Genomic DNA, 144,179 nt, shown 5'->3' on the forward strand with positions numbered 1-144,179 from the left:
TTGAGAGAGTATATCCTGAAAGTACTCATCACAAGGAGACAGTTTTTTCCTTTCTTGTTATTGTGTCTCTATGAGATGATGAATGTTAACTAAACCTGTCACGGTAATCATTTTATAATATATGTACATTAAACATTTATGCTGTACACCTCAAATGTATACAGTGATGTATGCCAAGTATTTATTAGTAAAACCGGAAAAAAAGAAGATAAACATTACATTATTATATGCAGGTCAATTCTTCAAGAAGGTATAACAAGGCCAAATATGTGTGCCTCCAATAACAGAGCTTCAAAACACAGAAAGCAAAAGTTGATAGAAAGGAAAAATAGACAAATGCAAAATTATAGTGGGAGATTCTAACATTTTTCTCTTTGTACTTGATAGAACAAGGCAATAGAAAATCAGCAATGATACAGATTCAGCAACACTATCAACCAATTTGCCCTAATTGATACAGAACACTCTACCTAAAAATAGCAGAATACACAGTCTTTTCAAGTGCATATCAGACACTGACCAAGATAGACAACATTCTGGCCTGCAAAACAAATCTCAATAAATTTAAAAGGATTGAATTCATACAAGGTATATTTTTCTGAACACAATAGAATCAACCTAAAAATCAACAGAGAAAAAAATTGATGATAGTCAATGTTGTCTAGAGTGTAGAAAAACAGCATTCTCATACATTGCTAACAAGAGTAGAAATTAGCATAACCCTACTGAACATTATTTGGCTCCATGTACCGAGAACCTACAGTGTGCATCCTTTTAATCCAACTGTTCTATTTTTAGGAATTATGCTAAGGAAATAAACAAGATGTGGATAAAGACTTAAATACCATAAGGTTCAACACAGTATTATTGTTAACAGCAAATAAATGTGTGTAGGGGAGGGGGGAGATATTGTAAATATCCAAGAATAGTAGATTAAATAAATTTTAATTTTGATGTAGTCATATAGTAGACTATTATGTAGTAATTTAAAATATTTTTATAGAAAAATACTGGCATGGGAAAATGTCCACCATAAAATATTAATGAGAAAAAAAAGTAAGTAGAGGGGCATCTGGGTGGCACAGTCAGTTAAGCGTCTGCCTTGGCTCAGGTCGTGATCTCAGGGTCCTGGGACCAAGGCCCAGGGCTCGCTGTTCAGCAGGGAGTCTACTTTTCCCTCTCTCTCTGCCCCACCTCCCACTCGTGCACATGCATATGCACTCTCTCTTCTCAAACAAATAAAAATCTTTAAAAAATTTTTCTCAAATAAAAAAAGAAAAGAAAAAGGTAAGTAGATTATGAAATATGTACAGAATATTCCAATAGTGTGCGTGTGTGTGTTTCTGTATGTAAAAGACTAAAGGACATATATCATAATGTTAACCTCAGTTATCTCTGATCATAGAATAATTGACAATTATAATTTTCTTCTTTGTGCTTCTTTATAAAATCCAAATTCTCTGGAACTAATATGTATTGCTTTCAGAATCAGGAAAACAAGTTTTTTTTTAAGAAACATTTTCTGTTATATCCAGTTTGAAATACAACTTGTTTAAACTGAAGTCTACTGCTACATTCTGCAGAGGTGCAGAGCTTTTGTTTCTTTTTTGTTTGAATGAAACAAGTAACTGTCCCAAAATCTGCTAATAATAACATCTGGGGGTAGAAGTCGGTAGGAAGTTAGAGAGGGAAGAAGAGAAAAGAGCTTCTAAGAATCAGAAGAGGTGCCAACAGTGCAAAGTTGCGGGGGGGGGGGGAGGTGTTTGAATGCCAGTTTAAGTCACACAGCAGAGATACACACACACACACACACACACACACGGGGGTTGGGGGAGACAGGAGACAGAGAGATGGAGACAAAGAGACAGAGAAAGAAACAGAAAGAACAAAGAGAACACTTTGGTGAGCAGGTCTGAGTAAGCCCTTCCTCATGTGTTCATACCTCCCTCCAGCAGAATCACCTTGTGGCATCGTGGGACTAGCCTGACTCTGCCTCAGACATTCATCACACTTAACACTACAGCAGAGTCTCTCCTTTAGGTTAAAGAGACTCACTTTCTAGAGTGAGGATTCTCTTTGTCCCTTTTAAAAATGGGAAGCACACTTGGACCAGTGAGTTGATGAGCCCTCTATACTTTAATGCAAATTAATTACATCAACATATTTAGGTGTGCTGTAGAAAAACACTAAGCTATGAGAAAAAAGTGGGGGTATCTGGATTCCTGGGCCTGAGAGAATCTATAGGAAGCTTACAATTCCCCTAGAATTAGTTTTTTTATGAGACAGTTGGCTTAGAGGTATGAGGATTAGCTGACTTACGAGAGAAAGGGCAAATGAGAGAGATGCAGGAACATGGGCAGGTGACAGAGGGCTGTGATGGCTTGAAAATATTTCCACAAAACCTTTGAGACTCCTCCCTTCAAAAGGTGGGGCTTAATTGCCCACATCTTGGGTGTGGGCCGAACGTAGTTACTTGCTTCAAAGAATAGAATCAGGCAGAAGTGCAGTGTAGGACTTCAGAGAGCAGGTGTCCTTCCTCCCCCCTCCACTCTGTCCCTTGCTGTCCCTCTTCCTTGTACTGCCCCTGCTCACTCACTCTCTGTTCACCTGCTCTGACCACAGCCAGCTGCTGTGGCATAAGGACACTGAAAAGAACACTGAAGCATTTCCTCAGAGAGGCCCGCGTGGTAAGTCAACAGCCATGTGAGTAAGACTTTTTGGAAGCAGCTCTCCCATCCAGTCGAGCCTTCAGATGACTGCCGCCCTGGCCAACAAACAGACCTTGTGGGAGAACGTGACCCAGAACCACCCCATAGACCAGATTCTCAACGCTTGGAAACTATGTGAGATCATATTTGTTGTTTCAAACTGCTACATTCTGGGGTAAATTTTTGCACAGCCAGATAACTAAATACAAGGGAAAGAAGGGAGAAAACATGAAGACTGTGTAAGGACAGTACTATATGCTTTTAGCTTAATTTCAGATTCCCTTCCTCCCCCAAACCCCCTCCCCTGCCCCCGCAACATCTTTGCCTGTGCTTAGGGCAGAGGCTGAAGGGAAAAGGAAATACAGTGATCTGATATGGGGAGGCTTGGGGAATGTGTCTCATAACACAACCGCTAGCCCCACCTGTTGGAAATATGAACCAGGGTCCTCACATTTAAAGCTGGGGGCGGGGTCATTTATTTATTCAACAAATGTGTCCTGAGCTCATGGTACCCGGCACTGTGCTATCTACTGGAGACACGGGAAGGAGGAATGAATATAGACACAGGGCCTGCCTTCGTGGCATTTACAGACTAGCATGTGAAAATTCCAGTCTCCTCCTGTGTCTAGTCCCAAATGTACAATAACCCAAAGATGAGATAATGTTACAGATTTCAGGATGGAAGTCTCAACTGCTAGGGCTGCTTGGTTCAAATAGGGCCCCAGAGCAGTAGAAAGGCAAGCATGCTTTATTTTCTAGGTCAGAAGTCAATCATGTCTTTTTAGAGACAGAGACACTGCAAGGACTTAGTAGGAGAAAACTCACAGAAAAACCCAGCATCCAGCCTGCTGGTTACCTCTCTTCCCACCACAGCACCCAAAGCACACAGAGCCCCACCCATTCATCTCCTGGATCTGAGACACTCTCCCCAGCCCTGCTCAGGTCTACGCACCTACCATTGTGTATTTCAGTTCAAGGTGTTAGGAAGGAGTAAAGATTAAGCTGAACCTGAACAGTGTCAGGGAATCCAGCCAGCACAGCACAAGGACTGCCCATCCCAGCACAGTAAACCAAGGCTGTTCCTTCTGCCTGTCAGTCCCAGATGGAGCGTCAAGACAAGGCTTCAGTCTTGGCTAACGAATCCTGATCTGCCCCCCAAAACAACCACTTTGGTTCTCACCTTCTCTTACTGGATCTGACCTCCCCGGTTCCAAGTTCTGGCTCCATCACCCTGTTTCCTTCACTCCCTCCCTCCAACTTCTTCCCAGTTTCTTCTTCCAAATCCACCCCTCCCTACCCACACCCCCCGTTCTTTTGGACCTTGGCTTCCTAGCACTGCATGTGTTAACTCTGTTCATGACTGGGTTAGCAGTATCTCTAGTTATGTTGGTTGGTAATTCCCCACCAGGGAGCCACATGCCCCGAGGAAGAAGGGCCACCAGGATTCCAGAGAAAATCTCAAGATTTCCTGAGATCCCAGGAAGTGAGCTGACTGGAATGGAAGGTAGACTTACCTGTGAACACTGAACTCATCACCCATGCCAGGACCTTTCACATCCGTGTCTGGTTTGAGACCAGTTAGCATGGTTGTAAAGTTTACGGACTGCAAACAACTACCTCACTGATGTTTTGTATGATAACGCAGAGGAGGGGAACCCTTATTGTTGCGCCAAGAGGAGAGTTTCTCTTTATTTCTTAGTAGTGACAGCCACTGAGAGATGTACAGGGAGGGAATTCTCTGGTACATCTGTTACTTCCCCCAAAATCTTCAGCATTCTGGAGACAGCTCATCCCACTCATGCACAAGAAGAGGATGTTATCTATCAGCCCTAGAAGTAACTGCAGTTGACATGCAGGGCCTTCTGCAGTTACCCCTTATGCTACCACAGAGCTTCCTAAAGACGAGCTCATTTGCCCCAACAGCCGTGTCACCCTCACAAATACTGCAGTCTATAACCCTCTACTCTTGTTCTTCAAACTTCAAAATACCACATTAGGACCAGCTTGTATAGCCAACACATTTAGGTAATCACAATGATTTGTGGGGCGCCTGGGTGGCTCGGTCATTAAGCGCCTGCCTTCGGTTCAGGGCACGATCCCAGAGTCCCGGGATCGAGCCCCACATCGGGCTCCCTGCTCCGCGGGAAGCCCGCTTCTCCCTCTTGTGTTCCCTCTCTCACTGTGTCTCTATCGAATAAATAATATCCTTTCCCCCAAAAAATGGTATGTGAAGCCCACTGATTCCTGACAGTTCAGATTTTATGAAAGGGAGTCAACAGATACTGTGCTAGGGTAAGTTAGGGTAAGAGGATACGAGCCAAACTCCTAAGTAAATTAGAAATTGGTGAGAATGTAGGGCTCCCTAACCTCCATTGGTGAAGTAGGCAGAAACCAAGCCCCAGGATTTTGGGATAATGCTGTCCTCCTGTCCAAGCCATGGGGCTTCCTTACAAGCAAAAGACTTCTCCACAGTGAAAATCCTGCCTAATCAACCTTAATGAGACAAGTCAAGAAGCAAGACCCAGAAACTGGGAGCAGAAACTAAGTGCTTTTCCACACTAAAGAGCATTGTGAAAGTTTTAGTATACCCATTCCAAAAACAGAAAAAAATGTAGTGATTATTAATGTGGTAATGTTGGTCAGGGTTTGGAGCTGATGGCCAAAAATTCTCAAGACGTCTTTGGTGCAAAAAGGTGGTTTTTGCAGAAACGGCTGCCCCGGGATTGTGAGGAGCAACTGATTATATACTATGACGTTGGGGGAGGTAAAGACCAGGGAAGTTTCCAAAAGGACTTTCGTATGCTAAAGGAGACTCCCGGGATCCTGGAGGCCTAGCTATTGTCACGCTAAGGTTGTTTTTCAGTCTAGTGAGGCATTCACAGTAAGACAGTTGGGAATTCCCTGGAGGCATGTTACACTCTGCCTGCCTCAAGTATTTGTCAATGGGCTGCAAGTTATAAGGACATTTAATTTTATTTACACTTCCTACTGCCTTTCTTCTCCCACATAAATTATCGGTTCTCTGCCCAGCATTACTGGGTGCTGGAGCTGCCAAAAAAGCACCTGGGGTTTCTGCCCTTAAGAAACTGGCTGTCTGATGATAAACAATACAGGACTACAAAAGCCTATAGGAGCACTCGGAAGGGTGACTGCAACCACCTGCTTTGTAGAGCAGATGACTTTGAAGGATAAGTAGGAGTTTGCCAGGAATCAAAAAGGGGGAAAAAACCATGGAGAGGTCAACAGGTGTAGCGTGTTTAGGGGATTTTGGAGTGGAGTGACCAGAATATAATGGAATATAATAGGGTTGGAAACGAAAGGGCCAGATTATGAAAGCTTTTATGTGCCATGCTCAGAAGTTTATGGTTTACCCCTTTTCAACAGTCTGGCATTTAGTCTGATCATAAAATAAAGATCTTAACTGGAGCCTTAGTTCTAAACTTCATCAGATCTCTTAAGGATGAAAAGTGTCTTTCTTGTTTCTTTTCTTTCCTTTTTCTTTTTTTTTAACCTTTAGTGAATACTTTAACCACCAGAATTTCTTGTTCTCTTTTACCCTGACATGAAGTTGCTTAACAATGGAATAATTCAGTTCTTTATTTCTCAATATTTCCCTTTTGAAGATTTTTAGGTTTTTAAAAATCTGAATACTTTTGGCTATTGTTATTCAGGGAAAGCCTGAGGGCACTCCAAGCACAGCAGAGAGGTCAGCTTCCTGAGGACAAAAGAGGCTTGTTAGATCTAATCATGGGCTCCCCCACCAAGAGCACTGGGAGCAAGATAAAAATGCAGAGTCAGAAACTGAGCTGAACTCTTCGTTCACATGAGGAGTGAGCTCTACCACATGGTATCCACAAAGTTTCCACAAACTATCTCCCACAATGCTGAGTATATAACCACTCAATAAATAATGCAATGCTTAATAATCTCCCTCTCCCTCGTTCTACTTGTTCTAGATGGCTTTAAATACCAGCAATACCTAAAGCCTCCAAAGTTTATTTCCTTGACTTGAGCTCTCTGGACTCATACATCTACCTGCCTACTCAACATCTCCACTCTCACTTTACAAATCTTGATCCCTCTGGTGGCAGATTGTATTTTCTGAAGATGGGAACCACAATATCTCCCATTCCATACGCTGTTCTACAATGTGATGCTGACATGTCCCACTGAAGGCCGAGGCCCATATCTCCTCCCCTTGAAACTAGACTGATCTTTGTGACTCTGTCAAGCAATAGAGAATGGTAGAAATGAGGCTATGAGACTTCCTAGGCTAGGGCACAGAACTGTCATGCACTTCCATCTTGTTTTTGGAAGGCTCACCCTTGGAGCCCAGCCACCATGCTGTGAGGAAGCCACCAGCCACATGGAGCAGGTGAGGTGTGGGAGTTCTGGCCAACAGTCCCAGCCGAGGGCCCAGCCAATAGGTAGCATCAACTGCTGCATGGGATTGACAAACCTCAGATAGTTCCAGCCAGCAGCTGGGTCCCCCAACTAATACCATCTGCACCCATTAAGCCTCCACTGAGCTCTGTCCATATTGCAGATTTGTGAGAATTAATGATGGTTGATGTTTCAAGCCCTAGGCTTGGGATGGTTTGTTACTAGGCAGTAGATATAGTTATTAGAACACCCCCAAACCTATTTTTCCTGCCATCTTCCCTTTCTTAGATAGTAGACCACTATCTACCCCATTGCTCAGGCCAAAAACCCAGATTCATTTCTCTCTCACATTTTCTCATCTATCAGTAAACCCAGGTGATTCTGCTTTCAAAATATATCCAGAACCCATCCACTTCCCATTACTTTACTGTCCCCCATCCAAGCCTCCATCATCTCTTGGGGTTGTTGCAACAATTCCCCAATTAGTCCCCCTGCTTCCAGGCCTTGCCCCTCTATGGCCTAGTCTCCACAAAACCCTTAGCAGGCTCAGAGCCTCCTGTGACTAATTCACTCAGAATAAAAGCCAGTCTCCTCTCGGTGGCCTACAAGACCCCATTTGCTGCCCTTGTCCTTTGCTGACTCATTAATCATGGTCCCCCCAGTCGCTCCTGCTGCTGTCCCCAAATGCCCAGCACACTCCCACCTCAGGTCTTTACCCTTGCTTATATCTCCGACTGGGGGGCTCTCCCAGGTTTGCTCCTTCCCTCCCTCTTCAGATCCCTGCTCAAATGTCTCCTTATCAAAGAAACCCACGATCACTCTACAAAAAAATGGCACTGCCGCCTCCCCCGCCCCTCCCCTGCACACTGGACCACCATCTGTTCTTCCATTGTACATATCACTCTGGCCATGCTGCATATTTATTTGTTCATGTTCTGTCTCCTCCCACAAGCAAGTCAGCTTCCTGAGAGCAGGAACGTTGCTTTGTTTCCTGCTGCATTCCCAGGAACTACAACAGAACCTGGATGAATCAGATGAATGAATGAATCAGATGAATGAATGAATGATTTTGAAGCTAGCACCAAAGGACACCATCAACACAGAGGCAAATGAATCAGAAGAGCCCCACTTTTGTTTCTGCTAATTTGTTTCCCTTAGCATAGATTTTTTTTTTTTAAATAGACAACAACACAACACAATTTGACTTCTTTAAAAGAAAATCCACCAACAAGCTAACAACAAGGCAAATACCAAGGGATCTTCCTCACTGCTGGACACACTCAGCTATTGAGTAAAACATTTAGAAAATACCTTGCATCTTCCGCCTCTAGGCTTCCTGACATTCTTTGAAGATGTCAGATCTAAACAATAAACATCCAAGTCAACTATTTCACTGAACTGAACTTTTTAAATACAGCCTTTGTAGAAGTTGCCTTCATATTAAAGTCACCTTGACTTTCTGCTGCTCTAGAAACCACTTCCTATGTTATGTGCAGACAGTGTGTGATTTTATCTGTGTTAAGAAAGAAAAGTCACAACTTGTAATGAGAGCGTATCTTACTGCAGGTCATTATTATTTTGACAACTAGAAGACTTCTTAAATCACATGAGCAATTCATACACCTTATACAAAAATTAGAAAACATAAATAAAAAAGAAAAGAAAAATAATTCAAAATCCTACCACCCAGAGATCAGTTATTACCATTTTGATACACCTCCTTTTACCATATACATATTTATATACATATACCTATTTACACATTTCTTATTAAAATGGAACCATATCAAAACTGCTTGAAGTCTGCTTGACATCTGTTGTTTTCCTGAACATACAAGGAGATTTCACAGACAAGTAGAGCCTTCACAAGTTCTTAAAGGGGCCTTTCACTTATCCCGGACAAAATGTAGTATGTTTCAGGAAAACACCCCAAGACATGGGCTTAGGGCATCTGGATCCTGGTCCCCAGTCAGCAGAGCATTAGATGATAGGACATCTGGTAGAGACACTATAATTGCCAGAACTTCATTCCCCTTTCTGTTCAAAGGGAACAAATGGCTACTACAGGTAGGCACAAATTATCTCTGTGCCTTCTCCCTTTGGGTGCTAAAGTGTTAAGAAAGAAGTGGCAGAGTATTTCGAGGTGTGACATCTCCCTGCCACCCCTGGCTTACTAGAGATATTCTAGAAACTGCTGAAACCTCGGGAACTGCTGAGGTTCCTGCCACATTTATTCAAAAGCTGGGTGATTTATATGCTGGTTGGGTGTTCTTGCAGAAACTGCCATTCATTCACTCACTCACTCATTCATTCTCTCGCTCAGCAAATACACATCAAACAGCCATCCTGTGCCAAGTGCTGGGGAGAGCATGGTTAGAGAGATGCCTGATACCCACCTTCAAGGAACTCAGTATAGTGGTAGTAGATAGGCAAATAAATTAGAAATTACAACACAGCCTGGTGATGGTTGTAGAATACGCGATGGACCACTAGCAAGTCATGGCGGGGCTGCCAGCTTTGACTGGGGAATCCACAGAAAGTTCCATGAAAGAAGCAACACCCTGAGTCTTGAAGAAAGAACAGGATACCAGAGCACAATGATGAGGGAGGAAGGTTGGAGAAGAGAGACAGTGAGAGAAGAGGAAGGAACTTCGAGGAAGAGAAAACCATCTGTGCAGAAACCCACAGCGTGTCTGGAAATTACCAGTCATTCTGAAGCACCAGAGGAAGGAGTGTGGAATGTGTCCAGCGGCAGGTGGGTCACACACGGTGAGACAGTGAGCCTCACAGAGGGACACCAGCTTTAGAGTCATGAAAACTCAGCAGGGCCTTAGACCCACTACATCTCACCTCTGAGATGTTCCTTATCTCCAAAACACCAAGAATAAAACTCACTCCTTGTGGGGTTCTTCTAAGGATTAGAAAGAATATGAAAAATGCCTGCCACACAGAAGACACTCAACATATTGATGTTGTTGTCACTGTTCCTAAAAGTAAGTTGGGGTCAGATTATGACACGCTAATGAGTTTTTTATCCCGCAGGCCATAGGGGCCATGGAAAGATTTTAAACAGGAAGTTACATAATTAGATTTGTGTTTGACAGAGATCTCTGTGAACCAGTGGTACTTGACCTTAGAACCCCTTGAAATTCTGTTTACGATAGACTATGTAATTGTATCTGTATGCTTCACTGAAGGGAAGGTCTCAGAGCTTTAGGGTCTGTGGCCCTGAGAAGGTCAAGAACCACTGCCCACGGAAGAATGTTGGTGAGGTAAGCAGGCAGGGGAGCTAGGAGGAATGAGGGGCTGGCACATCATGAAAATATTCAAGGTGACTGATGGAGAGGACCGCATGGTAAGTAAAGACTGAGGCCGCATGCCAACCACCGTGTGAGTGCACCATCTTGGAAGTGGGTCCCCCAAACACAGCCAATTTCTTGACTGTATCCTCATAAGAAACCCCAAACCAGAAGCACCCAGTTAAATTGCCCCAGATTCTTGGCCCACAGACACCGTGTATAGTAAATGTTCATTGTTTTAAGACAGTGAGTTTTGGGGTAATTTGTAACAGAGCAAGAATTTACTGATCCCTCTAATGTATTCCAACTCCATTCCTGGGCATAACGGCCTTTGGCTCGTTTGAGAATCAAGTTTTTATGATATTCTCCTTTATGACATTTCTACATGTGGGCCCAGGCAAACGAACTTCAGGGCCTAGCTCTTAGCCACCACACTACACCACCGCTTTGCTGCGTGATAATATAACATTTGCACAGTGCTCTACAATTAACAAAATGTGCTTACGTACGTGATCACACTTCATCCTCACAGAAACCTTGGGGTAGGGGAATTCTTACTTTTGCATGTTTCCACAGTGTAGTTAATGAAACTGAGGCTCAGAGACACTGAGTGATTTGTCTGAGGTCACGCAAGTTGTAAGTGGTAGCTGGGACCCTCAGAATCCCAGACCCTTTGTGTATTTGTTTGCTGAGCCCATTATACCGAAGTAGCACCACCTGAATGCCTTCCTACGGTAAACATTTACTCTCTCACAGCCCTAGAGGCTGTAAGTGCAAAAGCAAGGTGTCAGCAACCTGGTTCCATCTGGAGGCTCTGAGAGAGGGTCTGTGCCATGCCCCCATGTCTGAGCTTCTGCTGAGCCTGGCGGTCTTGCCCACTCCTGGGCTTAGAGCTGCAGCACTGAAACCCCTGCCTCCATCCTCACATGACCTTCTCTCCCCGCATGACCCCGCATGACCCTCTGCTCTTCTTATAAGGACACCAGTCATATTGGCTGAAGAGCCCACTCTATCCGCCTGACCTTACTCACTCCTTAATTACATCTGCAAAGACCCTATTTTCAAATAAAGTCACGTTCACAGATACCAACATATCTTCTGGGTGGGTGGTGGGAGGCACAAATTAGCCCACACCACTCTCCTAAGTTACATTCTTGCCTAGTAGACAATCCACAGAGATCCACCGGACTGGGCCTAAACTAGCAATTTTGAGGATTGTCCTCGCTGCGGCCATCTTGCTTTGCCGGATGGAGCCCAGCATCCTGGAGAGTACATCAAAGTACCCACAAGGGGGCACCACTTGACCAGGAAAGTAACAAAAATACCTGTCATCTTGTCCAATCCTTACCGAATTTGTTTCTTCACTTTGTTTCTTAAATTAAGATTTTCAAATTGGATCGCCCAGAGAGATACAAGGAGTTCCTGATTTTCCAACAGTGATTTCTGAGCAGCTTGAAAACTTGTTCCCATTGTGTGGCCATGGAGCCCGAGCTGCCCTGTGCAGGTAGATTCTCGAGGAAGAGACAAGTAGCTCCTCAGAGTCCTTACCACAGGGCAGCCTCTAGAGATTCCAGAGGAGCTCAGTTAGAGGGGCCAGGATCTCCCACTGGACCCAAGATTCAAGGGAAATCATGCATCAAAAAATAAGTTGGAGAGTATGGCCATCTTTCCAGGGCTGGATCAACCTCCTCTCTCTCTGAGGTAATTTTCAACTCTATGCAGAGTTGCCCAAGAAAAGTCTTCCTTGTTGGCCCCATCTCTCCACCCCTTCTTCCATTCAGACACATGATCCAACAGGCTTGCTCCAAAACCCCATTGCATACTGGTTCCCAAAGAGCCCCTCAAGTTCCAAAACCACTTCTCCCACAAACAAAATTTCCATTTGCTTAAGCTTAGTAGTAAGGAAAGACCCCTCTTTACTCAAACACAATGTGAAAACATTTAAGCTGAGCAAAATAGGAGGCTGGAAGGAAAACCCATAGAAACAGCCTCCGTAAAACAATCCCTAATTCCTACCCCAAGTGATTCACCTATTCCTTGGTATTCTGGCACTTAGCCTTCACACAGCCTTAACTGTGGACTCATCTGAGATGGTGTAAATGCTCCATATATTCTCCATGGTCATCTTTACTGTTCACAGGTGGCACCAGCATCCATCCATCCATCCATCCATCCATCCATTCAGTTAATTCCACAAACATTTTGGGGCATCTAAAATGTGCCTGGCACTCGGGCAGGTGCTAGAGAGGGGATGGGGAAAAGAGTGAGAACAATGAAGGTCAAGTCTCCACCCTCAGAGAGTTCACATTATCATGTCAGAGGCAAAGTGCCCAGTGAATACGGAACTATTGCTAAATTATGGGGGCAAGCAGAGGGAAAGAAAGAAAGAAACCAAACAGATTGTGCTTTAAGAAGGAAACCAACCATCTCAACAGAGGACCAAGGGAAATTCCTCCTTAAGAAAGGTAAGAGAAGGGGCGCCTGGGTGGCTCAGTTGATTGGACGTCTGCCTTCAGCTTAGGTCATGATCCCAGGGTCCTGGGATTGAGTCCCACATCCGGCTCCTTGCTATGCGGGGACCCTGCTTCTCCCTCTCTCACTCCCCCGCTTGTGTTGCCTCTCTCACTGTGTCTCTCTCTCTGTCAAATAACTAAATAAAATCTTTAAAAAAAAAAAAGTAAGAGAAGGCAGGAGAGATGGTGAGACCCAGGGAAGAGAACGGGGCATTGCAAAGCCCCCCCTTCCCCACCAGCTTTTGGAGGTAGCTCTTGCTTGCTGAATGTTGGCTGCTTCCCGAAGACAGAAAGCTCTGGCTGACTGGAGGAGTGATGGATGACCCCTGAACGGGAAGGGAATGGCTCACAAAAAATATATATATAGCTGGAAATTTAGCCCATAGTGTATCTCTAGCCCATCCCTATTTCTAAGTGGGTTACGTGTCAGAGAAAGACCTCCGAGCACATATCTTCACTACTCAGATGTAAAGACCCTGCCACTCACCACGTTTACTATTCCACTCAGGCTCTGCTTCTCTCCATTGCATTTTCCACCAGCAGCTGGACTCCGGGTCCTTCAGCAATACAACCCCTCGCAGCCCACACCAGGACTTCTCCGAAGGTGGGGACCTGCTGCAGCAGAAACACCTGTGGTGCTTGTTAAACAATATGGATTCCTGGGCTCTGGTCCAGACTCAGGAATCAGACCCTCTAGAGATGAGATCCAGAAATCTGTGTTTCTCACAGGTCCCCAGGTGTTCACATATGCTCTACAGTTTAAGAATCTGTAGGAGTCATCTGAAACTAATGATGTACTATATGTTGGTTAGTTGAATTGCAAAAAAATAAATAAAAGAATCTGCAGGAGTCTGCTCTTCATTTCTGAGAAGACACGGGTCTATACCAATGTGAGGCATGATTACTCCATGTTTATGATTTGGGGGCTGGGGCATTTGGATGATGAAAAGTGTGAAGGTTTGACTTGTGTTTCCCTCTCAAAATTCATATGTTGAAGTCCTAAACCCCCAGGTTCTCAGAAAATGACCTCATTTAGAACCAAGGTTGTTGCAGATGTAATTAATTAAGAAGTCATTAACCAATTTGACTAGTGTCCTTATTGAAAAGGGGATATTTGAACACAGGCACACACAGAGAGAACGCCATCTGGAAATGAAGGCAGAGGTCAGGGTGATGCTTGTAGGAAGGCCAGGGATGGCCAGCAAACCAGCAAACCAGCTTCCAGCAGAAGCTAGGTGGAGGCCTGGCATGGATGCTCTGTCACAGCCCTCGGAAAGGAACCACCCCTGCCAACCCCTCCGTGGTGGGCTTCTAGCCTGTGGGGCTGGGAGGCCACACACTTCTGTTGTTTAAGCCCTGCAGTCTGCTATTTGTTACAGCAGCCGTGGCAAACGAATCAAGGTGGCATGGTACTAACACTACACCGTGCTTCATTGCAAGCCTGTTGGCCGAGTCTGCGCCACCTCAAGGGGGAGGAGGGGAGGTTCTGAAACCACTTGGACCTAAAGGTCTGTGGGCTGTAGAGTCACAGGGAGCACCAAAAAGCCCAGGAAGCGCCTCGTCTTAGGGCTCATCAGTCTTCCAGTAAGAGGCACAGTCCACCCAGCTGATGGATGGAAATGGTATTGACTACTGTTCGGGCCCAGGGAGAGAGCTGGTGGCTAACACAAACATAGGAGATTAAAATAGGGAGAAGGACAGGCTGTCGGATGTCTGCAGACAGAGGAAATGGTGGCTGTTCTTTACAGTGGGAAAATCCCCACCCAATCTCAGAGGACATACTCTATTTTCTCACGTGACACCGGTAATCCTCTATAAAGGTTCTTAAAAGTCAGCCAGGAGGAGGGCTTTATTGAGGTATAATTTATATACAATAAATTCAAGCCTGGGTGGCTCAGTCGGTTAAGGTCTGACTCCTGGTTTCCACTCAGGGTCCTGGGGTTGGGCCTACATCTGGCTCCACAGTTAGTGGGCAGTCTGCTTGAGGATTCTCTCTCTCTCTCTGCTCCTCCCCCTGCTCATGCTCTCTCTCTCTCTCTCTCAAAAACATAAAAGCCCAGAGGGCATTTCAAAAGGGTATGAATGAAGTTTTGGGGGTGATATAAAGATTCTATATCATGATTGTGTTGTTGTTTGCTACATGACTGTGTAAAAGTTGTCAAAAATAATTTGTATGGAATTGTACATTTAAAATTGTTGAATTTTATTGTATATAAATTATACCTCAATAAAGCTGATTAAAGTAAAAAAATCAGCCCATAACAGAAAATTCTGGCTAAATGTATTTGGTGATCAGGAGGAAAATCCAAAAAACAAAAACCAAACCCACTCATTTTGCAAACAATCTTTTTAACAAGAAACCAGACTGCAAATAGACCATTTGATTTAAAACACAGTTTAGAAAAATAGAAAAATAAAACAAAGGTAATTTATGGTACTTTTACCAGAAAGTGGAAAAAAAAAAAAACAGATGTATTCTAGTATCCTCAGCCGGATGGTTAATCTGATCTCTAAAATATGATTAAAAGAAAAGAGGAACCAGAAAATCCTCTTCACTGAAATGCAGAACAAAAATTAAAAGGACTCATAAAAAAAAAATCTCTGAGTATAAATGTTGTTAAATGCAGAAATAAGCAGAGAAGCATTCCCATTAGACCTGAGAAGATTTGTTGGTAACTTTCAAATTAAAAGATGAAGGTGAGGAATTATCACATCACTAAGAAATGTATCTACAACTCGTTTCCACACTGCATACTGTTCTGTGGAATATTGGCAGCATATTCTTGGATAAACAGAAGTCCGTTTGCCTTTGGAAATAAGTTCAAAGAGTTAAGTTCAGTATTGGAGAATTGGATGTTACCTTCAGGGTTATGTTCTAGCTGAGAGCTAGCTTGAGCTTATGCTTAATTTATAGAGGCGTTCAGGGAATTTTTGCTCCCGGAAACATCTGCCCGCTCCCACTTCCAGACTTACATAGCATCATAGTGCAATAAAGAACCCTGGCTTGGAGCCATCCTCGACTGTGAAAGTAGGGTGAGGAAGGCAACCTTGTCAGGTGAGAATCCAGGGAAGTTACAGAAAGCACCCAGAACACGGCATGACCCCAAGGCACTATTGTCCGTAGGTTCCCTTACATTGAACAATTTGATGCCTTGTGAAGTCATACTTTTGTCTCGGAGGTTTTCATACTGCATTTTTTTCCTGTTACACATTATAGATGAAAAGGAGAGGTGTCTCATTTAGTGTGGTTTTAGAGAAAAATCCCAGCATGGATACACACTTGCCCTGAGAACTGGGGCAAACTATGTAATACACCTGAACCTTTATTTCCTCGTCTACAAAATGGGATAATACCTACCTCATGAGTCTGTGGTAAGACCTAGGTTGTACAATATTACACATAAGCACTTATGCTATACCTAGTATTTATTAAGTACACAATAAATTACACTAGTATTAGATGATACTTTTATTTTATTTTTTTAAACTTTTTTTTAAAGATTTTATTTATTCATTTGAGACACAGAGATACAGAGACAGAGAGAGAGCGAGCATGAGCAGGGAGAGAGGCAGAGGGAGAGGGAGAAGCAGGCTCCCTGCTGAGCCAGGAGCCTGATATGGGGCTTGATCCCAGGACACTGGGATCATGACCTGAGCCGAAGGCAGACGCTTAACCATCTGAGCCACCCAGGCGCCCCTAGATGATACTTTTAAATGGTTTTATTACAGCCTTTCCACAATTACATGGTGGAATTTAGAAGATCAGCTTTTAAATTTCCTATAAATCAACAAGTTTAAAATTAAGTTCATTACACTAAATTAAATCCATATTAAATCAAGACCTGCTGAGTTTTATTTCAGTCATGTGCTCATTCAACAACTATTAAATTATTGAGGATTTGGTACCCCAAATACTATATTAAGCATGAGGATAGAGCAGAGAGTAAGACGGATACAACCCTTTCTCTTATAGACCTTATCATCTGGAGAGGGAGCAGACACTATACTAATAAATCATGTATGTGTTAGGTGGTGGTAAATGCTCTGAGGGGGCACCCAAAGTAGGGAGTGTATGAAATGCTGGGGAGGGAGGGGAGGAGAGGAGAAGGGTGACTATTTTATATCTGAAAGGTATAAGACATAAGCAGAGAACATACAGACTGTGAAGGGCACAAACTACGTAGACATCTAGGACAAGAGCATTCCAGCAGAAGAAAGAGCATGCACAAAGGCCCTGAGGCCAACATCTTGATGTGTTCAAAACACAAGAAGGCCTATGTGATCAGAGCCAAAAGAATGGGGGGCAGGGGATGGAAGGAAACAAGTCAGAGGGGAGGCAGACCATAGAAGATCTCTCAAGCCAGGGTGAGCAAATGAGATGAAGGGTTTGGAGCAGAGTGGCATGATGGAACTTATATTCCACTCACCCCCCCCGCCCACCTATCTGCCCCCAACACTGGCTGCTTTAAAGGGCTATTGTTGGGGCGCCTGGGTGGCTCAGCTGGTTGGGCGACTGCCTTTGGCTCAGGTCATGGTCCCGGAGTCCTGGGATCAAGTCCTGCATCGGGCTCCCTGCTCGGCAGGGAGTCTGCTTCTCCCTCTGACCCTCCCCCCTCTCATGCTCGCTCTCTCTCTCATTCTCTCTCTCAAATAAATAAATAAAATCTTTAAAAAAAATAAAATAAAATAAAGGGCTATTGTTCTTTTGGTGTTTGTTTTTGTGTACTTATATTTAATAGGGTCACTCTGGCCACTGTGTTGAGAAGAGACTGTCAGGAGACAAGAACAGAAGCAGGAAGGCCAGTTAGGGGCATAACGCAGAGAGAGGTGAGGCAGGCTTAGACCAAAAGGGAGCAGCACGGGGTGAAGTGGCTATGTTCTGGATGTTTCAAAGGCAGAGAACTTGAAGATGGACCAAATGTCAGCCTGAGTGGCAGCAAGGAATCAAAGAGGACTCCAAGATTTTGTCCTGCACAAGCTGTCACTCACTGAGATAGATGACTGCAGAAGGCACGGGTTAGTTGAGGAATTTAGATGTTTGCTTTTTATTTTTAGTATTAAGCCTAATAGGTGTTCAAATGAAGGTATGAAATAAACAACTGTACGTAGAAGTGTAGGCAAGAGAGAGCTTTAGGAAGCATTAACTTTAGGTGGTATTTAAAGCCTCGCAACTGGATGAGATCCACTGAGGAGTAAGTGAATGTGGATAAAGAGATCCACAGACTGAGCTCTGGGGTTGGAGAAAGGAGGAGGAGGTACAACTTCCTGAGCTGGGGAGATGGACTGGGGAGGCTGAGAGGTAGCTAGAGTCCTCTGGGCACAGTAAGGAGAGAAGAGAGCTGTGCACACAGCACCAGAGATTCACAAAGGGTCCCCTTCGAGCCCTAACCTGCTGCTCCATGCAGGAATATGTGCAAAAAATCCCCTCTAATTTTTACATCAATCCCCAGCACACACACAAGGTCCAGAAGAATCCCTAATCCTTATCTATTATATATACAATTAAACAAAGAAAACTTCTCAGTGTCTAACATCCAATCAAAAATTACCTTGCATGTAAAATAGGAAAATACCACTCACAACAAGGAGAAAAGCCAATCAATGGAGACTGCCTCAGAAATTCCTCAGATGATAAAATTAGTAGAAAATGACATTAAAACCATTATTACAACGTATTCTCTATGTTCAAGAAGCTAAAGGAGAGAATGAGAGTAAGTACTGAACATGATATATGTATATGCAAATTGAACTTCTAGAAATGAAGTTACAATGTCTGAAAGGAAAATATCATGGATGGGATTAAGAGATTAAATATTGCAGAAAAGATTAGTGAATTTAAAGATATGACAATAGTAATTATCTAAAATAACACACAGGAAGAAAAAAGATTGGCAAAAATTAACAGGGCGTCAGTTAGCTGTGGGGTAAATTCAAGTGGCCTGGTATATGTGTGTTGGAGTCACCAGAGGAGAATAGAGGGAGGGGCAGAAAATATATTTGAAGAAATAATGGCTGAAAAAACAATCCAAATCTGATAAACACTATAAATTCACAGACCAAAGAAGTTTAATGGAACATGAGGACAAGAACCATGAAGAAAACCACACCAAGGCACATCATAGCTGAAATCCATAAACCGGTAATAAAGACAAAATCTTTTAAAAAGGCAGATATTTAAAAAAAACAACAAAACACTGTGTACAAAGGAATGAAGAATGGCCATCAGAACATATAAGCCAGAAAACATTGTGTTAGAAGAAGAAAAAAAACTGCTCACTTAGAAATCTAAACTTAAGAAAAATACCATTTAAAAACAGAAATGAAGCGCCTGGGTGGCTCAGATGGTTAAGCGTCTGCCTTCGGCTCAGGTCATGACCTGGGATTGAGTCCCGCATTGGGCTCCCTGCTCCTTGGGAGCCTGCTTCTCCCTCTGCTTCTCTCTCTCTGTCTGTCTCTGTCTCTGTCTCTCACGAATAAATAAATAAAATATTTAAAAAAAAACAGAAATGAAATAAAGTCTTTTTTAGATATATGAGAGCAGAAAGAATTCATCCCCAGCAGACCTGCCCTTCGAGATCTGCTAAGGGAATTACTTCTAGCAAAAAGGAAATGATACTACATGGAATTTGAATCTACGTAAGGGACGGAGGCATCCTAGACATGGTAAGTATGTGGGTAAATATAAAATACTTGTTTAAATCTATTTAGAAGAGAATTTTCTGGAAAATATGGTATATATATATACATATATATATGGGAATATGGTATATATGTAGGGGAATATTATTCATCCTTGAAAAGGAAGGAATTCTGAGAGGCTACAACACAGATGAACCCTAAGAACATTATGCTAAGGGAAATTAGCCAGTCACAAAAAAGAACAGATACTGTATGAGTCCATTCATATTGAGGTACCTAGAGTTTCAAAATCACAGGCAAAGAAAATAGGATGGTGGTTGCAAGAGCTTGGATGAGGGGGGAGCAGGGATTTGGTGTTTAATGGAGACAGTTGCAGGTTGCAAGATGAAAAGAGTTCTGAAGATGGGTGGTTACACAGCAAAGTGAATGTACTCAATGTCACTGAAATGCACACACAAAGATGGTTGAGATGGTAAATTTCATGTTATGCATATTTTACCACAATTTTATAAAGAGAATTGGCAGTTTAAAACAAAAATAACAAGAGAGTATGTGAGGTGTACCACACATGCAGAAGTAGGACTTCCACAGCATGGTTAATGGGGAGGATGGAGGTAAAGTGTTGTGAGGTTCTGATACTCTACATAAAATGGCATGGCACATACAGGTGGACCATGTGACAAGTTAAAAACCTATACCATAAACCCTAAAACAACCACTAAAATAACCTTACAAGAAGTTATTCCTAACCAGCAACAAAGAAGATAAAATGGAATCATAGAAAATGTCTCTGTCCACTAAAAAGGCCAAAAGTAATGCCATCCCAGTAGCAGCAAGCAGAGGTATACACCTGTACCAAAAATTATCATGTGTATACTTCAAATATGTGCAACTATGTCAATTACACTTCAATGAAGCCGTTTAAAATCAAAGCAGAATAAGCTGTCTGGACAGGTACAAAGTTCTATGGTAGTCATCACATCTTTCCAAATACAACCTCTTCTCTTTTCCTTCTGGGACATAACAATACTGCACTCTCTGTTCTCTTTGAAATCAGGTGTGGGCACGTGACTTGCTTTGGCCCATAAAACATAAACAGAAGTGATTCTACCCACCCTTGATGGGATCATCCTGAGCTGATGCACCATTAGTGTTGGTTTCTTCTCCTGCCCAAGTGATGGTGGGAGTGTGTGTTTCCATGAGATTTGGGTCAGCCTGGGTCTATGAGTGCTCACATGGAGCCAGCATGAGTGGGGCAGGTGGTCTGAGTGAGAGATGAACTTCTTGTGTTAGTCATGAGCATGTTGGGAGATCTTTGTTACTGCAGCTAATTTAGCCCCTCCTGACCAAATATTCCCTAATAACAGATGTGTCCAATTACAGAGGTGGTAGTTTTGGATGACCCTGGAAAGCAAACTGGTCCAGTGGCCTCTGAGGTCTCTTCCAACTGAAGAGTTACATGTCACAGGTGTCACCAGCTTGGGTGTTTAACTGACGTCACCTTTTCAAGCCTCTACCTACCTGGGAAGAACTTGGCTCCTTCATTAAGTAACACCCAGATATTTCTGAGTCCTCGAGGACTCAGACACAGTAGGCTTAATGTTCTTCAACTCTAGCCACCTAGTAAAGTCACCATGCCTCACAGACCGTGACCAGTGCTCTCCACCAAGTCTAGTTCAGCTGAGGATGCCACGTTCTTTCATTCCCAATGCCACTGCTTTCTGGAACATCAAGTTTGTGCTGGATTCTCATTCCGAGGACCAACTGTTCTGGGTCCAACCCTATGCCTAGGAGTCTAAAAGGCCCCTCAGTCATTGTCCATCTGTGTCCCTCTGTGTCCCACCCCATGTGGTCCTCTGCCGGTCCTGGGGAACAGGAACCCTTGTGAGGCTGGCAGCCCCCTGAGGTTCCTAATTTGTCACTAAATGTGAAGCACTGCCGGAGAGCAAGAAGGAAAGTATCAGTAACTTGCAGGACCCACCAACCTAAGGAGGAGTGGGTAGGTTGAGTGGATCTATTTTGGAAGAAATCCTTCTCCCTTCATTTCCTGTAGACAAATCTCCAATGTGCTTAGGCTTATGGAAACCTACTTTTACTCTATCACACACCTCCCCTAAAGAGAAGGGAGTCAATAACTGAAGAAAACACTAATTTTGCAATAAGTTTTCCTTTCACACAATCAACAGCACCTCAGAATCAGAGTGGTCTCTGAGAGTTTTTAGGATAAATTTATTTTCTCTCAAAGATCCAAAGTAACTAGGAGGCAAAGGATCTTTCACATTATTATTCAAAAAATTTAGCTCCTCCAAATCTCAGCTCAAGTATTTCCTTTTCCAGTTGTGATATCTGGCTTTTTATTTGCAAACTAAATGATTTCTTTGGGTAGTTTTTCCAAAACAAAGAGTTTTCCCCGAAGGTCCTCAGAATAGAAAACTGTTCTCAGCTTTGAAATAGCAGCTTAATTTTTATTTCTATCACTCTGTCCAGGTTTCAGAGACCTTGAGGTCCAGTTTCAGTCAATAACCCCAGCAATCACTGTAATGCAGTGACTCCTTTCTTACCCACAGAAGCTTCTGGCAGGAAGAAAACTTAGATCCAAAGAATGAGATCCCTGTCTTTCTTCTGAAATCGTTTGAATCAGATTAGCCTGCTATACTCAGTAGTGTAAATTAAAACTAACACGCAGAAAACCAAATAAGAAAGCAACAAAGTATCTCAGCCATTGAACAAGAAGCATATACAAAATAATTCCAGGAAATTATAGTTCTCACAATATTTCAGCATGGGGCCTTCTCTGTCATTTAGAAGCAAGGATATATTTATTTGCTATTAGGATCAGAAAGAATAAAATGTAAAGCCAAATGGCCGCTGGGGAAGGGGGGAAGGCCTCAGTGAAATCTGATGCCAATTTATGTGGAGGATGGAGCCAAATGGACTAGAAAAAAAAATGTATTTACTAGCATTTCCCCACAGTCCAAGTTACTTAGGAGCTTAGCCAAGGCATATGTTTAGTATTCTACTGTATCTTTTGAATAAAGTTGGGTCTTACGAGATACGATGTGGCCCTGATCTTGCTCAGAGGGAGCAAACTCCCAACCAAAATTCTCTTCCTACTAAATGTTTATCTCTGCATTTCCAGCAGAAGGGGCTTCTGAATTCAGTTTTGTGCCTTAAATCAAAATACCCAGCCAACAACTCCTAACCGTAGTTGAGGATCAGGAGATGCTTCCTGCCCATAAGCTAGATTCCCCTACAGCGGGCTGCAGAGGGGCCAATGTCTACGGTCTTCTGGGGGATTCTCCAGCACCAGCGCACCTTAAGCTTCTGATAGTTTTCTCCAGACACCAGCCCTAGCCCTACGGGAGAGGGCCTGGCAGGTTTGAGTGAAAGCTGTTTCACCGCGGGTAAGCCAGCCTCCTCGCCCACAGGGCTGATGTCTAGCTGGACACCTGGGGCTACTGCCTCCTAGTTACACATTAACCACGTTCCCAGATTGATCGTAAACGTAGTCTTTATGGAAGGAAGTCTTTTCCTGCTTGAGAGCTGCTCAGGACGACGACGAAGTCTTTACTGAGGAGGGCCAATCGGGCAGGACCACCTCTATCCAAGAGCTAGACCCCGCTGTCCCCAACGCTCCGTCACCCCAAACCTACGGAAGGCAGGCCCCTCCCCACCCCTGCAACCCGACCTTAGCCAGCCGCACCCCTCCGTCCGCGCCCCGCCCTCCCCGTGCGCCAGGTCCCTCCCTCGCCTCCCCGCGCCCGGCGCCCCCAGCCCCCGGCCCGGCCTCCCTGCGCCTAGCACCCGCCGCGGGCTGCCTGCGCACGCGCGACCATGGCGGGGGCCGGGCCTCGCGCCCCCCTTCCTCCTCCTCCTCCTCCTCCTCCCCGTCCTCGTCCGGGCCCGGCTGGGGGTGGAGGCCGTGCGCCTGCGCGGAGCCGGCAGTCCGGCAGGGCCGCAGCCGCGGGGTGGCCGGCGGTTGCCGTAGGCACCGCGGCCCCTCCCTCCTCCGGTCCCCTGCCCCACGCCGTTCCCACCGAGACGCGGAGGACGACCCCGACCCTCCCCTCCCGCCGGCCCGGCCCGAACTGCAGCCGGTGACCGGGCGAGAGGCGGTGCCGCTCCCAAGATGTCGCAGACGGCCATGTCCGAAACCTATGGTACGAGGCCGGCCGGGGCCAGGCGCCCGGCGGCGTGCGGGGACCGCGGGGGCCGGGGGGGGGGGCGAGGGGGGCCGGGGGGGGCGCGGGGGCCGCGGGGGGCCGGGGGGGCGCGGGGGCCGGGCTGTGTGTAGTATTTACGTGACCTGCTTTTTCAAGTTTCCTCCGCGCTCCCATCCTTGGGGTTTTCCCTTTCTTAGTCCAATTTCAATAGCTCAGGGTTTGGGAAGCCAGTTTAAGACTTTTCTCTGCGATGTTGTCCCCAGCGAGGGATGTGAAGGACTTAGGGCGACGCCTGCATTTCAGTGTGTTCCCCGAATATTCCAGCTTGACCTTTCCTGGTTTGGAATTCCTTTCTTTGCCCTGGGATTGCAATGAGAAGTAATCGATAGACTAATCCATGCCTTCCTTCGGAGACCTCTCGCCTCATTTATTTCTCTGTTTCTCAGTCTCTCGGGCTTTTAGTCCTTTTGGGGACTAAATGTGCCTTTTTAAAACCATAAACACCCTGGAAGCAGAGCCCTGTCTGTTTAATCTTTGCTTCCCCTAAAACAGCCACCCCTGGAGGGGTCTCCACAAATAAATTTTGAGTAATGGAAAGCCTTCCCAATTCACTTACTGTATTTTTGTTTTGTTTTGTTTTAGCCCTGCGTGGTAAAAATAAATAATATCTTACACGTCTCCTTTGCATCAGGCTTGAGGAGATGTTTACCAGTCTCTAATCAGTTGTTCAGATGTGTGCATTCTCAGATCAAGACTTTGGGAGTTTTACAATCCCAGGGAGAGGTTCAAGTTCAAAAGTATGTACCTGAACTCAGATCACTTGTGCTGGCCTGCTTGCTGTTCGGTCAACAAATAGGCGTGGAATGGCATGATGGAGCCGGCAGGGTACTAGGAGGCGCTGTCCACACTGCAGGCAGCACAACAGGCGTGTTTCTGGTCTCGGAGCATGCAGTCTAGTGGGGGATACAGAGTTAATGCCGTCACGACACTAACGAATGAGTAGCTTAAAACTCCGGGCAGGAGTTCTAAAGGAGTGTGCTCTAGGAAAGGATATTAGAAGGAAACCTGACCAGACTGGGGAGCCGAGGAGGTAGTAACCAGTCAGCGTGGAGGAACAGCGGACGCCCAGGGCCAGACAGCGTCGGAGAGAAATGGAGCTCCGAAATGGGAGCCTAAACAGTGGGACAAGGGTGAGGGGGAGGCAGAGAGGGCCTTTGGAAGGTTTCCACCTTTCTTCTAAGAGGGGTGAGGTCACAGTGCTTTGGCTTCACCTTCAGCCCCTCCTGTGACTTGCGCTTGCCCTGTTCTTGGTGCCACTTGGGGCCTTACATCTATTCCTAGAAGGCTTAGGAAATCCTCCAGGAAGTCGATAGCGTTTTTTTTGTGTTGTCAGGGCTGCACATGGTCCTGTGCATCCATGTGATCTGGTTCTCCCTATAGAGAACCACAGTCAGATTTTGTAAAGAAAATACATTTTCTAGCAATTTTTGGCTGTACTTTATTTTCAAGCTCCTTACCCCACACTTTTTTTTTTCTTTAACCTGGATAAGGAGCATTAGGGAGGGGTGGAAAGTCTAAATAAGAAAACCAAGTGGGGATTATGAATTAGTAAGAAAGGACTGGAAGAGTTTGGGAGATAAAGCTTTTTCATTTGTCTTATATGAAATAACCTTGACAAAATAGCACATATCTCTACTTCACTTTAGACATAGTTAATTGAACTTTTGAGCACCACAGATTAACTGATTCAATAATGATCAAAAGGCTTTAGCCAACAGTATTCTTATGTCATGATACCTCCCAAATATGTTTTTACTTTTTTACTTGCAATTTCATCTTTTCTTCTAATAGAGGTAATTAGAGGAAACTAATGGAATAGAAAATTAGTTTTAGAAACAGCAAATATGGCAGTTGAAATTGCGAACCTAAAATAAGAATCAACCAAAAGTCCTAAGCTGTCACCTTTGTTTATCATTGACCATATTTGCACAGCACTGTTCCCCCCAAAAGTAAAACATTTGCCTCTTAGATAGCTGACAAAGGAATGTGTGCCTAACCTTTAAATTCCTTTGTGCTCGATGGTCATTTTCTCTTCCAGAAAAGGAGGCTCTGTAGCTTGACAGGGGTAGGATGAAAAATAAAGAGCCAGTGCTTACAGAGTACCATTTATGAGCTATATCTACCTGTTTTTTTAGCATATTAAGGCAATATTTCACCTCCCATAGACTGAGTAGTAGTCAACATTTTGCTGCCTTGAAACTGTATAATCACATACTATGTATAATATTGAATACTGTATATAATATTGAATACTGTATATAATATTGAATACTGTATATAATATTGTAATACAAAATTGAAATCGTAGATAGGTTTCAGATTGAAACGCTGGATCTGAATATCTCTGAACGAAACAGTGTTTCCCAAATATTGTCAGATTCACAGCATTCTTAAAGCCTTGGCCAATTAATATGGCTTAGAACCTCCTGAGGAACTCCAGCCATCTAAGACTTCGGAGGTCAGAAATTGGCCCTAAGTAATTCCTGACATCAAGACTTGTGAGACAGAATTAACAAATTGAGTGGGTAGTACCAAGCAATGATGGTCAGAAAGGAGCTAAAAAATATAAGTGGTGCCAAAAGTGCTAGGAAAAATTAAAAAAAGTAAGGACTAAAGCAGTCTACCACCAGGGAAAAATCTAAGATAAATCTCTGCACTTTGGAGTTTATGCTTTCTACAGTGAACACAGTTTGTAAAACAGGAACACAAATGATGAGTCTTGTGCTGATTTTTATTACAAAATAGTCTTAATTTTTTTATTTTGAGTTTTATTTTGAAAGCACAGTATTATAGTATTTACCACATAATTTGGAGAATTATCAAGAGATTTTCTTTTAAAAATATATCACTATTGACTGTTGTGGGTTGAATTGTATCCCGCAAAAGATATGTTCAGGTCCTAACCCCAGGTACCTGTGAATGTGACCTTATTTGGAAATAGGCATAAAATAATCAGGTTAAGGTGAGGTCCTGTTGGATTAGGGTAGGTCCTAATCCAATGACCGGTATTCTTGTAAGATGAGAGAAATTTGGGCATAGACATATGCAGAGAGAATGGGATACAAAGATGCAGGCTGAGATCAGAGTGATAACATCTATAAGCCAAGGATCACCAAGGATGGCTGGCCACCACCAGAAGCTAGGAAGAGGCAAGGAAGGATCCTTTCCTAGAGCGTTCTGGGAAAGCATGGCCCTCCAGACACCTGATTTCAGACTTCCAGCCTCTAGAACTGTTAGACAATAAATTTCTCTAGTTTTAAGCCATCCAGTCTGTGGTATTTTGTTATGGCGGCCCTAAGAAACTAATACCTAGGCTTTGGTAGTTAGAGTATGACTCATGGAGAAATTGGGGCTTAATAGGTGAGGTAGAGTAAGGAGGATATTTTAGGCAAAGGAAATAACATCGCTCAAGTGATGTGTACCAAGAAAGTATAAAATAACTTACTATTAGAGAAATCACCAAGATAGCCATTACCTTAATTTCATAAAAGACAGGGCATGTAAACAAGGTCCACAAAGGAAGCATATAACATCGGGATAAAGGACATTTCTCTAAATTGAATGCATTTATTATGTTTAATGTTTGTATTTTTCTTTTTCTCATTTGCTGAAAATGGGTGAACATTTTAAGAACCAGAGTTTGGGGAACACTACACCAGTGGGTCTCAAACTGATAGGCCCCTGAGTCCTCTGGTGTGTGAACACGCAGGTTCTGACTCAGTAGATGTATGGTGGATGGAGGTTCCACACCTGATCAGCTCCCAGGTCAGGCAGGTGCTGTTGGTCCAGGGCACAGACCTTTGAAAATATTGTTCTTTAGAGAAGCAAAAGTTTGTGATAATTTTTCACAGTCATTCAAACTATAAATCATATCAGTCCTTGCCTGTGAATGTCTTGCTCCTTAAACCTTTATTTCCAGTCATATCATTCACTCAGGCTTAATATCTTATATTCAGCTCTCTACCTAACTATTCCGTTTGGATTGCCTGCAGTATCCTAACACAGTGCGTCCCAAACCCAACTAATTACCCACACCTACTCCCCAACCTTCTATTTGTCCCATGTACCCATTTGCCTAAAAGAAAGTTAAAACCCATTTTTATTTCTTCACCATCCTATCTCCTGGATCCAGTTGGTTTCTGTCTTTTAAACTGACCCCTTAACATAGTTCAAGTTACTGTTTACCCTAGAAGAGGCGAGAGAAGATGAAGTTGGGGCCAGTTTAGTGGATTATAAGGAAGAAGACCCAGCATCCCAAGGTTCTTCACCACAGGGACTTGAGCAGTTGTGCTGGATTTTGCCTCTTCTGGCTGGTAGCCGTGCAGCTGCTGATGAACTGCATCTCTAGCTCACGTGCAGCAACAGAAGCGAACTCCCCGGGCAAGGATGAGCTCGGTGGTTTCTGGCAGGGGTACGTCGGAAGGGGTTTAGGTATAATTTAGTTAGGGACCCAGACTATTGGTAACATATGCCACAGCTTCGTAGGAATATCATAATGACTTAAGTAAATGGTATTTCCAGAGCTTTTTGTGCTCCTTGAAAAATGATTCCGTGTAAGCATAAATGTGAACTTTACTTCTAACAATAATAATGGTAATATCTCTTTGGTTAAGGACCATGTCACCCACATTTTGTGAAAAGTATCTTGCACTTTGGGCCCTTTGTATGGAATTATCCCTAACAGGATTCTTTGGCAAGGGTCAGTACTATACTGGTCACTTTTATCATATATAACCAGGCTAGTGTGTTTATGTTCTTTGCTCTGAATATTTCTTTGGAATGAGAAGAGAGCTGATATTTCTTGAATTTCTTCTTATAAACCATCCTCTAGAGATTGATTAGACTGTTGGAATGGATTTTTTTTCCCATTTCTGAGAACTCCATTAGGACACATGCCAGTGGAAATAGTTTGAGGGAAAACCTTTGAATCCTCTGTGTTCTGTGATGCATGTCTCTGTCCCTGCTTTCTCTGTCAGTATGATCTTGATAATGGACTAAGTTCCGTATGTATGAAGAATAATTTTTTTGCTTCTCCGTAGCTGTGAATATAATAGCTAAAATGACATGCAAGATACTGTTACTTAAAGGAAGGATAAAGTAAGGCAAACGTAAAGAATGGCATACTATAGGGGCGCCTGGGTGGCTCAGATGGTTAAGCGTCTGCCTTCGGCTCAGGTCGTGATCCCAGGGTCCTGGGATCGAGTCCCGCATGAGCCTGCTTCTCCCTCTGCTTCTCTCTCTCTCCCTCTGTCTCTCATGAATGAATAAATAAAATCTTTAAAAAAAAAAAAAAAAAGAATGGCATACTATAACACTGTAACACATGAATCAAATGAGCACTGTATAACTACATATTTTCTTCCTTTGTAATCCCTCTGCAAGCTTTCCAAACCAAAATAAGTTTATGTTGAGAGATTTGACAATAGCAATATATCCCTGATGATGATGGCTGTGATTCCTGGAGAAAGAATGCTTCGTGGCTCGGCCATAGCCAAGGGCATTCCTACCTACTCAGAATGGTAAACCCTTGTATGACAATACTTAGTTATGTCAGTCTTTGGATTCTTTCTATTTCTCTTATGTGCTATGTCTTTGGCCTTTAAGTCTTAAAAGCAGCTAACAATATTTAGATATGGGGTCGGATGCACTATTCATAAAGTGCTAATAAATTATGAATGAGAGGATGTATTTTAGAGGGAGGTTTGTAATTTTTCAGATATGAATTTTTACTCATGTAGAAAAAAATTGGAAACTTTAAAGCGAAGCATCTCTTTCTCCTGTGTTATAATTTAAAATATTATTATATGTTATTATTATACTGTTTCTTTTGTTCATTTGCTTATGCCTGTTATTACAGGAGTCCTCATAAAATAAATACTGCATCTTTGCACTGCCTGTGGGGACTTTGCATATATATTTTTTTTAAGGTTTATTTTTAACTAAATCTCCACACCCAATGTGGGCCTCGAATCCACAACCCTAAGATCAAGAGTCCCATGCTTTACTGACTGAGCCAGCCAGGCGCACCCTGGAGACTTTGCATATCTGTTTTATAATTTGGTCAAATCTCAATGGTGACAAAGAAAATTTTTCTTTCAAGATGAGACCATAAGTTCTTTAAAAGCGAGGGACTGCTGAGGTGACTTTCTGTCCCTGGTGCTGTGAATGGCTCCTAGACACAGCCTCAGGGACTGCTGCTGAAAGCACCTTTAATTTGATTCCATTTGAGAGGTCGTGTTTTTCTTCTCAGGTACAGAATATGAAACAGAAGGCCAGGTTAATAGAAAACCCAACTGTAAGACATAGTTTTCTTTTCTTTTTTTTTTTCTCATTGTTATATGGCTTTTATTATAAAATATTCAAATATTAAAAATTAAAGAGATTAATGAGACCAACACTTAGGTGCTTATCATTTTCTTTTCTTTATGGTAGAAGTCAAACAGTGTTTACATTGTGTGTAATATAAATGCAACTCTAATTAAAACCTCTTCCACAAGGGCGCCTGGGTGGCTCATTTGGTTGAGCACCTGCCTTCAGCTCAGGTCGTGATCTCAGGGTCCTGGGATCGAGCCCCGTGTCGGGCTGCCTGCCCAGTGGGGAGTCTGCTTCTCCGTCTCCCTCTGACCCTCCCTTGGCTCGTTCTCTCTCTCTCTCAAATAAATAAAATCTTAAAAAAAAAAAACCAACCTTCTTCCACAGGCCACCATTGCTTGAACTAAAGAGGTCACACAGGGCGTCTTTTAAGAAATCGATTTCCGGGGCGCCTGGGTGGCTCAGATGGTTAAGCGTCTGCCTTCGGCTTGGGTCATGATCCCAGAGTCCTGGGATCGAGTCCCGCATCGGGCTCCTTGCTCAGCAGGGAGTCTGCTTCTCCCTCTCCCTCTGCCTCTCCGCCTGCTTGTTCTCTCTCTGTCTCTCTTGCAAATGAATGAATAAAATCTTTAAAAAAAAAAAAGAAAGAAAGAAATCGATTTCCCTTCTGAGACTTGGAATCTGGAAGCAGTTCCCAGAGCACGGGAGCAGGGAGCTGTGGAGGTTATTTCCCCCGGCTTTCTGGAGCTGCAGACCTTGAATGCTGCCGCCCAGCTGAATGAACCTAAGGAGAGAACATGTTGATCAGGTGGAAGTTGGTCAACGGTGGAGGTGAACGAGCTTTGAAGGCACGCTTTGGTGTATCCATCAAGCACTTCGGGGGGAGACTCACACCCTGCTCAGTAGCCAGGGGGCTCTTAGGGGCAGACAGAACCCTATTGTGGTGGCAGATGTATCAGCTGATCTGAATCTGTGGTAACTAACCATTCAAATGCCTGGCATTTGGTGGTTACCAGGTAAATAGTGGTTGGATGCACTCCCCTCTAAATCCCTGCTTACTTCTGATTGTAAATTGATTCTAAATAACCAAAAAATAAAAGAATTTTTAAAATTATGCTTAACAAAATTTCTGTTTAATAGATAAGAGGTGATGAGCTCTTTTGGTCATTTTATCAGGTAGAATGCTTCCAACTGCAAGTGGTAGAAAACCCAACTCAAAATGCCATAGATAATATGAAAAAAGGTTTTTTTCAAGTAACTATAGATGAGGAGCTTTCAGGGTTTGCTGATTCAGAAGCTCAGCTGTGTCAGCAAGGACCTAAATGCTTCCCACGTCTCTTCCCTAGCTAGCACTGTTAGCCTCATCCCCCTCAGTCCTAAAATGACTTCTCTACAATCTTGAGTGTGCTTTCTTGTTACATCCATGGACAAAAGGAGTTCTTTCCTGCATTTATGGAGTAGAAGTCCTTCCTCTCCATCTGGTTGGGCCACGCTGGGTCAAGTGCCTGCCCCTGGATGAATTATGTGGCCAGGGTAACACTTCGCACTGTTTAGCTTAAGCCGGTATGTATTTCTAATCCAGTCTCTGGCTCCGAATGACCATAATTGGCATAAAATAACCAAAGCCTGCCTCCAGTTTTGGGGTTACGTTCACCTGTTACTTTGGCTCCTTGGGGGATTAGTTGTTGGGCATCTACTACAACAGCGTCTACCACAGTCTCCAAAAAAAATGTAAGAGACAATTCAGTTTCAGCTGTTTGTGCCAGGTAATGATCTTCCTGAAAAGGAGGGACTTAAACGTTCCTTCACACCCCTCCTCCTCCAGTGAGGGAGTAGTCAGACAAAGCAGCGCCGTAGTAGAGAAAGCATGGGCCTCCATCCACCTTGGCTATACACACACCCATTAGAGTCCCTTGTCTTCTTAGAAAAATTGAAATTTCTCGTCATTTTATAAACATGATATACTTGCCTTTGTTCTTAGTTCTTATTGTCTTTATGAATGTGCTAAAAATACTTGGTGTTCTGAAGACTAACATTCCTCTTCAGAGTCACTGGGACCATGATAATACTTTGGGGGCAAACAGAAGTTCGCTATTTGGTGCCCATTGCTCTTTTTCCACTTTTCATGTATTAGCACCTTGAGTAATTTTGTCATGAATATGTACGTAACATAGGATACTATACCTTTATAAGAATGAAGTCCATATTTTGGATTATCTTTTTATATTCAATTCTGTAGAGACATTTGTAAGTCGAGACATTGGTAAAACTTTATTGGTAAAATTGGTATTAAAGTGTCTTGTTATTATGCAGACAATTTCCTTTAAATGTTTACAACTATAAGAGCATTGTGAGTTAGAGTATTTTCTCTGGTATGTATTATATAATGATAAAGTTATTTTCCCTATTACATTTTCCCAAGAACAGTGTTATTTCTAGCTATTGCATGACTAAACAAGCTTTCTGAATGTGTACTAGTTGAAGATTCTTCTGGTATTAACCTTTTGTTCTGTTTCCATGGTTATACCAGGAAATTTTCCTCATTGAAAAACTCTTGGTGTACCGAGGCTGCATTCTCTTACCTCTAGATAAAGGGTGAAGTTAAAATAGTGTACACAGAGTACTTTGTGCCCCGTGTCTCGGATCCTCATGACAATGTAAGGTAAACACGGGCGCCCACTTATGGGTGAGGAAACTGAGAGGTTCAGTGCTCTGCCTAAAGTCCTGGAGCTGGGAGATAATAGAGCCAGAATTTGGACTCAGATTTGCCTTGCATCACATTCTTAAGGGTAGTCAGGTTTTTACTCTGCTTCTCTGTCTTGTACAAAATTTCCATAAAATCTCGGGTGATGACCCAGAATAAACATTCCCACTGGATGTCATTGCTCTAGTGCATGTTGTAGACAGGCATTGGACATTTACTATGAGTCAAAATCTTTCTCTGAATTCAGCATGAAACTGAATTGGGGGTGGGGAGTAGTGGGCACCAAAGCTTGTACCTCCCAAACTAATGCGGGAGACCTGTAACATTTATAAGGGATGCTTTCACAGATCTATGTGATCTCTGTATATGAATCTATGTAATCTCACAGTCTATGGAACTGCAGTCTATGGAATTGAGAATCTAATCTCTCTATGTAATCTCACAGTCTATGGAATTGCAAATACTCTTACAGTATTTAAGGTTTGCTTCAAAGTCACAATTCAGAAAGACAGTATTTTGTGTATGTGTCTTCAAATAAAAAATTAACTATTCAACTTCTCTCTTTTAATTACACTAGCTGGAGAGTGTTCTCTGAATCATTTCACAAACCACTTATCCTTCTTAATATGATTTTATCCTCACGTATCAGAATCAAATGGAACATTCTACTCTTTTAAAGTATCCAAAACTTGTTTCCTGCTTAAGGGTCATTGTTTTTATTAGGTTTCTTTGTTTCTATGTACTGCGCTGGCCACTGACTTCCTTTTCTGGACAGTTTTCCACTTTGGGAGAATTATTTCTTTTTTTATATGTCATTATATCATGTAGAAAACAACTAGGAATTTGCAGTTTCGACGCTGGGTGGCTGACCAGGCTCACTCACCTGCTAACTAACTTGCGTCCACACACCTGGCCCACAGCAGGTTTGATCCCGATGAGCTCTTCAGCAAAATCGCGGATTCTGTCACAGACCTTGAGCAATCATGGGAGTCTGCTGCAAATGTGAAATCCACGGATGTCACAGTTCCTCTCTGCTGGCATTTAATTCAGGCGCAGGCAGACCAGCAGAGTGCCAGAGTTAGGCTCCGTCGTCTTTCCCACCGTATTTACCTGCCCTCCGCAGGTCACATGTTCTGCTCTTGCCCAAACCTCCTCCCTCCCCTAAGCCAACACTTTACCGAGCTTTTGCAGCTTAACTCCTCTCTGACCAGTGTACCAGAACATTTTTTCTTTGAAGTGCATGCCATCTCTGTTCCACGCTCTACTAGCTCCCTCTCATTGCTGTAACTCGATGACCTTGGGGTTATTCCGTATTCTACAAGGTCACCTGGCGCAGGGTCTCTCTCTCCACTCCAGCTCCTCACTGCTCTGGGATTACTACCGTACCCCTGCAGAGGGCTCGGTCAGCAGCTTGGCGTCCGGTTCCTAATTTCATCTCTAGGCACCTTCTCTTCTGCCCCCACTCGAGGGGCTCCCTTCCCTGGCTGCTCCCATGTCCCGTTCTGCTCACTCCCACCCAGTCTTCACTGGAGCTCCAGCCCGTGGGCACCCCCGCCCCTTCTGTCAGGTGACGAGCTGTTCCCTCTCCAGAGAGGACACGTCGACCCTTCCTTCCACCTCTTCGTCCTTAGCTGTGCATGCTTTGCAAATTCCCAGCCCTGGCTTCCTAGCCTGCCTCGCCTGCTGCTGTGTAGACAGAGCTCTCTTTAGATTAAGTTCACTATGGATTTAGGGTCCGCTTGCAAGGGACACTCAGTAGTACGTAAACGATCCTCTCTCTTTATCCTGGCCATCTTGCCCTTTGTCTCCACCTGCTGTTTTAAACATTCACTAATCTGTTCAAGCCCATTTTCTCATGTCCGGTAGATGACAGGGAAGGAGAACATGCCCTGCTGAGGAAACCACATCTCCTCCCCTTCCCTGCTCCAGCCTGTGAAGTTACTTACCTCCACGCTCATCCTTGACCCTTGTCTTGTAGTCTCAGAGGCAAGGAGGTCTCTCTTCGTGTCTGAGACTAATCCCTGCCTTCCACTTTGGCCCTCAGCCCTGGAGTTTTCAGACTTGCGCCGCCAACCATCCTTTCTTTTGCTCCTGGTAACTGCCTTACACTCTGCAAGCCCCCTGAACACCCCGTCTCTTCTTCCCATCACAGCCCAGCTTCTTGTAAGGGTTGTCAATACTTTTTATCTCCGGCATCCTGCTTCTTAAATCTAAGCCAACTGATTTTGCTGCCACCTTAGGCGAGGCTGAATTCACGTGGGGTGCTGGGGCTCGGACCCAGTGGACACTTTGCAGCCTCTGTCTTATTCAGCCTCTCCCTTAGGAGGACTGCTTCCCCAAATCTCCACCATGTTGGCTCACAGGTATTTTAAGTTTAATCTCTCTGAATCTGCACTCATTATTTTGCCATAAAATGGATTCCTGCTCAGAACCTTCAGTATTATCTCCCTTGCTGGTGTCACATACCATCTGGTTCCCTAAGCCAGAGACTGAAGGATGCTCTTAGATGACCCCACCGTCCCAGCATATGACACATTTCTTCTGCCAGGAAATGAAACATGGACCGAATCCTGTGGTAGGGCCACCCACCTTTGCCTCCTTTCTGACCTCTGGAAATCTTAAAAGCCAAACCATTGTTCATGAGAGGAACTAGGAAGGCAAAGGCCATCTTGTCTACTCACTATGACTTAATTTTCTGGGAGATTCAAGGTCATCATTGGTAGTTGCTGAACGAGTGTGCAGTGCTGTTAAGAGTCACTTTCTGGCTGGTTTCCTGGTCAGTGGTTGCCTGTGCTGTCAGCATTTGATCATCATTGTGCCTGAAGCTCATAGTCCTACATGGTATATGCTTCTAATTGCCCGTGATCTGGGAAGTTAGAGGTTCCTTGAAATGAGTATGAAGACAAGTCAGTAAGTTCCAGATGAGGGAGGCTTCTCCCGAAGACTTACTCCTTTGGCTCTGTGTTAGCTGTTTCAGTTGGCTCGGAGACCATTTGTTCCTGATCTGTGTTTCGTCTGTGTTCCTGAATGGTTGACTGTTTTTTCCCCCTTTGGCTTTCATTTATTATACCTTGTTTAAGAAATCCTTCCCTTCCCTTTAGATGATGAATGGACTTCACTGTCTTTCAAAATTTTGCCTTTTTTTACATTTGCATTAATTTACCTGAAAACAGTATTTGTGGGTGTTTTCAGGTAGGGGTCCAATTTCACATTTATTCCCCACATGGATACCCAGATGTCCAGGTATCACTTCTCAGATTGTCTGTTTTCTTCTCCCAGGCATTTGTGATAACCTGCTCAGTCATAAATATGTAGGCTTATTTCTGGATCTCCACCCCGTGGTCAGTATATCCATCTTTGCCCAAATGGTTGACTTTTAAATAGAAATTCATTTCTATTTAGTTGATATCTTTCCTATTATCTCATTTAAATTTCTCGTGAAAAATTAAAAGCACATTAGTAGCATATATTCATTTCGCATTTTCTGTTTGGGGATATGGTCTTTCCCCCACCTTCAAGCTTAATTCATGCTGAGGAAACCCTCATCAGGTGAATATAATTATCATAGATTGGATGCAAAAAAACCTCTTTGTGATTTCGAGCCTTAAAATTAACACCCATTGTCATAAATCCACATCAAATCTGATTTAAGTAGACATAATTATTTAACTAGTTCACATTTAGGTTATCTTTTTACACAACCTAACTGGGCAGTTCTCCTTCCTTAATTACTCAGTAATATGGCTATTTACCTGCTCCTGTTAAACCCTTTTGTAGCTGTGAAGCACTCTACACTTGACATATAAAACATATACTCTGTATTTCATGTATATGTCATTCAACTTCAAGCAAGGAAAGAGAAAAAGAAAGTAAAACCCTGCAGACTATAAAAACAAAATAAATTAGTAAAATCAATGTAAATGCTACCATACCCACAGAGACGCCAGCAAACCTCAAATACTCCCTCTCTGAAGAGAGAACATCAGGCTGTACTCCTGACCCCTGGGTTGAAGATGAGGGCATGGGACCCCCGTCTTCTGGCGCTCAGCTACAAGGAGGTGTGTGAATTCTAAATCCCCTCATAATCAGGAGGGGTATCAACTGCAACTCCTCATACAGTTGGATTCTTCTCACCTACAAGGAATAATTCATTACCCATTGTGGTGCTCGGTTCTATCTCTGTTAGCCAAACACAGATCTCTCCACACAAAAAATAGCACACTGGACAGTTTGTCTTCTTACCTGCCCTTCTTCCTTCTGCCCCATTTCCTTCTTGAAGCACATCCTTTGGTCATTCTTCCAGTTTAGGATTGTGCATAGTAAATTTACACTCATTGTTTGATATTATCACCTATTCTTTTATTTTTCATAGAGCTCTTTATTTTGAGATAATTATAGATTCACATACAGTTTTAGGAAAAAATACAGAGCTCTCATGTACCCTTTCCCTGTTTTCCCCAATGGTAACATCATGCAAAACTCTCATGAGACACCACTACCGGGATATTGATTTGCCACAGCTGCAGAAATAAAATATTTCTATCACCGCAAAGATCTCTCCTATTGCCCTTTTATAGGTACACATTCTTTCTTCCTGCCCCCACCCCCTCTGTAGGCCCTGGCAACTACTAATCTGTTCTTTATTTCTATAATCTTGTCATTTCAACAGTGTTCTTAAATGGAATCATGCATCACATAATCTTTTGGGATTGACTATTTCTCTGGAGATTCCTCCACGTTACTGCATATACCAGCAGGTTCATTTCCTTTTTCCTGCTCAATAGGATTCCTTGCTATGAGTGTACTAGAGTTTGTTCACCTGTTGGAGAGCATCTGGGTTGTTTCCAGTTTGGGGCTATTATGAATAAAACTACTAAAAATGTTGGTGTACAGGGTTTTGTGTGAACATAAATCTTAATTTTTCTGGGATGAATGCCTAGGAGCACAATTGCTGAGTCATATGGTAGTTGCATGTTTAGTTCTTTAAGAAACTGAACTAATTTCCAAAAGTACATTTCTACCAGCAGTGTGTGGGTGATATGATTTCTGAACATCCTTGCCATCATTTAGTGTTGTCACTGTTTTTTATTTGAGCCATTCTGGTAGTTGTATAGTAATACCTCATTATGGTTTTAATTTGCATTTCCCTGATTATTGGTTAATGATGTTAAACATATTTTCACATGCTCACTTGCCATTTGCCTATCTTTTTTCGGCAAATGTCTCTCCATGTCACGACCGTTTTCCAGTTGGATTGTTTGAGTTTATATTGTGGAGTTTTGAGAGTTTTTTTTTTTTTTTAATGTGTATAATCTAGATGCTAGTCCTTTGTTGGATATATATTTTTCAGTCTTTCCTTCCACTCTGTAGCTTATCTTTTCATTCTTCTAACAAAATTTTCTTTTTTTTTTTTAAGATTTATTTATTTATTTGAGAGAGAGAGCATGCGCAAGTGCACAAGCAGGTGGTACAGAGGGAGAGGGAGTGAGAATTTCAGGCTGTGCCAAGTGCGGAGCCTGATGAGCTTGATCTCCATGACCCCAAGATCAGGACTTGAGCCAAAACGAAGAGTCAGATGCCCAACCAACTGTGCCACTCAGGTGCTGCCAAAATTTTCTACAAAGGAAAAGTTTTCAATTTTGATAAAGTTGAATTTATCAGTTTTTCTTTCTCTGGCTTGTTTTTTGGAGTCAAATCTAAGAACTCTTTGCTTTTCCATAGATCCTAAAGATTTTCCCCTAATTTTCCCAAAAATTTTATAGTATAATGTTTTACCTTTAAGTCTGTGATCTATATTGAGTTAATTTTGCATAAGGTATGAGACTTAAGTCATAGTGTCATTTTTTCCCTTTACGGATGTCCAGTTGCTTCAGCACCATTTGTTGAGAAGGCTAGCTTTCTGTCGTTGAATTGTTTTTGCAGTTTTTTTTTAAAGATTTTATTTATTTATTTGAGAGAGTGAGAGAGAGATCACAAACAGAGGGGAAGGGTAGAGGGAGAAGCAGACTCCCTGCTGAGCAGGGAGACGGATGCAGGGCTCCATCCCAGGACCCTGGGATCATGACCTGAGCCGAAGGCAGACGCTTAACCAACTGAGCCACTCAAGTGCCCCTGTTTTTGCAGTTTTAAAATCTGTTGAATACTTAGTATGGGTCTACCTCGGGGTTCTCTGTTCTGTTCCATTGATCTGTGTATCTCCAAGTGTCGATATCAGACAGATGGGATTACTATAGCTACATCATACGTCTTCAAATCAGGTAAAGCGATTCCTCAGCTATTCTAGTTCTTTTGTCTCTCCATATAAACGTTAAGCTTGTAAATATATACCAAAAAGCGTTGCCAGAATTGTTATAGAAACTTTAAAAACATGTGTCAGTTTGGGGAGAATTGACATCTTTACTGTGTCCAGTCTTCTAATCCAGGAACACAGTGTATCTCTCCCTTTATTTAGATTTCCTTTTTCCCCCATCAGCATTGTGTACTTATTAGCATAGAAGTCCTTTATGTGTTTTGTTAGAGTGACACCTAAGTAAATTTTTTTTGAAGATTTTATTTATTTGAGAGAGAAGGAGAGAGTGAGTGAGAGCACAAGCAGGGGGAAGGGTCAAAGGGAGAAGGAGAAGCAGGCCCCCGGCTGAGCAGGGAGCCCCACACAGGGACTTGATCCCAGGACCGTGACCCAAGCTGAAGGCAGAGGCTTCACCGACTGAACCACCCAGGTGCCCCCTAAGTATATTTTTTGAGTGATTGTGAGTGGCATTGTTTTTAATTTTGATGCCCCCATGTTTGTTGTTAGTGTTAGAAATACAGTTGATTTTTATATTCTGTAATCTTGACCTTGATGAATTCACTTATGGGTTGTAGATTTTTTGGTTTGGTTTTGTTTTTTGAGATTCCTTGAATTTTCGTTGTATACGGTCATATCACCCATCAACATGAACAGTTTTATTTCTTCCTTTTCAATCTGTGTCCCTTTGTTTCCCTTTCGTGTCTTATTGCACTGGCTGGGATTTCCTGTGTGATATTGAAAAATAGTGGTGAGAGCCAACATCCTTACTGTGTTCCTGATCTTAGGGGGACAGTAGTCTTTCATCGTTAAGTATAAGGTTAGCTGTAGAATTTTTTAAATGCTCTTTATCAAGTTGAGGAAGTTCCTCTCTGTTCTTGGTTTTTGTTTGTTTGTTTGTTTTTGAGAGTTTTATCACAAGCAGGTGTTGACTCTTGTGAAATGCTTTTTCTGCACCAATTGATATAATCATCTGACTTTTCTTTTTTAGCCTATTAATAGGCTAAAATCAAAATCATTGATTTTGAAATACTGAACTTGCCTTTCATCCCTGAAATAAAGCCCACTTGGTCATAGTGTATAATTGTATTTATAAATATAAATATTAGTGAATTCTATTTGCTAGTATTTTATTTAGTACTCAGGAGAGATATTCTGTAGTTTGTTTTGTTTCAATACTGTCTTCTGGTTTTTGGTGTCAGTGTAGTAATAAATATAAGTATATGCAAATAAAACTTTAAATACCTTTATGCTATGTAATATGCAATTACATAGTTAACAATATGTATTTAATACATACTTATATTAATATGTGTAGTATATGAAACAACATCTTTAATATGCTAAATATATAACATTAAAATTTTTAAATAAACAAAAACATATAATAAGTTAGGTAATAATAAATATCAGCTTCGTAAAATGATTTAGGAAGCGTTCCCTCTTCTGTTTTCTCAAAGAGGTTATATAGAATTGTGTTCTTTTTACAATATTTGATAGAATTCAATAGTGAAATCATCTCAGCCCGAATATTTCTGTTTTGTGAATTTTAAAATTACAGATTCAATTTCATTAATCACTATGGGGCATTTTGTGTTGGGTGAGTTGTGGTACTTTGTGTTTTCAAAGAATTAGTCTGTCTCATCTTAGTTGTTAATTAATGTGTGTGGAGTTGTTCATGTTATTTCTTTGTTATCTTTTTGATGTCTGTAGGGTCTATAGTGATATGACCTGTTTACTTCCTGAAACTGACTATTTGTGTTTTCTCTCCTTTTCTTTGTCAGTCTTAGTTATATAAATGGATTAAAGGTGGCCCTGTATATTGGCCCCTATATTGTTTTCTTTTTCACAGCAAGCTGGGGACATTAGTTCAAAGTCTCCCAGCACTAAACTAAAATTATTACCCACTCAGTTGCTTAAAATACAGCCCAAATAAGCATATTTTTAGCCATTTAGAGACTTCCTGCTTTGCATACCCTGTGAAATTACACTCACCATCTGCTAACCTTTGGTAAACAAACTCAGGGGCTATAAAAGACCTCAAGCTGCCACCTGCCCACCAGACTGCTGAGTGACATCATGTGGACACATAAATCCCCTCTGCAGAGCCCTTGTCCTCCAGAGGTGGCCCTCCTGGGCCCCTTGTCCAGAAGCTCCTGCTGTGAGGGATGTCCCCTCCAATGCACCCTGTCAGAGTGCCACCCAAAGAAAGTGGATTGTGCCATCTCACAGGCATGTCTTTTTTCGGGTCGGCCCCAAATTCCTTGAACTCATCACACTTTTGCTTGAAGTTTATCCATTGTACTGATCTTTTCAAGCAGCCAGCTTTTTTTTCTTGGATTTTCTCTTTTGTTCTTCTATTTTCAGTTTCATTGATTTCTGCCTCTTGTTATTTCCTTCCTTCTGCTTGCTTTAAGTTTATCGTACTCTTCTTTTTCTAGGTTTTTGAGGTAGGAACGTAGACAATTGATTGAGACTTTCTTTTTCCCTAACATGCATTTAGTGCCCTAAATTTTCCGCTCAGCAATGCTTTAGTTGTATCCCACAAATTTTGATAGGTTGTATTTTCTTTTCCATTCAGCCCGATGTTTGTTTGATTTCCCATAAGACTTCTTTAAATCAGAGATTATTTAGGGGCGCCTCGGTGGCTCAGTCAGTTAAGCATCTGCCTTTGGCTCAGGTCGAGATCCCCGTGTCCTGGGGAATCCTGCTCAGCGCGAAGCCTGCTTCTCCCTCTCCCTCCGCCCTCCCCAACTCCTGCTCTCTCTCTTGCTCTGCTCTCCTGCTCTCTCAAATAAATAAAATCTTTAAAAAAAATAAATCATAGATTATTTAGAAGTATGTTGATTAGTATCCAAGTATTTGGGGATTTTCTTGTCGTCTTCATGTTACTGATTTCTAGTTTGATTACATTGTGGTTGGAGAACACATTCTATGTGATTTCAGTTCTTTTAGATTTGTTGGGGTTTGTTTTATGGCCCTGGATATAGTCTAACTTGATAATATGTCTCATGGGTCCTTGATAAGAATGTGTTCTGCTCTTGTTGGGTGGAGTATTCTGTAAATGTCAACTAGATCGCGTTGGTTTACTATGTTTTTGTTCTTCTGTCTGCTGACTTTTTTGTCTAGTGGTTCTCTCAGTTGTAGAGAGAGGGGTGTTGAGGTCTCCAACCATAATTGTGGGTTTGTCTGTTTCTCCTTTTAGTTCTGTCAGTTTTTGCTTGACATATACTTTATAGCTCTATTATTTGGAGCATACACATTTAGGATTCATATGTCTTTTTTTTTTTTACACAATGTTGTATTAGTTTCAGGTGTGGATTCCTATGGATTACTGGTGGATTTATTCTTTTATCATTATGTAATAACTCTTTTGGTCTCAAGCGGTTTTCCTTGCTGTGAAGTCTGTTTTATCTGATAATAATAATGCTTTTCTTTGACTAAATGTTTGCATGATACAGCTTTTTCCATCCTTTCACTTTCAGGCTGCCTGTATCATTATAATCAAAGTGACTTTCTTGTTGACAGCATATAGTCATGTCATGTTTTTTCATCTGCCAATTTTTGTCTTTTAATTGGTATATTTATACAGTTTCCATTTATTATAATTATTGATATATTAGGACTTATTTTTCAGCTATTATTCTGCTGTTTTTCATCTCTCTTTTTCCAGTGTTCCAGTGTTTATGTGAACATTTTTAAGAATTCTATTCAATTTATTTATAATATTTTTGAGTATATTTCTTTATATAGGTTTTTTAAGTGTTGCTCTATGTATTAGATTATATATACATATCATAGTCTACTGGTGTCAATCATTTTCTCCATTTGAGAGAAATATTAAAACCTTACCTTCTTTTACATCCCTTTACTGTCCCCCATTTAATATAATTATCTTAAATATTTCCTCTACTCCTGTTTATTTTTTTATTTTTTATTGTTATGTTAATCACCATACCTTACATTAGTTCTTGATGTAGTGTTCCATGATTCATTGTTTGTGCATAACACCCAGTGCTCCACGCAGAACGTGCCCTCTTTAATACCCATCACCAGGCTAACCCATCCCCCCACCTCCTCCCCTCTAGAACCCTCAGTTTGCTTTTCTGAGTCCATCCTATCTCATGGTTCGTCTCCCCCTCCGACTTACTCCCCTTCATTCTTCCCCTCCTGCTATCTTCTTCTTTTTCTTTTTTCTTAACATATGTTGCATTATTTGTTTCAGAAGTACAGATCTGTGATTCAACAGTCTTGCACAATTCACAGTGCTCACCATAGCACATACCCTACCCAATGTCTATCACCCAGCCACCCCATCCCTCCCACCCCCCACCACTCCAGCAACCCTCAGTTTGTTTCCTGAGATTGAGAATTCCTCATATCAGTGAGGTCATAGGACAGAGAAAGATCAATGTCTTTCTCTGATTGACTTATTTCACTCACCATAACACCCTCCAGTTCCATCCACGTCGTTGCAAATGGCAAGATCTCATTCCTTTTGATGGCTGCATAATATTCCATTGTGTATATATACCACCTCTTCTTTATCCATTCATCTGTCGATGGACATCTTGGCTCTTTCCATAGTTTGGCTATTGTGGACATTGCTGCTATAAACTTTGGGGTGCCCATACCCCTTCGGATCCCTACATTTGTATCTTTGTGGTAAATACCCAGTAGTGCAATTGCTGGATCGTATGGTAGCTCTATTTTCAACTGTTTGAGGAACCTCCATACTGTTTTCCAGAGGGGTTGCACCAGCTTGCATTCCCACCAACAGTGTAGGAGGGTTCCCCTTTCTCCACATCCCCGCCAACATCTGTCGTTCCCTGACTTGTTAATTTTAGCCATTCTGACAGATGTGAGGTGGTATCTCATTGAGGTTTTGATTTGGATTTCCCTGATGCCGAGCGATGTTGAGCACTTTTTCATGTGCCTGTTGGCCATTTGGATGTCTTCTTTGGAAAAATGTCTGTTCGTGTCTTCTGCCCATTTCTTGATTGGATTATTTGTTCTTTGGGTGTTGAGTTTGATAAGTTCTTTATAGATTTTGGATACTAGCCCTTTATCTGATATGTCATTTGCAAATATTTTCTCCCATTCTGTCGGTTGTCTTCTGGTTTTGTGGACTGTTTCTTTTGCTGTGCAAAAGCTTTTAATCTTGATGAAATCCCAATAGTTCATTTTTGCCCTGGCTTCCCGTGCCTTTGGTGATGTTTCTAGGAAGAAGTTGCTGCGGCTGAGGTCGAAGAGGTTGCTGCCTGTGTTCTCCTTTAGGATTTTGAGGGACCCCTGTCTCACGTTTAGGTTTTTCAACCATTTGGAGTCTATTTTTGTGTGTGGTGTAAGGAAATGGTCCAGTTTCATTCTTCTGCATGTGGCTGTCCAATTTTCCCAACACCATTTGTTGAAGAGACTGTCTTTTTGCCATTGGACATTCTTTCCTGCTTTGTCAAAGATGAGTTGACCATAGAGTTGAGGGTCCATTTCTGGGCTCTCCATTCTGTTCCATTGATCTATGTGTCTGTTTTTGTGCCAGTACCATACTGTCTTGATGATGACAGCTTTGTAATAGAGCTGGCAGTCCGGAATTGTGATGCCGCCAGCTTTGCTTTTCTTTTTCAATATTCCTCTGGCTATTCGGGGTCTCTTCTGGTTCCATACAAATATTAGGATTATTTGTTCCATTTCTTTGGAAAAAGGGGATGGTATTTTGATGGGGATTGCACTGAATGTGTAGATTGCTCTAGGTAGCATTGACATCTTCACAATGTTTGTTCTTTCAATCCATGAGCATGGAACGTTTTTCCATTTCTTTTTGTCTTCTTCAATTTCTTTCATGAGTATTTTATACTTTTCTGAGTACAGGTCCTTTGCCTCTTTGGTTAAAGTTATTCCTAGGTATCTTATGGTTTTGGGTGCAATTGTAAATGGGGTCGACTCCTTGATTTGTCTCTCTTCTGTCTTGTTGGTGTATAGGAATGCCACTGATTTCTGTGCATTGATTTTATAGCCTGCCACTTTACTGAATTCCTGTATGAGTTCTAGCAGTTTTGGGGTGGAGTCTTTTGGGTTTTCCACATACAGTATCATATCATCTGCAAAGAGTGAGAGTTTGACTTCCTCTTTGCTGATTTGGATGCCTTTGATTTCTTTTTGTTGTCTGATTGCTGTGGCTAGGACTTCTAATACTATGTTGAATAGCAGTGGTGATAATGGACATCCCTGCCGCATTCCTGACCTTAGGGGAAAAGCTCTCAGCTTTTCCCCATTGAGAATGATATTCGCTGTAGGTTTTTCATAGATGGCTTTTATGATGTTGAGCTATGTACCCTCTATCCCTATACTCTGAAGAGTTTTGATCAAGAAAGGTTGCTGTACTTTGTCAAATGCTTTTTCTGCATCTATTGAGAGGCTCATATGATTCTTGTTCTTTCTTTTGTTAATGTATTGTATCACATTGATTGATTTGCGGATGTTGAACCAGCCTTGCAGCCCAGGGATAAATCCCACTTGGTCATGGTGAATAATCCTTTTAATGTACTGTTGGATCCTGTTGGCTAGTATTTTGGTGAGAATTTTTGCATCCATGTTCATCAAGGATATTGGTCTGTAATTCTCCTTTTTGATGGGGTCTTTGTCTGGTTTGGGGATCAAGGTAATGTTGGCCTCATAAAATAAGTTTGGGAGTTTTCCTTCCATTTCTATTTTTTGGAACAGTTTCAAGAGAACAGGTATTAATTCTTCTTTAAATGTCTGATAGAATTCCCCTGGGAAGCCATCTGGCCCTGGGCTTTTGTTTGTTGGGAGATTTTTGATGACTGCTTCAATTTCCTTAGTGGTTATAGGTCTGTTCAGGTTTTCTATTTCTTCCTGGTTCAATTTTGGTAGTTGATACATCTCTAGGAATGCACCCATTTCTTCCAGGTTATCTAATTTGCTGGCATAGAGTTGCTCATAATATGTTCTTATAATTGTTTGTATTTCTTGGTGTTGGTTGTGATCTCTCCTCTTTCATTCATGATTTTGTTGATTTCGGTCATTTCTCTTCTTTTTGATAAGTCTGGCCGGGGGTTTATCAATCTTGTTAATTCTTTCAAAGAACCAGCTCCTAGTTTCGTTGATCTGTTCTACTGTTCTTTTGGTTTCTATTTCATTGATTTCTGCTCTGATCTTTATTATTTCTCTTCTCCTGCTGGGTTTAGGCTTTATTTGCTGTTCTTTCTCCAGCTCCTTCAGGTGTAGGGTTAGGTTGTGTATTTGAGACCTTTCTTGTTTCTTGAGAAAGGCTTGTATTGCTATATACTTTCCTCTCAGGACTGCCTTTGCTGTATCCCAAAGATTTTGGACAGTTGTGTTTTCATTTTCATTGGTTTCCATGAATTTTTTAAATTCTTCTTTAATTTCCTGGTTGACCCATTTAGTAGGATGCTCTTTAGCCTCCATGTATTTGAGTTCTTTCCGACTTTCCTCTTGTGATTGAGCTCTAGTTTCAAAGCATTGTGGTCTGAAAATATGCAGGGAATGATCCCAATCTTTTGGTACCGGTTGAAACCTGATTTGTAACTTAGGATGTGATCAGTTCTGGAGAATGTTCCATGGGCACTAGAGAAGAATGTGTATTCCGTTGCTTTGGGTTGGAATGTTCTGAATATGTCTGTGAAGTCCATTTGGTCCAGTGTGTCATTTAAAGTCTTTATTTCCTTGTTGATCTTTTGCTTAGATGATCTGTCCATTTCAGTCAGGTGGGTGTTAAAGTCCCCCATTATTATTGTATTGTTGTCAATGTGTTTCTTCACTTTTGTTATTAATTGCCTTATATCATTGGCTGCTCCCATGTTAGGGGCATAGATCTTTACAATTGTTAGATCTTCTTGTTGGATAGACACTTTAAGTAGGATATAGTGTCCTTCCTCATCTCTTATTACAGTCTTTGGTTTAAAATCTAATTTGTCTGATATAAGGATTGCCACCCCAGCTTTCTTTTGGTGTCCATTAGCATGGTAAATGGTTTTCCACCTTCTCACTTTCAATGTGGGGGTGTCTTTGGGTCTAAAATGAGTCTCTTGCAGACAGCATATGGATGGGTCTTGTTTTTTAGTCCAATCTGATAGCCTGTGTCTTTTGTTTGGGGCATTTAGCCCATTTACATTCAGGGTAACTATTGAAAGGTATGAATTTAGTGCCATTGTATTGCCTGTAAGGTGACTGTTACTGTATATTGTCTGTGTTCCTTTCTGATCTATGCTGCTTTTAGGCCCTCTCTTTGCTTAGAGGACCCCTTTCAATATTTCTTGGAGGGCTGGTTTCATGTTTGCAAATTCCTTTAGTTTTTGTTTGTCCTGGAAGCTTTTTATCTCTCCTTCAATTTTCAATGACAGCCTAGCTGGATATAGAATTCTTGGCTGCATATTTTTCTCGTTTAGTGCTTTGAAGATATCATGCCAGTCCTTTCTGGCCTGCCAGGTCTCTGTGGATAGGTCTGTTGCCAATCTAATATTTCTGCCATTGTAGGTTACATATCTCTTCTCCCGAGCTGCTTTCAGGATTTTCTCTTTGTCTCTGAGACTCGTAAGTTTTACTATTAGATGTCGGGGTGTTGACCTATTTTTATTGATTTTGAGAGGGGTTCTCTGTGCCTCCTGGATTTTGATGCCTGGTTTCTTCCTCACATTAGGGAAGTTCTCTGTTATTATTTGCTCCACTATACCTTCTGCCCTTCTCTCTCTTTCTTCTTCTTCTGGGATCCCAATTATTCTAATGTTGTTTCATCTTATCGTATCGCTTATCTCTCGAATTCTGCCCTCGTGATCCTGTAGTTGTTTCTCTCTCTTTTTCTCAGCCTCTTTATTTTCCATCATTTGGTCTTCTATATCGCTGATTCTCTCTTCTGCCTCATTTATCCTAGCAGTTAGTGCCCCCATTTTTAATTGCACCTCATTAATAGCCTTTTTGATTTCGACTTGGTTAGATTTTAGTTCTTTTATTTCTCCAGAAAGCGTTTCTCTAATAAATTCCACGCTTTTTTCAAGCCCAGCTAGTATCTTTAAAGTCATGATTCTGTACTCTAGGTCTGACATCATACTAATGTCCGTATTGAGTAGGTCCCTGGCTGACGGTACTATCTCTTGTTCTTTTTGCTGAGGTGATTTTTTTTGTCTTGTCATCTTGTCCAAAGGAGAGTAGATGAGAGAACAAAATGTTAACAGGTTAACAACGTCCCCAGCAAATATACTCTATACAAATCAGAAAAGACATGAAACCAGGGGAAAAGAAAGGGAAAGGAAGAAAAAAGAAAGAAAAAAAAGAACAAAAAGAAAAAGATCAATACAAAAACAGAACAATACAAAAAAACCGAATATGATCAAATATGATCAGGCTAGTGCATAGATCAGTGCCACACACTAGATTTTGGGTGTATTTTGGTCTGTTAGAAAAAAGTGCCTCCTAAAATTTTGGAAGAAAGACTTATCTATGTACAAAATAAGGGTTGATACAATGAAGGGATGGAAGATGACTGTAAAGATGAAAATTATAAAAGATTTTATAAAAGGAATTGATACCATAAGAAGTTGTTTGAAAAAAGAAAAAGATTTAAAAAAAAAAAGGAGAGAATGTGATCAGGCAGGAGACTAGAACAAAGCCATACACTAGTGATTTAGGGTATATTTTGATCTGTTAGAAGAAACTGTATCTCAAAATTTTAAAGCGAGAACAACTTATATATATATATGCCAAAAGTAAGGGTAACTACTATGAAGGGATAAAATATGACTCTAAAAATGAAAAATAAAAAATGTTTTTTTAAAAAAAGGGATTGATAAGATGTTGCTTGAAAAAGGGAAAAAGAAAAATTTTAAAAAAACCGTTAAAAAATTAACTTTGAAAAACTAATGAATCGTGGTAAAAAAAAAAAGCCATGAATTCTATGTGCAGTATTCCCCTAGTGCTGGAGTTCTCCCGTTCTCTTTGATTGGTAAACTTGGTCTTGGCTTGCTGGCTGTTCGTGCTGATCTCTGGGGGAGGGGCCTGTTGCCCTGGTTCCCATAAGTCTTTGCTGGAGGCGGAATTGCCCCACCCTTGTCGGTCCGGGCTAAGCAAGCTGCTAGGGTTTGCTCTTAGGAGCTTTTGTTCCCTGCAAGCTCTCCGTACAGCTTTGGAGGACCAGGGTGAAAATGGTGGCCTCCCAGTCTCCACCCAGAGGAGCTGAGAACTCGGGGCCCTGCTCCTCAGTGCGCCTCCAGAGAAAAGCAGTCACTCCCGTGTCCCTGGTCTCCGGCCGCACTCCGTGCTCACCTGGCCTGTGACCGAGCGTTGCTATTTCTGGCACCCGACCCCGTGTGGAGTCTCCAAACCCAGCAGATCCCTGCGGTGCGCTCCCGCGCCGCTCCTCCCGGGGGAGGAAGGGGAGTCTCTCCGGATCTGCCGCTTGTTGGGTCCCTGCTGGAGGCGCAGTGGCCCGACTGGGCCGCGGATCACAGTTTATGGCCACCCCGAGCTGAGAGCCCGCGCCTCGGCTCCGTCTCTGCAGCCGGCTTCCCTGCTCCGATACCTGGGAGCTCTGGCGCACTCAGGCACCCCCCCGTCTTTCTGTGACCCCGAGGGTCCTGAGACCACACTGTCCTGCGAGGGTTCCACCCCCCGCTTAGCCACTGCAGCGACATCCCTCAGCGGAGCCGGCTTCTAAAAGTTCCGATTTTGTGCTCCGCGGCTCTAGCACTTGCCAGAAGCGGCCGACGGAGGCCCCTCCCCCGCCGTCTGTCCTCCCGAATATCGCCTCGAATTCACTTCTCCGCACGTCCTACCTTCCAGAAAGTGGTCGCTTCTCTGTTCAGAGAGTTGTTGCTACTCTCTTCTTCGGTCTCCTGTTGAGTTCGTAGGTGTTCAGAATGGTTTGATCCTCATTCAGCTGAATTCCTGAGACCAGACGAAATCCAGGTCTCCTACTCCTCCGCCATCTTGCTCCGCCCCCTTCCTCCTCTACTCTTATTTAAAGAATTACATAAGTGTTACCATTTTTGCTTGAACAGCCAGATACAATTTAGAAAGCTCAACAGGAGAAGAATAAAAGCCTATTGTATTTATCCTTTTTTTTTTTTTTTTAGTTTTTATTTAAGTAAGCTCTCACCCAACATGGGGCTCAAACTCATGACCCCGAGGTCAAGAGTTGCCTGCTCTTCTGACCGAGCCAGTCAGGCGCCCCTTTTTATACATTTTTTGTTTGCCATGTTCTTTCTTTCTTCCTGATGTTCCAAGGTTCCCTTTATTATTTATTTTCTGTTTAGAAACCTCCTTTACAATTCTTTTAACTATGCTTTTAGGATTGGTCTGTTGCTGACAAATTCTATTAGAGTCCCTCCCCCCCACCCCACCCCCAAGAATATCTTGATTCCCCCTTCATTCCAGAAGGTCATTTTTCACTAGATATAAGATTCTGGATAGAGTTCTCTCTTGGCCCTTGAAAAACGTTGTGCCACTTCCTTCTGGCCTCTGTGGTTTTTGATGAAAAATTTGCTGTCATTTGGATTATTTTTTTTTCTCTGTATGCAAGCTGTCATTTTCTCTGGCTGCTTTCAAGGTTTTTTTCTTTTTCTTTAGTTTTCAGAAGTTTAGTTATGATGTATATTGGCATGGATTTATTTGGATTCATGCTCAGCTTTTTGAATCTGGATTTATGTCTCTTGTCAAATTTAGAAAGTTTTCAGCCATTGTTTCTTTGAGTACTTTTGCAGCCTTGTTCTCTTTTTCCTCTTCTTTCCTGACTCCAGTGACACAAATATGAGAGCTTTTTTTGTAGAATCCAAGGTCCATGAGGCTGTACTCATATATTTTCAGTCTGTTTTCTCTTTGTTGTTTAGATTGGCTATTTTCTGTCAGTTTTTCATCCAGTTCACAGATTGTTTTCCCTGTCCCTTGCATTTTGCTATTGAGCTCATCCGCTGAGCTTTATATTTCAGTTACTGTATTTTGCAATTCTGAAATTACCATTTGGTTCTTTATATCTTTTATTTCTTTGATAAGACTTTCTCTTCGCTAAGGATTTTTTTTTCATTTGTTTCAAGCATGTTTATATTACTTGTTGAAACATTTTTATATTTAAAAATCTTTTCGAAGATTTTTTTTAAGTTGCTTTAAAATTTTTGTCATGCATTTTTGACATTTCTGTCATCTTGGCATTGGAATCTATTGATTATCTTTTTTTTTTCAAGATTTTTTTTTTTTTTTTTTTTTATTCATGAGAGACAGAGGGAGAGAGAGAGAGAGAGAAGCAGAGGGAGAAGCAGGCTCCCAAGGAGCAGGGAGCCCGATGCGGGACTCGATCCCAGGACCCTGGGATCATGACCTGAGCCGAAGGCAGACGCTTAACCATCTGAGCCACCCAGGCGCCCCAGATTATCTTTTTTCTTTCAGTTTGAGACCTTCCTGGTTCTCAGTATGATGAGTGATTTTCACTTGAAACCTGAACATTTTTATATTATGCTATGAGACTTGAGATCTTTATTAAAATCTTTTATTTAACTGGTTACCACTCTTGGGCACAGTCTTGTTACTGCCAGGTGGAGGTAGAAGGATATATTCCATGCTCGGCTTCCATTGACATCTAGGTGGAGGGAGTGCTCCTTGTTACTGCTGGGTGGGGCTGAGAGCACCAGCGTTCTGCGGCTCCCACATCACCACCACCATGGTCTCCATGACACTGTGGTGAGGGCTGGGGCGGCTTGTAACCAGCTACCTGGGATGAGAGTCTCAGCTCCGTGCTTGGGCTTCTCAGACACCACCCTGCTGTAATGAGGTTCTCAGGCCTCACTGGGGGATATCCAGCCCCCCCACCCCACCCTGTTACTCAGCCTTTGTTGGCACGGGTAGAGGTGGGGTCACAGATTCTCCTGTGCTGTTTGGGCTGCAGTAGAGCCGTTGATGTGTAAAAGTTTTCTCACTTGCTAGGCTGCCCTTAGCTGGCCCTGGGGCTAGACAGAGCAGCTTTCTGTGGGTGTTTTTTAAAATCTGCACCCATTGCCATTTCCAGTTGCCAGCTTGTTCAGCTCCAAGTCTGGGGTATGTGAGGTGAAAGGAAAACCCAAAGAACTCACCCCTGTGTCTTCTTTTCTCAGGCCCCGAGGTCCCTGGCCAGTCTGCCTTCTTTGCTACGCTTTTTAAAGTCTCCATATGTTTCCTTTATATATAATATCTAGTGTCTTAGGTTGTACTGAGCAGGAAGAATAGGAAAAAGTACTTCTATTCCAACTTTCTGGAAGCAGAGGTGTACCTTGGCATTGAGTATAATTTCTTGTACATTGCATTCTACACTAGACAGTTTTTGTTTTTATGCTCCTTCCTTCAACACCATGAAGATACTATCTCACTGCCTTCTGACCTTGGGGTGAAGAACCTACTTTCTTTATAGGGAATTTTTCCATTCTTCCTGACTGCCTTTATAGTCTTTGTTCTTCCGTTTCACTGTGATGATGATGTGTTTAAGTGTGGACTTACTCTTATTTATCCTTCTCATGGTTCACAGTTATTTTTGATCTGACAGTCCTAGTTTTAATTCTGTTGAATTCTTAGTCATGATTTCTTTTAATATTGGCTCTGTACTGCATTCTCTATTTTTCCATTCCCAAACACCTGTTAGACCTGTATTGGATCTTTTCCTTCAACCCTCCATGTTTCTTAAATCCACATGGTTTCCTCTCCTCTCAACTCTTTGTTCTGCCTTCTGGTAATTTTCTTCAGTCTCTAGTCCAGTTCATAAATTTTCTCCTCATTTTTATTGATTCCTCTTTTTAACCCATCCATTCATTAATTTTAAAGACTGCAATTTTTATTTCTGGACACATTCTAGAAATCTACCAATTCTTTCATATTATTGTATTCTTATAAATTAAATTCCTTTTTTTATGGTATTAGTCATTTTGAGTAGATAGTTGACCCATGAATAACACAGGCTTGAACTGCGCAGGTCCACTTCCACGTGAATTTTTTTACAGTATGGTAATGTAAATGTATTTTCTCTTCCTTATGATTTTCTTAGTAACATTCTTTTTCTAGCTCGCTTTATTGTGAGAATATAGTGTATAATACATGTAACATGGAAAATATATGTAAATCTACTATTTATGTTGTCAGTAAGGCTTCCAGTCACCAGTAGACTATTAGTGAAGTGTTTGGGGAGTCGAAAGTTATATGTGGGTTTTTCAACTGCACAACATGGGATGGGGGAGGGGAGTAGTGTCAGTGCCCCTAACCCCTGTGTTGTTCAAGGATCAACTGTACTTTATTAAGTTCTTTTTTTTTTTAAATCAAATTCTTGGAAGCGTCATCTGTCTGCAGATGGCTGACTCACTTGTGATGGATTGTTTCCTTGAGTGTTTTGTAATTTTAGATTGTGAGCTCATCTTCAAGGAGCCGTAAATGTGAGAATCCTGTGTGTCCTGACAAAGTAATTCTTCCAGGCATCCTAGTCATGTCACTTTCATTTTTATTGTTGCTCATTTCTTGATTTAGAGGTTCATTGTCCACATAGTTATTTAAATTTGAATTCCAAACCCACTTATTATACGAGCCCATGATTAAACTTCAAAGGGAGAAGTTTTTCCCATTTGTTAAGAGGCCAGGCAGAGTGAAAGAAGGCTCCTCATTTCCCTGAGCTAGTGAATAGATTTTTTTCCTCCAGCCTACCCTTTCACTTCAGGCCGAGCCTTGAAAAGAGCTCAGATTTAGCTCTCTACTCCCTCCTTCACCTGGATACAAACTCTTATTCTCTGTCCCACACACGTTTTAAAACTCCATACTGACACATCTGGGCCCCTACTGCTTTTTTCTGTTTCTTCTCTTTCCCAAGCATCTAGAATTTTCCTTTCTTTCCTAAAAGCTCAGCTATGCATTTTTTTTTAAATGTGGTATATTTTATCCAGCATTTCTAGATGTTTCACCCAAAAGGATTTTCAAACAAAAAGGTTTTCTACTATAGTATGAATACTTACCTGTTTGAGCTACAAGAGGTAGAGTATGAAGAGTTTGTTGGAGGGTTGTCTGGGTGGCTCAGTTGGCTAAGCATCTGACTCTTGGTTTCAGCTCAGGTCATGATCTCAGGGTCATGAGATCAAGCCCCTCATCAGGCTCTGCACTCAGCAAGGAGTCTGCTTGAGATTCTCTCCCTCTCTGCCTTCCTCGCCCCCCCCCCAGCTCTGTCTCTCAAATAAAAATAAATAAATAAATCTTTTTAAAAAAAAGTTTGGAGGAATTTTTACATGTGGAAATTACATGTCTTACTTGTCTTTTGTCCAGCAAGGTGCAGTTCAGTGGATATGTTACTCTTTTGCGTGTTGGGGCTATGGTACAATCTAGGTAACAATTACCATAATAAAGTACATTTAAGCAAAACTTCCAAAGCAGAAAATAACAGTTGAATGAGAATCAAGCCAAAGTCTATGTCTAGATATATGAGTTTTTGTTCCAGGATCGCATAGATTTGTGATACTCATTTTTCTGTGTACATAAGAAACATTTCAATTTGCAAATACAAATTCTTTTCTTTGTCAGTATTTACTGTTTCCTACGTATTGGCAGCATCTTTATTTGGCTCTCACCTTTTTCTGTTTGCAACTTATATGGTTGACTCTTGAACAGCAAAGGGGTTAAGGGCACCAACCCTCAGCACAGTTGAAAACCCACATATAAATTCTGACTCCCCAAAAACTTAACTCTTAATAATCCTACTGTTGACTGGAGCCTTACTGATAACATAAACAATCAGTTAACATGTGTTTTCTATATTATATGTATTATATACCATATTCTTAAAATAAAACAAGCTAGAGAAAAGAAAATGCTATTAAGAAAATCACAAGGAGGGGGACACCTGGGTGGCTCAGTCGGTTAAGCATCCAACTCTTGGTTGCAGCTCAAGTCATGATCTTGTGGTTGTGGGATCAAGCCCTGAGTAGGGCTCTACACTCAGTACAGAGTCTGCTTCAGATTCTTTCTCCCTCTGCTTCTGTTCCTCCCTGCTCATGCTCGCTCTCTGTCAAATAAATAAAATCTTTAAAGAAAATCACAAGGTCGGGGGGAGCACGTGGGTGGCTCAGTCAGTTAAGCATCCAACTCTTGGTTTTGACTCAGGTCATGATCTCAGGGTTGTGAGGTCGAGCCCTGCATCAGGCTCCACCCTCAGCATGGAATCTGCTTGAAATTCTGTCTCTACCTTTCCCTCTGCCCCTTCTCGTGAGTGTGCACTCTCTCTGTCTTAAGTAAATAAATCTTTTTAAAAAAGAAAATCACAAGGAAGAGAAAATACATTTATAGTACTGTACTGTAAAAAATCCACATATAAGTGAAACCACATAGTCGTTCAAGGGTCAACTTTACAGTGTATTGGGCTTTATATTTTAAGTAGAAGAAGATATTGAACAAAACAGAAATTCCAGTGTGAGGGGTGGAGGAGGGAGTGGGTCCTCTGCAGCTCCTGGTCTCAGCAGAACTAACATTCTTAATCAGTAAGGCAGCATGGGGCTACTGATGCTACATTATGCTAATTCGATTAACAAATTCTGGAGAGTCTTCCTTTCCATTTTATGGAAAATCATATTCCAAATTAAATATATTACTCTGTGTAAAGAAGAAATGAAGAATTCTTTTTACACTGAGTGAGACAAATTTCCTACTTTGAATACTGACCCAAACTTGGCTTAAGCTGTCCTTCCCTCAAGGTGCAGATAAGGGAATAGAAGCAAGACCACAAAAATCTGCAAGAGTGGGGGAAACATACCTATTTTAAAAAAAGAAGAAGGGCGTGGACTTCTCAAAGCCTAGAAGTTTCCCAGGGTTTTTCTTTTGTACAGAAAACTTGAAACTTCTAGACTATTTTTGTCCCTGCTTGTTCATATTTCTTTGAATAGTGACTAGCAAAGGGATGAATTTTACAAGAATAGTCTTCAAACTTCCAACATCGAAGGAAGTTTTCCCATGAGCAGTGTTTGGAAAACCACTGAGCTGGCATGTAAGCCAAATATCAAAAAGGTGAAAATGTAAGTTGACGTGTTTTTTGTTGTTTTCACAGAATAGTTGCCTCTTTTTTTCTGTTACATTAACAAGTAAGATTTTATTAACTTTTTTTGATCATAGCCTAAATAAATTTGTAGCACATGTTTTAAAGTTATTTTTCATGGTCTCTTTTTGTTTTTCAGATTTTTTGTTTAAGTTCTTGGTTATTGGAAATGCAGGAACTGGCAAGTCTTGCTTGCTTCATCAGTTTATAGAAAAAAAATGTAAGTGACATCAGATGGTCAGTGTTGATGCATGTCTTCCCCTGAGTGCTCTCTTGCTCAGATTTGTTTATAGCAAAACTTCTGAATATTATTTCAGGAAAAAACTTATAGTTTAAAAGTATGTTAAAGTAACATTAAAAGTTTGTTATATTAAACTTCTAGCAATACGACTGAGTTTTTATTAAGTTATTTCAGTTTTATGTTGGTTCATTGTTCAATATATTATCATACTGTGCATTTTCCAGATACTCCAGTACATTGCAGATGTTGAAATACAACATGGTGAGGCAGAAGGCCGCAGAGGACTTTGCTTTCCTGACAGGGAGCCGCCCAAGAAGCCCGAATAGTACATTGTAGATAAAACAGTCCTGTTGGGTCCTCTGTGGCTTATACTGTAGTGAAGGTGGTTATTGTCATCAGTTCTGTTTTGCAGGTTCAAGAAGCAGCTTTAGAGCAGTTAGGGGGTGTGTGCCCTTGGTATGGTCCCCTAGAGTTGGTTAGACTCAAGTCCAGGTCTTTTGACCGCAGACCCATCTTGTTGCCATTGGCTTTCACTGTTTTGGTAAGGGAAATTGAATGTTTAATTCCAAAGTATTGTAAAAGACTTGTAAGTTTGAAAGACCCTTAAAATAAACTGCTTTTACAATCATGGAAAGAATTGTGGAGGATGACCTATTTCATGGCAGTCGGGTGAAAGCACAAAAACAGATTTACCTTCACTGAACTGCAGTGCATCGTAAGCATGTGCGCCTGAGTGGTGGTGGGTAAAATGGGGAAACAGCAGAGGGAGTCCTTGGCAAGGAGCTTTGAAGAATAAAACTGTAGAAATATATTCTGCTACTTCCGTTTTCATTATCCAAGAGCTTTTTGGGACCTCTGTCTAGTGACACGGAGCCAGTCCTCACTGAATGTAACAAGTATTCACTCACTGGGGGAGTCCAGGTCTCTTCACAAGTTGCCAAGACTGCGTTGTAGCATCTCAGAAAAAAATGCCCCAAGGATATTGGGTCCAGAACCCGCCTCCTTATCGTTGCATCCTGCCCCTGTGGCAAGCTCTCCCTTGACAGTCCTCCCCTAACTCCTCACCAAGGAGATGGGTATGTGTGTTGGGTTAGTCTGCACGGTCTACAGCACGATGGGAAAGGCTTCACTTTATTCGTCTTGTGGCCATGCTGTAATCAGGACGCCCCTGGACTTTAGCCATCACCCTTTGAGGCTTTTACTCTGAGGTTTCTTGGTAGCTTGAATTCGAGAATGTCCACGCTAGTTCCACATCATCTCAGACAGGCGGGTGTGGTCAGTATTGACCTGTCATCCCTTCACCCCTGGCCCCAGGGAACACTCAACACACCATCAAGTGGCATTCGTGATTTCTTCTAGTGCACTTAGATTCTGCCCTACAGTCATAAAGTGTAAGTCAGTCATGGGCTGTGTAGCCATAATACTAGGTGATAGCTCAGCTCTTCATCACCACAGAAGTGTTTTTTTCACAGACAGTTCATTCTAGGTGGGTTTAGCAAGCTACCTATTTTGCCTGCCTCCCAAAATAGATAGTATTGACTTCTCCAACAAATTCATTCTAAATTACTGCCACACAATCCTCAAATTCATGCAAACTCACAGCTATCATATGCTCAGAATTTTTGTTGTTTGGTGTTGTTTTATTTTGTTTATCTTTTCCTCTTTTTCCCTTAATCTTTGGTATCCATCAAGTTTCTTTTGGGGGCTACAGGAAGTACTTTTCCTTCCCTTTTATTTCTTTGGACTATTTATCCATTCAAATAGTGGAAACGGTCACCACCTCGTTCCTGACTGAGTTGCAGGTCTGCCACTGGGCTCTAAGCCCTTTAGGCCGGCACCCAGGTATTTTATGCAGTCCCTGTGTGTGAGTGCCCTCCCAGTGGGCAGGTAGATATGATTCTCATGTGCCATAGCCACTTCCAAGCCTAGGCTTTAAAATGAATGGTTTGCTTTAGGGGTTTTGTGAAAGAGCCTTATCATCTCTTTCAGAACAGGAATATTTTGTTTAAATGTATTTTGTTTAAAGTGTATTTTGTTTTGTTTAAAGTGTACTTTAACAAAAGTAAAACACTTTTGTTTAAAGTGTTTAAGTGTATTTTGTTTAAAACAGTGAGTGCTTCTTATCAGCTGACTATTGGAGAAATGAAAGGCTACAGTAAATTACATTTCCATTGACTTTAACCCTTGATTTTGCTTGTTTAAATCTGTAAGTCTGTTTCTTTAATGTTCTAAAATAAATATCTTGTTCTTTTTCTTTTTCAGTCAAAGATGACTCAAATCATACAATAGGAGTGGAATTTGGTTCAAAGATAATAAATGTTGGTGGTAAATATGTAAAGTTACAGATATGGGATACAGCAGGCCAAGAACGATTCAGGTAGCTTTCTCTCTGATTTAATAAAAATATTTAAAAATTGGATTTGAAATAACCAATTATAGTCTCTTCATATATATAGTCTCCTCCTCCCCGCACAGATTTCAGAAACTTCACCTCTGGAAGCTTTAAGACAAGCTAAAAGTCAAGTTTTCTCCATGCAGCATTGATTTACTAAAGAATGCATTCGAATCTCTCGAGTGAGCGCACTCTAATGTAGAGGCTAATTTAGTCTTTGGGACCAGTGAGTACATTGGGAGGACGTGGCATTGCATATCCTGCAGTAATACTTTTAGATTAAAATTAAGGCAAAGTAATAGCACAGCAGTTTTTATCTGTCTTTCACTTTTAAAGGAGAATTTTTAAAAACCTCTTTTGGCATTTTTGTTTGTTTTATACTAACTAGAGCATGTTCTGATGGTTGATATACATTCCACCAAATATTCTCTCCTGTACATTTTTATTACACTACAGTCATAATTGGTGTTTGGGATGATGACCCCAGACCACTGCAGATGAGGTTACATGTTTAATATTCTGTAACTACTGAAGCAAGAAAGTAGATTAATATTGTAGTAGTGGTGTTTGAACAGATACACAAAATCAAAATAGCACAGATATGCACAGTCTTAAAATTTAGTTAAATAAAACTCTCACTTATAGCATTAGAGTCAGGTGTATATTGTATTTGAAATGTTCAATAATTGTTTGCTTCAAAATTTTTAATCACAATCATTCTTCTGGAACCACTGATTAAACATTGTGGATTCAATCCAGACTTATGTTTTCTTCCCCCAAACCCTCACTGAAATGACTCTGAAACAACTGAAATGGCATGAACTCAGAAAGACCCAGAAAGGGGGAGTACGTAGTTATGATGAAGAGATTTCAAAAAAAAAAAAAAAAATGGTAGCGATAAGAAGTGGATGGTGACTGACTGAAAGCCGAGGGAGCTGCACGTTCAGTGCCTATAATGGGGGAAGGCCGGTGAGCTGGAGGCCCGTTCTTCCTGCTGAATCCCGGAAAAGGTCAGGATGAGGAAGCATGGGGTTCTGCAGGAGGGAGGGTTAGGGTTTCCATATGCGTGTGCATGCACCCACATGAGGAGTTCAGTCTCTTGAGTTGAAGCAGGGTCAGCATGCATCATAAGGCCCAGCAGAGGCAGGGATGAGGGAAGGACTGAAAAGAGGGAAATTAGTGCAAGTCTGCAACCCCTAGCCCCCCTCTCCCGCCTCTTCCCGGTTGCTGGCAGTCAGGTGTATATGTACTCTCAGGCAGGAGAGACAAAAATGAATAGCTCCAAAGGAAAGGCCTAAATATACTGACATGTTGGCTTCCCCAATAAAACAGCCTAATCTCTGTAATTTTCTACCAAAGAAACGAGATCCCAGATGTACTGGGCCCACCTCACACCAAACACAAATGAATGGGGAAAACAGTTCCAACTAGTGTATATCAGGTGATATTTCAGAGGGCAAGGATGAAGTGAAAATACAAAAAGATCCCAAGAAGAAAAACAGTCACCCTGAAGGACTAGCAAGAGGAATTGCATTATACTGTTCAACAGCAACTTTCGGAAGCTACAAGATACTGAAGCCTTGCATGAAAAATTCCTTTCCAACCCAAATACTAAACTTCACCAAACTGTCAATCAAGTGTGAGAATAAAGTCAGAAGGCCTTTAGATACTCAAGTATAGGAGAAACAAAGGTTATCTTTTCACGTATTCTTTCTTAGAAACTTCAGGAGGATATACTTCATCAGCACGAGGAAGTAAACCCTGAAAGAGGAAGGTGATGTCCAGCCAACAGGGGACCCAGTTGGGGAGACGAGCCAGGACATAGGTGTCACAGGGCGGCCGTCAGGCGAAGGTGCTGCCCAACAGGAGGAGGAGGAGATGCAGGGAAGGGGCTGGGAGCGTATGAGGGAGATAGAGTCTTACCAAAGCAGGAAGGCAGTAAGCCCTGAAACTCGTAAGTCAAATAGTTTCATAAGCATTTTATAGAAATATGGAAGCAAAACCCAGAAAAACAACACTAAGATCCATGAAAGAAGGGACATTTGTATTCTGTTGTTGTTGCTTCTCCAAAGCCCAGGGTAGAATCTAGCACAAAGACGTTTTACGTGTATTCCGTTAATGACTTAATTTAGGAAAAAGATCAAATCCGAAGGCCTTGGGAGTGGGGCTCCCAGGGAAGAGTGAGGCAGGAGACTGCAGACTTTCACGTTGGGCCTGTTAGCAATATTTGCTTTTCAAACTAGATGCCTGTATTACTCTGGTTTATATCACTTTTGAGAAAATTAAATACCTCAAAAAAGTACTTTTCTTAAGCATAGTTGAATAACTTGTTAGACACCATATGTCAAGGTACAGTGAAATAAATGACTTAGTAGTAGATGTAATTTAGTTTCTCTTGAGGAGAACTCTTACATACCTCTTTCTCTAGAAACCTGCTAGTTTCTAGAAACTAAAACAGAAAAAGAGTTGTCTCTTCACATATGTGGAAAAGAGCCCTCCCCCCCTTGGAGAGGTGACCCCGGGAAGAACTAATGATTGGATCCTGCTCACGCGGCGCCTGTCTGCCATTTCTTAAAGCATATGCCCCTCTGTAGAGCAATCTAAAGGTAGAAAGGGGAAGCTTCAGGCTACCTATCTGCCTTTGGAGTTCAGGAGCTAAAAATACGTTTAAAAATAGCTGCCCTTTTCAAAGTATCAAAGTCATAATGAGTCCTTTTGTTTATTTTTGATAAGGTCCCCAGTTCTCTTTTTGCCCTAAAGGGAGGCAGTGTTCTGTGGTGCCTATTTTCTGACACCAAATTGGTGGGGGGGGGGGGGAGCAGGATTTTCCATACCAGCTCTCCAGTTCTCCAACACCAACTCTGAGGCCAACAGTTCAACTCAGTTCTGATTCTCTGGAGTTAGCATCAGGCCCCAGAGACTAGGGGTCCCATCCCACAGACCTGCTCCCACTTCATACACCAGTCACAGGTTCCCATGACCCATCCCCCAGGTTTAATAATCTGCTAGAGTGACTCACAGGACTTAGAAAAAGCACAGTATTTATTGTTGCCAGTTTATTATAAAGAATATAACCCAGGAACAGCCAAATGGAAGAGATGCATCGGGCATTGGATATAGGAACTGAGTGCTGAGCTCCCATGCCCTCTTTGGAAGCACTACCCTCCCAGCACCTCCAAGTGTTAGTGAACTCAGAAGGTCTCTAAACTCCATCATTTAGGGTTTCTTTTTGAGGTTTCAATAGGTAAATAGGACTGATTAAATCATTGCCCCTTGGGGATTGAACTCAATCTCCAGCCCCTGAGCACAGGGAGCCTTGTAGGTCTTGATGAGTTTGGTTGCTCAGGAAAATGGACCGAAGGGACACAAGTGGCAGTGGGGACATGCATGGCAGTGGGGACACCAGCCATAGGTGACTGCAGGGGTCCAGGCAGAGACTTGGTGATTTGGATTATGATGGTACCAATGAAGATGGCAGGACATGCACAATGTAGGATATGTTCAGTTAGTGCGACAGAACCTGACTGATGGGTCAGAAACGCAGAGCTTTCTGGCTGTATAAACAGAGGGATGGTGGTGCCCAACCTCACCCCAAACCAGGATGGACCTGCAGGCTGGGAAGCAGAGTGTTCTGTCCTATGAATGTGAAGTGCGACACGTTCAGTTGGCAGTCATGTGGAGATGTTGGGGCAACAGCTGGATCTTACAGAAGGAGGCTGAGCTGAAGAGGACATTGGAGTCCAGGTGTGAATAGAAAACAAAACCCAGGCCTGAGCCCCAGCACTGAGGAAGTCCGGTACAGACAGGGCAGGCTCAGAGGAATGACCCAGAGCTGGAGAAGGGGAGCTGGCTGGTGGGAGAGGAGGAGGTGGTGGCTGCAGAGGTGGGGTGAGGGAGGCGTCCGGGGAGGGGCGAGGCAAGGTGGAGGGAGGAGGACCAAGAAATGCCGCTGGGCTCAGCGCCGCAGAGTAGGGGACACAGACAGGACACGAAGTGAGGAGAAGGAAACAGCAAAGACGGAGGAATTCAGATGCAGAGAAGAGCTCTGAAAGGATCGTGCTGCATATCTCCGCGTATTTTAAAGTAGGAGGTACCAGAACACATTTTATGTTGCTAATGGAGAAAAAATACAACAAAGGGGGAGAGACTGGTAATACAGGGGAAAAAGTGTCACCGAAAGTACCCCGCAGGACCGTGAGAACGGCTAAGACGTTCAGAGGCACTCTCGGTGGAGACAGGGAAGGTAGATGAAGCCGTGTTTCCTTGTTAGTAAGTGGGGGGGTGGGGGTGGCTGTGTGTTCCTGGTCGGAAGATGAGCCAGTGCCCATCCGCGGACTTTCCTTCTCCCTGGGAAAGAGGAGGGGGCAGCTCTGCAGGGACGCAGGGAAGGCCTGGAACCCCCCCAGAGGAAGCAGTGCTGAGCACTTCGTGTCCATCCAGCTCCCAAGCGCTTCGCCTCTCCCTGTACGTTCAAAGATCATCTTAAGTTCCATAAGAGAGCTTCATCTACCTGTCAGAAAATGACGTATTTGTCTCAGCCTAACGTCCCCCCACTTCCCGGCATTTCTGTGACATAAATCAGACAGAAGAGCCCCTCATACATACATTCAGATGTCTGAGTCATTTCTGTTTTAAGCAGCATCTGTCTCCATGTCAAGGTTTACAAAGAAAAATGGGTGACGGTGCTCAATAGTAAAGGATCTCGATTGGCTGGAAGTAAAAGCAGTATATTTCTTTCAGGTCTGTGACGAGAAGTTATTACAGAGGTGCTGCGGGAGCGCTCCTCGTCTATGACATCACCAGGTAATGTGAACTCCCCCACGGGGGAGGCAGCTTGGGGCTCTGCTCCCCAAAGTCTGGTCTTCCCAAGGCGCACCTGCGTGTAGTGTGTGTTTTGTGTGTCGGGGCAGGCAGTGTGGCTGGGAATCTGGAATCCCCTCAGTCCTTTCATTTGGGGTCGTAGAGGTGTTTGAGCCAACCCCTACCACTACTTAACCGGTAAGGAAATCTTTGGGTGAGGTTTTAGATACATAAAGCATCCCTAGTGTCTCATAGTGTTTTTTAGCATGATGCTTTGATGCTTTGACATATTCCTCAGGGTTCACAAGGTGAAAGTTTACGTATGGTAAATTATTAGAAGTAATTGACATTGATGAACGTTGAGGGCACAGGCTCTGTGCCCAGATTGCCTGGGTTCAGACCCCAGTTCCAGGTTACTAGCCGTGTGATGTCCTCGGGCAAGGTGCTCTAGCTGTCTGGACTTCAGTTTCCTTGTCTGTTACGTGGAGTAATGCTGATTGTGTTAGGAGATTTTTCAGGTTGTTAAATTGGTTAATGTAAAGCTCTTGGCACATGATAAAAATCTGAGTGCACTGTCCTGTGTGTAGCTACCACCCCCATATCACAAATTAAATTAAAAACTTAGCTCCTTGGTCTCACTTGCCACATCTCAAGTGCTCAGCAGCCACGTGTGTCTGGTGGTTGCTGTGTGGGACAGTGTCGGTTATAGAACATTCTTGTCCTTGCAGAAGTCCCATCAGACAGTGCCGATCTCAGTGTTTGCTGACACCACCTTAAAAATACCATCTCCACTCTATCGGCCCGTGGCCGTCTGGGTAGGAACTTGCGCGGCAGAGAGGGTGTCACTCTGTTGCTGAGACGCACACCCAGTCTGCTTGTCCCGGATGAGGCACACTGGCGAGGAAACGGGCAGCTCCTGGCCCAGCCCGCCCACACTTGCTCCGGTGGTGGAAGGCTCAGCTTGCTAATGTGCGAAGTCATTCGGCTGTCCAGGTGTGCCGGCAGAGCAGACGTATCCCCAGATGTATCCGAGCCGAAAACAGTAGATCTCAGAGTGCGTCCTGGGGTTAGACAGACCTGGTCAAGCCCCGCCTCTGCCGCTGGCTGCTTGTGTGACTTGGGGCAACTTAATTAAACTCTCTGGGTTCAGATTTCTCATGGAAAAGGGGGATAGAGTCTGTGTCACAAGAGTCCTTATAAAGAACGTGATAAATTCCTCCGGGACAAAGTGCCACCATATTGCACAGAGCTTGTAAATGCAGCAGATGTTAGATCTTGCTCATTCATGCCGCACATAATTGAGCTAAGTGTTAAGAGCTCAGTAAATATTTGTAAAATGAATAAAGGAACGTCTGCTTCCTTTTGCACCTTGATCGGGCAAAATCAAACAGCAAAATATCTGAGTTACGGTTTCGTTTTTCTGGAAACAACAATCACACCCTGTGGTATGGTGTGTAATGGGGCATTCAGGCTGCCTGTGTTACCTTAAAGGTTGTCGACGTTACCCTGACGTGTGCGAAAGCAGTGTGTGAGTAGTGTGAATGCCTGGAAAGAGTTGCTAGCTTTATAAAATACATGTACTATTTTCACAATCTTATATTACGCAGCCGAGAAACCTACAATGCGCTTACTAATTGGTTAACAGATGCCAGAATGCTAGCGAGTCAGAACATTGTGATCATCCTCTGTGGGAACAAGAAGGACCTAGATGCAGATCGTGAAGTTACTTTCTTAGAAGCTTCCAGATTTGCGCAAGAAAATGGCAAGTGACCTTTTACCTGCTACTGCTTTTCAAATGGGCAGATTTGGGGGGTAATAACATTGCTTTGAATTTACATCTATTGGAATTTTAAGATTAAACGTTACTTAAGAAATGTGAAATTTCCTAGCGTTTTAGGTAAAGTTAGACTGACTTAGCATATTTTCACTATATTGCATTCTGCCTGCAAAGGTTACGATGATGATAAAAGCAAATGTACTAATATTCTCTAATGACTTTTTGGTCTAAGCACAGGCCTTGGTCTAAAGTTAAGTTTGTAATAATTTTTAAAGGCCCTAATCACATGATGGCCTGTCCTTTTTTCTAATGTAATTTGGAGCTAAGTTGGTAAAACATTAGTTCTAAATAGAAGGGGAAAGCAGTGGAAGAAATACTGGGCTTATTGGTTTTATTTTACTTACATTAAATTGAAGCCATTTGGTTATACGCCTTTGAAAATTCTCTGAATTTCCATATAGAAAACCAGAGAATGACATAAAATTAATGGTTGTTTACAGATAACGGAATGATCAGAATTGAGACATTTTAAAGAACTGTAGTTTTTAGAACCAGTCAAGAACTAAAATATCCTAGTCTCGATTTTCAGTTGGACTCTAGGACTACCAAATTATATTCTTACAAATTGACTGGTTTTATGCTAAGCAAATAAGCATGTGAGAAGAACAGAAGCTATCGTGAGCTCGTAAATACAGAAGCAAGGGTTAGTATCTGCTCTGGTGGGTAAGAAAAGTAGGAGTCCAGGGAGGACCTCGTCACCGGCAGGATGACAAGTTGCAGTGTAGCCGCCCCCCGCCCCCCGCCGTGGTATCTGTGGTGACGCGAAGAGTATTGGGAGAATGTTCATCTCATGTCGACAGTCGGGCAGCTTCAGGCAGCCTGCTTCCTCACTGTGCATCTTCGACAGACAAGCGCCAGCACAAGATACCCGACACTGTTGAGGAAGGCTGAGAGTTCTTCTAGCATTTAACAAAATATATTGACATTTATTGATTCTGTATTCGCAGAAATATGTGGTTTTTAAGTAACAGATTCCATTTTGCCTGCTCTTCGGAGAAAATCCTCAACAGGCTGTCAGTACCTCAGTTGTGATCGCCTTCTAAACGTAGCTTCGCATTTTGTTTGCTGTCACTTTTAGAGCTGATGTTTTTGGAAACAAGTGCACTAACGGGGGAGAATGTGGAAGAGGCCTTTGTACAGTGTGCGAGAAAAATACTTAACAAAATTGAATCAGGTAAAAGGCTTTCCATTCATAAACTTGTCTTCAGCATATTTTACTCTCTAGCTCAGTAGTACCACTTTTTAATTTTCCAGGAGTGATTTGGTCAAAGAGCATTCTCTCTACCCCTGCCAACCTAAAATTGCCACTTACGGTTTTGAAGGCCTTGCCCCCGTGGCTGAGGCAAAGGCCCCGCTTTTTCGGAGTGGCTTCGTTGCACCACTGGTGAAAGAGGGTGGGCAGTCAGGGTTTCAGCGACAGTTTGCTTTTAGAACCACGGCCTTTTGTGGTCCACGGCTTAGAGGAGGAAGATTGGATCTTTGTCCAGTCTCTGCCAACACCTTGCTAGCCCTGCTGGGCCAGTGGTCCCGTGGCATGATGGGGGACCGCCTGTATGAGATTAAGGGAGTTAGAGATACATGCGTGATGTTGATACTTGCAGCTTGGGCATCATGGAGAATTTATTCCTGAAGCTAACTGAGTGTGCCTCAGTAGTAACCGGTCTCATTATTGTTGTATTTGTTGCTTCAGTAAAAATGAATTTAAAATAATCCTAATTTAGGCAGCTGACAAAATACTCTGTAATTGTATTTATTAAAGTTGAGTTTTGGGGCGCCTGGGTGGCTCAGTCAGTTAGGCAGCTGCCTTCACCTCAGGTCACGATCCCAGGGTCCTGGGATCGAGCCCCACATCAGGCTCCCTGCTCAGCGGGAAGCCTGCTTCTCCCTCTCCCTGCTGCTCCCCCCTCTTGTGCTCTCTCTGTCAAGTAACTAAATAAATACAATCTTAAAAAAAAAATAAAGTTGAGTTAAAGATTACCAAAATTCTATGTGGACATTCACTTTTTAATTGATTCACTCAAATATCTGAATGTCTGTTCTTTGTCAGGTGCTGGGATACAAAAATGATTTAATCATAACCCCTGCCCTCAAGAACCTCTTTCATGGGAGCCAGCAAAAAATAACTACATTACGGTGTGGTGGATACAATAAGTGAAGGTGCATAGGATCCTGGGATCACACGGAGAGGGGGAACCTGCCACTAGCCGGGTCATGGAGGTAGTGTCCGAGAGGGTTCCAAGAGGAGGTGGTGGCCGAGCTCGGTCTTTCACAATGTGAGGAAGAGTGAACTGCCTAAGGGAGTGGGGAGGAGGGTAGTCCAGCAGAGGGGACAGCATGATTTGAAAGTACCCAGAAAGTAAAAATCACGAGACCAGAGAGACTACGGTGGGATGGCGGGTGAGAAGGTTGGAGAGAGGCGGCAGCCGGGCTGGTGATTCTCATCAAGGACCTGGAACTTTATCTTACGGGTTACTGAGTCTCAACCCTGGCTGTACACTACAGTCACCTTGGATGCAGGAAAATTCAGATCCCAGGCCCCACCTCTCGAGATGCTGATTAATTGGGCTTAAGTATGGTTTGGGCATCAGCATTTCCAAAAGTGCTCTTATGTGATTGATTGTAGAGGACAGGAAGCTATTCAAGGGTGGCAAGCAGTGAGCGATATGGTCAGGTTGGGACTTGAGATAAATCATGTCTGTAGGTGCCATGTTGAGGACAGATTGAAAGGACGGGAGACCAGGGTGCCAATTAAGGCATTTTTGAGTAATCCAAGTAGAAGATGACTGATTAAAGCTTTAAGGAGGATGTGGAAGTAGAGACGAAGAGATATAGATGAATCCAAGAAATATTTTGGTAGTAGCACCATATGACTCATGTGCTAAATAGGGCAGGGCAGTTGATTTGGGGGTGGGGAGTGGCGGTGAGGAGGTGGGGTCAGGAAGGCATGAGGAGCCAAGGGTAACTAGATGTCGCACTTGGGTAACTTGGGTAACTTGGGAAAGAGATGTCATTAAACCAGAGGATAAGCAGGTTCCAGGGCATGTAGATGATTCTGTTCTGGATGTGTTCCCTTTGCAGTACCACTGGCACAAGCCCATGGAATTATCTCATAAGCTCTGGGGAGAAGTCTGGGCTGGCGGTATACGTTTGGAAGCCATCAGTACATGGTTGAAACTATGAAAGGAATGTGATCACCCGAGAGCAGTTGAGAGTGAGAAAAGCAGTGATCAAAAGCAGAACCTTGGAGACTGAGAGATGGAGAAGAGGAACCTAGAAAAGAGAAAGAGAAGGAAATGGTCAGAGATGTATGGAAGGAACCAGGGGAAAGTGGGCATCATTTCAGCCAAAAGGATGAGAGTCAAAGACTTGTTCACTATCAAATGCAATAGAGAATAGTCTCCTAAGCTAAGAACTAAGCTAAAAAACATCCGCTGGGGTGGGTAATAGGAAGTCACTGGGCATCTTTATCAAGAACAGCTCCGGTAGAATTATGAAAACAGAAGACAGCAATTGAGGAACAAAGAGGAGGTGAGAAAGTAGAGTGAGTGTTGACTCCTCTCTTGAAAAGAAAAGGTATAGTAGGTCCCAAGGGTTAACGTAAAGAGGTTTTGGCGATGGAAGAAAAGTTAGCCTGTGTGAATGCTGAGAGAAAACAAGGGAAGGGAAAGGAGAGGAGGGTGGAGAGATGACAGAGACAGTAGGGTGCTGGGTGAGGTGCAGAGAGAGAGAGAGGGTCAAGGGCCCGGGTGGAAGAGAGGGACACTTCATCCTTCTGGATTTTCTCGATCTGAAAACAAACAAAAAATTTTTTTACTAAATTTGTCACAAAAACAACTGTTACTTTTAAAGACTCTGTAACATTGTTATTAAAATTGGCTTGGTGTTGAGTAGTATTAAGCTTAGCACGAGGTTTTATTTAATCACCTTGCTACCTTAATACTGCGCCCATGGTTATAGTCCATACAAGTCGACTCAGAACATTTTCAAGATACATTTCTTCTGAGATCATCAAAATCATAATTACATCTAGGTGAAAAAATACAAAGATATAAGTTAAAATTTTTCAGCAGTACTTCAAATTTTCGGAATAGGCTGTACATTCATATGATTCAAAAACCGCTGTTTCCTCCTCTTTTTTTTAAAGATGTATTTATTTATTAGAGAGAGAGTGTGCACACGTGTGAGCCTCTGGAGGGGCCCAGGGAGGAGGGAAGCAGACTCCCTGCTGAGGGTGGAGCCTGATGCGAGGCTCCATCTCACCACCCTGAAATCATGACCTGAGCTGAAATCGAGAGTGGGTCACTTAACCCGATGAGACACCCAGGCCCCCCTCCTCCTCTTTTTTTACACAAAAGTTAACATACTATAAATTCTGCACCTTGCTTTATGTACTTACTAGACCTATGGATCATTACAAATGAACATAGAGAGACTTCCATGTATATATGTATGCTAATGCACATACATGTTGTGTGTGTGTGTGTGTGTGTGTGTGTGTGTGTAATATTCAGTTGTCTGTATTGCTATAATTTAACCAGTCTACTTGGGACATTTGGAGTATTGCCAGCATTTTGCTGTCACAAATAATATTGCAGTAAGTAACCTTTTATATATCATTTCCCATGTGTGGAGTGTATGTATAGGATAAGTTCCCAGAAGTAGAATTGCTAGGTGAAAGAACATAAGCATTTGGAATTTAGGTAGAGGCTGTCAGATTCCTTCTAGCATGGTTGTAGCAATTTATAATCCCACTGTAATGAATGAAAGTGCTTATTTCACTGAAGCCATGCCCACAGGGTGTATTATCATACTTGGATTCTTACCCGTCTGGTAAGTAGGAAATGGTCTCTTTGTAGCTTAATTTTAAATTAATTTATCTTTGTATACACAATATATTCATATAATTCCAAATTCAAAAAATAAAAAGCGGATACAGTGAAAGTCTCCCTCCATTACAACCCCTCTCCTGTCCCCAAGCCATCTAAAACTCCTTCTTGAAGTCAGCTATCATTCTCACATTTTTTTAAAGATTTTATTTATTTATTTACTTGAGAGAGAGAGAGAGAGCAGAGCAGGAGGTAGGGGCAGAGAGAGAAGCAGGTTCCCCACTGAGCAAGGAGCCCAATGCGGGGCTCGATCCCAGGACCCTGGGATCAGGACCTGAGCTGAAGGCAGATGCTTAACCGACTGAGCCACCCAGGCGCACCTATTCTCACTTCTGTTCGTCTCCTTCCAAAGGTTTTTTTATGCCCATACAAGAAAACATGTATATATTTTTTCCTTATTATTCAAACCAGCTGTTTATACACAGTGCTCTGCACTTTGCTTTTTTCACTTAATATATTTTTGGGATCACAGAAACATAAAAGCTTTTTTTAAAGGAGACTTGCTTGGTCCTCAGGTGAGCTGGACCCAGAAAGAATGGGCTCTGGTATTCAGTATGGGGATGCTGCCTTGAGACAGCTGCGGTCACCACGTCGCGCACAGGCCCCAAGCGCTCAGGAATGTGGCTGTTAGGAGCAGCACCGGAGTGTACAGGTAGGTGCTCTCACCACAGCGTCTGTGCTGGCCCTCTTACCTTAAACTTGTTCACTGCTCGGGAGTTCTACACCTGCTTAACTATACAGCTTGTCATTGCTTTTGCAGCTACATTACGAAACCCAGAGGTGATGGTATAATTAAAATTAGATATTTCAACAACAGTGGAATACACATTCCAAGCTATAAAACACAGTTTAACAAATTTAAAAGAATAGAAATTATACAGACCACAGTGGAATTAAACTAGAAGTCAATAACAGATAACTGGAAAATCCAAAATATGTGGAGGTTAAACAACAGAGTTTCATTTGAACTAAATGAAATTCAAAACACAACTTATCAAAATGTGGGGGGATGCCATGTAAGCAGTGCTTAGGGGGAAATTTATAGCATTGAATGCATACTTAGAAAAGAAGAAAGATCTAAAATCAGTCATCTAAGTGTCCACCATAGGAAACTAGAAAACGAAGAGCAAACCAAATCCAAAGTAGGCAGAAGAAATAATAAGAATTACAGCAGAAATTAATGAAATTAAAACCAGAAAGTCAATAGAGAAAAATCAACAAAATCAAAGCTGATTCTTTGGAAAGATCAATAAAATCAACAAGCCTATAACCAGGCTAATTAAGAAAAAGGGGGGGACATAAATTACTAATATCTGAAATGAAAGAGGGGACATCACTGCAGATCCTGTGGACATTAAAAGGATAACGAAGGAACACTATGAAAAACTCTGTGCCCACAAACTTGATAACAGATGAAACAGACCAATTCCTTAAAAGACATGATTTGCCAAAATTCAAGAAAAGAATAGACAATTTGAATAGGTCTTACATCTATTAAAGAAATCAAACCAATAATTAATAATCTTCCAAAACAGAAAGTACCGAGCCCAGATGGGTTCTCTGCTGAATTCTACCCAACATTTAAGGAAGAAATTATACTATTTCTCTGCAGTCTCTTTCACAGGAGAGAAGCAGATGGAATACTTCCTATCTCATTCTATGAGGCCAGCATTACCCTAATTCCAAAACCAAAAACATTACAAGAAAACTACAGCCCAACATCTCTCATGAATATAGATGCAAAAATCGTCAATAAAATATTAGCAAATCAAATCCAGCAATGTACAAAAAGAATTATAAACCACTTCCAAGTGGGATTTATCCCAGGTATGCAAGGCTGGTTCAACATTCCAGACTCAGTTCATGTAATCCATCACATCAATGGGCTAAAGAAGAAAAATCATAGGATCCTATCAAGAGAAAAATCATTTGACAAAATCTAACACCCATTCATGATGAAAATTCTCAGTAAACTAGGAATAGAGGGGAATTTCCTCAGCTTGGTAAAGAATATCTACAGAAAACTACCACTAACATCATCAAACTTGAAGTTTTCCCACTATTAAAAGGAACAAGGTGAGGATGTCCCCCCCCCTCCACCACTCCTTTTCAACATCATCCTGGAAGTTCTAGCTAATGCAGTAAGATAAGAAAAGGAAACAAAAGGTATACAGATGGGAAGGAAAAAATTAACTGTCTTTGTTCACAGATGACATGCTCATCTATAATGTAGAAAATCTAAAAGAATCCACAGACTCCTACCTAAGCACTTATACAGCATGGTTTTTTGTTTTTTTGTTTTTGTTTTAAAGATTGATTTATTTATTTGAGAGAGAGAGAGTACATGAGAGGGGGGAGGGTCAGAGGGAGAAGCAGCCTCCTCTCCGAGCAGGGAGCCCGATGCGGGACTCGATCCCGGGACTCTGGGATCATGACCCGAGCCAAAGGCAGTCGCTTAACCGACTGAGCCACCCAGGCGCCCATACAGCATGGTTATGTAGCAGGATACAAGGTTAGTAGACAGAGTCAGTCACTTTTCCATATATCACTGATGAACAAGTGCAGTTTGAAATAAAAACAATACTCTTTAGCATTCAAGAAAAGAAAATACTTCGGTATAATTCTGCCAAAATACGTACGAGATCTGTATGAGGAAGACCAAACTGATTCTCGAGTTTATATGGGGTGGCAGAATGCCCCGAATGGCCAACGCAGGATTGGAGGAGAAGAACAAAGTCGGAGGACTGTGGCTGCTGGAGTTCAAGACACTGTCCAGCTATGGTAGTCAGCGTGCTTTGGCGCTGATGAAAGAAGAGACAAAGAGATCAGGGGGACGGGGGAGAGAGCCCAGAAATAGACCTACATAAGTATAGTCAGCTGACCTTTGGTGAAGGAGCAAAGACAGTCTTTTCCACAAAAGGGGCTGGAACAACTGGACATCCACATGCAAAAATACGAATCTAGACCAACCTTACACCCTTCACAAAAATTAACTCGAAATGGATCATAGACCCAAATGTAAAACATAAAACTATAAAACTCCTGCAAGATAACATAGGAAAAAAATCCTAGACTTTTTAGATACAACAGCAAAGGTCCATGAAAGACATAGTTGATAAGCTGGACTCCATTCTAAAACTTCTCGAGGAAAGACAACAAGAGATGCCACAGCCTGGGAGAAAATATTTCTAAAAGGCATGTAGTTAAGGATTGTTACCAGATAGACAAAGAACCCTTCAAACTTAATAATACGAAAACAACCCAATTTAAAAATGGGCCAAAGACTATACCAAACACTTCACCAAAGAAGACAGTAAGTATATGAAAAGATACTGCACAGCATACATATGTCGTCAGGGAAATGCAAATTAAAACAACGAGATACCACTACAACATACGTATTAGTACGGCCAAAATACAAGACGCTGACAACACCAAATGCTAGCAAGAATGTGGCGCAGTCGGAACTGTTAGTCATCGCTGGTGGGAATGCAAAATGGTACGGCCACTTTGGAAGACAGTATGGCAGCCTCTTACAAAGTAAACATATCTGTAAATATGGTCCAGCAGTCCCACTCCCTTGGTCTTTACCCAAAGGAGGTGAAAACACGAAAATCTGGGGCCCCTGGCTGGCTCAGCCGGTAGAGCATGTGACTCTGACTCTCAAGGTCATGAGTTCAAGCCCCACGTTGGGCGTGGAGCCTACTTAAAAAGAAGAAAGAAAAAACACAAAAATCTGCACATGGATGTTTATAGCAGCTTTATTCGTAATTACCAAAACTTGTAAACAAGTAAAATGGCCTTCAGCAAATGGATAACTAAACTGCGTACATCCAAACAATGGACTATTATTCGGTGCTTAAAAAGAAATGAGTTATCAAGCCATGAAAAAGTGGAGAGGAACTTTCCATGCATATTACTAAGTGAATGACACCAATCTAAAGAAAAGGCTACATACTGTAGGATTCCAACGCTATCACATTCTGGAAAAGGCAAAATATGACAATAATAAAAAGATCAGTGGTTGTCAGGGGTTGGGGATGGGAGGGATGAATAGAGCATGGACAATATTTGGGGCAGCGAAAATACTCTGTATAATACCGTAATGATGGATACATGTCATTATATATTTGTCCAAACCCATACAGTGTACAGCAGCAGGGGTGAACCGCAATGTAAATAGTGGACTTTGGGTGATGATGATGTGTCAGTGTACGTAACAGATGTACCTCTCTGGTCCGGGATGTCGGTAATGGGGGAGGCTCTGCGTCTGTGAGGTCAGGGGGCATATGGGAAATCTATAGACTTTTCCCTCACTTGTGCTGTGAACCTAAAACTGCTCAAAGAAAGCCAAAATCTTATTAAGAAAAAAGTCCTAAAGCAAACACTAAAATAATATGACAAAGAGTTTTGGCTAATAAGCCAAATTTAAATTTGGAATTTAAATGGGATAAACACATAATTAATCTAAATAATCAAAAAGCAGGCAGAAGGAGGAAAGGAGGAGGAAAGAACCGCGCAGACAAATAGGAAATGGTAGATTAAACCCTGCCAATTAAAGAAGATGTTCTGCTTGAAAGAATTTAAACTATAGGAAATCCTTAGGCTCTTGGTCAGAAAGAAAGCAAGAGTGGTAGGTGGTGGGAGTAATTGGGATAGAGATTTTTCTGCCTTTGTATCCATCAGGAGACTTTCTTGGGTAAATTGAAGTCTAAATGTGTTGCTAAAATAGAAGGCTTATATATAAAATTCGCAAATGGAGATTTTACCTTTCTAAAGCTTCCTTTTTCCCATTTACCACAGTGGACTTCTTTATGTTCCTACCATATTATCTAACAGGGGTAGGTAAGTTTAAGTAAAGTTGGAAGTTACGTTCACTAAGTCCCTGTGGGACTTGAAGCTGTGTTTGTCTGTACTGTTATAGTTACGCGTATTTCTAAATCGCTCTTTATATTTTTTAGGTGTTCATACAGCGGTATTTGGGACACAATTGTCGGACCTTGAAGAAGTTTTTTACCACCATCTTTTTCTACTTTATACAGAAGTAGATATTTGTGCGAAGAAAAATAATTCGGCGTGTTATGTAAGCTCATAGATGTGGCACAGCAAATCATATAATAATAAATCTCAATAAACGGACAGTACCATTAGGTGTATACATGTATGTAAGAATTTTCTGTTTCATATTTCCCTGTCACTCTTGGTTCCAATCCTGTGTGTTGTAGACAGCCTCTCGTGCGGTCTGTCTCCACAGCATGGTATCTGATGTAGGATATGGTAGAATGTTGCTCTAAATGCAGTCTAAAATTTTGTGTTTTTTGATCATACGAACTGAAATCTGTCACTGGTGAGGTGTACTTTGATCATCATGTCTGGTACCTTGCACAGTGCGTATTATTTAGGACCTGATAGTCAAAGACTCTGGCATTGAGGGCCAGTGCGGCGCTCACTTCATGCCGTTTACCACAGTCCACAAAGTGTTTACGTAATCCACCCTTGAAATACGAGATCAGTAGTTACTCACATACGGAAATGAAAAATGGAGTTTTTCCATGAACTTCACACTGTCCAGCACTCTGGTGATTTTAAAGTATCTTCATCCAGATCAATTCAGGAAGCGTAGCCTGAGTACCTGCTGTGTTTTGGCCACTGTGATCGGCACTAAGGATTCTGTTGTCTTCACCCAGACTTACTAGGAAATCGGTTCTGCTTTCAGCTCTTCGTAAGTGTGATGGACGGTGTAATTTGAGGCTGCTCACCTGTTTCTGGTTGCTCTATCTGGTCTCCCTGCTGGAAAATGTTGTTTGTTACTGTGCTTTTCCCGGGATTCAGTGTATGATGTCACAGCCTCTTTTTTAAGTCTTTTATTGTTTTGTGTTCATTTTAAGGAAACCCACTAAACCAAGTTCATATTAAAGGAATACCACTCATTAAGAAATTTCTGTATCGCTTTCGCTGAATACTTAAATGCCTTACCACAGTTATCAAGTTGACATGTTTTTCATTCACCCAAGGTGTGTATTGAAGTATAATATACATTGTATCACAAAGACTTGTTCTAATATTTTAAAATGTCAATGCAAAAAAACATATAATAGAACTTTTCTTTAAAGTTGAAATGCAGTATTATTTAAGGCCAGAAGGTTAAAAAGCATTGTTCACCTTCTGTATGTTCTTTCACTGTGACTTTTAGCTGCAGACTGATTGGTAGATCTCATTGCCTTTCAGTTAGAAGCCGCCCACTGCTTTTGTTGTTTGATTTAATCAACAGAGCACAGTGGCACCACAGACTCTGGAAAGTGACTTGGATAAAAATATCAGTATGTATCTGCTTGGGGTATTTTAATTTTGCTTGTTTTAATGCCGTGGATATTTTATTTTGAAAAGTCAGAATATGAAGCAAATTCTCAGACTGAACTACTTCTGGGACCTGGCTGGAAGAACATTCGATTCAATGTCTCATTTATGATAGTTTTGCAGGCTGCTCACTCTTGAACAGCTTTTTGCATGGGATAGGAGCATGTCTGTTCTACCACATCGGTTTATTCAAAAGCAAGAATTTTTAAAATAAGATGTTAAGTTGGTTTATAAATGAGCCTATTCATTAAACCACAGGTACTGCATATAATTCCACACCCTTTGACCAATAAAAGTTGCTGGAGAACCAAACCATGGTGGTTCTTAATAAAGGCCTTCGGGAGAAATGAAGAAGGAAGATAATTTAGTGTTGGTCAGTGGAGTGTTTTCCAACACCCTCAACCAATTCTCTGATTCTGCAGAGATCCTAGCGGGGTGGCGAATTCCGTTCCCATTATCATCCACCTGGAGATAACTCAGATCCCACAGGTTCCGGGCGTGGTCTGCCCTGCCCCTCAACGCACACGCACACTTCAGCGCCAGGAGCAAGCAGGTTACCTGTGCTTCTGACCGACCAGCTTCAAATCTGAGATTCCCAGGACCCCTTACTTGGGTTTGATTCATTTGCTAGAATGGCTCACAGAACTGAGAAAAACCATTTACTTGCTAGAATGCTCATTTATTGCAAAGGATACAAACAGCCAGATGCAAAGATACATAGGGCCCAGGCTGGAAGGGTCCCGAGTCCAGGAGCCCCTGTCCCCCTGGAGTCTGGGGTGCACCATCCTCCTAGCCAAGGATGTGTTCTTGTTCACCAACCTGGAGACTCATCAAATCGTCTTCCAGCCCCTCTAATGATTTGGTCTTTCTGGTGACCAGTCCCATCCTGAGGCTCAAGGGGCCCCACCCTAAAGCACCTCATGAGCATAAACCCCAGCGTGCCCAGAGGGGATGTTTTGTGACTAACAGAACACACCCCATCACAGGAAATTTCAAGGGTTTTAGGAGCTCCTTGCCAGGAATCGAGGGCAAAACCCAAATATATGTTATTATATCATAGTCTAGTAAATGTTATGTATACATTTCCCACAACTTACTAGGTTTTCAGGATACTCTTAATTCACATTTCTAGTAAAATATTTTTTCGGTCTTCCTACAAAAATATTCTAAGCTCCATTTAAACTTGAAATTGTTCTTTCACAAGTCCAGCATTTAGTGAAAATAAGAACGTCACAGTTTAGGAATGAATCTGTTTTATTAAAAACCTATTTTTTGGTGACTTATGAAATCTTAAGGAACATGGATTCCTAGCAGATCAGTATTATTCAGAGTGATGAAGAATCTGGTGTTAAAATTAGAAACTTGGGGCACCTGGGTGACTCAGTCGGTTAAGCATCTGCCTTTGGCTCAGGTCATGATCCTGATTTAGAGGGACCTTAAAACACCTGTGAATTATTAATCTTTTTTTTTATGTGCCAGTTGTAAAGTGAGTCTCTTTCCTAATCATTCTACCTGTTCATATATACATATAATCGGAGTTTGTCCCAGTTGTTGCTTGGTTACTTCCCAATTATATTAAATTCTTCAAGGAGTTGTTTTTAGACTTTGAGAGGGATTTCTGTGAGGACATCCAGCAGATTGAGGAAGACCTGTGACTGAGTATCAGCCATCACCCTCTCAGGCAAGAAAATACGGCTTACTGTGAGAAGACGATAGTGTGGTCAGGGAACCTGTGCGTGTCTTTGTCTGCTCTACCTTTGCCCCACTTTTCAATGCTGTAGTATTTGGAAACATCCAAGGCATTTGTCATTGCACCCCAAACTAGTCCGGTATGCATCTCTGAAAAGAATTTCTTTTTAATTTTATATAATCACCATACCATTGAGATCTTCTTAAAAGATACTGATACAAAGCCAAGATGGTTATGTTTTTTCTTATCTTGCAGTTATATAAAGTTTTCTGGCAGGTACTGAGAAAGCAAAATGCACATCTTTCATACCATATTTTCGGAGCATGTGGCTAATTGTGCCGGCAGTGCCGGCCCCGGCCCCGGGGACCCCTGTGCCTGCAGCAGGGGCACCAGGACGGCCAGCACAGCATCAAGTAAAATGCTGATGTCTGTATGTTGGGTGGGGGGCCCTCAAATCGTTTTACATAGAATTTGTTTTTTGTAATATGAGTAATTCAGAGTAAGTCTCCCACATTATTCCCTTTTCCAGAAGTCATTGTTTCAATGGCCATAAATGTACATCACATACCCCATAGTACGTATTATGCCCGTTTGCAGGGGAGAATGGTGCTTTTCTGTGACACTCACGTTTTTCCGAATGCCACCTGCTTTCCCATTGCTTCTGTGCCTTTGCATGGACTGTGTTTTCCTCACTTGCATTGCACCCCCACCGGCTCTGCAAGTCTCTCGGGCTCAGCCCGGCTGTCCTGTAGGGGGCGCTGTAGCACCTCTGCTGGGAGCCTTCTCTAAGCCCCTTCCCATCCCTGGGCATGTGCAGACACACTCGGCTCTTGTCATTCTCTGTCCTAACCTTTCTTTTGATATTGATCACGTTTCTCTATATGTTATCCTTACTTGTCTTCTTTCTTGGGCTGAGACCTCCCGAGGACAGGGCTGCCTTTAGTGTGTCCCAGGCCTGGCACATAGGAGTGCTTGTGGAAGGGACAAATGATGAGTCAGTTCTGTCCCCAGGACTTTCTAAAGTACTCAGATGTTCAGTCTATGCCCTGCGAGATCCGTTTTTGCAAAATCCCCGAAGGATGGTCATATGATCCTGCTAAATCCCTTTCTGTCTGGGAGGGAGTTTCATAACTCCTAGAGCCCTTTTCACATGACGTCACCAAGCTGGTGAAGTGGCAGAGCCCAGCCTCCCCCCACAAAGATCCACTTGGACAGCATTAGACAGCTATCCACAAAATCAGCTCCAAGAGAGATCAGGAGTCCACTTAAGAACGTCAACACAATGGGACAGAAAAACCTGAGGATAACCGCCAAAAAAGGGAAGAAGAAACAGCTTCGTTTTGCCTGCACTCTCGCATCCTCTTAGGCCGGCACTGCTCAGCACCGTGAGGACCTCCCCAGCTAGGAAGAGTTCTCCTCACCCGGGAAGGGAGAGTGGAGGGAAGGACTGGTCTCCCCAGGCTTTGGAGGCACAACACAAAGGACCCGCTTCAGCTTTACCCCACCCGGAGGCCGGCAACGCTGAGACCTTAGAGACGGCTCAGAACAAGGCAGAGGGTCGAGGGCTGTCGGTAGCAGCCACGGTTGCCAGTGACCTGCTCTGCAGAGGACCCCGGCGGCTTGCACCCCTGCGGCTCACCCACGTGGGCCCCCTGCAGATTTCATTCTTTGCCCCAGTGCCAGATGCCTGAGTTCCTCTCTGCTCCCTCCCAGTGCCCCTGCCAGAGCCCAGGATCTGTAGCTCCACGAGTGCAAGATGCCAGACCGAACTTCCCCCCCACCCGCCCCCATGCCATAGCTGACCCCCAGTGCCACTCGCACACTTGCCCCTAGCCACTCCAGCTGTGCACTCACAGGCCACCAGCCTGACTCGAATCACTGGTCGATCCTGCAGCCAGAGAAGTGCACACCAACAGCCGGGGTGCCCCAGCTGCATGCTTCTGGGCCTGCAGTTGGCCCAAACCCTTGTTGCTGGCTCTGGCCCCAGCCCCGACCATGACACCAACCCCTGCAGCTGGCTTCCACAGCCAAGTACGTGCACACACCTAGCTTGGCCACCGCTGCTGCCTGCCCCGGTCCCTAGCTACTGGACCTGAAGTTATCACCGAGGATCCCAACGGCCCTTGAAGCCAGTGCAGATGAAACCGCCCCCCCCCCCTCAGTGCTTGCCAAGGACCATACAGTTGATGCTGTGGACCGCAGTGGCCTGAACTACTGCAGCATCAGACCTGGAGCTGCCACACCCCCCACACTTGGTACCCTGCACTACTAGTCTTGGAGACACAGCACGCTCCAGCAGCCCCTATTCATGGGTGACGGTCTTTCCTTACTGAAGCCAGTCCATAAAGTCAAGGAGGTGACTGCTTCTTCAAACACACATACACCTATACAAGTGACAGGGATCACAAAGAACTGGGGAACACACCACCACCAAAGGAACACCGTAGACTTCCAGTAGCTGACCCCCCAAAGGAATGGAGATAACATGAATTGCCTGATGAAGAATTCAAAACAGTTGTTCTGGAAGATGCTCAGAGAACTACAAGAAAACAGTTTAACAAAATCAGAAAAACACAACAAAATGAGTTCAACAAAGGGAAAACATAAAAAAGAACCAAACAAATGTTGGAGCTGAAGAATACAACTTTTAAACCGAAGAATTCAGTAGAGAGCTTCAGCAGCAGACTGGAATGAACAGTAGGAAGAATCCATGAGCTTAAAGGCAGATGGTGTGAAATTACCCAGAGAAACAAAGAAAGAATGAAAAGGAATGAAGAAAGCCTACCGGACCTATGGAACACCATTAAGAAACAATCTACCCTGGACGCCTGGGTGGCTCAGTCGGTTAAGCATCTGCCTTCGGCTCAGGTCATGATCCCAAGGGTCCTGGAATCAAGTCTGGCATCGAGCTCCTTGCTGGGTGGGGAGTCTGCTTCTCCCTAGGTGCCTCCCCCTGCTCGAGCTCTCCCTCACTCTCTCTCTGACAAATGGATAAATAAAATTTAAAAAAAAATTTTTTTTAATTTAAAAAACTAAAAAAAAAAAAAAGAAAGAAACAATCTATCCATGGCTTTGGAGTCCCTGAAGGAGAAGGGAGGGAGAAGGGAGAGAACACTTTCTTTAAAGAAGTAATGGCTGCGGTGCCTCGTGGCTTAGTCAGTTAAGTGGCTGCTTTTGGCTCAGGTCGTGATCTGGGGGTCCTGGGATTGAGCCCCAAGTCAGGCTCCCTGCTCAGCAGGGAGCTGGCTTCTCCCTCTGGCCCTCCTCATGCTTGCACTCTCTCTCTCTCTCTCTCTGAAATAAAATCTTGAAAAAAAATTTTTTTTTAAGTAGTGGCTGAGAACTCCCCATACCAGGGAAGACATTTGAACATCCAAGTTTTTGAAGCTGCTGAGTCACACCAAAATTTCAGTCCAAAACTATCTTCTCCAAGACACATTATAATGAAAGTGTCTAAAATCATATGTCCTCGTGCAACCTACTCCCTTTCCAAAATTTGGGTAACAGAGTTATCCAGTTGTTTTACATTCTAGAGGTAAGAGCTGTGATGTTTAGGCAGCAGGTTTTTTTTATTTGGATTAGTATTTCTTGGGAATTCTGTCTGTACTCGTGGTTGGCCTCCTGGTACCTCACGGTACAGCCTGGGGGCAAGCAGGTACCCAAGGCGTGCTCTCCATCTTCATGAACGAGCTTTAGGCTTGAGGGCTGTGAGAAGCAGTTGAGGATTACTGATAAGCCTCTGCTTTTAGACCTAGGCATGCTCAGGTGTCTAAGTATTATATGATGGGTCATAAATGCTTGGGGGCGAAATGTGTCAAATCTCTCCATTTTGTCAGTTACATACTCTGTTACAGTTGACAAGTCCCCACGTTGGAGAAGCCAGAGCTGTAATTAGATCTTGAAAACTTGGACCTCCTGCCTTTTCAGATGGGGAGAGGAATGGCCAATAGTTGTCCTACTCTAATTTGAAGATTAAATGATTTCACCTGAAACTTGAACTTTGTATCTCTTTAAGTTGTTTATACAGGTTTTCACCTGATTTTTCAAACTTTCACCCTGTCTGAGCTATGGAGAACTATACTGTTGCGCTTGGAGAAATCCAGTTGCTGAGCGCTCCTTTGGTGGTTCACTGGGTCTCTGATCAAAGTACAGCACCGGGCATCCGTTCCGAGAGCCCAGTGGAAGCCTGAAGCTGCAGACAGTACTGAGCTCTATATATACTCTGTTTTTTCTTATATATACATAGCTATGGTAAGGTTTAATTTGTACATTAGACACCGTAGGAGAGTATCCAAACTGCCAGCATCACCACCCTTGTGCTTGGGGGCCCTCAGTGAGTGAAATAGGGGTTCCCCGAATACAAGCACAGCAATACCACAACAGCCAAGCTGATAACCAAGGGGCTCGGTGACTCGGGGTCCACGGTACACGGTACAATGTGGGTATGCGGGACAAGGGGCTGAGTCCCCTCTTGGGCGGGACAGAGCAGCTTGGCACAAGATTTCACGATGCAGCTTAGAACAGCACACAGTTTAAAACTTAGGAATTATTGGGGCGCCTGGGCAGCTTAGTCATTGGGCGTCTGCCTTCGGCTCAGGTCATGATCCCAGGGTCCTGGGATCGAGCCCCGCGTCAGGCTCCCTGCACCGCGGGAGGCCTGCTTCTCCCTCTCCCACTCCCCCTGCTTGTGTTCCCGCTCTCACTGTGTCTCTCTCTGTCAAATAAATAAAATCTTTAAAAAAGAAAAGAAACCTTGCAAATATGATAACTTGCTTTTTGTCCCTGCCTTCAATAGGTTGAAAATATTACAAGTTAAAAGCGCATGGCTGAAAATGCACGCTACCTGGTTTTCAGGATGCTTGCCACCATCTTCTTATCGTTGGCTTTTAAAGCTGTCCAGAACTGAAATGGTTTGTGAGTTAAATAGTAAGGGAAAGGTAAGAATGTGCCTGTGCTGATGGCTGTCAGCACAGCCGTGGGGAGACTGTCCTTCACCTTACACCCTTGAGGTTTGCATCCCTCCCGGCAACATTGTGTGTCATTTGCTGTGGCCGCATTCCTGTTGACCCAGGCTAGCCGTCGCCTGTGCTACCCCTCATCTCTGTTTATTTAACCTAGTCCTTGAGCAAGAGTAAAAGAAAATTGCTTTATTTACTCAGGATTTTTTTTTTTAACTTAATCTCTATCAGATTATTCTACTGGGGCCTTCTTTTCTCCTATTTCCAGGAGTGATTTTGGCTTTATGCTAGTAAAATGTTAACCTGTTGCTTCAGACTTTCACCAAATGTAGTTACATTGCGGGCCCCATGTAATGGCCTCAACTTTAGGCCAAGTCTGGTGTTTGTTCACAGGGTTGACATCATGTTTTCCCCGCGTGTCAGGTCTGTTCTGTCACTGGGTGACGCCGAACAGCATGCTCCGCTGGGGGGAAGGTGGAAGTCTAGTTCAATGGATGCTATAGAAAGTATAGAAGGCAACCAGGAGGGGTGAGTGTTGGGAGTCACCCACAAGTGAGCATGGGACAAAGGACCCTGGAGCTAAGCCCTGCCCGAGAAGGAGGTGGCCAGCTGAGCAAGCTGAGCCATTGGAGGGGGCTCTGGGCAGGAAGCAAGCGTTTGGTTCTGACTTCACAGGTTCCACTCAGTAACCAGAAAGCAGCACAGAGACAAAGGAACTCCCCGGTTCTGAAATCCTAAAGCTGTAAGAACGTGAAAAGAGAAACTGATGTCCTCATCACAGGTGTTAGTCAACACCTAGGCTACAAAAACAACAAAAGATAAATGAATGGTAAAATCAGTGTTCACAAGTAGTTACTCTTACCTAGATCAGACTATCTTTCATAGTCAACAAAACCAGTGTCTTGTGTTTAAATTGAAACCATACACACAGCAAGATTCCTGCCACAGGCAACCCCAGGAACATATGAGCAGTTGGCAATGTCAAGCAGTTAGCAACAGTGAGCAGGGAACAACCGTGCTTCCGCTTAGGTTTTGTCTATGCTTCCGATGGTTCTGCACTTGGCTTCCTTCCTCCCTCCCCTGTAGGTCTAGCTCATGGTGAGAGGCAGACAGTGTGGTTGGGCCACAGTCTACCCACTATACTACACTGCTGTGAACTCCCTTGGCCAGGACACCTGCGCACATGGGTATATCAGGAAATGCTTAGGAGTGGAACTGCCAAGTCAAAGAGGTGTTCCTTTTTACGATTCATAAAGTGAAAGTACCCTCCAGCACCCTTGTGCCAATTGACTCTCCCACTAATAGAGCAAGGGGTCCAAACTTAAATCCACACTTAAAAAAAAAACAAACCCATTAGGTTTATATTTTATCTTCGTTAACCTAGAAAAGGTTAGCCTTTTTAGTGAGAATTCAGGATTTATATCTTACTATATCAGTGTATACTTCAGAGCAGTAGCCAGAGACTGCCGTTAGTGGGGTAAAAGCATACCTTCTTCGTGACTACTGCAGTATTTACGGCAAAGCTAAAATTTAACAAAGACGACAGAATCTTCAGGGGGAGGATATATCTTGGAAGAAGGGTATTTAGTGTGTATTTTCTCTAAGGTTTTTTTTTTTAATGACTAATACATTTTTATGGTTCGAAAATCAAAGCAGTATGAAAGATGCACACCAGAGCTCCCCTCCCCCGACCCCCGCTGCCCACCACTCCATTCCTTCCCTCACCTCTAGAGGTAACCACTTGTAGTTTGTGTATCCCTCCAGTTTCTTGTCTCTCTCTCTCTCTCTCTCTCTCTTTTTTTTTTTTTAAAGAGCAGGGAGCCCGATGCAGGGCTCAATCCCAGGACCCTGGGATCATGACCTGAGCCGAAGGCAGATGCTTAAGGACTGAGCCACCCAGGCACCCCATTACTCTTCTCTTTCTTAAACAAAAGGTAACATATTACATACTATCCTTTTCTCTCTATACTGTATCTTGGAGCTCTTTGCATATCTCAGTACATTGAGAGCTTTCTTCTCACTAAAGGCTACATAGTGTTCCGTTGTGTGCACAGACCAGGTTGTCTTTAACCAGCTCCTTACTGATAAACAATTGGGTCATTTCCAATTCTTGGGTTCTTTTGAAGTCATTCCAAAGTATTTAATTAATGACAGCATTGTTAATTTTTGAGTCTTTACCTACATTCTCCTTCCCTCATTTCTCAGAAAAAGTAATAGCATTCCTTCTAGTTTAACCCCTTTCCTATATACAGGCAAGAATCATTTAGAAAATTTGATAGAAGGGGAGAAAATCCAGCAAGAAATGTGCGAGAAATTTTTGATGAAAACTACTGAAATAAATATAAGAAGACCAACTTAAATGGAGACATACTATAGTTGGGAATGGAAAGACTCAGTATTATTAAGATATGAGTTCTCCAAAATTAGCAAATTCAACGCAGTTTAATAAGAGTCCCAAATGGAATTTTAATAGAATTTGTAAGTTCGTTCTAACGTTCATATATATATATAAGAAAATTGCCAAGAAAAGCAAAGAACAAGATGGGCATATAGACACTTGTCATGCCAGATACTAAAGTGCAAAATTAAATTAAAACAGTGCTATGAGCTCAGGTATATACAAATTGATCCATAGAAGAGCAGCAGCTAGAAACCTTCTCATGAGTCTATGGCAATTCATGAAAACATATGATGTGACAGCTTATATCAGTAGCAGCTCTTCACTGGATAGTGTTAAGTCTATTTTCTACTCATTTAACTGGAAGAAAAAATTCAATTTCTACTTCATATTCACCAAAAAATTAATTCCAGTTGGATTAAAAAACTGAAAGCAAAAGACAAAGGGTTTTTTTAAGGCATTGGAAGAACATACAGAATTTTTTTAATGACCAAAGGGTGGAATCTTTCTGACACAAAATCCCCCATCTGTAGAGAAAAGGTTTAAGTTTTGACTCTGCAGATTAATATTTCCTATAAGACAAAGGAAAACAAAGTTCAGCAATGGGCTTTGACAACACATTTGCAACACATTTAACAGAAGATTGATGCCAGACAAGCTAGACAGACAGGAATGCACTTTAAAAAAAAAAAAAGTAGTGTGTTTTCCTAATTTTTCCAAAATATTTTTAAAAGATTGGCAAAGGGGGCGCCTGGGTGGCTCAGTCGTTAAGCGTCTGCCTTCAGCTCAGGTAATGATCCCGGGGTCCTGGGATCGAGCCCCGCATCGGGCTCCCTGCTCCGCGGGAAGCCTGCTTCTCCCTCTCCCACTCCCACTGCTTGTGTTCCCTCCCTCGCTGTGTCTCTCTCTGTCAAATAAATAAATAAAAAATCCTAAAAAAAAAAAAAGGTTAGCAAAGTACACAAACAGGATATTCATCAAAAAAATAGGTGATTGACATGAAAAAGATGCTAATCTTTATTATCAAGTAATATGCAAATTAAGATAACCACATTTTAATTCCCGATATTGGTAATATCTGACTTTTTCTTTTTGTTGTCAGTCTTGCTACAGGTTTATCAATTTTGTTCTTTTTGAAGGACATACTATTTGTTTCATTTTTTTTTCAAATTCATTGATTTCTACTCTTTACTTTCTTTCATTCTACTAGATGTGGGTTTATTTTGCTCATCCTTTTCCAATTTCTTAAGATGGAAGCTTAGGTTATTGATCTGAGAACTTCTCTCCTAATAATAGCCCTTGGGGCGCCTGGGTGGCTCAGTTGGTTAAGCAACTGCCTTCGGCTCAGGTCATGATCCTGGAGTCCCGGGATCGAGTACCGCATCGGACTCCCTGCTCAGCGGGGAGTCTGCTTCTCCCTCTGACCCTCCCCCCTCTCATGCTCTCCCTCTCTCTCATTCTCCCTCAAATAAATAAATAAAATCTTTAAAAAAAATAGCCCTCAAAGCTATAAATTTCCTTCTAAGCACTGTTAGCTGTGCCCACAAATTTTAATATGTTGTAATTTCATTTTTCTACCATCTAAAATACTTTTGAATTGCTCTTAAGACTTCCTTGGGGGATTATTTATGAGTGTACTGTTTAATTTCCAACTGATTTGAGATTTTCCTGTTATCTTTGTTACTGATTTCCAGTTTAATTCCTTTATAGTATACAGTATACAGTATAATTCCATTATAGTCAGAAATATACTTTGTATAATTTATTTTGCATTTGTTAATGTTTATTTTATAAACAGGATATGGTCTATCTTAATGAAGATAAGTTCCATGTGCACTTGACAAATATGTTTTTCTGTTGTTGGGTAAAGTGTTCTATAAGTACCAGTTATTTGATTAATGATGTTGTTTAGATCTTCTGTATCTTCATTTTTTGTCTACAGTGTTCTATTACTGATAGTGAAGTCTCCAACTGTACTTGTAAATTTGTCTAATGTTCCTTTCAATTATCAGATTTTCCTGCATGTATTTTGCCCAAGCATGATATTCTTTGTAATTTTAGCTTTTTTCTGAAAGATCAACTTAGTCTGCCCACCCTAGCCACTCTGTTTCCTGCCATAGCCCTGCTTTCCCTGGGCATAAAGAGAAGCCTTGCTCTTCTTACATGTTTTAATTTTGTAGGGATGATCCTTGCCATGCTTCTAGAAGTTCACCAGGTTTTAGGAACACTCACCATGTTCATGAGAGCACTATTCGGACAGAAGCTCATATATTCTAAAGCACTGTTATTAGGTTCTAAGGAAAAACTCACTTCTTCCCTGTGTCTCCTCTCTCAATACTACAGCACTACTTCACTTCTGACACCAGATTTGTGGGTTTTCCACACATCAAGCAATTCTGTGACACCAGCAGGTGTCCTACAATTTAACTCAATTCTGACAGTATCTACCTGGAAATAGCATGAGACCCCACAGGTTAAGGACTCAGTCCCATAAGACTGCCCTCATTCCCCATTTCCGATGCCAATCACAAGTCCAGATTGTTACCTGTGTTTCTGTCTGACCAGCTACGCATTGGAGGTTCCATGACCCTCCTTGGGTCTATTAAATTCCTAGAGTGTCAATATCACTAATTATCACGTAAATACAACTCAAAACCACAATGAGATATCATCTTATGCCTGTCAGAATGGCTAGCATCAAAAAGACAAGAAATAACAAGTGTTGGTGAGGATGTGGAGAAAAAGGAACTCTCATACACTGTAGGTAAAAATGTAAATTGGTATAACCACTGTGCAAAACAGTATGGAGTTTCCTCAAAAATTTAAAAATAGAAATACCATATGATCCAGTTAATTCCAGTTCTGGGTATTTACACAAAAGACATGAAAACACTAATTCAAAAATATATATGCACTAACCCCTCTGGAAAACAGTATGGAGGTTCCTCAAACAGTTGAAATTAGAGCTACCATTTGATCCAGCAATTGCACTACTGGGTATTTACCCCAAAGATACAAATGTAGGGACCCGAAGGGGTACGTGCACCCCAATGTTTATAGCAGCAATGTCCACAATAGCCAAACTGTGGAAAGAGCCAAGATGTCCATCGACAGATGAATGGATAAAGAAGAGGTGGTATATATACACAATGGAATATTATGCGGCCATCAAAAGGAATGAGATCTTGCCATTTGCAACGACGTGGATGGAACTGGAGGGTGTTATGCTTAGTGAAATAAGTCAATCAGAGAAAGACATGTATCATATGACCTCACTGATATGAGGAATTCTTAATCTCAGGAACAAACTGAGGGTTGCTGGAGTGGTCGGGGGTGGGAGGGATGGGGTGGCTGGGTGATAGACATTGGGGAGGGTATGTGCTACAGTGAGCGCTGTGAATTGTGTAAGACTGTTGAATCACAGATCTGTACTTCTGAAACAAATAATGCAACATATTTTAAGAAAAAAGAAAAAGAAGAACATAGCAGGAGAGGAAGAATGAAGGGGAGTAAGTCAGAGGGGGAGACGAACCATGAGAGATGATGGACTCTGAAAAACAAACTGAGGGTTCTAGAGGGGAGGAGGGTAGGGGGATGGGTTAGCCTGGTGACGGGTATTAAAGAGGGCACATTCTGCATGGAGCACTGGGTGTTATGAACAAACAATGAATCATGGAACACTGCACCAAAACAAATGATGTAATATATGGTGATTAACATAACAATAAAAAATTTAAAAAAATTAAAAAAAAATAAAATGTTAAACAGAAAAAAATATATATATATGCACTTTATGTTTATTGTGGCATTATTTACAATAACCAAGATGTGGAAGCAACCCAAGTTTCCATCGATAGATGAACAGATAAAGAAGATGTGGTTTATATACACAATGGAATATTATTCAGCCATAAAAAAGATGAGATCTTGCCGTTGGACCCAAGAGGGTATTATACTAAATGAAATAAGTCAGAGAAAGACAAATACCATATTATTTCACTTATATGTGGAATATAACACCCAACAAAACAAACAAAAAGCAGAACAGTCCCATAAATACAGAGAACAGACTGGTGGTTGTCAGAGGAGAAGGGGTGGAGGGTGAACAACCTGGATGAAAGGGAGTGAGGATACAGCCTTCCAGTTACGGGATGAGTAAGTCACAGGAGTGAAACGTACCACATAGGGAATACAGTCAATGATAATGTAATGGTGTTGTATGGTGACAGATGGTAGCTACCCTTGTGGTGAGCACAGCATAATGTACAGACTTGTTGAATCACTATGTTGTACACCTGAAACTAATGTGATATGTATCAACTGTACTTCAATTTAGGAAAAAAAGAGACTTACGGGGAAGATGGCAGAGTAGGAGGACTCTAGGCCCACCCTGTCCCATGGATACAACTAGATAACACTCACATCAGTGTAAATAACCCAGAAAAACAATCTGAAGACTGGCAGAACAAACTCCACAACTTCAGGTAGAGAAGAGGGTAGGAAGTGCAGAGACTCAGGAACTAATGGACTCTGGGGAATGTATGTGGGAGGGTGGGATACCACAGTCATGGAGAGGGGAGAGGAACAGACCCTCACACCAAGGAGTCCACACAGGAAAGATGAATCCCCATAACATTTGGCTTTGAAAACCAGGGGGGCCAAATTTCATGAGTTCTTACAAAAAGCAAGACTTAAAACGTGGAATCTTAAAAAATCAGCAGGCTCAGCTCTGGGAGAGCATGTGGGTGAGAGGAAACTGAATCCCCGCCCTTAAAAAGACAGCACAACAAACAGCCCACGTAGGTATAGCAGCAGCTTGAAAAACGCCTGGGGCATATGGGAGGGAGAGTTATTTACTAATCTCAGAGCATGTACCTGTCAGGAGAGACAGAAATCCCTGGGGAACTCCTCCAGGAACAAAGGACCTGGCAGGCACCATTCCCCTCCCCCCCGCCCCACCCCCCAGTGTAAACACACAGCCACCTGTGGGACTCACTAACTTGCTATAGCACTGCCACCCCCGCACCGCATTACCCACCCCCACACACACACACACACACGCACACACACTGTGCTTTGGCTAATCCACCCCTCTGGACAGCCCACCCCAATCCCGTCACAGCAGGGGGGCAAAGCTTGCTTGCGTCACACCCCTACCCCAGCACCTCCATGATGTACATTGGTGGACCCCCCTTCTCCAATATGCTCTTGACCAGAACCCATTAGGGTAGTGCCACCAACCCGGAAGAACGAAAGCAGCCCCTACACTGGCCAGCACCACTCCACAATGACTCCTGTGCCAGAGAGAGGGAAAGATAATCACACAAACTAGTCAGACAGAGACCCCAGCAGTGGGCTGGAAGCAGACATCTGGTCTGACTTCAAGCCCCGCCCACCAACCAAAGCTTCCCTGGGGACAACACAGGGAAAGTGCCCCACAGTTTGCTGCTACTGCATCTCTGGCAAATGCTTGGTGTGACTCAACTCAAGCCCAAGGTGTCCCCCTGACTGGTCCATGAACACCACAGGGACGAAACACCGCCCACAACAGGCAAAGAGAGCCACTGCAGATGATTGGACTGAAGGAAAAAGTGGCTCAGCCACAACAGCAGGGTGCATACAACACACATAGAAGACACCCCTGATGTGCCAGGTTCTGGGGAACAGTGAACATTGCATGGCAGGGTATTGCAGGACATCTTCTTCACATGGCCATTACTTTCAAGAGCAGGAGATGTAGCTGTCTTCCTTAACACAGAGAAACAGACACAGAGAGTTAGATAAAATGAGGAGACAGAAGAATATGTCCCAAATGAAAAAAACAGGACAAAAATCATAGCAAGAGACCTAAGCAAAATGGAGATAATACACCTGATAAAGAATTTAAAGTAATGATCATAAAGATACTCAATGGACTTGAGAAAAGAGTGGAGGACATCAGTGAGACCCTTAACAATGAGATTAAAAAAAAAACAATCAGAGATGGGGCGCCTGGGTTGCTCAGTCGTTGAGCATCTGCCTTCAGCTCAGGTCATGATCCCGGGGTCCTGGAATCGAGCCTCACATCGGGCTCCCCATTCAGCGGGAAGCCTGCTTCTCCCTCTCCCACTTCCCCTGCTTGTGTTCCTTCTCTTGCTCTCTTGCTCTCTGTCAAATAAATGGGTGAAATCTTTAAAAAAAAAAATCAGAGATGAAGAACACAATAAATGACATTAAAAATACACTAGATGGAATCCATAGTTTATTAGATGGCAGGAGAATGAATCAGTGACCTGGAGGACAGATTAATGGAAAGTAGTAAAGCTGAGCAGGTGAGAGAGAAAAAATTATGCAAAATGAGAATAGACTTAGGGAGTTCAATGACTCCATCAAGCATAATGACGTTCACATTATAGGGATCACAAGAGAAGAGAAAGAAAGGGGGGCAGAAAATTTATTTGAAGAAATAATAGCTGAAAGCTTCCCAAATCTGGGGAAGGAAGCAGAAACCTAGATCCAGTAGGCACAGAGATCCTCCAACAAAATCAACCCAAAGAAGTCCACACAAAGACATAGAAATTAAGATGGCAAAAAAAAAAAAAAATTATAAAGAGAGAATTTTAAAAGCAGCAAGAGAGGAGTGCCTGGGTGGCTCAGTCGGTTAAGTGCCCAACTCTTGATTTCAGTTCATGATCTCAGGGTCATGGGATTGAGACCCAAGTTAGGCTGCACACTCAGCACAGAGTCTGCTTGAGATTCTCTCCTTCTCCCTCTGCCCCTCCTCCTGCTCTTGCCCTCTCTCTCTCTCTCCCTCCAAAATAAATAAGTAAATAAAATCTTTTAAAGCAGCAAGAAAAGACAGTTACATACAAGGGAAACCCCATAAGGCTATCAGCTGATTTTTCAGCAGAAACTTTGCAGGCCAGAAAAGAGTGGCATGATCTATTCAAAGTGTTGAAAGGAAAAAATGTACAGCCAAGAATACTCTATCCAGCAAGGCTATCATTCAGAATAGAAGGAGAGATAAAGAATTTCCCAAACAAAAGTTAAAGGAATTCAAGACCACAAAACCAGCCCTACAAGAAATGTTAAAGGGGACTCTTTGAGTGGAAAGGGAAAACCATAAGGAAGAATAAGGAAAGTAGGAAGCACAAAAGCAGTAAAAATAAGTATATCTGTAAAAATCAGTCAAGGGACTCACAAAATAAAAGGATATATAAAGTATGACACCATGTACCTAAAATGGGCAGATGAGAGGAATAAAGAATGGGTTCAAACTTAAGCAATCATCAACATAATATAGACTGCCATATGCAGAAGATGTTATATACAAACCTAATGGTAACCACAAAACAAAAACCGTTAATAGATATGCAAAAAATAAGGAGAAAGGAATCCAAGTACCACTAAAGAAAGCCAACTAATCATGAGAGAAGAGAACAAGAGAAGAAAGGAACACTGGGGGTCACCAGAGGGGAGGTGGATGGGGTGTGGGCGAAATAGGTGAAGGGGATTATGAATACGCTTATCTTGATGAGCACTGAGTAATACAAAGTATAGAATCGTTAAATCACTACATTATACCCTGAAACTAATACAACACTCTGTTAACAGTACTGGAATTTAAAAAAAAAATAAAAAAAGAAAGAAAGAACTGTAGATACAGCGTCTGCTAAACACCAGGCACTGTGTAGACAGTGGAAGACAGAGGTGGCAGTTGACCTGGGAAAGGAGGACTTGTGCCCTCTCAGAGCTGGGCCCGGTATTTAAGAACAGGAGGTTCTATTTTACAATGGAGGCTGTGTCCAGGCAATTCACTTTCCTCTCTGACCTCACTTTACTCTTTTTAAATGAGGAGGTTAGATTATATGATCTCTAAGCCCTCACATTCTGATTCTAGCACCTTAAGAATGAAGTTCACTTCCAAGTCAGCAAAAGAGTTGCAGGAACATACATAGACCTCAGGGTGTAAACACTATGTTATCCAAAGGGAAAATAGAGATAACATGCTTTAAAAAAATGTTTTAAATAGTAAAATAAGTTGCTTGAGTGGCTCACAGGAATCAGGAAAGCAGTTTACTTACTAGAGTACTGGTTCATTATAAGAGGCTACACTCAGGGAAGAGATGCATAGGGCAAGGTATGTGGGAGTTCCCATGCTCTCTGGCCACATTTCTGTGTGTTCACCAACCCAGCTCTCCAAGTCCTGTCCTTTTGAGTTTTTCTGAAGGCTTCACTACACAGGCATGATTGATTAGATCATTTGTCCTTGATCCTCAGCATCCTCCCTCCCCAGAGGCCAGGGTGGGGACTGAAAGTTCCTAACCGTCCAATCACAGCAGTCCCTCGGGCCCCCATCCTTGGGCGTTTCCCAAAGTCACTTCATTAACACAAATTCAGGTATGGTTGATAGGGGTTTGTCAAGAATAACAAGGCACACCTTTCACCTTTAAGGCTCTGGAACAGTTTCAGGAACTGAGGACAGAAGACCAAATATTACCACTGTTGCTCTTTCTTTGCGCCCAGTGTTCCAAGTTCTGTCTTCATTCTAAAGTATATCCTGTGGCTCTTCCTTTAAAGCAGGTCTGCCAGCTCTCAGTTCTCTTAGCTCTCCTTCATGAGGGAATCTCTTTATTTTACCTTCATTCCTGAGAGATATTGCACTGGATATAGAATTCTGAGTTGGCAGTTGTTTCAGCACTTTAAGTTCTGGCCTCCACAGTTTCTGATGAGGAAATGGACTGTCATTTGAATTATCCCCTCTAGGTAATGTTTCACTTTCTCTGGCTGCTTTCAAGATGTCTTTTGGTTTTCAACAGTTTATGGTATGTCTGGGCTTGGATTTCTTTGGGTTGAGCCTGTTTCCCGGTCACTCAGCTTCCTTGGGTGGTTGTCAGCCATTATTTCTGCAATACTTTTACAGCACTATGCTTTCTCTTCTCATTCTGTGACTTCTATGACATGATCCTGGAAATTTTCTTCTTTTCTTGTTGTTCAGATTGGATGATTTGTATTGATCTGGATCTTTCTCTTGTCATCTCCATTTTGCTACTAAGTCTATCCAGTGAGGTTTTAAAAATTGCAGTTTGGTACTTTTCAATTCCAATATTTTCATTTGGTTCTTCTACCATCTATTTCTTTACTGATAATTTTTACTTTATTTTTTTATTTACTTTTTTAAAAAAGATTTTATTTACTTGAGAGAGAGAGAGAATGTGCATGAGCCAGGGGAGGGGCAGAGAAGCAGACTCCCAACTGAGCAGGGAGCCTGATGTGGGACTTAATCTCAGGACTCTGGGATCATGACCTGAGCTAAAGGCAGACACTTAACCGACTGAGCCACCCAGGTGCCCGATAATTCCTACTTTAAATGCTTATTTCAAGTGTGTTTGTGATTAGTCATTGGAATATTTTAATCAGAGTTTCTTGAAAGTCTGTGATGGTATATATTATCTTTCTTTCTATTAGAGTTATTTTCATGGCTTTTTATATGCTGGGTAATTTGGGATCATATCCTATGCATTTTGAATGTTACATGAGGAGATGCCAGCAAATCCTATGGAGAATGTTGATATCTTTGTTTTAGCAAGTAATCAGTCTGGTTAGGTTCAGGCCACAAGTTCTGTTACATGAGGAGATGCCAGCAAATCCTATGGAGAATGTTGATATCTTTGTTTTAGCAAGTAATCAGTCTGGTTAGGTTCAGGCCACAAGTTCTGTGAGTGGTGATATCTTTGTTTTAGCAAGTAATCAGTCTGGTTAGGTTCAGGCCACAAGTTCTGTGAGTGGTGGTAACATCAGTTCAGTTTTTCAAAGCCTTTACAATGCTACTTGGATCTGTCACCATCTCATGATCAGTGGGAGACCTGGGGAGAGATCTACGGATCAGCAGAGATCTCAAATATGTTTGGTATGCTAATTAGAATCAGTTTCATGGGTGAACAGTGTGAACCAGGTGAGCAGGTCAGGGGTGAGGCAGAGCTCATAAATAACTTTGTGGAGTCCCTACTCTCTCTCCAGTACTTCCTGGGCCCTCTAGCCCAACACTTCCAGCCCACCCCAGTAACTGAGCCTTGGCTCCACTTCCTTGGCCACGCCTCTACCAAACGGAAAAGAAATTCCCTTCCTTCACACTCTTGGCTCCTGCAGGCTCCCACTGGCAGCCAAGGGATTAGCTGGGGCTCTAGCATCAAAAATGGAGAAGGAGAGCAAAGAAAGGGCATCGCCCCCACTCCTTCTGAGCTCTAGCACTTCTGTTTTTGTTCCACAAGCCTGGCTTCTCTAGGATCTCTGCACCACTGTGCTCACTTCTGCAATTGGGGCTGTGCTGCATTCTGGCTGGAAGATACCAGAGGAATACAAAAATGGGAAACTCACCACTTTGGTTGTACTCAGAATTCTGGTGTTCTCCCCCACCTGCTTGGTACTATTTACCTCTTTAAGTCTTCCAATGGTTGTGCCATACATTCTGTCCAGGTTTTATTGCTGTGTTCAGTGAGAACAAAAGGAAGGTGTGTGTCAAACTCCACTTAACCTGGAACACAGACCTTCCCTATGATATTAAAAGCTATAGAACATGTAGGGCATGATCATGTACTTGCACGCCTCCCAAGAAACATACATCTAACTCCATAGCTAAGTGTTTAGAGAAAAGGTCTGCAGGTTTCCAACTTAACACTGGTTTCCTCTACGAAGGGGTGCAGAACTTTGGTGCGGGGGCAGTCCCGAAAGAACCTTCACTTCATACTTTTTTAAATTATTTTAACCATGCACTATTGCTTTTGTAATTTTCAAAATAGGAAGGTGTGAGGGAAAGGACTAGGAAAAATTTAGAGTTCAACTCAAAGTTGAATATACAGAAAGTATTTTTCCTGGGTATATCTTGTTAAACATTTCTCTGATGAAAATCCACTTAGGAGTCAATATGATCGTACATTTTCTTCAACCATTGATGTACTAGTCAGAATTATTTCCCACAAAAGAGAAATTTTAGCCTGCAATATTAACTTTATTCACATTTTCCAAGTAATTGCAATATTAAATATAAGCTAAAAGCAATACATAGTTCTTAGAAAATACAACCCAAAATTCTCATTGCCTGAGCTTTGTGATTACAGATGCCCAGCTTTTGTTCCTTCAGAATGTTAAAGTGAAGTCCGTACTCAAACATACAACAACATGGGGAGACTGTTCTTAAGTACAGTTTTGCTAATTATAAAAGAAATCCAAAAAGAGGCTTCTAATGTCTTCATGCAGGTGTCCTTCCAAAATGGAAATAAGTATTTAAGAAGCAACTTATTTCTATCTCACACTAGGAGGCTTGAAGGGAGCAAATCTGGGCCAATAATCTAGACATAGTTCCTTGCATATACTTTGGTATTAAGCATATACTTACACCGAATGACTCCCTACTCATTCTGTTGTATAAAAATCCATTTCAAATGCAAACATTTTGAAATGATCAGGTCACATTTTTAGGATCCCTTTTTAAATATTAAGTAACTTATCACCAGACTATAGTAAGGACCTTATGAGTCAGGCATTAGCATTTTAATATCAAAACAAATACAGAATCAAGATAAATAAACATTAGCACCATTTTTAATCTAGTCCAGGGTAAAAATATCCACGAAACTATTTTTTTACTGAAGCAGTCAACAAGAAAAGTTTTCACTTCCAACATATGCTTTGCCTCTCTCCCTCTTTGCCAATAATGCTTTTAAACATTTTAAATACCAAATACTATAACATTCCCTTTTTAAAGTTTATGCTCAGTACAGCATTTCGAGTTAAAAGGAGGGGAATCACTGCAGATTTTTTTAAACCCTGCCAATAGCACAGAATTCTGTTCTGGAAAGTGAGTTCTAACAACTCAGACACCTTTCATGCAATTTAGCTGACCGAGGTGGAGTGACCTCGCATATACACCTTTCAAGTTATTAGCAATTTCTATTTAATGAAACAATGACAAAGCTATTACATATGAAGTGCCATAAATATGTGCCTACTACATCATGAGCAATTAAGATAACCTACACCCTACTATATGTTCAGTAAACTTTAAAAAATGTGTACGTGTGCTTAGAAATGTCATGGTGGTGGAGGAGTACATATATATATGTATGTATAAAACCAGAAGTACCAAAGTATCTTGATACCTCCTAAATAAGAGCAGCCTTTTAGGTTTTAAAAGAAAAAGAAAGAATAGATTCCTATTTACTTCTCATTCACCTTGGCCCAGCAGAGTGCTAGATGTTATTCAATATTCTATTACTGCTTTTGATAAAAGTAACACAGAAAACATGTTTATGGCCAACGGTTTTGTTTTAATTTTAAAACCAAAATTTAAAAGAGAGAGTCTTATGTAGCCATTATTTTGTTCTAATCTTTCTAAGTGTCCCTGGATTCTCAAACAGTTTCAAATTTTTCAACAGGAAAGGTAATTTTAAACTATCTTCCTGTCTTCCAACTTGGCCCATGATTTAGGAACATAGTTACAAATACATTTGTTTCTAGAGTGAGAAGGAAAAAGTAAGAGCATCAAATTGTTACCATTGAAAAACACCATGGGCTCAAAGGGTAATTTCCACCCCTAAAAAGAAAAGACACCCTAACCAACTAATGACTCGGGCATGGGATGGGCACTCACAATTAATTCAGATTAATTTATTCATTGTTCATTGCACATTAAAAGTACTTTAAAAAGCTTGTTCATTTGTCCTCTACTTAAAAAGGGGGACAACTGGCCAATATTGCCTTCTAGGTTTTATCTCTATCTGGACTTTTCAGTAGTAAGCACATTAAATACGAGTCTGTTCTCTAAAGGAGAGTCTGGCTTGGTCAAAGCCTGAGGAAGTTGGGTTTCTAAGGCAGCCCGTCAGCGTGGGGCCTGAGCTACTCCCAAGGCTAGCTTCCCTAAGATTGTCCGGTGCAACAGGAACACTTGAGCTTCATGGCTAAAACCAAACATGCAAGAAGTGGTTAGAAAGGAACAGTTTTTACAATCAGTTACACCATCACAATGCCACATTAATTGGATCTTTAGGTACCTGCAGTGTTTAAGGACTTTAATAATAATTACAGCAACATTCACCAGAATTATTAGCAAGGTTGTTTGGACCAACATATAGAACTTCCTGTTAAATATACATCTCAATGATTAGGAGAGCTCTCCATGTAAAAGAATTCACTTCAAAACAATGCAAATATTTAAAAAGTTTGTTTTTTTTTTAAAGCTCATGATTCTTAAGTGAGTTGTCAAAGCTCAGTACAGTTGTAAGATGACACTGTGTGAAGACTTTATGTGGAATAAAACATATTTGTGTTCTAAAAATTGACAATAGGGGCACCTGGCTGGCTCAGTCAGTACAGCATGCGACTCTTGCTCTGAGGGTCATGAGTTCAAGCCCCATGTTGGGGGTGGAGCCTACTTAAAAAAAAAAAAAGTAAAAATTGACCATAATACTTCAAAGATACAGAGTAAAAATATCAAGGAAATGTTCAACCTCACATCTAATGGCAAATTTTATTCGCCCATCTCCAGGTGACAACCTGGCCTAGGCAAAGACCTCTTTCCTCTCTTATAGAGAATTTAGGACTCATCCTTCCTGTAGATTCCTGTCTCTGCTGGATAGAAACCAGTGTTTCTCAAAACCATTTTTCTACCCCAAGAGCAAATGTACCAGGGAAGGAGCACTTGGCTTACACACTCACAACTGTGCCTCGACACACTACTATTCTCCCACTGTAAGTTCTCTGTAACATCTACCGGCTGGGAGTAACGCGTTTTGGCCAGAAGTCTGAATAATGTATGGAGTTGAGGCTTTGTTATGAATGAGTCTGTAGAGGAGAAAGTACAGAAAGGAGGGGTAGGCCACATCTCTAATTGGTACCTTAATATTTGCCCCCTGTCCCCAGTGAGCAAGACAATCTCAACATAATTAAATGAAATTTCACACTGTAAGTTCTAAATGTCATTGCCAACTATTCTAGAAGAGGCAAAAGCCCACAGTGCATATGTGCCGAAAGGCCACACTGCGGCAAGGAACTGATTCCCAGTTATGTGTTTAAAGAAAAAAAAAGTTGCAATAATAATAAAAAAAAAGTTTCAATACTACTCTAAAGACACAGCACTGGCACTTCATTCATTGGAATGCATTCGATCTATTAAACTATGAGATAATAAGTGCCTCAGTGACATCCTAAAGAGAAAAGAGGACCCTCCCCCAACACAGACAATTCTTAAATATCACAGTCTCTGTGACGTGGTCCCGAAACTGAAACACAAGTAAGTTCTGGTTTCACTACACAAGGAGTCAATATTAGTGTTGAAAACTCAGTTGACAAGCTATTCTTTCACAAAGAAAACTCCACAAAAGGAAAATGGGTCTAAAGCTGCAAGTCGGAATGACCTTACGGGCTATGGAATCTGGAAAGTGATGAGAACAGGGTGAAAACAGGCTCCAGCTAATCTGATGAAAATACTGAGTGTTAAGCATCTGTAGCCATTTAAAGGCATTCGGTGTTGGTGTCTGAAAAGATTAAGATGCTTTAAAACAAAACCCTTATAAGAATATCAAATAGGGAATTAGCTTCAGAAATAACCAAATGTCTATGGCTTCAACTGTCGCCCTACAGCTGAGGTAGGTGACCAGGATCTATCGAAATAGCAGTCTTTAGGAAATTCCCCACGAAAAACCTTGCGTCCTCCACTGGTTTCTTAAACCTGTGTCTGTTGTCTTTAGATGGTTTTTCTTTTGTTCTGTTTCTTCTTTCTTTCATTTACACTTTTTCGAAGAGGCTGTCCCAGCAACCGTTTCTGCCTTTAGGCTCGTGCTGAGTAGCATCTCATATATTCTGTCATCCACGGGTTCTCGGAGGGGGAAGGCTTTATCCTTCTGTTCTTCTCCACCTCTACGGAGTGAGCACGCTGCCTCTGAGCCATCAGTTTCCTTTTTTCCACCTGCCTTCTGTTCTTGGCTCGTAATGCTGATTCATGAATCTAAGTTATTCAAAAATAAAAAATTATTATTTCCAAAATAAATGCATAGTAAGTTCCGTGGCTTTTGTAACAGTTTCCAAGAATGTCTGCAATGAAGCCACGCGCAGGTCACCTGAAGCAGGGCAGAGGCAAGCCCGGCCCCATTGGTTTGCTTCTCCCCAAAAGCCATCCCCTTGCCCACCGTCCGTGACCAAGACACTGAACCACCAAAAATATCCACTGCACTGAATTGTAGATAGAAATGATAAGCAACCAATTTGCAATGTGCCTCTAGAAATAGGCTCTGGAAAATTATTGAAAAAGCTTAGCATCAACCTGGATAAGTATTCCATTAAAGGACTTTAAATGTTCTACCACAGTATACTAAACAAAACAAAAAACAAAGTCTGAAGGGATTTTTACCACTTAAAACGTTTCGTACTACAGACAAACTCTCTTAAACTTAATCCCACGGAATTGCCAGAGTCTTTTGTTAAACGACAGCTTCATTGTCTCAAATATCACTCCAAAAAACACCATCTGCTAGGGGTCGTTCAGAAGTCTGTTCAGTAAAAATCTGATTATGGCATTTCATCAGAATTCAAACCGTACTTTCTGCTTCTTTTCATTCGTTCTTTGCTTTAGGCTATAGCAGCTGCATTAACACTAACATACATAACTGCTTTGGGCCTCCACACATGAAGACCTCTTGTCAGACACGTTCTCAGGACCAAGTAACAGGACAACCAAGGCTCCAAGGAGCAAAAGGCACCGGATATGGATGAGCAGGGGAAAACACAAGCATCCATATTTAATGCAAAGAGCAAAAGGGAGTCTACAGTAGATGCCAAGAACTATAGGAGAAGCCATCTAACAAAAGAAAACAAAGGAGTCAAGGAATACCCGTTATCAAAACCAAAGGAACTGGAAACCTCTCCAGAGCCCCGTGGCAAATCTAGATGGGCTGCCACAAGCCCTGGTTGTGCTCCTCCTCCTCTGACCCACCGGCCTCCCAGCAACCCGAAAACCCTGATTCCAGCCCCTTCTTCACCTGGCTCCATATTGGTAAACCTTCCAGATACCAGCTAACTCCCAGCAAAACCCCTCGATCTCCGGGAAGCTAACACCCAGACTCCTGTTTGCCAATCAGATGCCCAGGTCTGGGCTTTCCTTGCCCCCGCCCCCCGTCCCCCGCCATCCCCTAAGACCTACCATGACCCCCAAGCATCGCAGCGAACACAGGACAGGTTCCACAGGAGCAGAGCCCAACTCCCATCCTCCCTCCAACCAGGCAGAGAGGCTGGTGCACATGAACCCACCTCATGCACCGGAGCAGAAGCACAGACGTTGTGAGTTTTTTGGCTTCCTGTATCCGTCTGTTTTTCTCCCCACCCATAAAGGGCAAACGGATGCTTGTTCTCTTTTATTTTACTTGATGATCTTTGAGGACTTTTGACTGCTTTCCTATTTCCTCTAGCAAATAAGGCACTTTGTTGCTGTCGAGGTTCAGTACTGCTAGGTAACTTGTCAGTCTCTTTTGTTCTGATCTGTTGTTCAGGTTTTTCTTTTGTATCTTTCACTGGCAGTGCTTTTAAAAAAAAGGAGACAAAACAAAATGAGAATGTTTTAAAATCATGTTTCTATATAATTACCTTAAATATTTGGGTTGTAAAATTCATAATGCTTAGTTCAGTAACTTGTTCACTTATAGCTCAATTCACAATTTCCTGGAGAGCAAAACTACAGCAACAAGTTAGTATCATACTTTTCAGTCTATCCCATTTTAAAATCAACAAATACACCAATATTGAACCAAGCCTATTCAAAAGCAACAACTGTTATGCATATTCTTTTCTTAAAAAGATTTATTTATTTATTTATTTATTTATTTATTTCAGGGGGAGGGGGAGGGGCAGGGAGAGATGGAGAGAATCCCAAGCAGGTTCCATGCTCAGCACAGAGCCCAAAACAGGGCTCGATCTCACGACCCTGAGATCATGACCTGAGCCGAAATCAAGAGTTGGGCGCTCAACCCACTGAGCCACCCAGACACCCCTGATATTCATATTCTGAAATTAAGCAGCTCAATTAAATATTAAAAGCTAGAAAACACCACAGCCTAACAGCTTTCTCCACAACCCCAAGGTACGTCCAATCATCAGTGTCTTGCTTCAGAGAAAGATCTGGATTTGTGGTAATCACTCAGCAGTGGCAAAAGGTTAGTTTTTAATTTACTCAACTGGAGTTCCAGGATTCCATTTCTTTCTGAGGCACCATGATTATGGAAAGCTCCTGATGGTGCTTACATGCTCAATTTCGTTTCTTTTTTTTTTTTTTTTTTAAAGATTTTATTTATTTACTTGACAGAGAGAAACACAGTGAGAGAGGGAACACAAGCAGGGGGAGTGGTAGAGGGAGAAGCGGGCTTACCGCCGAGCAAGGAGCCCGATGCGGGGCTCGATCCCAGGACTCTGGAATCATGACCTGAGCCGAAGGCAGATGCTTAACGACTGAGCCACCCAGGTGCCCCTCGTTTCTTTTTGACGTTCCATGAATATAGAAAGCTCCCTATGGCTCCTACCTGCTCCTTGTAAGAGCGAGCTGGCAACCTCGATTTAAAAGGTCCTCAGTCACAACTGGGAGTGTTTCCATAGTTATTCACATAGGCTTCCAGCCCCACATTCCCAGTATGAAGAGCTGGAGAGGAGAGCTCCCCCAACACGTGCAATATAAATGCCTGCATGAATGAGAACCCATGGTCTACACAGTCCTAAATTCTGTCAAGCAGAGCTGGAGAAACTCTGGAGGAAAATGGGACTGCCCTGGGGCGGCTGGGTGGCTCCGTCAGTGAAGCGTCTGCCTTCAGCTCAGGTCATGATCCCAGGGTCCTGGGATCGAGCCCTGCATCGGGCTCCTTGCTCGGCGAGGAGCCCGCTTCTCCCTCTCCCGCTCCCCGTGCTTTTGCTCTCTCTCTCGATCTCAAATAAATAAAATCTTAAAAAAAAAAAAAAAATGGGACTGCTCTACCCGAGGTCAACACCAGACATTAAGGGCACACTCTAAAACATACCCACTTCCCTAACACTTTATGATTTTCATTATTTTTATAAACCTTTTATCTTTTATAAAAGTTATAGTGTTTTGTTTAAACCCTTTGCGAGCTCATGTTTCATTTCAGCCTAAATTTACATGTTTTGTTTTTATTGACATAAAATTGGTATATAACATTATAATTTGGTATTTGTATACACCACAAAGTGATCACCACTGTAAGCCTAGTTACTGTCCGTCACCGTGCAAATAAGCCCCTCCACCCATTCTGCCCTCCCCCTTCTCCCTCCCCCCTCTGGTAACCGCTAATCTGTTCTCTGTATCCATGAGTTTGTTTTTGTTTTGTTTGTTGATTTGTCTTAAGTTTTTTAGATTCTCCATATAGGTGAGATCATATGGTATTTGTCTTTCTTCATCTGACTTATTTCACTTGGTATGAAACCCTTGAGAGACATCCATGTTGTTGCAAATGGCAAGATTTCCTACTTTTTTTGTGGCTACTCTGAGTAACATTCTGTCGTGTGTGTATATATATGCCTTACATTCTTTGCCCATTCATCCATCAATGGCCACTTAGGTTGTTTCTAGATCTTGGCTATTGTAACTTATGCTGTGATAAACACAGGGGTGCCTATGTCTTTTCAAATTAGTGTTTTTGTATTCAGATAAATACCCAGAAGTGGAATTGCTGGATCATACAGTTAGTTCTATTGGTACTTTTGTGAGGAATCTCCATATTGTTTTGCATAGTGGCTGCACCAACTTCTATTCCTATCAAGTGTATGAGGGCTCCCTTTCCCCCACAGCCTTGCAATACCTGTTATTTCTGATCTTTCTGGTAATTGCAATTCTAACAGGTGTGAGGTGACATCGAATTGTGGTTTTGATTTGCATTTCCCTGATAATTACTGATGTGTAATGTCTTTTCATATGCTTATTGACCATCTGCCTATCTTCTTTGGAAAAATGTCTTTTCAGGTCCTCTGGCCATTTTTTAATTTGGGTTGTTCGGGGTTTTTTGTTGTTGAGTTGTGGGAGTTCTGTATATATTTTGGATATTTAACTCCTTATGGGATAAGTCATTTGCAGATATCTTCTCCAATTCAATAGGTTGCCTCCTCTTTACTTTGTTGATGGTTTCCCTCACTGTGCAGAAGCTTTTCAGCTTGTTGTAGTCCTGTCTGGTTATTTTTGCTTTTGTTTCCCTTGCCTTTGGAATCAGGTCCAAAAACACATTGCTAAGACTGATGTCAAGGAGCTTACTGCCTGTGTTTTTTTCTAGGAATTTTATGGTTTCAGGTCTTTAAACCACTTGAGTTAATTTTTGTCTGGTGTAAGACTGTGATCTAATTCATTCTTTTGAATAAGAGCTCCTTATGCATCTGGGCTCCATTTCACTTACCCCAGCTGTTTAAGGATCTTTAAGGTCTTAAGAATACCCCTCACTTTAGATGCTCCAGAATTTGTCTCTAGATAATGATTTTATAGGTTGCTATTCCAAAACCTCATCACTTCTTTAGGACATACTCTTGTCCCTTACTATTTTTAGCTGTGATTCGTTTCTTGCTTCTGTCCATGTTCCCTTTAGAGTGAGCCCCGAATAGGAAGTCCAGATCCTGTGGCACAAGTGTAAGAAGCCTCGATTTCTGTCTTTAGCAATGACCTTGACTCTACCAGACTGTTTCATTTATTACTACATATTTTAAGAAAGAGATAATGCATTGACCCTGGGATTTAGTGCTTTGTACCACTGTGCCATATCTTTAAACACAGCACTTGAGCTGTTTGCGGATAAGGCGAGATGCCAATCTTCCATTTTACCATGAGGACCTAAATCCATTCATTGCTCAAACATTTCTGAGTGATGTGTCCACACTTTATTCTCTTCTCTTTGCTGGCTAGAAGCCCATCAAGACCAAGACAAAGGGAGATAGAAGGGGGGGGACGCAAAGCCTTGTGCAGTCACAATACTGAGGACGAGAGGGAAAACAACCCAAATCATCTTCACTGATTCATTTCCCTTCCTTCTCTTCCTCTCCCACTCCGTGTCTGACCCAGGCCTTCCAGAGAAGCCTACCCAGAGAAGGTAATAATGATTACGTGTAAAGGATAAGCTAGCCAGGAAGAAAATAGAAAAGAGAATCTCAGCAAGGGGGAATGTCTTGTTCAAAGGTCCGGAGAGAAGAGGGAATATAAATAGTTCAAAATGACAGGTGCACAGAGAGTCTATGGATGAAGGCATGGAGCAGGTAGCAAGGGTGGAATAAAGACTTTCTATGCCAAACTCAGGAGTTTTATTTTATCCTGAAAATGATGAAGAATCACTAAAGGATTTTAAGCTGGAAAATGACATGGCCCTATTTACATTTTAGGAACAAGGCCTCTAACTAGCAATGTGAAGGATGAGTTAGAAGGATGAGGACAGAAAGGCCAGCTAGCGAACAATGGCAGTCTGGGGGTGGTGCGGGAAGTGGGAGGAGGTGGGGACGAACAGTCACAGCAGAGGTGGAGAGGCAAAGAAGGACCAGAAGGGGGCCCGCCAGGCCCGGCAGGTGCTCAGACTCACCGGGCACTTGTGAAGTACACACTGACCAGAACAGCAGTGAGGTGGTGCTGAAGCCTCTCCAGAGCAGACAGCCCAGCAACACTGGGTAGACTGGGTAGGACTGACAGGTGAACACGACACAACGCAGCCCTGGGCACAAAGAGGGGGCTACAGCCCCCACAGGTGTTTGGAGTGGATGGATGGGCATGCTGTCCTCTGATGAAAGGCCCACCAAAGGATAAGGAAAGGATAGTCGCCTCAGATGTGACATGCTTCTGGAACAGCCAAGCAGGCAGCAGCCAGACACTTAATCTGGGGCCGGGAGAGGTGGTGAGTGAGCAGGTGGGAGCTGAGGCCTGGATTTGGAACAGAAGAAATGCAGTCAGAGAAGGGGAGAGTGGAGTCAGGCCCCCGGGGACAGTGATTTAAGAAGCAGCCAGGCAGAGGACGGGGCGCCCAAAGGGCATGAAAGAATTGCTAGAGAAGTAGAAAAACTAACCAGGTGAGCAAGGAAGGGAAGAGCTTCGGTGAAGGAGATAGCACTTAACAGTGCCAAATATGATGGGGCGGGGCGGTCAGTGAGATGAGGAGGAAGAGACTTGGCATTTGGCAACCAAGCTGTCCCACAGCAGACAGAGCGGAACGTGGGGTCACGGAACCAGACTACAGCGGGCTACGGAGTGAACAGAGTGGAGACCTCAGTTCATAGTCAACAGTGGACTACGGGACCAACCCTCCCCAGCATGGATAAATAGAGACTGCTGCTCAAAACCGAGAGGGTCCACAGGCACCCAACACAAAAAGCTCAACTCTTCTCCAGTGACCTGAGGCCTCAAATTATCCCTGCAAATGATTTTGCAAACATAATTATGAATGTGCTGCAAAACAAGGAGCAGGCACACAAGGAGAAAAGACAGTAAGGAAGGACCAGCAGGAGCAACAGCCTTGACATGAGGGAATCAGCATTAACAGACTATAAAATAACGGCATTTACGCTCCGTGATACTTCAAGAGAAAGACAAACTCAAGTACCTCTGCAGCAGCAGGAGACAAAGACAGAAAATACAGAAGAGACAGACTTATCACTATAATACTAATATTTATAAAATCTTTGAAGTAGTGCCTGGTATAGGAGAAGTGCATGTAAGTCTATGATTCGAAATCCTATTCAAAAGAACGAAGCTTAGAATAAAGACTTCAGACAAACAAAAACAGTGCTCACAACCATTATAGCGGAGGATTAGAATACTCCCTTTCTCAGTAACTGACAGAACACTCAAACAAAAATAAATCCAGTCTTGTTTTAGGACTGTGCTTAATCCAATACAAAAGCCTAACCACATGTGGCTATTAAAGGTAAGTTTAAATTAATTAAAATAAAGGTAAACATTCAGTTCCTCAGATATGCTAGTCGGAGTTTTAAGTGCTCAGTAACCTCATGTGGCTAGTGACTAGCATGCTGGATGATACAAAGAAAACATCCACCATCACAGTAAGTTTTATTGAACAGTCTGATTTTTTTAAAGTATTTTCTAAAGATTTTTTTAAAGTATTTGAACGACAGAATTTGACCTAATGGATACATATACAACACTGCATCGAATAACTACAGGATACAGAACTTGTAATAATATAAATGCTTGGCGTTTAAAGAATTGACATATCTAAGGCTATAAACCAAATCTTTAATACATTTATTTAAATCATATAGACTGTATCCTGTAGTGTAATTAAACTCGATAAAATAAAAATAAAAAACTTTAAAAATCTCTAGTTTTGAAATTTAAAAACATTTTAGTGCACATCAAAAACAAATCATATGGTGGGGCACCTGGGTGGCTCAGTCTGTTAAGCGGCTGCCTTCGGCTTGGGTCGTGATCCTAGGGTCCTGAGATCGAGCCCCATGTCCGGCTCTGTGCTCAGCGGGGAGCCTGCTTCTCCCTCTCCCTCTGCCTGCCTGTCTGCCCGCTTGTGATCTCTCTCTCTATCTCTCTCTCTCTCTCTCTGTGTCAAATAAATAAATAAAAAATCTTAAAAAAAAAATCATATGGTTACAAAAAATGGGAATGTACTCAATGTCACATTTAAAAATGGTAAAGTGTGTTAGGTATACTTTACAGCAATGTTTAACAATTTCAAAAAAAAAAAATAGTGGTGATGGAAGTCTGCGGAGTCCTCTTGAGATTTTCTCTCTCCCCCTCTGCCCCTCCCCCAGTGGTGCACATGTGCATGCTCTCTCTCAATAAATAAATAAAATCTTAAAAAAAAAAAAGGGAAAGAAAAGACATGCTCCTAAAGTTTCTTCACCAAGCATAATGTTTGTAGATTTTTGGTATTTGGGTTTTTTTTTTTAAGATTTTATTTATTTATTTATTTAGAGAGCATGGGCAGAGGGAGAGAGAGAATCTCAAGCATACCTCCATGCTGAGTGAGGGGTCTGACGTGGGGCTCGATCTCACCATCCTGAGATCATGACATGAGCTGAAATCAAGATACAGATGCTTAACTGACTGAACCATCCAGCTGCCCCTAGTCTTTTTTTTTAAAGAAAAATATGTTTCCTTATGTTTGTATTTATGTATTTATATACATAAGTATTAAACGTTAATTTTTCATGTATTTTAAAAATCATAATAATTTTGCTTAAGTAAATAAAATACTATATAACAAAACTTGGGCCTTTCTCCTGCAGGAAGTTAGGATTGATCATACTCAACTGATGGTATAGCTAAAGCAGTAATCAGATGGAAATTTATAGCCTTAAAATCAATATATCCAAAAAGAAAGGCAGGGCAAAACAAAACAAAACAAAATCAATGATAAGCATCCATCTTAAAAAGTTAGAAAAATAAACTCAAGGAAAATCAGAGGGGGCACCTGGGTGGCTCAGTGGGTTAAGCGTCTGACTTGGTTTCGGCTCCAGTCATGATCTCAGGGTTCTGGGATCAAGCCCCGCGTCGGTCTCTGAGCTCAGTGCAGTCTGCTTGTCCCTCTCCCTCCCCCTCTGCTCCTTCCCCAGCTTGCATGTATATTCTCTCTCTCAAATAAATAAAATCTTCAAAAAAAAAAAGAAAATTAGAGTAAGGGAAAAAAGATCATGGATTAATAAAAACATATAATAAAGAAAATCCACATAGCCAAGCATTAGTTTGGGAAAAAAACTAATAGAATTCACAAGTTTCTGGTAAGACTGATCAAGAAAGAAAGAAGTAGGGTGCCTGGGTAGCTCAATCGTTTGAGCGTCTGCCTTCAGCTCAGGTCATGATCCCAGGGTCCTGGGATTGAGCCCCGCATCGGGCTCCCTGCTCAGCGGGAAGCTTGCTTCTCCCTCTCCCAATCCCCCTGCTTGTGTTCCCTCTCTCGATGTCTCTCTCTCTGTCAAATGAATAAATAAAATCTTTAAAAAATAATAAAATAAAAAAGAAAGAAAGAAAGAAGTAAAAAATAAACATAAGTAAAAATACAACAAATGGAATTTAGGTTAAATACGCACCAATGACATGTGTGTATAGTCCCTTCATCCCAAAAGCCCACTCCAGTGAAGGAAAAAAGGCATAACCCACAGGACAAAAAGTAAGGGAGGTGATGACATCAGGTGTCGATAAAATTTTGGAAGCTGGAAAGTAGATGAAGATGTAGAAGTGACCTTGCAGAATTGAGTAGGATGAATCCTAACTCCCTGCAGAAGAAAGCCCCACAGGACACAAACTGAACCCCAAAAGGAACTGGAAAATGATGCAGAAGGTCCAGCATTAATCAGTGCCCCAGCCCACATACTCTTCTAACCACATAATATGAACGTGCCTGTTGAGAATTGGGCTGGTAGATGCTTCTTCCTTATGAACCTTGGCAGACTTTTTAAGCAAGGAATGGGGTGAAAGAGGTGCTACATGGCTCCCAGTAATAAGTCACAAAGGGCAATACAGCATCTGCCCAGCTCTCTCTCTGGAACACATGCCCTTGGCGGCCAGCCAGCATGTTATGAAGAAGGCCAGGTGCATGAAGATGTCACATGTGAGTGTCCTAGCAGACAGCCCCCAGCCCTGGCACCTTCCATCAGAGGCTGCAGAAATCACAGAGCAGAAACAAGGCATACCCCTGTGCCGAGGCCAAATTCCAACCCACAGAAACCATGAGCAATAATCAATGAGTATTGGAATCTTAAGCCATTAGTTTTCAGGGTAATTCTGTTATGTAGCTGTAGATACTTCTTGCACAGTCTTTCCTCTAGTCCATAAGCCAGGTGATGGCTCCTCTCCCAACCCAGAAGGCATATGGGTTACTCTCCAGAGAGAACCAGAGGGGGTATGGACTTGAAATACCAGGCACAGGAGAAGTAAGGGGTAACACCTTCCTGAAAATAGGTTTATGTGGTAAAGAACAAGACCCCTGCTCCCTTTCCCCAACTCTGTTCCCAGAATGCTGATGGCCAGGCTTGTACCTTCCAGGCAGGAGATTGGAGGCGTGCTGTCTGGGAAAGTGAACACAAGAACAATGGGCATATACTATGCTTGAAGTCCCTCAGAGAAACAGCTGGTCCTGATCCAATTAGTCAACAACAACCCCCACATACAGAGCTCCTAAAAAGTTCTTCAAGCCTCACTCTTACATATGAGCAGACAGGCTAAGAGCAAACACGTGAGTATATCCTCTAAAAAGAAAAAGACCAAAATATACAGAAAAGACTAGGAAATACAAGAGAGCCCTCAAAGGATATTTATGGCTTTTTTTTTTTTTTTTTTTGAGTTAAAAGAAATCCAAGAAGAACAGGATGCTATTTTTTTATTTTTAATTTTTAAAAATAACACTTGGGACAAAAAACATGTAATCTTTTCAGAGTTTAAGACTGGGATGGTAGAATTAAAAATTTCAGTATAAAGTTTGGAAGATAAAATTGATGAGTTCTCCAAGAAAACAGAACCCAAAATTCCAATATCAGAGAAGTTTTAAATAAAAATGTTAGAGATTTGATTCAGGAGTTATACCATCCAACTAAAAATAATCATAGAAAGAAAAACCAAATAGAGCACAGGAAATTATTTTAAATGGTACTAAAAAATATTACTGAACTGTAAGAAACATTTCCAGACTAAAGAGGCCCACCAAGTTGTCCGCCCAATGAATGATAAAAGACATACACATAGGGGGCACCTGGCTGGCTGAGTTGGCAGAGCATATGACTCTTGACCTCAGGGTCATGAGTTCAAGCCCCACATTGGGTGTAGAGCTTACGTTAAAAAAAAAAAAAAAAGGGACAGACACATAGAATTTTAGAACACCTAAGATAAAGAGAACCTCTTTAAAAACTGCCCCCTCACCAAAAGAAAGAAAAAAAAATGAGGTCACATACACAGGGTGTCAGAATGGAATGGTACTTCCAAAAAGCAAGACCAAAAAGTAGGATTCAATATAATAATGCTTTAGAACACTGAAATTTCTAATCTAGAGTTCTCTACCTTGCAAAATATCAATCCAACCTTTGGATATAGTAAAGGCATTTTCAGTCATAAAAGGTCACAAAACCATTACTTCCCATGCAACATTTCTCAGGACTTACTGAGGATGTGTTACACCAAAAGGAAGGGATTAGCCACACAAAGGAACGCTTGAGATTTCTAAGACAGGGGTCAGATAAAGGAGGTAAGCAAAAGGAATACTCAGGCAAACAGTGAAGAGAAGCACCAGACTGACAGCTGTGTCAGATCTGGGCAGCATAAATAAGGAGGATGAGGGTTCAAAAAAAAAATGTCTCCAAGGAAAAAACTAAATGAATGGAACACCTAATGTGTCTAGCATATGACAAGTTTTAAAGTACTACCAGACTATTTCAAGCTGAATTAATGATGGGAATATAAAAAATATACATAAGCAAACAAAAAAATGAAGCAATGGTTAACTTCAGGAAAAACATAAATGAAAAGAAAACGTAGTCAGTATATACTACTTGGCTCACCTGTAAATACCATTTTACAGAGTCACAATAATTCAAACACAGAAACAAAATAGTGCTTAAACAAAATAGTCATATAGTTAATATTGTGGGACAAATAGGTGCTCCTATAATATATGTTGGGGAGTGGGGGTGGCAGAGCTAAGATCTTAAGCTAAATCATCTCCCATGATGGGAAGTCAATATATAACATTTAAAATAAAAAAGCCAACACATAAGTCTAGATGAGAAGAGGGTGGCCACAGCTGAAAAGAGTTGGAAGGTGCACCCTAGAGAGCAAGAGGTATGGGAAATAGGTCAGAATTATTTTTTTTCAAGTATATTTTTAAAAATTATGCATATGTATAACTTTGCTAAAAAATAAAATTTAATTTAAAAAGAAATGTGACTATGAAAAAAGCAATTAGAGACAGTCCAGACCACTCTTCAAGGCATGCGTCAGTCCACAGTAAACACTCCCACTGCCACCCCATCACACACAAAGAGCGTCCTGACAGCTTTCTAGGACCCATCTCTTAAATAAGAACGAGAACCCAAGGATCATTAGACACTTGAGAAAACTAACATGAAATTCAGATTTATAAACAAAAAGAACCAAAAATGGGGAGACAGTGGGGAACCAGAGACTATGCTATAGAAATACAAGGAGAAGAAAACAAAAAACTTCTAGTAATATCCTCAGCAAGATAATAGAAGATACTGTATGCATGAATCAAGAACAGAATACTATTTTTAAAAAAGGCATAAAAAGAGGAAGGGAGGGGGAGAGGAGAGGGAAAGAGAGGGGAACAAGGCAAGTCCAGAAAACAAAATTAAATTTAAAAATAAATAGGGGGCGCCTGGGTGGCTCAGTTGGTTAAGCAACTGCCTTCAGCTCAGGTCATGATCCCGGAGCGCTGGGATCGAGTCCCACATCAGGCTCTCTGCTCAGCAAAGGAGCCTGCTTCTCCCTCTGACCCTTCCCCCTCTCATGTATTCTCTCTCTCTCAAATAAATCTTTTAAATAAATAAATAAATAAATAAATAAATAGGATCCCACCAGTTAAAAAAAAAAAATGTAATAGAAGAGGGGCACCTGGGTGGCTCAGTCATTAAGCATCTGCCTTCCGCTCGGGTCATGATCCCAGGGCCCTGGGATGGAGCCCCACATCGGGCTCTCTACTCAGCGGGAAGCCTGCTTCTCCCTCTCCCACTCCCCCTGCTTGTGTTCCCTCTCTCACTGTGTCTCTATCAAATAAATAAATAAAAATCTTTAAAAAAAATGTAATAGAAGAGTTGGAAGATACAGTTGAGAATATCACCCAGAAAAATAGAAGAAAAAGATGAAAATAGGGGGTGGGGTGCATATTAGAAAATGAGGGGATAAATTCATGAAGTCTAACATCCATCTAAGGAGTTTAGAAAGAAAGGAACAGGAACAGAAATAGAAATGAAAAAACAACTCAAGAAAACTTACCAAAATTACAAAGCAGGAGTTTCATTGTAAGGACTCACCAAACACACTGAAGGAAAACAGACCCAGACCAAGGAAAAATTTCAGAACACAAAGGACAAAGAGAAGACCCTAAAAGCTTCCTGAGGGTGGGGACATGTTATCAAGATTCAGAAAGACATGAGACTGCAACAGCAATACCACAAGTTACAACACAACAGAGCACTGTCTCCAGATTTTTTAGAGACAATACTCCCAACCTAGAATTCGATGCTCAGCCACACACTCACCAAATCATGAGGGCAGAATAAAGCTATCTTTTGACATGCAAGGTCTTAGGAAATTAATCTCTCACATACCCTTTCTCAGGAAGCTACTAGAAGACAAGCTCCAACAGGAGGGGTAAACCAAGAAGGAAAACGATGTGAGGGCCACACAAGGGCTCCTACCCAAGAGAGAAGCCAAGGAGTCTGTGGGGTGGTGGCCAAGGGCCCGCCCAACATGGAACCAGGCAGGCAGCAGGCACCAAGAGCAGCAACCAGGCCAGATGGAAGTAGGTCAGAGGCCCTGGGAGGGATGTCTTAAGATGCCGACAGTGATAATGAACCTGATGTATTGGTTGTATTGTGAGAGAAAAAGGAGTCATGGCAAACAATACAGGACAGCTTTGAGCAACATTTTCCAGGCACCACATTGTAGATGCTAATTGTAATCTAACCAACTCCGTGCTGACTATATTGTGGAAGGTATGGGGAGGGGCCGCGTGTCTGGGTTAGGAGAGGGGTAAAAAGAATTAAAGCCAGATAGATAATGCTAAAAACTGGGGGAGAAAATTAAGAAGTGTCAATACTATGAATTACAAATAGTAATTGTTTTATTGTTATTTACAAGTAACAATCTCCATGTTACTTGGAGAAACAGAAATCAGCACCAAAGGAAAAACCAGAGGAGCTGGAAGTGGACCCCTAAGGAACAGGCAGTTGGTCTGTGTGTGGCGGGGGAGCTGCTGTATCTTTGTAATAAGCCACACAGAACTGTATGATTCCATGTGTACATATGGCTTCAGTAAAAACAAGAACCAAATGTTTATGTTTTACAGAAATTCAGGAGTGCTCATCATTCTAGTATATAAAACCATCCACTGAAAAACAAGGATTTTGTAATCGGGAGTCCCGGACTCGGCAAACATCCTTCCTTCTGCCTGGTGCCTAAACCAGAAATATTAGCATAGAAGAAAGAAATAACTGATCTTAGCCACTGGTAGGATTCAGTGTCTCTAAGGAAACCAAAATAATCCACGAAATCAGGTAAACACAGGCACCATCCATACTACATTTCTATCTAAAAACCACATTTCTATACCCACAGAAATAATTGACACCTCTTTCACAAACAATGAAAGGGAAGGGCCGGAGGGAGAAAAGCACATTCAGTCTGATAAAGTACATCTCACAACTTAGCTGGTAGCTCAGTGCCACTGGAATAAACCAGAAGGCATGTTTCCCTACCCCCGCCACCTTCTGTTACTCAAATTTCTACCAGTGATCACTGCAGCTAGGACTCCAGCTTGTAGATATTCAGCAATCTCTGGGAATTGACAAGGAACATGAGGATGGAGAGGCAGCTCTGCACTGAGATGTTGCACTGAGAATAACTGACGATGACAGATCAAGAACTAAGTCTCCTGGCTCTTCCACTCAAAGATTACATCTCCCAGCCTCTTGCAGAGAGTCGAGGGCGACGAATTGCAAGTTGATTAATTACCACTTACGATGCCATAAACAAAAATAAAGTCACTGATCATTTATCCCGAGTTCCCATTTCTTCATCTATAAGATTGAGACAAAAATTATGCTCCTACCACTTAGAATTATTTTGAACGTTAAACGAGAAAATAACATATTCTAAGATCAGTGACTGGAGGCATAATAAGCTCTCAATACATTTCGGTTATCCTAATCGCCAGAGCCTCTTTAAAATTGAGTGACCCGGGGTGGAGAGTGTGAGGTGTCTGGCCACCGTTAGAAAGTAGAAGGAAGGAACCGCTCGTTACTCCAGGCTGTATCCTGCCTGAGGCATTTAATTCGGCCCTGAGCACCAGCGACCATCCCCCGGGCCTCTGATGCTGAGACCCCAACTCTGCAACCGTCTGGCCAGGAGACAAGGTGTAGGGCCGCGGTGGAAACAAGGCACGCGCCGCCCGTGAGCCATTTTCCAGCGGCTGCTCCGGCCCTGCATCTCGGCAGCCTTTTGATGAGATGCGCGCTTTGGCTGAGCGGAGGGGCAAGAAGCCAGAGGACCTAGCACTTACATCCCACCAACCAGGAGTTACGCAACAGCCTGCGTAAACAAATTCAAAATATTCTTTAGACACAATGCAGCGAGGTCAGGGAGTTAACACAGAAAACAGCGGCCCCGTTCATAAGACTGAAAGCTTGGCTCCGTGATTCTTAACCTCTCGGGGTAGGTCCTCTTTGAGAATCCGATGAAAGCTGGGCTCCTCTACGGAAAAAAAAAATGGGCGCTTAGATATAAATAGATGGGATTGTGGAGCTCACTCCGGCAACCAAGGCCCCCGGGTGAAGAGACGGAGTTCAGCGGCACTTCAACTCTATTCACAACCAGAGCCACCCTAGTACGGAAATAAAGGGTGGGAGGGCAAAGGCGGGGCTGACACCACCCTTACTTTGTCAAGGGAGGTGGATTCTTCATCTACCAGGGGGAAAAAAGAAAAAGGGAAGGGCTTGCCCTGAGCGCAGCGAGACCCTGAGCTGGGCAGCTCCGCCGCCAGGAGCAGGCCCCTCGCAGCCCCCTCCCGGCCCGGTACCTGGCAGAGCCGCAGCGGCCGCCTCCTCCACGCTCTCCGCGTCCCGGGCCTCCTCGGCCTCCGCCGCCTCGGCGCCCCGCTCCTCCGCCGGACCGCGCGCCCGCCGTTCCGGCCCCTCCGGCGCCGCGGGCTCGGCGGGCGGCGAGGCGGGGGCGCACTGGGGCGCGGGGCCCCCGGCGCCGGACGACGCCGATGACGCCGAGTCGTCCGAGGCTCCGGCCGGGCCCCAGTCGTCCCAGAGCCAGGGCGCGTGCGCCTGCTCCAGCAGCCGGCGGCCCAGGCGGTAGTGCAGCAGCTCGCGGTAGCACGGCCCGTACTCGTCCCAGCGCGGCTCCCGGTAGCGCTTCATGTACTCGCTCTTCACCCCGCTCCCCGGGGACATGGTGCCTCCCGCCAGGCTGAGTGCGCGCCGCTCCGAGCCGCCGCCGCCTACGGACCGGGGGGACACGACACAGAGGCCCGCCCCGCCCCTCCCGCCGGCCCGGCCCGCCGCGACGTTTAAACCCGGAGCCCCGCCCGCACGGGGCGGGGCGCGGGCGGGGGCGGGGGCGGCGGTGAGGGGGCGGAGGGAGCCGGCGGCCGGCCCCCGGGAAGGGGCGGGTCCCGGGAGGACCCGCCAGGTAGCGTCGCGTCTGGTGACCCTGTCCTGAGAGCCCGGGCAGGGTACGGGGCGGGAGGTTCCCGGAGGCGGGCGGAGCGGCCAGCATCGCGGGGGACGGGCGCCCCCTCGGGGGACGGCTCGGGAGGTGGGACGCCAGAGGCTCTGGGCTAGGGTGACAGGGCCGCGGGAGGCCGGGGACAGGCGGGCGCAGGAGCGAGGCAAAGCAGGAGCGGGGCTAGGGGTCCTCGGGGCCCCCTCCAAGCTTACCTCCTGGGTGCCGCCCCGCGCTGGCCCTGCGTCTCCCGCCCCGCGGCGCCCGGCCGGTCCTCCGCGCGCTGGGCGCTGCAGCTCCGAGCGGCCCGCCCTCCCCCGCGCTTTCCTCCCGAGCAAGATGTCGCCGACGGCGCGGCGGCCCGCGTCCCTGCGGCAGCGGGCAGGCGATGGCGCCGCCTCAGTCCCCGGGAGCAGACACCTCCCCCGCGCGCTCCCGGTCCCGGCCCCCGCCCCGCCGCGTGGGGGCGGCTGCTTCAGTGCTGAGCGCCGGGCGCGGGGATGCGGCGCCTCCGCCAGCCCCGGGCTCCGAGGCCCACGGCCCCGGCCCACCCGTCCGAGACGCCCGCCCGCCCAAGCCCCCAGTAGGCGCCGTCCCAGGCGCCTGCCACCGCAGGAGGCCTCGGTTAGGGTCTGGTGTTGGTGCCGGGTCCGGGGAACGGTGCCCTCCGCCCCGCCATCCTGCCCCGGCCGGCGACCCGCGGCGCTCCCCTCCTGACGCACCTGCCCTGCTCGCGTTTCCCAGAGACGAGTGCACGCGTTGGCTCTTGGCTTCCCTCCTGTGTTCACAGCACCTGTTACTCTGGTTTTAACCTCTTTTTAGTACAATTCCTTTCTGGTCGATACCCCAAACATTTTTTTAAACTTAATTAAAACCGCTAACCCACCCTCTCAGAGACCTTTGTACAAAAAGCCTTGACAGATTTCAGTTGTGTTGTGGGAAAGTATACAACGTTGCTCTAGTCGCTACAGTTTCCAGAGTGGCCCCAGGCATATTCTTAACCTCTATTGAAAGGAGCCTTGATATGTTCTTTACAAAAAGATCTGAAAGAAGCTTTGGAAAATCAAAAATAATTAGCAGTTGAAAAGCAGGCCTAGGCCCGGAGTGAGTTACCCAGTTCTGGCTTCCATACTGGGATTCCCATCCCCCACCCCCACCCCTTCACCTACCGTGTTTTTCTCACCTACTATTTTGCTTCTCCCTTTGTGGGGCAGAAGCCCCAGCCCCTCGTAGCTGAATGATCCAGAGGTAGATACTGCTCAAGTGGGACAGGTCAGACTATCCTGAGAACTTGAAGTTAGCAGTCCAGGAGTCATTACCCCTGGGCTGTTAATGGCACTTTTCTGGACGGTCACTCCATGACCCCCACTGTTGACGTCCCCACAGTGGCCCTGAGTTTTCCCCTCCCCAACTTTACCTTTCATTCCTTGAAACTTCCTAATGCATTTCACTTTTGTTTAAGCTGTCCAGGGTTGGTTTCAGATGGTTGCAACCAAGAGAATTTTAACAAGTAACATTAATAACCTGGGGGGGAATGACCACATGCAGTTATATGAAACATGCAGAATACAATCTGTTTCAGTTGGCCTTGGCTGCACAATTAACCACCCCAAAAATTAGTGGTTTAAAACAATTAAGATTTATTATTTCTCATAACTCTGTGGGGTCAACCAGGCAGTTCGTCTGCTGGTTTCACGTGGCTGGGTTAGACTCATTCATACAGTTGCATTCGGCTGGAGGGAGAGCTATCCTGTAAGGCTCCAGAGGGCCTGGTCATGGACCTGGCTGTGTACTGGCCCTAGTTTGGTCTCCTCACTGTGGCCTCATCCTCCAGGAGGCTAGACTGGCTTTTTCACCTGGTCCTCTCTTCTGAGAGGCTAATGACAGAGGCTGGAGGGCCTGGGAAGTTCATAAGCGTCTCTTCGGCTGCATACTAAGATTCAAACCACAAGGCCAGCCCAGATTCAGAGAGAGAGAGAAATAAACTCCACCCCCGCACAAGAAAAGCAGCAGCAAACTTACCTGGCAAAGGGGCATGAGTTCTGCACGGAGAAATGTGTGATCATGCCTTACAATCACACCTCTACACACAAAGTGTATAAGGTAAGATAACATTTTTTGTATAACAAAAAATAGAATTAAGAACAATTTATTTGTTTTACTTTCACCTGTTCTGCACAATTAAGGGTATTACTTTCTAATTTTTTTAAGTTGTTATTCATCAGGGCTCATCCGCTTGGAAGTGACAAAAACCAATTCAACCAGCTTAAACAGAAAGGATATTTAGGGGTGCCTGGGTGGCTCAGTAGGTTAACCATCTGCCTTCAGCTCGGGTCATGATCCTGGGGTCCTGGGATCAAGAGCCTTGCATCGCAGGGCTCCCTTGGGGAGCCTGCTTTTCCCTCTGCCTCTGCCACTCCCCCTGCTTGTGCTCCCTGCCCCCCCATCAAATAAATAAATAAATCTTTAGGAAGAAAGGAAGGGAGGGAGGGAGGGAGGAAGGAGGGATATTTAGTGACTCTAGCAAAGCTAAACCCAGCAGGGAACTGGTCAGTATCATTGGGATTCTGTTTCTTTCCGTCTTTGAGCTCTGCTTTCCTCCTGGGGCTGGCATCTTTGTCTCCCACCGTAAATGGACTTCCTCCACATAGCTAAGGAAATACCCTTGTAGCCCCAAGCTTGTGATGTCTTAGCACTGGATCACCAGCAAGAGAGAACTTCTCGGTATTCCAGTTATAGAGAAAGATTCTTTAGTCACATGCTTAGCTGTTGCTGGGTGTGGGAAGGGATATGACTGTCCAAGCCTGGGTTACAATGCCCATCACTATGGAAGGCAATAGGGTGGCAGGCTGAGAGTGACAGCCCCAGGAAAAGCACATGGAATAAGGAGGGAGCGGCTCCTCAGAAGGAGAAGTAGTAGGCAGACAAAACTGCGTGTGCCCATGTGTATGTTTGTCTTTGTGTCTAAGAACAGGAGAAGAGCGTTCTAATTTCACAGCACTTGTTGGGGGCGGGGTACTGGGAGGTAGATGATCACAAGTAAGGTACAGCTGTTACGAAATTGAATACAGGGCACCTGGGTGGCTCAGTCAGTTGAGCGGCTGCCTTCAGCTCAGGTCATGATCCCAGGGTCCTGGGATGGAGCCCCGCATCGGGCTCCCTGCTCAGCAGGGAGCCTGCTTCTCCCTCTCCCTCTGCCCCTGCCCCCCCCCCGCTTGTGATCTCTCTCTCTCTCTGTCAAATAAATAAATAAAATCTTTTAAAAAAAAGAAATTGAATAGAATCATAAGCAGTATCTATCAAATTGTATTTCTCTATCAGGGTGGTAAACATTCCCTCTAAAGAACCCTCTGTTCATATAGTACTGAAAGCCAGTGTGGATGAGAGAGCCCCTTTGTTCTGCAGGCAGAATTGGGGCCACTGAGCAGAGATAACACGCCACAACTGTGGAAAACGTTGTGGACTTGGATCTGATTTCTAAAGCAAGAGGGAAATTTTAGGGATGGCCTGAGAAGCTCACAGAAGAAATAGGGAGGGTGGAAAATGAGCAGGCATCGAGGAGACCCCCGAGGCCTGGCTGCAGGGTCCTGGACAGACAGGAGAGGGAAGATCTGCCCCCTCGACTTTGGGAGAGGCAGCCCTAGCCCCCGGGGAGAACCTCTCCCCCCCCCCGCCCCGCCCCCGGGGGACTGGGGAGCCAATAGAAGGGAATGCTGCACTCCCGAAGATTATAGGAAAATAGTGTATATTTGCTACATAGGCATAGAGATCCCATCTAAGACCTGCTAGGATAAGTCTGGCCAGCCATGGAATAGCAGCCTCACAAAAGGGGAGCATTTCAAGCTGTTCTCCACCTTTAGTGGCGCACCCCTAATTCTTTGAGCTCCCCACTTCTCAGAGCCCTTCCACCCAAAGCCTCTGGTGCTATCACCCCCAGGGTGCTACCCCGTCCTGTGTCAATAACCTTGGCCTGAGCTGGGGAGGCTGTCTTGCAAGTGCTTCCTCCACCTCACTCTTCCTTTCTTCTGAGATGTTCTTTCCATGTCATATGCTCTCCTCTCAACTCTCCCTCCCCTCTACCCCCTCTCCAAATACACACATACTCAGAAGTCCCCTGTCCACTCTGCCCTCTTTATAACCCCACCTCCCAGTGGAGAAGCTACAAATGCTCCATATTTTCCCTAGTCTCTCTTGCAGCCAGAGTGCTGTTGTGAGGCCTTAAACTCTGATCATCAGTTACTGCTGCCCCCAGGCTTGGCATCAGGGTTTACTGTTGCATGGAAGCAAGGACCAGGAGACTCTGGCTGAAATGCCAAGTTCAAGCCTGAATTCCTGGAGCAGCGGTGACCACGGTGCTTAGAGAAATTCTGGCATCCAGAGCTCAAGGGAAGCCAGCCGCATACCTAACACTCCTGGGCAGTGGCGGTCTCCGTTACTGTTCTTCCTCTCAGAGCTCTAAGCCTGTTTTTTGTTTTGTTTTATTTTGTTTTTCAAGATTTTGGAAGCCACCCAGGCAAGTTTTAAATAGGTGTCTTTTCTTCTAAAATTAGCAGAGTTGATTTCTCTGATGAATAATTAAGCACTTTGTTGAATACACTGGAAGGTCCTGAGTCTTCCTCCTCTCTGCAGGGGTCCCCAGGTTCCTTGGCAGCTTCCCATTCCTCCTTCTCCTTGTTTAAACTAAGGATTCCCCATTCGCCCCTCGCCTCTTTCCTCCTGCTGTCTCTGCACAAGGGATCCCATAGCAGTGATGACCTCTCTCGTGGCATCGACGCCCCCACGTCCTGCCCCTCTCTGCAGGGCCAGACAAACTTGCAGCTTATTGTCCACTATCTCCTTGTGCATAGCTCGCTAATACTGAGTGCTCCGTGTTCAGATCTGCCATCTTGCTCCCTCCACCAAGCCCTTCTCCTGCATTCCCACTTGCTACTAACAGCATTTCCTTCTCCCACTCGCAGAGCCAACCTGTCGGAGTCATCTTTGCGACTGGGTACTCCACATGCAATCACTTGCTGGTGTGATCCTATCGATCACACAGTGGCTCGTGTGCCCATCCTCTCACCACCTTATCATCCCAGTTGGGGGCACACTCACAAGCACCAAGCCCCCTTCAGGGCCCTGCAGAGAGCAGGGACCTGAGCAAATAAGGGTCTACACCCAGGGGCAGGCCTAGCTGAGTTACTGTACCCACAGGGCCTCCCCCAATCCTCAGCTGGAGGGGAAGCCAGGCCTTTGCCCTGGAAAGGAGCTTTCAGAGCTGCAGGCTGATCTAGACTCTAAATAAGAGCACAGAAAAAAATAACACTTAAACATTAAACAAAATCATCAAGTGGAGCTCAGAACTGTTGAATCGCCTTCTTTCCCTCCTTGTCTACAATGAACACAGCCAGGAACGATCATATACAAAATACAGATAGTTCCTTTCATATGAACAAGATCTAGACTAAGCAATTGTTTGACTGGGTTACTCCTGGTAGTCATAACCTTATTTCTCAAGGCCATACCAGCCACAGGAAAAATGAAAATATGCAAACTATTTAGCTTGAATATTTGCAGGCTAAAATGAATATATGCAAAAAAGTATTTAGTTTGAGTTCCTTCCTACCAAGAAGCCTGGGGAAATCCCCCCGACTAGGTCTCCTGGAGCCCTGTTCACAGGGAGAGGGTGGCTGCACAGAGAACACCAGCCATATACACTCTCTCTGGGTGGAAGTCAGGTTACCCAGACTCCTCCCTACCAGGGGCTTCAGCAGTCCCACAAGGAAAACCACCCTAAGTCTTTCACTTACTGAGAATAGGCAAGGAGAGTTTCTGTGCCAGGATCCACTGACCCCAGACCCTGAGCTTGACCACTAATTTGAGCTCCTCTGAGAGGCTACTCAGCCCTGGGGCTGGCTCTCAGATGGGGACCCCCGTCTTAGTCCATTCAGGCTGCTGTAACAAAGTCCCATAGGCTTTGTAGCTTACGAACAACAGAAGTGCATTTCTCAGAGCTCTGGAGGCTGGATGTCTGAGATTAAGGTGACAGCACAGTTGGGTTCTGGTGACAGTCCTCTTCCTTGTTCATGGCTGGTGTCTTCTGGGTCTTCCCATGGCAGGAAAGGGGGTGAGGGAGTCCTCTGGGGCCTCTTTTATAAGGGCACTAGCCCCATTCAGGAGGGCTCTACCCTCGTGGCGGAATCACCTCCCAGAGGCCCCATCTCCTAACACCAACTGATGGGGTGTGGGAGGGGTTGGATTCAACATATAAGTTGGGGTGGGGGGGTCACAAACATTCAGACTGTAAAAACCCCTGTACCCTCCCTTCCTCCACCACTGCCACCTTCTACCTCCTGTTCTCCTTCATGCCCTAAACAGTCATACAAGCTCTTCCTCCTCCTTCCCCCTCCCTCTCCCCACCCCCTTCTCCCTCTTTCCTTGACTTCCAGCACAGTGCCTCTGACTCCCTCCAGAATGATCCCCTTTCCCCCGTCTTCCTACTCTTGGTCCTATCTAACAAAGAAACAAAAATATCTCCAATTACCTTGACTACTAGATAATAAGCCATCACATCCAGAAACACAGTGGGATTACCATGGCAATTTGTCAGACCTTGCAATTCTGTGTGCAGTCTCATCCGGCTGCATCGGTAACGCCTGCTTTGAAAGAGTGCCCAGACTGTGATTCTTGCTGTCTTGCTCCATGGTGTTGCCAGCTAAGCCCCAGGTTGCCTGTTTGTGTGTGTTTCTGTAGAAATTCTTGGCCCTATCTGCATACATTCTGTCAGCCCACCCCCGTGAAGATCAGGATACGCACCTTTTTTCTGAGGCTTCGTAATTTTTATGAAAGGATGGACATTCTACTCACCACTTAGTAAAGAGCATCTATACTCCAGGTCTGTCTCCCAGAGAACAGAGCCCCCAGCTCTACAGGGCTTGGGAACAAGAACATATTTTTCATGGTGGATTGCCTGATGGATATGCACTCACTCCATTGCTCCAGGTGATTCTTTCTCTTCCCCTCACCTAAATCTTTTAAGACCTTGCGTTCTAGCCAACCCATTAGAAAAGTGTTCTTCAAGAGCATTGCTGGTGCCTCACAGAATTGTTTTTTCTGAATTGCATGTGGTGTTAAGAGTATTGGCTTCACTGGGGGACTCTACAAGAAATGGCTAGATACTCTCTATTAACACCATGCAAGGTAGTTGCAGTGATCTGCCCACCGCTTCACCCATTATCTCTTTGTGAAATCCCATAGGAGAAATTTGTCTTAGTCCTCGATTGACAAATTGACTTATTTTTTTACCTTTCAGACACTGAAAATGCTGTGGTTTTTCTTTCCTTCGACTGCTGTATAGAGCCAAATTTGTGGCCCACTCTTGTGCACTGACCTACCACAACTTTGTTCTTGTTCTTGCTCTGGTTGCCTCTCTTACTGATCTTATTCTATTGTATGACGTGTATTTTGGATGCTTACTAAAATCCTTCCTTAATCTATTAATTCTTTATTGTTTGAAAATTATTACTTATCCTTCAGAATTGATGTGAAATGTAAACTTTTTTAACTCAACGAGATTTACAGGAGTATGTAATATAAAACTACCAGATCTCACATAGGAAGCCTGGGTATTATTAAAGACCTTAATTGGAAATCAATATCTAAATGTACTTGAGTCCTTTTTAAATTGAGGATGGCTGTAACAACCCACAAGTAGATGGATAAAAATAAAAACGGATGACTTGTGTTCCCGTTCTTTGGATGGTAGTCGCTATTGTTTCAAGGTGTTTGCATGAGGAAAGAGCAATGGGAGCTCATACGGACATACAGACCCACCCCTGCCACCCACCTACCAGTCCTCCAGCAGGAGATGTCATCGTGCTGTTTGATTGGTGTAATCAGCGTCCTTCTCCAGTGCAACATTTGGAATACTCAGCTTTGGATAATTGTTGTCAGACAAAAGAAGTGATTTTGGAAATATTTTCACATTGGACATCTTTGTATGGAAGGAAGGCAGGCTGGCAACATCAGGGACCCCACCATCCTAGGGCTTGACACCCACCACTGAATTCCAGTGAAATTCAATTTTGTGCAGTCACGGAGAGCTTGCTGCGTGTCCAGCACTGTGCTCAGGGGAGGAAAGCTAAAAGACCCAGGTCCAGCTATGTGCCCAGCTGTGCTGAGGGCAGGAAATGTGAAGGATTCAATTCAGTTCTGAATTCTGAAGGACTCAGGTCTCAACCTCCAGGCTCACTAACATTCACTGGTTCCCAGTTGGCAGTGGGGGGCTGGAGGGGGGGTCACCTACTCTTCTGGGAATATGACTAAAGCTATAGACTCTTTCACCAGAAAGGAATAGATGTACACACAAGACATTTGCCTGCCTGTCGTCCCGTGCTGGTTTATGGATCCCAGGAAAAGAACCCCTATCTCCTATTTATGAGACAAATTATATGGTTAGATGTCTAACAGCTAGCATCAAATGCCCGCTAATATCAGGCGCTTTACTCACATTATCTCAGTTAATTCTCAAAACAACTCTGTGAAATAGACTTTTTTTTTTAAATAAATGATGACACTGAAGACTAGCCCTAATAAGTACCTGGACCAAGATTACACAGCTAATAAGTAGCAGAGATAGAACTGGAACCCAAGTATGGCTGACTCCAGCGTTATCATTCAATTTTAGTATATGTGCTGCCGAAGCGAGCACCAGGGTTATCATTCATGTTGCTAGAAGGGAGGATTAGGACAAAAAAGAATTTGTGGGGCGCCTGGGTGGCTCAGTTGGTTAAGCGTCTGCCTTCAGCTCAGGTCATGATCCCAGGGTCCTGGGATCGAGACCGGCATTGGGCTCCTTGCCCAGCGGGGAACCTGCTTCTCCCTCTCCCTGCTGCTCGAGCTCTCTCACTCGCTTTCTCACAAATAAATAAATAAAATCTTAAAAAAATAAAAGACAAAAGGAATTTGGCCGAGGAGTATTTGGCCAGATACCCTGAGGCAGAGAAGAAAGACTGTGGAGACAATATGGTATGGGGGGTAAGTAGAGCAAGTACTAGGGCTAGGTTGCCTGAGTTTGAATCTTGGCTTTACCACTATGTGACCTCGGTCAAGTAACTTAACTTCTTTGTGCTTCACTTATAAAATAGACATAATGGCAGTTCTTGCAAGGATTGGATAAAATTATAGTTTATGAAGTAATAGAACTGCATATTCACTTAATAAGCAATCGATAGGTGGTAGCTCTTTTTATTAGAAAGCGGCAGCGCAGGATGACCCTGTGCCTTTGAGGAGTCTAGGTCAGAGGAAGATGCTCAATTTAGAAGTCTAACCAAGGGGGACCTGGGTGGTGCAGTTGGTTATCCAACTCTTGGTTTCGGCTCAGGTGGTGATCTCAGGGTGGTGAGATTGAGCCCAGCACTGGGCTCCCCACTCAGATCCAAGTCTGCTTGAGTTTCTCTCTCCCTCTCCCTCTGTCCCTTCTGCTCGTGCTCTCTCTCTCTCTCTCTCAAATAAATAAATAAATCTTAAAATAAAAGTCTAACTGAGAACCAGCTTCACCATCATGCAGGTCCCTTCACTGAGAGTTTAAGTCAATCTTTGACACATGTTCTTTCTGCATTTGTAAGAGAGCTGTGTGGACCCCTTCGGGGGAATTATACCGTGTCGGTCAGCTCTGGCTACCATAACAAAATACCACAGACAAGGGGCTTACCTAACAGAAACTTATTTCTCACAGTTCTGGAGGCTGTAAGTCCAGCCTGATCATTTGCTGGTGGGGGCCCTCTTCCTGGCCCTGGCTTGGAGGTATCTGCCTTCTCACTGTGTCCTTACATGGTGGAGAGAGTTCTGCATCTTCTTATAAGGGCACCCGTCCTATCATATCAGGGCCTCACCCTTAGGACCTCGTTTAACCTTTATCACCTCCTCAGAGGCCCTATCTCCAAATACAATCATATTGGGGATTAGGGCTTCAACATATGAATTTGGAGGGAACACAGTTCAGTTCATAGCATATACTCTGATGGTTCTGGAGATCCATTGTGATGGCAAAGTGCACTCAACTTTCAGAGCCAATTAAACTTTATTGCCCAAAAAAGTGACTCAGGAGTGTCAGAGAGTTGCTCATCTTCTGAGCCCAGAGAGGAGAAAGTGGGTACGTGACAGGGAATTGAGTGACAGTGACAAAATAACTACAGGTTCGGAGGCTGCTGACATTGTCCCACATCCCATTATGCCTTCTTTTCAGAACCCTGGGAATTGGCAACCATGACAAAAATGGCTGGTCAGAAGCCAGGTTGAACCTTTGGCACTGTGTGGTCAAGGGGTGATAAGACCTCCGTAACTTCAGCCAGCCTGCGCTGCTGGCGCATGTAAGCACGTCCGCCAATAGATAAGGCAGCGCTCAGACATTGTAGGGTCAAATCTGTCAACAATTAACACAGGGTTTTCCAAACACCATAGTAGATGTTCAAAATGCAATTGCTTTTGATGATGCAGTTGACTCTGTTTTGTCTCAAATGGAAAACAAGATTTATTTTTTTAATAATTTTTATTGTTATGTTAATCACCATACATTACATCATTAGTTTTTGATGTAGTGTTCCATGATTCATTGTTTGTGCATTACACCCAGTGCTCCACGCAGAATGTGCCCTCTTTAATACCCATCACCAGGCTAACCCATCCCCCCACCCCCCTCCCCTCTAGAACCCTCAGTTTGTAGAAAACAAGATTTTAAAAAAAAATTGGTCTTCACAAACTTATCTAAAAGAAAACTTTTCTACATGCATAATAAGGGTTTTAACCTTGCTCAAAAGGAGGTCTGGCCTTTGTCCTCAGCTCCTGGTAGGTAATCTCCAAGCTCCTGGAATGTCTTCACTGATGAATGTCTTTGTTTACGTGGGGGTCTTGGACAATACCAGAATGTCTAACAATGTGATTTATGGTGGGGGCTTTTAGTCATGCAGTATCAGCTCAACCTCCAAAAGATCTGGAGACTGAGGCCAGTTACATAGACAGTTGACTATGGAGCCACCATATAGACTCTAGACACTAAAGTGTGGGTGAACTTTCTTGGTTGGAAATATTCCACAAATAATGTCAGCATCATAGCTGGGAGGAGTTAACACTGCCCATGACTCCATGGGGAGGGGACAATCAGAAGCTCTGTGTTTGGACTCCTCCTGGACTACCCCATGCACCTCTTCACTTGGCTGATTTTAATCTCTATCCTTTTGCTGTTATAAATTGTAACCATCAGCTTTCAGTGGGTTCTGTGACTGCTTCTAAAGAATGATCAAACCTAAGGGTGGTCTTGGGGAGTCCCAAACTTGCAGTTGGTATCCAAAGCAAGGGTCTTGTGAACTGTGCACCCTAACTTCTCAATACTAGAAATTAAACACAAGTACACAATGTATCAAAGAAATCTTGATTTGAAAGTAGAGAAGAAAGTGCTTGAACCTTTCTGATCATTGCTACAAAGTTAAATTAGAATCTTTGTTGGCAACTGCTTTCATGGATCTCCTGAAATTCAGAGGCTGCTTACATTTTGGTTACTCCACAGTTCTCTAGTCTTGAAAACATGTTTATAAGGTCATTTAGTGAAGGTAAGTTTTCTCAAGATCATACACTTATTGCCAGAACTGAGACCAGAATTTACTCTTTCATTTTACCCATTCACATGGAAATATATATATATCTTTGGGGTTTATGTCAGGTGTCCTCTCCCAGGTGGGCTCTCCCAGAATACTTTTGTTCATGGTTCACAATAAAAATGTTTCAAACATGTAATTTAGATATACAGGGTGTTAAAATAGCAACAGAGGTACAGCCCAAGGGGACTGCAGATCCTGAAATCAGTACTTCATTCCTTGCCATGATGTTGAAATACACTATTTTATAATAATACCTCTCTCTGCAATGGAAGGCTGACTGGAAACTCTCCTTTAGCTCTTTCCTTTTCCTGTACAGATCCTTTGTCTTCTTAAAATGGAAAGATGCATACATAATATAGTGGCTCTAGTGTAGGACTCGATTCATTAAGCATTTATCAGAGGGCTGGGAGGCAGATTTCACCTCAGGATAAAGAACTTTCTTACAAATTAAAATGGGCCAGCAATGTGATTGGCCCCTACTAGGTAGACCACGGAAGCCCCTTGTTGGGGATTCAGGGGTTCAGTGGAGTCACTTACCAGTTAGGAGCTAGGGCTCTGTGGTTGGACAGAGCTGGGCTGAACACCCAGCTTCCCCACCTACTCCTGGCGTGCCCCAAGGTTAGCCATCTGCCTCTGTGAGCCTCAGCTTCCAAACCCTGAAAGATGGGCATAGTGACAATGCCTCTGCCATAGAGTCATCGTGAGGATTAGGTGAGATGCACACTGAGGGCTTCACAAGGACTCCAGAAATGCTAGAAACTTTTTGAAATTTTATGCCTTAAAAAAAAAAAAAAGGAAATCGGGGCGATTGGGTGGCTCAGTCGGTTAAGCGTCTGCCTTCGGCTTGGGTCATGATCCCAGCGTCCTGGAATCGAGCCCCGCATTGGGCTCCCTGGTTGGTGGGGAGTCTACTTCTTCCTCTCCCTGCCTGCCACTCCCCCTGCATGTGCTCTCTCTCTGTCAAATAAATAAATGAAATCTTTAAAAAAAATGGAAATCTTTTATTAAAGAAAGTCTGACCAAGGAAGCTTAAATAAGTGACACAGATAGAAATAGAGTTCTTTTATTTTTTAAAAAAAGATTTTTAGGGCGCCTGAGTGGCTCAGTTGGTTAAGCGTCTGCCTTCTGCTCAAGTCATCTCAGGGTCCTGGGGTCAAGCCCTGAATCTGGTTTCCTGCTCAGCAGGGAGCCTGCTTCTCCCTCTGCCCCTCCCCCTGCTCGTGATTTCTCTCTCTCTGAAATAAATAAAACCTTTTAAAATTTTTTTTTTAAATTAAAAGATTTTTATTTATTCATTTGAGAGAGAAAGAGTGAGCACAAGTGGGGGTGGGTAGAGGGGCTGAGGGAGAAGCAGTCTTCCCACAGAGCAGGGAACCCCATGCGGGACTCGATCCCAGGACCCTGGGCTCATGACCTGAGCTGAAGGCAGACGCTTCACCGACTGAGCCACCCAGGTGCCCCAAAACAGAGTTCTTTTAGATGAAGCTAAGGTAACAATCCTTACCCTCTAGAAAAGTAGGAATATCTGATAAGGTTTTTACTTCCTGTTCATTTCATCTGGATAAGGGTGGTAGTCTCTGAGAGCATTTCCTACCCGGTCAGACCAGCTTCTATAGTAGACTGATTCCAAAATCTCAGTCTCGGAAAACAATAGAAGTCTATTTCTCACTCACACAAAGAGGGGGCTGTCCTCCCAGCAGTGAGTCAGAAATCCTCCGTCTCTCCCCCTTGTGACACAGCCATCCCAACACAGAGCTTCCAGGTCACAAGGAGAAGGGGAGGGGGACGACGTTGGAAAAAAACACTCTGTGTGTTTCTCTTGTGCTCTCCCACGACCTCCACAGTCGCAACTCTTCTGACACCACATATGTAGGGCTTTCCACATCAAGAAATTCTGCAACACCAGCCAGGGGTTCTACAATTGAAACTATCTACCTGGTGTTAGCATCAGATCCCATGGGTTAAGGGCTCCATCCCACAAGACTGCCCCCACTTCAGAGGCCAATCACAGGTCATCACTTGTCCCTCGGTACCCACCTGGCTGCAAATCAGAGGTTCCCGTGACCCCTCTGCTCCTGTAGTTCCTTGGGCAAGCTCCGACTCGTCTTTAGGCTCCGCTCGAGCCTTCATTCCTCCAGCCCCCTGCACTGCCTCTCTCATAGGAAACCCTGAGCACTCCTCCTCCCGGATGCACTGGCATGCATCTGCAGTCAGGTGTTACCCGTGGAGTCAGGGCTGTGTCCTCTCTCCCTGCCGGACCAGGAGGTCTCTGAGGCAGTAACCAGACACATTCGCTCAGCTATAGCCTGAGCCTCTGATGTATGCTATACCAGCGATTTCAGTGTAAATCGCTCTCTTATGGATTTCAAAATACAGTAGACCCTTGACCCCCACACAGTTGAAACATTAAGTATAACTTCTGACTACCCCAAACTTCCCTGCTGATAGCCTCTGTTGGCCGGAAGTCTTACCAGTAACATAAACAATCGATTATCACATATTTTGTATGCTACATGTATTCTACACTGTCTTCTGACAATAGAGTAAGCTGGAGAAGAGAAAATGTTAAGAAAATCACAAGGAAAATACATTCACGGTAGTGCACTGTACTCACTGAAAAAAATCCCCGTGTGAGTGGACCCATGCGGTTCAAATCCATGTTGTTCAAGGGTCAGCTCTATACCAAATCCCTTTTCACTAGAAAGTAAAAGCAGAAAGGAAAGAGCAGGAAGGAGGGGCAGTAAGATGGGGAAATTTCTGTGAAAATTTTTGAATTATAAAGGGTTGGGGTTTTTTTCTAGTTTATTTATTTTTTTCTAGTAATCTCTGCACCCAACGTGGGTCTTGAACTCATAACCCCGAGATCAAGAGTCACATGTTCTTCTGACTGAGCCGGCCAGGCGCCCCTGAATTATAGAGTTTTTTAAAAAGCTCTGTTTTCTGGGCATATAAGGCAAATTAATATGCATCTGTTGCAGCTAAGCTTGTGATTAGTTAGTTAACACTACCAGACTTCCAGAGCCCGGCTGCTTTATACACAGCCATGCTATGAAAACGGAAAGCCTTCCACAGGTATCATCTCAGCTTGACTGGGGCCTCAAATGTGTGGCAAAGATCTGCAATTCTCTGGGCTCTCCCTTTGAAAAGGTCTTGGAATTCGGTAACTTTTTCGTTTTGTGTTTAAGGTTCTGAGAATGTGGAGGAAGACATTATTTCAACACTTGTAGCCTATAAGAATCTCCTTTCTCAGTACATGTAGTTTCTCACTAAATGGGGATCTGGGTCGATGAGGCTTTTGTAGGGGCTGGGCTCATGGAACTTTGAGGCAACTTTAGAAATCCTCTCTTGGCCAAACTGAAAGTGACAAGCCATGGGTAGCCCATGGGCAGGTACTCGGTGCTTGACGAGCAGTCCTCCCTATTTTGGGATAGTTCTAATTATTAATAAGCTAATGAACTGTATTTATTATTATAGCTATAATAATAAACAAATATGCATATAATTATATAAATATATAAAATTTACATCATATAATAATTATAATATATTTATATTATACATTCTATAATAATTATAATATATAATATATAAAAATGTGTAATATATAAATATATAATTATATATAAATAAATTTTTATATATAATCTTATATATTTATATAAATAGTAATACATTTTAATTAGTGATAAACTATATTAAGCTTTCTTAGTTTACTTATCCTTCTGATTCTAGTTTTATCTCCCAGAATCTGGAATAGCGTTGATCAATCTACTCCTTTGATTACCTGACAGCCCTTCAGCCTAGGAGACAGTCTTGCCCTATCAGTAAGCCACTCAGAAGTGGCCTGAGGGTCCCCTAATCAAGCCCTTCATCTTGGTGAAGAGGAAACTGAACCTCAGAGGCCAAGTCAGTACTCCTGGGCCCTAACCAACTCCCCTCCCAACCACAACCAACGCCCCCCCCCGCCCCCGCCCAGGGCCCCTCACCTTCTCCTGTCTAAAAACAACTCTTCCTTGGGGAGAATGAATTTCTTTTCTCCACTCCTCCTTAGTTTTCCCAATTTTTATAACGTGTTTGTTTTTCTGCGGTAAAAAACTAAAACACGTTTTAAACATTCAAGTTTCCTTCACTCTCCGTTGTATGACATTCCAGATGCCTCCTTATTCTGATTGGCCCGCTCAATGTTCTCTGGTTTGTCACTGTTCCTGATCTTAAAATGCAGATCCCAGGATTGAACTGAGATGTGGCCTAACGGGAACTAGGTGCAGGCCATTTTTCATATATAATGGCCTGGACACGATCTTGACAAGGATGCTCCAGGAAGGCGGTGCAAGGTTGTATCTTTTAATCACAGCACACTGTGGTCAGTCTCTTTAACTCCTTGGTGATTTTTCACATGAATTGCCAAAATGTTTCTCCCATATTTAAAAATCTAAATCCAGGGGCGCCTGGGTGGCTTAGTCGGTCAAGCGTCTGCCTTTGGATCAGGTCATGATCCCAGGGTCTTGGGATTGAGCCCCTGCTGAGTGGGGAGTCTGCTTCTTCCTCTCCGCCTGCCGCTCCCACTGCTTGTGCTCTCTCTCTCAAATAAATAAATAAAATATTTTCTAAAAATTAAAAGAAAATAAAAATCTAAACCTAAACTTGGCATTTGTCCCGGTTGTCATTTTACCCATTGATCTGAGTCCACCATTTCAGGTTGTCAAGCTTGATGTCAAGTCTATTTATCTACAGACTAGCTTTCCCTGTCACTTCTATAGTGTCTACAAGGTTATCAAGCAAGTTTTCCATTTCCAAACACTGAGAAGCTAGAACAGAATACTCCATGCTCCACTATGATATCAATCCAGTTTTTAAACATAATTGTTCAACCCACTCATCTCTCACCTGTCCAGGTGTGCCACTATCAAGCCAACATTTCTCCATTTCATGCATAGGATTTTATGTCAGACGCCATATGAAACAGACAAAATGCTCTCTGAGGGATTCCTTGGTGGTATTAAGTGAGCACCACGATCTGAACACAGAGTGGCCCGAGTTTGGCACAACCCACGTGCTCTTTCTGAATTAGTGCAGACTCCCAGAAATCTCCTAATCCCTTCCCTCATAGTCAAAATCATACATTCAACAATCAATCCCACGAGTTTTCTGGAAAGCAACGTCAAGCAGACCTACAGTTTCTCACACTCTACTACATTTTCCTTAAAAAAAAAAAATGAAATGCCAGTCTGATTCTAATCTTTTTTGATATTCCTATCATCTGTGATTCCTTTAAAATCACCAAAAAGGGTTCCAAATTATATCCAGGAGCATCTTCAGAATGCCCAGTTATAGATTATCTGGGTCTGAAGTCTGAAACTCATAAAGCATCTCACTCTGCCCTGGATTATGTTTTTGCTTAAAGGGACAATGCAGAAGATGGTGAGGCAAAGGGAAACTCCGGTTTTCATTGTAACACATGAGGACTTCTCTGGGGTCATCACTTGACAAAGAAAAGCGAGCGCCCAAGTCTTCTCCAACCCTAGTGCATGTTATAGGTTCAGACATTTCCAAACCTACCAGCTGGGGTCCTCAGGGACTGAACTTTCCGCATGGAGCCCTGGATCTCTCCAGGGCTCAGATGGCATTTCCCGGGCAGCGGGCCACCACGACTTAGAAGGTAAATGCTATCATGGCCAGATTCGGACTAGGGTATCTGTTTCCTCCTCCCAAAACTTCAAGTTCTGTGTGATCCACTTGCCAAGGCAGACATCATCATGTGTCACATTTATAAATAGCTCCAAACATCTCTGCAAGGGCTCAGGGGGCCCCTGGACATAAAGGGTTTAGCTGAGATGAGAAGAAGGAGAATTTTTTAAGTTCTTCAGCAGTTGTTTTGCATGAAGTGAAAGCATTGAACCAAGCCCATTACAGAAGCAAGGATTTTTAGATGAACTCCCTTTTGGAATTAGATTTGGGCTTTTAGGACAGCAATGATCAGCACTTAACTAGAAAATTTCTGGGAATTGAGGGAACTAATTTTGGGAAGATCTGTAAAGGACTGAGGTACTAAAAAGAATATAGGACTTAGTTCTTAAAGAGGCTGATGGCCCAATTTATTTAAGAAGCTAGAACCCCCTTTTGTGGCTTTCTGACTTGATACTCCAGTTCAGCCCAATCCTCTCCAGGGGTCTCGGCTGGGAGGTCAGATTCTCACCTTCTCATGGATGGGGCTGAAGGTCCAGATTGGATTTGTCTTCTCCAAAGAAACAGATTTGTCTTCTCCAAAGAAACAGAAGCGGACTTGGTTGGGGAATTATTTGAAGAGTGGCCAGCAGAATTGATTATTTTTTTTTAAGATTTTATTTATTTATTTGACAGAGAGAGACACGGTGAGAGAGGGAACACAAGCAGGGGAAGAGGGAGCGGGAGAAGCAGGCTTCTGGCGGAGCAGGGAGCCCGACGCGGGGCTCAATCCCATGACCCTGGGATCATGACCTGAGCCAAAGGCAGACGCTTCACGACTGAGCCACCCAGGCGCCCCCAGAATTGATTCTAACTACAGAAGTCCTTACCCGGTGGTATTCTGTTGAAACCCAGGTAGCAGGTAAAGCACCCTGTGGTCTGAAACAGACACATCGTGTCTCAGATCGAGACTCATCGAGACACATCGAGACTCAGAGATCTAAGGTCTCAAAGATGGAGACTGACCAACCCTCCACTGAGGGCTCTGCATGCCTGGGCTGGTGGGCTAAGCAGGAGGCTGCTCTAAGTATTGATTTAACCCACATAACACCACTACACTCGTGGCCTTATCACTTTTCACCACTGACTACGTCCCCAGAGGTGAGGGGTGGAGGGCAAGGCCCAACTGCAATGGACAGCGGAGCCAGGTTCTAGCCCCATCCCTCGGTCCTGCAAGAAGTGAGAGCAAGAGCAACATGGGGGAGGGAGCAGACCTCCACTGTCCACAAAGCCATTTATGTTGTGAAACGTGTGCCCTGTCCCTCTCCCTGCCTGAGGGATGTGGGAGCCATGTTGGGTGAGTGCGAGGCTGGGGGAAGGTTTTTGGTCCCTAGAGAACTATGCTGAACCAGATCCCTCTTGGGGGCAAGTATGCACTTGCTGGAGGAAGGGTGTTGATGTCTAAATGAGTGCTTGGAATTGCTTTCTGGCCAGCAGAGCACACAAAGCCTCCTGCTCAAGAGGTGGCAGGCTGTTTTGAAGCAAATTGCGTGGCTGTTGTCTCTTAGGTGACCCCAACTTCGCCCCCTCTGACCCGCCCCTCTGCCCCAACTACAATTTTAATTATGATGGCCATCCACTTAACGACCTTGGTTTCTACACCCACACCAGGAGTCCATGAAAATACCTTCCCTGTGTCTGTCCTTCCTAACCAAGAGCTCATGAATCTGAGCCTTCGGGCTTCACCAAGTCCTTTGAACAAATGGGCCACGTCCCCCATTTCCCATTTTAACTGCCACACTGGTTGGAAAAGTAGGAACTAAGGTCCTGTTCTCAACAGCAGCCCCCAGTTTCAAGTTTTCAGATATAAGTGTGAGGATTGTCCCCGGAGAAAGATTCAGAACAGTGACTCGAGGGACCGCTTGTGGATAGTGTTTCAACTTTCTAAGTGACCCAGAATTTTTTCTGACTCTGAGGTCAGCTCCAGGACCCCTGCTTCTCATTTGATGCCCTGAAAGACCAGGAATCTAGTTTGGGACAAGATGCCCTGGGTCCCGCAGGTTGGGGCTCTGAATTAGAACCTGAGCTCCTCAGGGCTGGGTTCATGTCTGATGATTCTAATACCAATTCCAATCTGTGTGTGGTTTTCCCTCACACCACCAATAAGAAATTCTCAGACACCAGCTGGGTGTCCTACAATTTAACTTAATTCTAAATCGATCTTCCTGGACATGGTGTTAGATCCCACGGGGTAAGGGCTCAGTCCCCCAAGACTGCCCCCATTTCAGATGCCAGTCACAAGCCCAGGTGGTTCCCTGTGCTTCTGACCAACTAGCTATGGATCAGAGGTTCCAACGACCCCTTCCTTGGGTTTGATTAATTTGCTAGAGCAGTCCACAGAATTCAGAGAAACATCTTATTTACCAGATCACCAATTTATTATAAAAGGATATAACTCAGGAACAGCCAGTGGGAAGAAATGTATAGGGTGGGGTATGGGGCAGCAAGGGTGAGGTGGTCCCATGCCCTCTCTGAGCTGGCCACTGAATCTTCACCAACCAGGAAGCTCTCCAAAACTCTGTCCTTTTGGGTTTTATAGAGGCTTCATTACATGGGCATGCTTCATTAAATCATTGGCCACTGGTGATTGAACTCAACTTCCAGCCCCACTCCCTTTCCCAGAAGTCAAGTTGTGGGACTGAAAGTTTCCAACCCTGTATTCACAGAGCGGTTCCCCTGGCAACCAGCCTCCATCCTTAGGTGCATTTCAAAAGCCATCTCATTACCATAAACCTAGCTGTCTATGAATAACAAGATACCCACCTCACCTACATGGATCTGAATTTCAGGAACTGAGGACAAGAGACCAAGTATTATAGCAAAAGCTCCTTTTTCTCTTATTGCTCGGGAAATTCCAAGGGTTTTTGGAGCTCTGTGCCAGAAATGGGACAAAGACCACCTATATATTTCTTATTATAAATCACAATATCACAATGCCCTTTACTCAATTCAACAAATGCTAACCACTAAGAAGATGGATTCACAGTAAACCTAGTTAAGCTCAAGTGTCAGGGACACTCACTTGCCTTGGTCCCTATCAAGACTCTGAGAGAGACTCTAACAATGCTTTTAGGAAGTCCTTGGTTTGGGTACAATTTACAAAAGTAAATAATTTAATTGCAACTTTCCCTCCAGTGTGCTTCCCTTCACATGGAATAGGGGTAGCTACAGGTAATTTGGGATCTGGCTGGTAGGATGTTGAGTTGGGGAGACGTAAGTTTGGGTTTGGTGAGGTTTGTTTATGTGGTCATGGGCACTTCCACACATAGGCCCTCCACGGGGACCGATGACACAGTGACACCGAGCACTCCGAGCACCTGGCCAACAAAGGGCCACCTGCCACTCCATCTGCCGCAACCACAGCTGATGCCAGCACCAACCTGCTGTACCTTTAGGGACCATGTCACTTGCGGGGGCAAGTAGGCTTTGTAGGCTAATTTTAAAAAATTAGTAAAAAAATAGTATTTGTCATAGAAAACTGTAAAACACAGGGAAATGGCGAAATTACATTATAAGAAATGCTCACTTGGAAGATTATTATAATTAATTATATATCATTATATATATATGATATATATTTATGATATTATATATGATATATAATTATATATCATTATAAGAACCTCCTCACTTGGATGCATGTCCTTATGATATTTAAGCGTATACTCATTTTATTTTATTTTTTTAAGTTCAATTTCGTTAACATATAGTGTGTTATTAGTTACAGGGGTAGAATTTAGTGATTCCTCAGTTGCATGCAAAACCCAGTGCTCGTTACATCATATGCCCTCCTTAATGCCCACCACCCAGTTACCCCATCCCCCACCCACCTCCCCTCCAGCAACCCTCAGTTTGTTTCCGAGAGTTAAGAGCCTTTCATGTGTTGCCTCCCTCCCTGTTTTTATCTTTTTATTTTTCCTTCCTTTCCCTTATGTTCATCTGTTTTGTTTCTTAAATTCCACATATGAGGGGTGCCTGGGTGGCTCAGTTGTTAAGCGTCTACCTTCGGCTCAGGTCATGATCCCAGGGTCCTAGGATCAGGTTCCCTGCTCAGTGGGGAGCCTGCTTCTCCCTCTGCTTGCCGCTCCCCCTGCTTGTGTTCTCTCTCACATGCTCATGCTCTCTCTCTCTCAAATAAATAAATAAAATCTTAAAAAGAAAATTCCACATATGAGTGAAAGCAGATGGTATTTGTCTTCCTCTGACTGACTTATTTCACTTAGCAGAATACCCTCTAGCTCCATCCACTTCGTGGCAAATGCAAGATTTCATTATCTTTGATGGCTGCATAATATTCCATCACACACACACACACACACATACACACACATATATATGTACACATACACATCTTCTTTATCCATTCATCTGTCCATGGACATCTGGGCTCTTTCCATATTTTCGCTATTGTGGTCATTAAGATTGGGGTTCATGTGCCCCTTCAAATCACTATGTTTGTATCCTTTGGATAAATACCCAGTAGAGCAATTGCTGGGTCATAGGGTAGCTCTATTTTTAACTTTTTGAGGAACCTCCATACTGTTTTCCAGAGTGGCTGCACCAGCTTGCATTCCCACCAATAGTATAGGAGGGTTCCCCTTTCTCCACATCCCCGCCAACATCTGTCGCTTCCCGACTTGTTAATTTTAGCCATTCTGACGGGTGTGAGGTGGTATCTCATTGAGGTTTTGATTTGGATTTCCCTGGTGCCGAGTGATTTGAGCACTTTTTCATGTGTCCATTAGCCATTTGGATGTCTTCTTTGGAGAAATGTCTGTTCACGTCTTCTGTCGATTTCTTGACTGGATTTTTTTTGTTTTTTGGGTGCTAAGTTTGATAAGTTCTTTATAGATTTTGGATACTAGCCCTTTATCTGATATGTCATTTGTGAATATCTCCTCCCATTCCATAGGTTGCCTTTTAGTTTTGTTGACTCGTTTTAAAAAGTGAAATTGAGACCATGCCGATTTTGTGGTTTAATCTACCGGTTTTATGTGAGACTGCATCATGGTCATTTTCCTCAGCCATTTCAAGATCTTGCAGTACATACTTGTAGTGGTTGCTCAGCAGGGCCATCTTACACCATGCACCCAAGCTTATCCAGCTGGGCTAGCCTTGATCCGTGATTTACCTCTTCCAAGTTAGGTTTGTCAGAAATAACACTGCGGGGTTCTTGTACATACACATCTTTGCTGCCTCGTTCATTTTTTCCTTAAGATAAATTCCTGAAAGTAAAATCACAGAACAAGGCATTGTTATGGTGTTGGGTTTAATTGTCTAAACTGCTTTCAGAAAAGTTTCCAATTTCCATGGCTGCCCCTGGCAATGTTGGAGAGGGTGCCCATGCCACCAGCCTTCTCAGTACTGACTTGTGTGTTAGCTTCTTAAACATCGCCAATTTGATATATGAAAAGCAGCAACTCTCAGGGCTTGAATGGTCATGACTTTGATCAGTAATAATATTAAATAAGGTTAGTTACGTGCATTGGTTTGTGTATTTATTTTATGTCCTTTGTGCTTCTACTTATTATTTATCTTAAATTATGATTTGTTCGTACATGTCCTTTGCCTGCTTTTCTATTAGGATTTTTAAAGATCTGTTTTCTGTTTTCTTTAATTATGACTGTATGAACCATTTGTCTATCTAATTGTGGCGAGTATTTTCCCTGTCAATTGTCTGGAAATGAGTTGGTGGCTGGGCTCCATCTGTCCTAATGTTTCCATCTTAGTGCTGGATGGATGGCCTCTTTGTCTTCCCTGAACGGATCTATCCAGGGCATCAATACCCTTTCTCAATGGAGCTTGAAGGACAGTGAGTGAACCGACCCATGATGGACACTGAAGTTTGCAAAAATCGCTACTAGTTCAAGGGCAGAAGTGATTCGCCAACAAGGCCTTTCTTGCCGAGGCAGTCAGCGGTGCATGCCTCCTCCAGGGCCTCCTCCTCATGGCAGGCCTTAGGGAGGCTCCCCTGCTGAGCACCTTCCAGGGGCTTCTGCAAGAGGGAAAGCCAAACCCCTTGGCAGGACGTAGAAAGCCATTCCTGATCTGGCCCCTGCCTGCCTTTTTAACGTCTTCTCCCCCAGCCCCTGCTTATCCTAAGTGCCCCAGGGCTGTGCTGTTTGCAGTTGGCTGTGTGGGAAAGACCTTCTAGCCTTAGTGCATCCAACCCCGGCTCAGCTTCCAGGGCTCAGTCTGGGCACTGCCTTCTAGCAGCCTCCCTCCCTGCGCAGCCCAGCGCACATCCTCACCACTCTTGCGGCGCTCATCACTGCGGTTCCACCAGCTTGCTCGTCCGTCTGTCTCTGCCCACACTGTCTACTCCGTGACCTCCGTGGTATCAGGAGCTGTCTCTTCTCTCGGAAATGCCCACTCAACACATCGCAGGCACGCACTGTGTATTCATGGGGGGGAGGGAGGAGAGGGAGGAGGAGGGCTAGTTCTGGGTCTCCGTAGATCTGGCACCGTGGAAAGGTGCTTCGCAAAATATCGTCCCTTTCCACGCAGAGGACATTATAGTCGCTCGCGGAGGTGGTGGCCATGTTCGCGTTGCTATTATCTTCTACATTAAGATGAAAGTGGAAACCATCTACAGTCTCAGGGGCAGGCAGACAACCTTCATGGAAGAGAAAATCATTGCTTCAGGGTGAAACTTCTCACTGGGCAAGAGAATCACATAGACGAAGCAAGGTGGTTTATTTTCTAATTACACTCTCTAGGGTTTCAGCAGCACCAGGTGTAGACGTCATGGGGACCGCACCATCTACTCCTGAGATTGGACCCATGTATGATTTGTCACCTGCGTTTTTCGGGCATCGGACCCGGCACACGTCCTGGGCGGGGGTGGGGGGGGTGGGGGGGGTGGGCAGGAGGAGCACCTGCTGTGCTAAACTGCCCTTCACGGCTGTGCTTTGTGGTGGATCCGTGGGCAGGCCCTGCCCACCCACCGCAGAGAGAGGTGGCAACCCCAGGGCTACGTCTTGTGTTGGCTTCCAGAGTCCCGCCCGCCAGCTCTGCGCGGTTCACCGCTCCCCTGGCCTCCTCGCCTGCTCAGGTGATTGCCCTGTGCCCAGGGCTGCAAGTGCAAGGGATGCACCGTGAAACAAAGGAGGGCGAGGGTCCTTCCCCACCTGCCGCACTCCAAGGGTCTCCTGAGCTCTTTTTCCTTTAGACAGTAGTTCCCTCCGGGGCTTCTTTATGACAATTTATTGGCTAATTATTGGAGCCATCCCATGAAACAGATCTATTTCAAGGAGTCAGGAGACCAAAACCTGGGGGCACAGAAGGAGGACGAGGTGCACACAGTAGCAGCACAAGCCCATGGACCATTGCAACCTAGACTCTGCCACGAGTGACTATAGTTCTCTTCCCTGCAGCAGCTGCTCACCAACATCTGTCTGCACTAGAGTCATCTGGGGCTTTTATTAAACTGCAGATGTCAAGTGTCCTCCCCTAGATTCTGACTGGGGTTGGGAGTAGACCAGAGATCTGCATTTTCACACACGCTTCAAGGGACTCTGATGCACACGGCCTGAGAAACACACACTGGGAGACATGGCCTTGCCTGGGTTGAACTGGGATTCAGAGGTTCACTAATCAAACTGTGGTCCACGGACCACCAGCAGCATCTCATCATCAGGGATCTTGCATTAACTAGACTGTCTGAGCATCTCAGATCTACTGAATTAGAATCTGTATCTTAACAGAATCCCCAGGTGATGTTATGCACCAGAAAGTTTGAGAAGCACTGATCCAACTGCAGTAGAGGGAAAATGAGAAAAGGCAAAGAGGAGTCTCACAAAACTCTTAAGGAAGCACAAGTCCCGCTGGGAAAATTTTGGAGGTATTTGGAGTTGCAAATGTGTTTTTCTAGAGTAGAATTTTCAGTTCAGGAGAGAAGCTATACTCCATCTGCCATCGACAGGGATGGGTGTGTTACCTGAGCCATGCAGGTGAGGCAGAAACTGGTGCTGTCTCTGGAACATCAAACAGTTCTCCTTGGAGAACATTCAAAGACCAAAGCCCACGACTCTGAAATGGCAATATTCTCAAGTAGCATAAAAAGGAAAATGCAGGCTGATTTTGCTTTTCATTTCAACTCACTTGTTTATTCGTGATAGAACACAGATGTCCGCTCGAGTCTCCCTACGGCATAAATTTGTTTATGCTAAATTGGTTTGGCTGAGACCCATCTCCAACCCCACCATCAGTCCTGGGGCCCGTCAGAGTACAAGCCCTCCTCATGATGTGTGACGGCCCTCTGCGTCTGATTCCTACCTTAGTGCATGCTGCTTGTGTCTGCCCCCGGGCAAAGTGAGCCTCTTGAGCCCTTCCCACCACAAGTCCACTCACCCTGAGCATTTGGTGAGTTTAGTGCACTTTATTGGAGATTTGGGGTCATAAAGGGGGCTCATCCTTTCACTGGCCCCTTTCCCTGTATCTCTCCCTAGCCCCCCCCGCCGCCCCTTCCCCAAACAAAACAAGTACCTCTTGTTTCATAACAGTTTTGCAATCACCTTCTGGGATTTCACTCCATGGGCAGGGTGGCTTATGGACACATGCTTCCGAATAAACACCTGCGCTTTCCCTAAGAGAACTTCTGATAAATAACATCTGCTCCACTTGTGGCAATGGGGCGACTGAAGGCGGAATAAGGTGAACTGAAATAGATCCTTCACTTATTTCTCAGACTAAGATGAAGATTCACTAGCCAAGTCTAACTCCATCTCTCCACATCCCTCCCCTGATCCTAAACACTGAGGTTTTCTGATAGGGATAGGAAACAGAAGAGAAAATATGAGTACAGGGTCCAGGGGGAGCCCCTCTGAGGCTGTGTCTGTGGCCTCAAGGGTAGATCTGACAGGTGACCGATCGGACCTTGTGTTCTAGGATTTTCCTGGGCTCTGTCTATTGATCATCAGGGGCCATTCCCTCACACCACATCCAAAATGCACCGGACTAGGACCTCTGTGTTGGGGAGAACTCTTCATCCCTCTTTCATCTGTGCCCTAAAAAAATACCTGTCAGTGAGCGTGGAGTCAGGAAAGGAAGGAAGCCTTCCTGCGGGGCTGAGCACGGGCCACGGTGCTCCTCCCTGGAAGGCATGTGGCCAGGGATGGGGAATGGGGAGAGGTGTGGTAGACAAGGCTTAGGGGACCAGGAATTTGTGGCCTGTGTTTGCCCTTCTTTTTTTTTTTTTAAGATTTTTTTTTAATTTAATTATTTAAGAGAGTGAGAGCACTGAGGGAGAGGGAGAGGGAGAAGCAGACTCCCCCCTGAGCAGAGAGCCCGACTCGGGGCTTGATCCCAGGACCCTGGGACCATGACCTGAGCTGAAGGCAGACGCTTAACAACTGAGCCACCCAGGTGCCCCTGTGTTTGCCCTTCTTATAAAATCATATGGTGTGTTCTTTTTCTGTAGGAAAACTCTGAGAACAATTTTTTGCAAATGAATTCAAGGAGAATAGCTGGGCGGAGAAGCAGTTAGGCCTCCCACTCAGGATGACGTGTGAAGAAATTGGCCACCCACCAGTCTGTATTCAGCGCAAATAATAAGCACCCTTTCTCTTCACCACGAAAGCACAGTGCCCCCATCAGATGCAATGACATCATAACTTCCGGGAAGCATCTTGCCTTTTCAGGCTTTTCCCTTTCATTAGATTTTCTGTGAGGAATTCTGACATGCACTAGAGCCAGATGCATGAGCAAAGCCACATGTGGGAGAAAAGGGGC

The 144,179-nt window shown here is 43.4% G+C and overlaps 2 protein-coding genes and 1 non-coding gene across 4 annotated transcripts; 2 read left to right on the top strand and 1 right to left on the bottom strand.

Annotated features, from left to right (window-relative positions):
• The first annotated feature begins 23,467 nt into the window (after positions 1-23,467).
• On the top strand, positions 23,468-76,939 carry RAB4A (RAB4A, member RAS oncogene family). 2 transcript variants are annotated; one of them, XM_028104628.2, is made up of 8 exons: positions 23,468-23,702; positions 56,254-56,334; positions 58,618-58,732; positions 63,488-63,550; positions 65,155-65,309; positions 66,463-66,558; positions 70,786-70,922; positions 75,232-76,939. In XM_028104628.2, exons 1-7 carry the CDS (start codon positions 23,672-23,674, stop codon positions 70,899-70,901), a joined length of 657 nt encoding a protein of 218 aa, XP_027960429.1. In that variant the 5' UTR covers positions 23,468-23,671; the 3' UTR covers positions 70,902-70,922; positions 75,232-76,939. The 2 variants fall into 2 exon arrangements, with proteins under 2 accessions (XP_027960429.1, XP_027960430.1); XM_028104629.2 differs by lacking the exons at positions 23,468-23,702; positions 56,254-56,334 and having other exon boundaries at positions 58,643-58,732; positions 65,193-65,309.
• On the top strand, positions 73,892-73,966 carry TRNAQ-CUG (transfer RNA glutamine (anticodon CUG)). Its single transcript has one exon. It is a non-coding gene; the product is annotated as a tRNA-Gln (tRNA).
• A 19,700-nt stretch (positions 76,940-96,639) lies between the features above and the next one.
• Positions 96,640-116,850, bottom strand: CCSAP (centriole, cilia and spindle associated protein). The gene is made up of 3 exons (XM_028104456.2): positions 116,438-116,850; positions 101,952-102,220; positions 96,640-100,653 (listed from the first exon to the last, which is right to left on the bottom strand). The coding sequence occupies exons 1-3, from the start codon at positions 116,817-116,819 to the stop codon at positions 100,477-100,479; spliced, it is 828 nt and encodes a 275-aa protein (XP_027960257.1). The 5' UTR covers positions 116,820-116,850; the 3' UTR covers positions 96,640-100,476.
• Positions 116,851-144,179: the final 27,329 nt, after the last annotated feature.

Source organism: Eumetopias jubatus, unplaced genomic scaffold (genome assembly GCF_037043125.1).
Source record: "Eumetopias jubatus isolate StellerSeaLion01/CBP00866 unplaced genomic scaffold, mEumJub1_p1.0 scaffold_17, whole genome shotgun sequence".
Lineage (NCBI taxonomy): Eukaryota > Metazoa > Chordata > Mammalia > Carnivora > Otariidae > Eumetopias > Eumetopias jubatus.

What these genes read in the sequence shown, in the direction of transcription:
- RAB4A (XM_028104628.2), top strand. Translation starts at nt 23,672, where the DNA reads ATGTCGCAGACGGCCATGTCCGAAACCTATG. An exon ending in TCAGTTTATAGAAAAAAAAT is followed by an intron (nt 56,335 to 58,617) that starts GTAAGTGACATC and finishes TTTCTTTTTCAG; the next exon opens with TCAAAGATGACTCAAATCAT. An exon ending in GCAGGCCAAGAACGATTCAG is followed by an intron (nt 58,733 to 63,487) that starts GTAGCTTTCTCT and finishes TATTTCTTTCAG; the next exon opens with GTCTGTGACGAGAAGTTATT.
- CCSAP (XM_028104456.2), bottom strand. Translation starts at nt 116,819, where the DNA reads ATGTCCCCGGGGAGCGGGGTGAAGAGCGAGTACATGAAGCGCTACCGG. An exon ending in GGCCGCTGCGGCTCTGCCAG is followed by an intron (nt 102,221 to 116,437) that starts GTACCGGGCCGG and finishes TTTTTTTAAAAG; the next exon opens with CACTGCCAGTGAAAGATACA. An exon ending in CTTCTGCTCCGGTGCATGAG is followed by an intron (nt 100,654 to 101,951) that starts GTGGGTTCATGT and finishes TGAATAACTTAG; the next exon opens with ATTCATGAATCAGCATTACG.